The following is a 144,179-nucleotide window of genomic DNA, read 5'->3' as shown; positions in this document are numbered from 1 at the left end:
TTAAAATTTAAAGCCAAAGTTTGTGAAATGCGGCCCCTAAAGCGCTGAATAAAGTGACGGGAACTTAATTAGCGCTTTAGAGAATTAGGAAGGATGAGATACTTTTTTTAGTGCTTCATAATTATTCAATTCCATCATTTAAATTGTTGCTGATAAAATCGTTTTATTTCGTCCCGAGGTTTCGTCCGCCTTGAGTGTGAATGCGATATTCATTTTATTATACCTATCGATGTATATGATTATACCCAACTACCTGGCTGATGCCCGTGACTTTATTCGCTGGATTTAGGGTTTTAAAATCTCGTGGGAACTCTTTGATTTTCCATGATAAAAACTTCTTAAACTTCTTCTAAAAGTCTTTGTCTTGATAGATATGTATAATTGTATAGTTGTATATATTAACAAGTGTAAATTAAAAATTTATCACACCCCCGACAAGAAAAGGTTACAGTAACCAGAAAAGAGCTGATAACTTTCAAACGGCTGAACCGCTTTTCTTGGATTATAGCTAAGAACACTCTCGATCAAGCCACCTTTCAAACAAAAAAGCTAAATTAAAATCGGTTCATTAGTTTAGGAACTACGATGCCACAGACAGATACACAGATACACACGTCAAACTTATAACATTCCTCTTTTTGGGTCGGGGGTTAAAAATCACAATGATCCATTGCTCCGCTGCGATGTGATTGCAAAGGACAAGCCAACAGACAAGCACACTTTCGCATTTTAATGTTTCTTTCACTGTTAAAGCAAATGATATTTAATTATTTGCTTAGAACGAAAATTACTCGGAAAAGTTAGAGGATGTGTATTAGGTATGTCTGGCATTGAACCCCGGACCTCCTGTATAGAAGGTTGAAGTTTTAATAGCCACATTTTCACCGCTTCCACGGTAGTTTAGATATTAGGTTCCTAAGGCCTTATTCGCACGAGAGCTTTATTAACATCCCTTAAAAAGCGTTCAAGTAGAATTTATGCATTCCCAAGTATCTGTTCACACGTCAACGCTTTTTTAACGCGCACTTTGTATTATCAGCGTAACGCCGGGTTTTAACGCACCTCTTTTTTAACGCTCGTGCGAATTAGGGCTTTGTTATGTTCTTATGTTACGTTCTAAGCGAATACACAGACATATAAGTGACGCGACTATCTGTATATGACTGACTGTGACGCGAATGTCTGTATAAATACTTACCTAATATTAAGAAAGGCATGCTGTGCTTTTAATTAAGAACAAAGCTTATGAGAACTAATTAGGCTTCCAAGTAGGTAGTTTTTTAATAGATGAGATATAATTTTCTAGCGCTTTATGCATACAAGGAAAGAGTTTTTCTTCTAAAGCTTGTTTGTAGAAGAATGAGGTACCTATGGGGAAAAAGAATTGGAGCCAAATGAGATGTAACAAACATTTTTGCAATTGAATTTACGCCAAGCAAGCCTGATTCGTGTGTAGGTATATTTATTTACATTTGAATGGATTTAGGTACCACTGCGATGGAAGGCTTCAACTAAATAAAGCCAGCTTCCCAATCTGGAATATTGTGCGCGTTCTGCCAAGTGATCATTGAGTTAAATAGACTTAGATGAGTAATCCTCATACACTAATTGCAAGTTTTCATGTAAAGAATGTTACACTGGAATTACAGTACTTATTATCATAAACTAGCTGTTGCCTGCGACTTCATTCACGTGGATATAGGTTTTTAAAAATCCCGTAGGAACTCTTTAACTTTCCGAGATAAAAAGTAGCCTATATGTTGATACAGGGATAATCTACCTTCATTCTAAATTTCAGCCAAATCCGTCTAGTAGTTTCTGCGTGAGAGTCACAAACACACACACGCCTTTATAATATTAGTGTGATGTGATGCGAAAGTTTGTCTGTTTGTTTATTAGTCCTTCAATTATGCTGCAACGGAGCAACGGATTGACTTGATTTTTTGCATGGATATACCTTAGTTAAATACCTGAAGATTGGCATAGGATACTTTTTATTGCAGAAAAACAAGGAGACGATTTTAAAAAACCCTATTTTATATGCCTCTGCTATAGTTTGAAGCCAGCGATAAACTCGTTTTTTCTTGTTACGGCAGGTCCAGAATTGGCAACGTTGGTGCTACTTAAATAAGGCAACAACAGTGAATGCATATTGGCTGTTGATGATGATGATGATGATTATCCTTGTTACTTAACCCGTTACATACGTTACGGCTAGTATCACTTTTTTTTTGCGGCAAAACGACTCTAATAATGCGGCAACTCTATGTAAATAATAAGCATTACTTGCTATCTGAAGAAAAATATTCTTAATATATATAAAGTTAGTATATTCTTGATAAAATGTTGCCTCCACAGAATTCAGAAAAGGTAAAGAAGTGGTAAAGGAGCGTGAGCTTGTCTGCATAGATGACGAGTGAAACACCAGCATGCGTTATTGTACAAACAGACATATTGGCATAGCTTAACAGTTTTAGTTAAGTTGCTCTGAGTACTAGAAATAAGATCCTTTCTTATGTATGTTTGGGAAGCTTAAAGCCGGTCACACGCGTGGATAGCCGTTTGATATCAAAATTAATCGGGCTTACGTCGACTACACACGTGAGTAAAGCCGGATTTATTATATACTTATAATGAAAAACTCTCACGATAATTCAAACACTATAAATACCACTTACTGTAACGGTGAAGGAAAACGTGTGTTAAGTCTGCCAATCCACACTTGTCCAGCGTAGTGGATTATCGTCCCTAAATTCTTCTAATTCTGAGATGAGACCCGTGTCCAGGCGATGGGTTGAGATGATGATGATGTTGATCAACTTACCATTTCTATTAAGTTATTCTGAATTCTGTGCTACGGTTCTTGCAAAGTATAGCTGTATGATAAAGAAGCGGACAGACTGATGGGCGAAGTTCCGGCCTCCTACCCAAAGGGAAGATATAAGTCTTGTCGATATTCGGTATTTCCTGTGTAGTCGGGTTGGATACATACTTGTGCGTATCTATTTATTGTTTTTTGTAACGAAATCTTATGTCAACATAAAATTTTATTAAATCGGTTTGCACAATATTTCACTACCAAAAGTATGGTAGGTATGACGCGTTCAAACTAACAAAGGGAAATCGTTTCCGCCATATTATGAGTTGTGAAGTCTTAGCTAGAAATATATTTTGATTCAATATCCCTTGAGAAATTCCGTAGTGATCAATGTAAAGATTAATAAATAGAATTACAACGCAGAGACAGAGAGAGAGAGAGAGTTTAAAAATAACAGAAATAGACCAATAGAATAGAATAATATAAACCAATGATATACAGGGTGTAACCAGAACGCTAGCAAAACTTAGCGTTAAAGTTATACTACCTAAACGTAATCCAATGCCAGTAACCTTAATTTTGTAGCTTTAGTGATTTAGTATTTTTCAAACCCGCATTGTATAGCGTGCAAAATTCGAGTCAATGCCTTACTTACGCAACGTTCGATGACCTCAAGCGTAAGTCAGATGTTTTATTTGTGAACTTTTAAAATATACAGGATTAAAAAAAACTTAGTTCTGTTTATGGTATCTTATCAGTAATCATTCATCAGTACTATAAGCTGTATTTTTTTTTAAATTAATTCGTAGTTCTGTTTGTGGTATCTTATCAGTTATCATCAGTACACTAGGTATTACCTGTCTTCTTTTTTGCTAGCCTTCTCGTTCTGGTTACACCCTGTAGCTGTATATCGCGTGATTTGTTTTTCATATCCACGTTTGAAAGCTTTATCGTCAACAATGCATACACAGACCGCAGTTTGCATTTTAATGGAATAACAGAACTTTGGAAAGCCGCGCTGTAAATTGGGAATTAACTGGAAGCTCGTTAGCGTAGATGTACAGAGAGTTGTCATTAAGTATGTATTAGAGCTAGTATGGTCGCTTACTATAGGCCGAATAAGACAAATTGGTCTGGTGGAAGGCTTCAGCCGCTTTTTTAACGTCAGTTAAAAAAGCGTTCAAATAGAACAATGCATTCCCAAGTATCTGTTCATACGACAACGCTTTTTTAACGCGTACAACATTAATACCCGCCGCCGCAGGGTTTTAAAGCAACGCTTTTATAATGCTCGTGTGAATAATTAGGGCTTAGTATACCAGCTCGGAGTTAGAAAGTTGGCGGTGATTCACCTCCGTGCAGTATTCTTCACGATCTGCCAATTTGCTTTTGGCCAGCATGGTGAATTATACGTCTCCGTACTCAGTAGTGGGCCGGTGACGGGGTGATGAAAATGCATAATATTTATATAATCATATCACGTTATATTCAAAATTCAAATTCAATTAACGAGCAAACATTATAAATTGCTTACAATTTCTCATTAGCTTTTTGGACTTAAAACTCACCATTTGTATGCTAATGAATCCGTACTTTATAGAGATTAATATGATACAATATTATGATTAAACGTTGCGAATACGATTTCATTTTGTTTATTTTTATGTTCCCTTTGTGTATACTGAATACTGAATTGAGAATACTGAATAATCTGGTAACAAGTGTAAATTAAAAAATTTCTACACCCCCGACAAGTGAAGGTTACAGTAACTAGAAAAGACCTGATAACTTTCAAACGGCTGAACCGATTTTCTTGGACTATTCCGCGTTTCGATCCAAAGTATCTGAGTTTTCCAAAACATCATTTTCAAATAAATAATTATGTATCCAGGCAACGTCCATCTTAACAGCTTGACATTTGTCAATTGACACTTAAATATTATGAACCTAAGGGTTATCTAATCTTCTTTTCTACAAGAAAACTAGAAAAGAGCTGATAACTTTTAAACGGCTGAACCAATTTTTTTGGATTATAGCTAAGAACACTCTCGATCAAGCCACCTTTCAAACAAAAAAAAGTAAATTAAAATCGGTTCATTCGTTTAGGCGCTACGATGCCACAGACAGATACACAGATACACAGATACACAGACACACAGATACACAGATACACACGTCAAACTTATAACACCCCTCTTTTTGGGTCGGGGGTTAAAAATGATCTGCCAAACTTATTTAAACATTTCGCCAAACACAAATGAAAAGGATGCAGATTCTCTATATTTCGTTTTAGAGAAAGGCATTCGACACCATTGCTTAGCTACTGTTTTACCGAAAAAAAAGCGAACTCCTTTATTATACCTATTTCCTAAACTCGTAGTCTCGTAGTAAATAGTCCACGCTGCACTATGCCAATAACAACACATCTGTGCCTGGCAAACTGAGATCACTGATCCTTAGATCACTGGACTGAGTCACTGATCCTCAGATCACTGGATCTGGATTACTGGACTGAGTCACTGATCCTCAGACCACTGGACCTGGATCACTGGACTGGGTCACTGAACCTCTGAATCACTGGAAACGGGGGCATACTAGGATAAAACGTAGCCTATATCACTCTCCAGGTCATACCCATGCAAAAAATCACGCCAATCTGTTGATCCATTGCGACGTGATTGGTGGACAAATCAACAAACACACACTTTCACTTTTATAATATGAGTAGAGATACACAAGGAATATTGCCGAAATCCCCCGGGAAATAAGCTGCGGGCGGTCTCTAGAAAGAAGATTTTCTAAGTAGAGATGTAAAGAGGAATCCAGTTCCAAATATATATTATAACTATAGTAAACTATATGCTTAGCTTACCTATTGTTTTAACAGAAAATAAAGGTAACTCGTATATTCTACTAGCCGATGCCCGCGACTTCGCCCGCGTGGATTTAGGTTTGAAATCCCGTGGGAACTCTTTGATTTTCCGGGATAAAAAGTAGCCTATGTGCTAATCCAGGATATTATCTTTCTCCATTCCAAATTTCAGCCAAATCCTTCCAGTAGTTTTTGCGTGAAGGAGTAACAAACATACACACACACACACACACACACACACATACAAACTTTCGCCTTTATAATATTAGTGTGATTCCCTGAAGCACGTATCCGTAGTAAATAGTGCACGCTGTAGTGCTGTATTGTGTCAACAACGACACATGCACCTGAGATCATTGGAAATGGGAACACAGGATAAAACGTATCCTAGGTCATTCTCCAGGTCTTTAACTATACCCACGCAAAAAATCACGTCGATGTGTTGCTCCATGGCGACGTGATTGAAGAACAAACTAGCAAACATTCACACTTTCGCTTTTATAAAATGGGTAGTGATAGATACACAAGAATATAGCGCCGAAAACCTCTCTAGAAAGGCGATAAATTTCTAAATCCATACTAATCCATACTAATATTATAAATGCGAAAGTGGGTCTGTCTGTCTGTCTATCTGTCTGTCTGTCTGTCTGTCTGTCTGTCTGTCTGTCTGCTATCTTTTCACGGCTCAACAGTTCAACCGATTCTGACGAAATTTGGTACAGGGTTAGCGTATATCCCGGGGACAGACAATCTACTTTTTATCTCGGAAAATCAAAGAGTTCCCACGGGATTTCCAAAAACCCATCCGCTTAACCGATTTGTATGTTTGGTACCAAGGTAGCTTGTGTCCCTGTAATTGACATAGGCAACTTTTTATCCCGGAAAATCCAAAAACCTAAATCCACTCGGACGAAGTCGCGGGCATCCTCTGGTAGGGATATAAAGAGGAATCCAGTTCCAAATAGATACTATAATTACAGTAAACTATATGCTTACCTATTGTTTTAACAGAAAAAAGAAGTGAACTCGTGTATTCTATTCCCTGAAGCACGTATCCGTAGTAAATAGTGCACGCTGTAGTGTGCCAACAACAACGCATCATGCACCTGAGATCGCTAGAAACGGGGACACACTAGGTGATTTTCCGCCGGCAAATTGCGAAAATGAGAACGGACTGGCGTATTTCAAAGTTTTATCGGGGTTACGACATATTTGCATAAACACCGCAACAAAACGGTCTCCTACGGTAACGATCACGTAGAAAATTGCTTTGCAGGCGGCATTATTATGTATACTTGTATACTTTACTTACAATAGAATTACCTACCAACTCATAAAAAGCCAGTTTTTTTAAAGCCAGCCTGTATTAAAAGCGCAAAATATTAAAAAAAGAGGAATAATCCTTCGTAGAACTTATAACTGCATTGTTTTCCATGTCTCCCTACCTTAGGGTGCTGCCTTTACATGGTTTCACCAGAATCCCATTGTTTTGTCTGTTTTAATGGACCTCCTCCAGATGTTGGTTCCAAGTCTCCTTCGACCGGCAGGCTGTCATTGAAACACCACTTGAGCAGCGCTTCCTTCCTCTCTTCGTAAAATATGCCCAACCCATCGCTTTAGGCTCAGAGCTATCAATATACCAGAAGTTGATGGCATTTGTACCACAAGTCTTCATTTCTGATTGTATTAGGCCAGAAAATGCGAAAAAATACCCTGGAGCGCTGCTCAGTCTATTGAGAAAAAATAACTGCGCTTATAATATAATATAAACAAGTTAAAAAAACGGATCAAGGGAAAGGGAAAAGTAGGTTCCTTAATATTTTGCAACTGATTGTTGCGGGATTCAAAGCTGCTTCAGAGTCGAGAAATTAAGCAGATTGTATAGCTGCTTTCTTACGAGCGCTTAACAAAATTGAAAACAACCGCTCGATTTTAAGATCTAAGGAGAAAATGGTTTGCTTCGTGACCGAGACTAAGACTAAAACAAGTTGATGTTAATTTGTGGTTTTGTTTTTTTGCTTTAAAACTCTAAAAAATCACTATCTTAATTAGGTAGAATTTCCTGGGTCCAAGCCATTCCTGTAGGTATCAAATTTCTTCAAGTAGGGCAGTGAAAAGCTACTTATTTATATTCCTTTCAAGCTGTTCCACCAATTAACACCATTAGGTGTTATGTGATCCTTGCACGTGTAATGTTAGGCGAGCCTATTTAAGTTGGTATTAAGTTTCCATACCGAAGTTAGGTAGCTAAGTTAAGCACTTGTGTTCCCCCGACCGTCTGTCTGTAAGCGGACTGTAAGTATCTCGTGAACCGTAATAGATAGCGGCCTGTTCCACTACAACAATAAATAATAATAAAAAATGGCCGCCATAAAAAAATGTTATTTACTGTTATTTCTGTACCATGGTACGGAATCCTTTGTATGCGAGTTCAACTCGCACTTGACTTATTTATATTTAGTTTTAATATATACTTACTGTACCTCACTTATATTATAATATAGATTGATGATTTCATTCCCATAATTCAAACAAAAATATCAAAAATAATAATATTTATTGTTTCATGTTTCATAATAATGAAATCCAATTTCTATGGTGATAGAACGGGTGAAATTGTTTACAGCTAATTCCAATATAGCCTTTCTGAAAACAAAAGGCGCACGTCTCATATTCATGCTGAATGGAAGCTGGCTTTTTATCATCTCGTCTACTTCATTATTTGACTTGCAAAATACAGCATAATATTTCCCTGTGAAATCTTGGGTACCTATATTCAGTGAAAGGCTCGGTCTATTTTGTGTGAAGATTTTATTTCGAGCTGTCTGGTTACAGCAACGAAATTTTGCTTATTGAAGAGTCATATACCTACAGTGTGTTTGATAAATCATATAACACTAGCTGATGCTCGCAACTTCGTTCGCGTATGTAGGGTTTTTAAAAATCACGTGGGAACTCTTTAATTTTCCGGGATAAAAAGTAGCCTACGTGTTAAGTTATAATCAGCCAAATCCGTTCAGTAAATTTTGCGTGAAAGTGTAACAAACATACACACACTTTCGCCATTATAATATTAGTGTGATGACAAAATAAATGACGTATGAGGATGTAATATTATGAGGTACCAAAAAGTGCCATAGATTCTTTCGTTTTTAACCCCCGACCCAAAAAGAGGGGTGTTATAAGTTTGACGTGTGTATCTGTGTATCTGTGTATCTGTGTGTCTGTGTATCTGTGTATCTGTGTATCTGTGTATCTGTGTATCTGTCTGTGGCATCGTAGCGCCTAAACGAATGAACCGATTTTAATTTAGTTTTTTTTGTTTGAAAGGTGGCTTGATCGAGAGTGTTCTTAGCTATAATCTAAAAAAATTGGTTCAGCCGTTTAAGAGTTATCAGCTCTTTTCTAGTTTTCGTGTAGAAAAGAAGGTTAGATAACCGTTAGGTTCATAATATTATGTCAATTGACAAATGTCAAGCTGTCAAGATGGACGTTGCCTAAATACATAATTATTTATTTGAAAATGATGTTTTGGAAAACTCAAATACTTTGGATCGTCGGGGGTGTTATAAATTTTTAATTTACACTTGTCTCTGCTAAGTACTTGACTTAGTTCAAACGGTCTTTTGAGTAATGAGTTCACAGAAGTTTCTTATGAGTTCATTTCCGGGATCAGCTGTTTGCAGGGTTGTTACATTGGAATTTATACTTAACAAAAAGTCACTATAGCTTCAACTGGCATCACGCTACGAGGCTCACAATTCTCCAATCTTAATTTCAGTTAGCTGGGATGTTAGGGATGTATAGCACCGTGTCACTTACTTACTACTTATCATATTTAGGAAAAAATACGAGAACTGCTCAAAATATCTGCATCCGGAAAATTTTCCTTTTTTTTATAATAAATATTACCTACAATTTCCCAAAACGTCATGTAATTGTTTTTATACTATAGTTGCTCATCTGGAAACGACCTAAAGCTAAGTTGAATCAGGCAGCAAAATTCTCCGTGAAACTTATAAGTTATATGCAGTTGGTTGAAGTTTCAATGCTTACTTTCTTAGTTCTTTTTAACTTAAGAAAGTGATAAGTTAAGAGAAACCTGTATTTAATTTGTCTTACTTGTAATCACATTCTACGGCCATATTAAATCCCTCGACATTTCAACTGAAAGTTAGTTGGAGGATAGCAATCTCCCAGTAGAGCAGCCATTTATTTTAACTTTTTAACCCCCGACCCAAAAAGAGGGGTGTTATAAGTTTGAGGTGTGTATCTGTGTATCTGTGTATCTGTCTGTGGCATTGTAGCGCCTAAACGAATGAACCGATTTTAATTTACTTTTTTTTGTTTGAAAGGTGGCTTGATCGAGTGTTTTCTTAGCTATAATCCGAAAAAAATGGTTCAGCCGTTTAAGAGTTATCAGCTCTTTTCTAGTTTTCTTGTAGAAAAGAAGGTTAGATTACCGTTAGGTTCATAATATTATGTCAAGCTGTCAAGATGGACGTTGCCTAGATACATAATTATTTATTTGAAAATGATGTTTTGGAAAACTCAGATACTTTGGATCGTAGGCGCGGAATAGTCCAAGAAAATCGGTTCAGCCGTTTGAAAGTTATCAGGTCTTTTCCAAGGTTTTTTCTAGTTACTGTTACCGTCACTTGTCGGGGGTGTTATGAATTTTTAATTAACTCTTGTATTTTATAGTACTCGATGTTGTCCACGGCATCATCCGCGTGGATTTAGATCTTTTAAATCCCGTAGGAACCCTTTGATTTTCCGTGATCAATTAGCTTAGGTACCTACCTACTTAGTAGGTCCGTTTCCGGAATGCAAGGAATGTACTTTCAGTCTTAATTGCGTCACAGGCAGAGACAGTTCCTAGATAATTTTGCATAGAACAAATTGTGGAATCGAACCTGCTTTCCCTTGGGTATCGCGCCCACTGCGCCTTTGACCACTAGGCCATCACGGTTCACTTCCTGTCATGGTAACAGCAAATCAATGGCGATCACTGTAATACTAATTATACCAATAACTACTTTATCTACTTTATTATTAATTTTAACCATTATTTAAATAATATAATAAAACATAAATCATTCCTATTTATTAATAAATATTTCAATTGCGGGAAAAAGAACATTCAAAGCATTCACAAGGTAGGTTTTATAACTATTAGTATTGTTGTATATATAATAATATTCACATTTTTCTATAAACAAGTAGGCCCCTCATTTTTTTTATACAGAAAGGTCAGGATTGAAACACTTGTTTTGGAACAATTGTAATATTGAAGTCTTACATGGGTAAGTACGTACTTAATGAGAAAAAAATCTCTTCTATTTAAACTTTTTTATCAAGTTACATACTTATTTTTTTTTCTAAAAATGTTTGCCATTTTAATCAGGACTAACATTTCCCTTTCCCCTCCAACTAAGCCTAAAGCTTGTGCTAGGAGTGGGTACGACAATAGTGCAACGGGTGGGGTTTGAACCGCCGACCTCTCGGATTTCAGTCCGCTCTTATAACCGTTGAGCTATTGAGGCTTACTTAATTAAATACAGGATATATCCCAGAGTTACGCAATGTTTGGTATCTCTAAGCCGCAGGTGCTGAATATAGCGATGAAAAACTTCGTTAACTGGCAGCTTATTTACGAACGTTTTTTCATCTCCCCAAGCCAATGAAGAACGAGCTTTGTACTTCAGATGAGTAGTACTATCACAAAAGATTTATTAAAAGTGTGAACTTCGAACTAAAGTGCAGATAAAACAAAAGATTTAAGACCCTTTGCTGTTATTTTTCTTCAAGCAAAATTATAATACAGACATTACTGACTAGTGACTATATACTATACATTATTGACTTTTCTTGCTTGATATGAAAGCTATGAAAGATAGAGTACCTAACTAGCAGGGTGAGCTAGGCTACGGCCTAGGGCGCTGGAATTTGAGGGGAGGCTGGAGGATTCGCGAATTGTTCTGTCTGTAGCAATATAGCAATAAAAATGATAAAATCAATGCCTTGTGTATATATCCTTCACCCTGAGTACTTAAAAATCGTTTCTGTAAAAATGAAGAAAGTTAACGCGCTCGCTTCGCTGGATGGATCGCTCCTAGGCTTTTGTATTGCAATCAATACAATAAATCAAGCTTGCTTGCTCAAGATAAAATTAATCAGTATCTGAATAATTTCCTGTTCGCTGTCATTATGAGTAACGATAGTTTTTGTACAATTCAAGAATTTTACGCTGGCTTAGGTTGCGTTAAAAGTTATTTACTAAAACTCACAAATGCCATTAAAATCGAAATAACGTACCTACTGCTGTCCTATTCTGGACAGTACAAAATTTAAGGGTTGGCTAAACAAAGTTATTTCTTGAGTTATTTAAATACATATATTATTCGAATGGTGGTTTGTGTTTTATTTTGTTGCAAAACTTTTGTCTCAAGGGTCGCGAATCCAATAATTCGCCTAGGGCGTCAAGTTTGCTCGGGCTGGCGCTGTAACTAAGCTGTAAGTTGATAACACCTGGCAAAAAGAAATAATATCGTACACTAGATAATTAGACAAATGTAAATTAAAAAATAACACCCCCGACAATTGAAGGTTACAGTAACTAGAAAAGAGCTGATAACTTTCAAACGGCTGAATCGATTTTCTTGAATTATAGCTAAGAACACTCTCGATCAAGCTACCTTTCAAAGAAAAAAAAAAACTAAATTGAAATCGGTTAATTAGTTTAGGAGCTAAGATGCCATAGACAGATAGACAGATACACACGTCAAACTTATAACACCCCTCTTTTTGGGTCGGGGGTTAATAAACAAAATAATATGGTATGGACTTTCCTATTATTATGGAACAAATAAAGTGTACCTTCTCTGTAGATATAGGAAACGGAATACAGACAGTAATCTTACTCAACGAAGTTTTTTGGATGTTGTCCAAAACCTCAAGTTTTCGATGTTCTGTTTTCGAGTTCTACGCTTTCAGAATATCAACGGTATTTCCGTTTCTGGCGTTTGAAATGAACTTAATTTGACTTTTTGAATCGCAATCGTCTGAACAAGCTTTGTTTAAAAGTTAAATTAGACAGTTATTCATATAGGTTTGTAGGTATATTAAAAATCAAGCCATTCAAACCAAGTACCAAGAAACCAATTTGATTGAATTCAATTAAATGTTTTAGGTATAACACGCCCAAAGTAAGAAAGAGAAATCGTGTCCGCCTTATAATTGTGCATTGACATATTAATTATTATTATAGGTAATGTTAAGAGGGGTCCCTTCGTCACTCGCTTCATACAAACGTAGTTCCAATTTCATTTGAATATTAAGCAACCAAAGTCCATGAAATTTTGCAGACATATTCTAGAAACTAATATCTATGTTTGTGGTTTTCCAGAAGTCTGTTAAAATATTCAATTTCAAAGTTACGCGGTCTTAAAAATTTACATACAAATATTTGAGCCCCTGTAATTTTAAAACTACATATTTTTAGAAAAATCTAAAACACCACAGACACAGATATTAGTTTCTAATATATGATTTCATGGAATTTGGTTGCTTAATATTCAAATGAAATTGGAACTACGATTGTATGAAGCGAGTGACGGAGAGAGCCTAGTTAATACCATTGGCAATGGGGTTATCAGCCATTGCAATATTAAAATGATAGCTACGCCTGCTACGAGTATAAGAGCGGTTACGCACTTATCCGATCCGAATCCGTGAAAATAGGGATATAAAACTTGGATCGAATTCGGATATCGCTTGTGCACTTATCCGATCTCTGATGCAAATCCAAGCTATGCAGTGGACATCTTTGACATATCTAGGTATAAGTTATTATGTCCAATTCCAATGGGAGGCACATGCGATATTTCTCATTGATGACGGAAAATCGGATGATGGAAGTCGCTTATAGTGTGTAAGTTACCATACGAATAGTTCTATGACTACTTCGGAACTTTTTTTCAACGATTCGGATCGGATGTGTGCGTACCCGCCTTAATTATCAACATTGATAGCAGGTCTACACCTACCTTGGGGATATGGAGTAAATTACGTACTCTGTATGTTATAATTAACCGTACATTATGCTTACGCGAACGCTATTTACTTATCCTAATTAACAAAATTTACCTACTGAAGAGACGTGGGCAAGTTATAACTCAAGAATGCGGTATAATTGCTTATTGCCTAACAAGGTGAATATCGCAAGAACAGCATTTTCTTATTAAAAGCATCAACCAGAGAGGTGCGGCATACTAGAGCGGCCAACAGCCTCAAACTCACTGGTGAATAAATGGCCCAGCATTTGGCATCAGTTAATTGGTGTTGTACCGGCTGTCAATATTATCACCCATCTGTATCATTATGACGGAAATATTATTTTATGCAATAAGTGTAATTAGATAAATATTTTATTTTATTCGTTTAGTGACGGCGCTTTCTTGACGTAGATATTTATTTATGAAAAAATATGCCTGATGTTAGATGAACTCAATGGCATCAACTAAAATTAATATAGGTACTTAGAATAGAAAAGAATAGATTTTATTCAAATAAACTTTTACAAGTGCTTTTGAATCGTCATAATAATCTACCACTGGTTCGGAATGCCTTTTCTACCGAGAAGAACCAGCAAGAAACTCGGCGGTTGCTCTTTCCAAGTGTTCAATTTACAATTTACAATAATACCATACTATACCTACTATACAAGCAATTGCATTACAGCTTCGCGTATTGCTGGAGAGAGTCAAATCCATGCTTTTTTGTCATTTAGATACATATTCTTCGATTGTATAATAAGTATGTTTTTTCAGGAGCTTACTTTTAATAGATACTCTGAGACTTATTCTGTGATACACTCCTACTCAACTCTTCTAAAACTACTCTAACCTAAAACATACTTACTATATAAAGTATATAAACTATCGAAATCTAAACAACACGTGCAAATATAAAGTATTCACCCAAAAAGGTCAGCCTTCCCTTTTTTAAATCAACAATTAACGTAAGCCATTGGATGCGTCTAAAAAGGCCGTTACCTAACTAATCCAAAGATCCCGATGGGAATGTGAGGTCCATCATTTAATTCCTCACGTAGGTAGGTACATTCCATTACGACGTACGAATCCTTTGTCAGTGGACGCCACAATGAAGCCTCTTACCCGAGATTTATAGTGACCCTCCTCTCGGTTTAGCCTTCCACGATACTTACACCAGTGTGCTTAGTATGAAACTTTTACATCATGCCAACGTTGATAGAATTCGAGAGTCGAGGCGTCAACTCTGATGTTTTCTTTTTAACTAAAAAGAGTGTCCGCATCTTTTTCTTTTTCATATTGCCAAAAAAGGATAGAAAACTAATTCTAAATTCAAAGACTGCTTTTAGTGCACTCTACAAATTTCTTCCTATTTTGCTTTATGGCATCTATTTTAAACAATAGGCTTACGATTGGAATCTAAAGTCACGAGGTTTGACAGTTCTAAAATAAATTAGTCTAAAATTTAGTTGCGCTCAGAATCAGTACTAATATTAGGGTAAAAAAGACCTGACACCTCTAGATTTAAACTTAAAAGTTAAATAGCCCCGATTTTAACTTTGCAATGATTCCGTTTGGAGCGCTGGCTTTAGATGTAAATAATATATAGAAGATCTAAAATGAAACTTAATTGCGTGAAAACACCATTCTACTTCGACGCACGAATTCTATCAACATTGGTGGAAAGTAAAATCTCATACTAAGAACACTGGTAGCAAAGTTGTTACAAACGGTATCGTGCGATTTTGACTTTTTTGGCAACAACAGTAAGTATATTTTTAAATGTACAATAATAATTTGTAATTCATGGTGTAAACCGTTAACAAAAACAAATATGGATTAACATAATATCTAATGCGACATTCATCTGAAATGGAGTGAGGTATTAGTTATGGCATTGTATCAACTTACATCGAGTATTTACCTATACATCCACGCTTATAGCTTATTAGAATGAAATACGATACAATGTGTCAAATATTGTTAAGAGGGCTCTCTCCGTCACTCGTTTCATACAATCGTAGTTCCAATTTCTTTTGAATATTAAGCAACCAAAGTCCATGAAATTTTGCAGACATATCTAGAAACTAATATCTATCTATGCCTGTGGTTTTCCAGATTTCTGTTAAAATATTCGGTTTCAAAGTTACGCGGTCTTAAAAATTCACATACAAATCTTTGAGCCCTGTAATTTTAAAACTACAAATTTTAAGAAAAATCTAAAACACCACAGGCACAGATATTAGTTTCTAGAATATTATGTCTGCAAAATTTCACGGACTTTGGTTGCTTAATATTCAAATTAAATTGGAACTACGATTGTATGGAGTAAGTGACGAAGAGAGCCCTGTTAAACAATAAGTCATACATTAGTAATAAACTTGCATTTAGGGATAAATAAACTGAAAGTATTTACACACTATTTTATTAAGCGTTTACAGCACATATTATCTGCGCACTGCTTTTATCACCCTGTCCTCATTACAAAAGATTAACAGGAAGAGCATATTATGTGCAAAAAAGAGTTTAAAATAACTCAAAATTAAAAAAAACCCCCGACACAAAAACCTACATAAGAAAACTAGAAAAGAGCTGATAACTTTCAAACGGCTTAACCGATTTTCTTCGATTATAGCTAAGAACACTCTCGATCAAGCCACCTTTCAAACAAAAAAAAAACTAAATTAAAATCGGTCCATTCGTTTAGGAGCTACGATGCCACAGACAGATACACAGATACACACGTCAAACTTATAAAACCCCTCTTTTTGGGTCGGAGATTAACAAACAAATTGGCGATCCTTTGCAGCGTAACAAAAGATCGATGTTACTGATCTTCGCAGGCCAGTGGATATGTAAAATGTGGCAGAGGCACCGGTTGACAAAAGTTTGGTTTTGGTGCGAAATTGATTCCACATCTCGCATCCGTATATCAAAACGGATTTGACGTGTGTCAACTGTCAAGTAGATACTTAGCATAATGTTATATGCATGGACGTTCCTAACGATCACAATAATACCTGGACATAAACCCGAAAGGTAATCCCGGAACAAGATTTCGTTATGTCCAAAGGTAACATTATTTTACATTTAAATGTAAAACATCGTCGTAAAGGCAAAAATGTCATCCCCATCGGTCCCATAAACGGAAAGGCTTTACCATAAATTTTTAAGTTTATGGATATCGCTTTAGTTGCGCGACTGTTGTTGAATGTCTCTGAACCTGAAACAATATGGAAATGAAACGAGACATACCAGGATTTGCTATAGCATTATAACATTCCAGGTCTTGCTTAAGATTTGAGTTAGGTTTCAAAGCCTGAAAACACACTACACTCAATTGGTGCGCTTTCAACTTGTGTAGAGGTATGCATCTCGCAAATGATTTGCGTTATGGAATAAATTTTAAAAGCTAATGACATTAGCATGTCCCTAACCCAACCTTGAAGGTTTTACCCATTCCGAAATCACCCAATACACCTCTAGAAGTTGTCACTTCAACAAAGCCAAACAAAAGAGTTAAAAGCACAAAGTGTTGAGTTTATTCCTGGTCTCTCGTACAAAAGCATATTACTAGAAATTATATTGAACATGCAGAGGCAACTTACGTTGAATTTAGAATAGAACCTCCTTTAGTAGTCTTTTAAATTCTCTCAACTGAAAATAGCTACTAGGTGCATTTAGATGTGCATGTAGCCAGGTAATTAGCTGAGTAGAGTACAGATCGTTTGTATGCCGATAAGCTCTCGTAGATAATTCTGTACCGTTTACCATAGCCACAGTAAATTGCGATGCACTTTAAAGTCTTTTAAATGTAATCTACTACGACATACTTCACATTTCAATGTAGGTACATTTTTCATCTCTTTTCAAGGATTCCGTTCTCATATTATGAAAAAAGCTCAAATATGAAAGATTCCATTCTCATATTATGAAAGAATCACAAGGTCCTAGAAAGAAAAGCTAGAAAGTTTTAAGTAGTAGTAGTAAAGCGGAAATCAACGTTGGAAGACCCCTCATTAGGTGGAAGACCACATCAAACGAGTCCCAGGGTGCCGCTGGTTTCGGGCGGTATAAGACCGTCCCTACAATAGGTCCCTATGCGAGAAGGAGAAGACCTATGTCTAGCAGTAGACGTCTATCGGTTGTCAAAGATGATGATGATGTTGTACCAAAATGATAAAAAATCGGCCAAGTGCGAGTCAGACTCGCGCAGTGAGGGTTCCGTACTCGGGTATTTTTAACCCCCGACCCAAAAAGAGGGGTGTTATAAGTTTGACGTGTGTATCTGTGTATCTGTGTATCTGTGTGTCTGTGTATCTGTGTATCTGTGTATCTGTGTATCTGTCTGTGGCATCGTAGCGCCTAAACGAATGAACCGATTTTAATTTAGTTTTTTTTGTTTGAAAGGTGGCTTGATCGAGAGTGTTCTTAGCTATAATCTAAAAAAATTGGTTCAGCCGTTTAAGAGTTATCAGCTCTTTTCTAGTTTTCTTGTAGAAAAGAAGGTTAGATAACCGTTAGGTTCATAATATTATGTCAATAGACAAATGTCAAGCTGTCAAGATGGACGTTGCCTAAATACATAATTATTTATTTGAAAATGATGTTTTGGAAAACTCAGATACTTTGGATCGTCGGGGGTGTTATAAATTTTTAATTTACACTTGTTTCCAATATTTTGCACGATAAATCACCGTCACCGTCTATAATATGTATAGCTATTAAGCAAGTACTCCCTGCCATTTACTTTCCATAAAAACTAGATTTGAATTCAACATTCAGCCATTAAAAAGATAAATATCACATCTTGAAACAAAAACAACAAACATCTATTACTTAATTCCACTCGCCAACCTTGTTCCATCTAGTTTCTCTGCCCTGAAAAAATAACAATTTAAGCTCTGAATACACGGTCTGAACATAACATAAGTTGTGTCTAAAAACTTAGCTAGCGCTTGCATTAATTGCATAGAATTTTAAGCGACCTACAGGTGAATGAAAGCGACAATGCTAATATTTTACTATAGTTTTGCAAGATTTAATTTATAACCAATATTTTATTTACTAAATACATATCTCATTATGAAATAAATATTAGTTTACTAAATACTGTCTCATCGCCAGCAATCCATGGGCATTCCCTTGCATGTCTTGCGCTTCCTAAATTTAGCGGTTCTCTGCTACTCGTTTGATGTTATCAGGACAGGACCTAGTGGGAGTCTGCCACCGCAGCGCTTTCCGGTCCAAGGTAACCATCTATCGGTTCTTCAAACTACATGCCCCGTCCGTTGCCACTTCACTTTCACAAGCCGTTCAGCTATGTCAATTACTTTGGTTCTTCTACTGAACTCCTCATTTCTGATTTAATCGCGCAAAGAAACTTAGACTTCCATCTGTAAGATTTTGAGCTTCCGTCTCATGTCTCGTGTCTTGTGCATGTTGGCGATATGCACTGTTGGAAGATTTTATCAGGCACTGAATATTCTGCAACCTTGTATGGGAAGTGACACAATACTCATCTCGGGTTTGGTTTTAACAGAAATAGGTGGGTAGCTGTGTCTATTCTTCAACCATCTTCAGCATAGCAGGACCAGCTCAAACGGCGCGTGATGGCAGCAACACGGCTCATTATGCAGGTTCCAATTGCTTCACTGAGTGATACTAAAGTTTTCATAGAAAACCTTCAATCTCGGTGGCTATCATCCAGTGTTGATCACTGAGTTAGCGAATCACCCCGCTGTAGGGAGTATTATGAAAGGGATAGTAATACCTACTTATAATTTTAGTTTGGTTTAGAGATTTTGTACAACAGAATTAGCCACAATGGTAATATTTAAAATTCAACAACAAAGGAAATGTTCACTTCAACGTAACAGTCGAAATAGAGAAATAAATCTTAAGAGTACATTTGAGTCGAGTGCAAAGTTGATCTTTGAACCAAATCTCTGGAAAGATAAAGTTAACATGAAGTTGTAACACTTTGTTTACTGTTTAGAGAGAACTGTATCAGTTAGTTGTTTTGGAGAAGCAACTGAATTTGGACTACAGCCAGAATAGGGCGATGTACGAAACAATTTTATCATCCAATTTTTATGTAATTATCGTCTCTATCGGTAGTCGTTACTTCTGGACATATGTTTCTAGAATTTTTTTTTTTATCTTTGGAAAGCATCTGATGTTTATCATTCGGAATCCTTGAATATCGTGGTTTAATTTTTATTTTGAAAACTGATGATTGAAAGGTTACCTGCCTACATTAAATTATTATTTATTGGTTTTTACCATTGCTCTCCTACGAGTAAGACTAACACCGACGCAAAAGTTGGCGAATTTCAGTCCTAAATGTTCACCACATACTTGTGGTTCAAAGCATTGCTTTAGGTGAATAGGCATTTTATTTAGTAAGTTATTTTATTATTGGCGTAATTGCAGGGGAAAGCAAAAATGCTTGAAAAGCAACACTTGCAAATTGCGGTCGCCAAGACCATTGCAAGCTTATGATAATTTCAGCGAACAAAACAGCGTCTAATGAATGGGGTCACTTCGTCACCCCCAGGATACAAATGGCCCACTTCGCACATTTTCCACTTTTCACTGCTGCCTAACAAATGTTTTTCCGCTTGAGTTAACGGCAAAGTGCTTCTTTCGAATTTTTTATCATAACTTTGCAGCATAAAATATTACTTTACTTTTTTATGTACGTACCTACTAAATACTTACTTGAAAATAGCGAGCAAACGAGCAGGCGGGCCATATGATGTTAAGTGATTAAACCCGCCCTTACGTACAATATTTACAGCATCAGATGAACCACCGATGCATTGTCAGCTTGTAGGTTCAACTATACCAGATTTGAGTTACGAAAATTCCAGAATTCTAATAGTGAACAGAGCTTAGCTTCCTATTTCTAAGGGGGTAAATATCCATTTAAGAGGGTATAATAGGGGTTTGTTTGTGCAGTCCACGCGGACGAATTCGAGGGTTAAGCTAGTTATAGTATAAGTACTCTAAGTAATTAAATTACGAAATATTGTTAGCAGTTTCGTTTGTAAATTTACCACAATTTGCCAGAAAATGATAAACGGGTGAATAAATTAAATATTAAAGTTTATGAGCTCACGCCGGCAGCTTTAATGCCCATAAAGAGCTTTCTCCGCACAAGCTTTTTATGCTAAATAATAATAAATATGGAAAGTTAACTTTTATAGTTGGACATATAGATTTATGGAAATAGGATTAAAAATTAAACCTACAGCAATGCACAGTGAATGGTTCAAAACTATACTGAAAACTCAACTATTGGACTAAGGTAGATTCAGTTCAGAGATGGCTTCTTCTCGCAGACGAACTTAAGACAAGCGTAAATTAAAAATTTATAACACCCCCGACAAGTGAAGGTTACAGTAACTAGAAAAGAGCTGATAACTTTCAAACGGCTGAACCGAATTTCTTAGGTTATAGCTAAGAACACTCTCGATCAAGTAACCTTTCAAACAAAAAAAAACTAAATTAAAATCGGTTCATTAGTTTAGGAGCTATGATGCCACAGACAGATACACAGATACACACGTCAAACTTATAACACCCCTCTTTTTGGGTCGGGGGTTAAAAATTACAGAGCCCCAATAGCTCAAGCGGTAAAGGAGTGGACTGAAAAACGAAAGGTCGACGGTTCAAACCCCGCTCGTTGCACTATTGTCGTACCTACTACTAGCACAAGCCTGACGCTTAGTTGGAGAGGAAAGGGGAATATTAGTCATTTAACATGGCTAATATTCTTTAAAAAATACTTTTAATTCCGGAAAATCAAACAATTCTGTTGGGATTCTTTAAAACCTAATTTCAATCGGACGAAATTGCGGACTGCCTGCAACAAACTAGATGCTTTATAACAAACTACTTAGATGTTTCTAGTTTGTTATAAAATCCAGAACAGCGTCAAGCGAGTCTTGACAATGATGAGCTTTTGAATTGTCAACGTAAGTACTGGAGTCACGAGCTAAATGTAGTTTGTTAATAGTTAAGTTCAGCGACCCAATAGCGACCTATAGCGACATACTCGTACATATATATTATGCAAAAGATGTCTTTTGTTGTGAAACAAAAGAAAATTGCAAAAAAAGGACCTTACAAGCCAAAGACGTCTGCGATTTATTGAACGCGCACGACTCCATTATAGCATCACGCGTGTCATAATATGTCATTTAAACACATAAAGCTACATTATATAAGGAGAATAGAACCTTGGGACAAATTACCTACCTATATAGTACCTATGTAGGTAGGGAAATACAAATATAGATAACCCTGCCTTTGGCTTTGCCGTGGTCGGGTAAAAAGGAGATGATTGACAGACTGCTCTATCAACGCACAGATCGGGCTGAAACGGATAGCAGATAGATAAGTAGGTACGTAGGCATCCGCTACGAAAGGATTTTAAAAACTCAACCCTTAAGAGGGCTCTCTCCGTCACTCGTTTCATACGATCGTAGTTCCAATTTCATTTGAATATTAAGCAACCAAAGTCCATGAAAGCAGACATATTCTAGAAACTAATATCTATGTCTGTGGTTTTCCAGATTTCTGTTAAAATATTCGGTTTCAAAGTTACGCGGTCTCAAAAATTTTCATACAAATCTTTGAGCCCCTGTAATTTCAAAAACTACATATATTTAGAAAAATCTAAAACACCACAGACACATATATTAGTTTCTAAAATATGTCTGCAAAATTTCATGGACTTTGGTTGCTTAATATTCAAATGAAATTGGAACTACGATTGTATGAAACGAGTGACGGAGAGAGCGCTGTTAAGGGGGTAAAGTAGGGGTTTTTATAACAAACTAGTCTTTTGCATGTTTTTTGAAAATAGGCCGACGGACGTGGAAATAGAAGAGTTTCTATACCCACCTATCGAGCAATCAGCGTAAGCATCAATAAGTTCAGCGCCTAAGGAGTGTTGTAACTTTATTATTACCAAACTCTGTTGTACAGTGACGAAGTTTTAGTTCTCGGGATTCAACCGAGGTATCACAATATTATGGTGTCAAATATTTCGTACTAGGTGATGTCCGCGACTTCGTCCACTCGAATTCACACCATTCCAGCACCTTGGGACCCCAATCGGCTTTTCGAACTTTGCCTTACCCATTGCAACTTTTTTTTAATTATTTTTATTTAGATACAAATTAGCCCTTGACTGCAATCTCGCCTGGTGGTAAGTGATGATGCAGTGTAAGTTGGAAGCGGGCTAACCTGGAAGGGGTATCGCAGTTTTCATTAAACTCCTTTGGTTTCTACGCGGCATCGTATCGGAACGCTAAATCGTTTGGTGGTACGGCTTTGCCAATAGGGTGATAACTTGCTACGGCCGAAGCCTCCCACCGGACAAAAATTTTACATACAATTTGCAATATATTAGTATCTAAATTGATTTATAAACATTGACCATAAGTAAACACGATGTAGCTCTGTCACGTAGATGAAGCATATACTTAGTAGATACATCATCGACAAGTGTAAATTAAAAATTTATAACACCCCCGACAAGTAAAGGTTACAGTAACTAGAAAAGACCTGATATCTTGCAAACGGCTGAACCGATTTTCTTGGACTATTCCGCGCCTACGATCCAAAGTATCTGAGTTTTCCAAAACATCATTTTCAAATAAATAATTATGTATCTAGGCAACGTCCATCTTGACAGCTTGACATTTGTCAATTGACATAATATTATGAACCTAAGGGTTATCTAACCTTCTTTTCTACAAGGAAACTAGAAAAGAGCTCATAACTCTTAAACGGCTGAACCAATTTTTTTGGATTATAGCTAAGAACACTCTCGATCAAGCCACCTTTCAAACAAAAAAAGTAAATTAAAATCGGTTCATTCGTTTAGGCGCTACGATGCCACAGACAGATACACAGATACACAGACACACAGATACACAGATACACACGTCAAACTTATAACACCCCTCTTTTTGGATCGGGGGTTAAAAATGGGAACACAGGCGAGTGCACGTGATTTGCCACCACACACTCAACGTATGTACACGAAAATGAGGACGAAATGCACTATGCAAACTTCAGTAAAGTTGGCAAAATAAATGAGTGACTTTAAAAAACCTTAAAATCTTTCAGGTCTTTGAGATCGTGCTCTGGAAAATATTGTGGAAAAATACGTTTAGAATTTCTCTACCTATTTGATGTATTTTGTCGTTCTCCACCTATTTATTCTAGCGTTCGCAGTTTGAATATTTTCTCTTTTGCATTTATGATTTTAAGATACCTTCAACCAGGGAAATGTCTTCAAAAAATATCCTCTATCTGATTGCTGTACAAGGATATCATTGGACTGTAACGACCAATACAAAAGTCAATCTATCTGTAATCTGTCGATAAGTAACTTAGCGACGTAGTTATGACGAAAATTATATGGGGTTTTGATTATCCTCAAATTACTAATTGATTTCGACCGGTCACTGAGCAAAGTGGCCCTATTCTCTTACTTTCAAATGCATAGATCTTACCATAAAAAGATTAACTGATGACTAAATTGACCTTTCGACAGTTTCGCATGGTTAGAATGAATAAAAAACAAGCTTGTTTAATTTTTTTGCGGTAAGACATTGAAACATAATCTGTTTGTTATTCATTTTCAAAAATGTTTTTATTAAAAAAATCAAAGAAACGCCATCCCCATAAACCCATATTTTTTTTTTTGAAAAAATGCCTGTAGATTGATTTAAAAATATTGTAGATTTTCTAATTCTCGATATAATGTACCAACCGGGACTATAATATAAGCGAGAAAAATTCGAAATGTTATGAAGAACATAGTGCGACTTCCAATCAATATTTCTCTACTGAACATTCGTCTTCATTAGAATCAACACGATTTTTAGCTTCAATTTGCCGCTGACGGTAAGCCCTGTAAAAAAATATAAAAGTCAATAATCTTATACATAATATAAAAGCGAAAGGTCACTGACGTACTTGCTTACTGATCTCAAAAACTATTATACGTATAAAGCTATAATTTAGCAAGTAGGTAGTTGATAGTTAAGAGATGTCAGCTAAGAAAGGATATTTGAAAATTCAACCCCTAAGGGGGTAAAATAGGGGTTTGAAGTTTGTATGAAATTCCTTTGTTTATGGAGTTAGAAACACAAAAATGCGCACTTAGATTAATAATAATAAATAAAAAACACGTACATCAAATTTTTTTGAATATTATCTTTTAAGGGTGGTAAAATAAGGGATGATAGTTTTTGCTGAATTTTTTTATTTTGAAAATAAGTTTCTTTTAGGGCGTAAGTATCAGGTTAGAATTTTTTTTATTCAAATCTACCCCGAAGGGGGTAAAATAGGGGTTTGAAGTTTTTCATATGGAAACTCCATAAGGGACAACGGGATTCTTTGAAACTTTTCTTATAATCCGCAATATATTCCCATAATAATTATAAACGCCAAAGTGTGTATTTCTGTCTGTTTGTGGCCACCTAACGTGTAAACTAATGAACTGATCTTAAGAGGGGTCTCTCCGTCACTCGCTCCATACAAACGTAGTTCTAATTTCAGGCACAGATATTAGTTTCTACAATATGTCCGCAAAATTTCATGGACTTTAGTTGTTTAATATTCAAATGAAATTGGAACTACGATTGTATGGAGTAAGTGACGGAGAGAGCCCTGTTAACCTACTTAGGTTTTTGTTTTTCGAGCTCGAGTCAATCCTATAATTAGCGATTACCGCATTTTCAAATAGCTCAACATTTAATTAGAGAGACAATTTGAAAGTATGTGACAGAAATAATATGGCAAAAAGAGGTGGACTGTTATAAATATGTTATTTAAGATTCTTCCTACCTCAGAATACAGAAGTATAAAGTTTCGAAGACATTGATCACAGAAAATCCCATGAAGAGTCCAAGAAGTCCACCGCAACTAGCAAGGATATCTGAAGTGCTGTACAGTTCTGATCGTTTTGATATATCGAATTGTGATCTTTTAAAAAATATCACTACAGTGGATACTTTAGACCTGTTACAAAGTAAAAGAATCGAATTAGTTTCATTGCTTGCCGATTTTTGTACGTCGAAATTGCATGGAAATAATCAGCTAGATATAATATGGCTAATGTAACTTTTGATTTGATCACATAGAGAAACTACGAGCATAGCCCTCTCTGTCGCTCGCTGAGGGATTCTGAGCTATCTTATGGGTTTATTGTAATATAAGTTGCTTAAATCTAAATATATAATAACATTAGCTGACCCGTCAAAAAAAAATTGTTTTGGATTCTAATGTCGATAATAACGTTTACTCCGATTTTTTGAAAAATCGGAGGAAACATTATTATTTCAAAAAATTTCAAAATATTTTTAATGTACAGAAATCGTCCAGTTACAGTTTTATTATAAGTAAGTACCTACTATAGAAAAGTTGACTGACTGACTAATCTATCAACGCACAGTTCAAACACTGGACGGATCGGGCTGCATGCAGATATCTATTACGACGCAGACATCCGCTAAGAAAGGATTTTTAAGATTGTTACCCCTAAAGAGGTAAAATAGGGGTTAGAAATTTGTGTAGTTCACGCGGATAAAGTTGCGGGTATAAGTTAGTTTTTTTTTCCTCTCTCGTCTGGCTTTACAAAGATTAGCCAATGTCAAGTTTGTAGTTATTTGTATAACAAGTTAAACTATACAAGTATGGACCCCGTCTGTGCCGGCGCTCGTCGACATACGCACGGCACCCCCTTAGAGCGCTTTCCAGTCAGTTTTAACAAAAAAACACTCCAAAAAGGCAGAGCACGCCCGCCAGCTAACACCAACACAGACGAAGTCCCATAAGTTAGTTATTACCAAAACTATTTTAATCAATTGCATGATTTAACAGGGCTCTCTCCGTCACTCGTTTCATACAATCGTAGTTCCAATTTCATTTGAATATTAAGCAACCAAAGTCCATGAAATTTTGCAGACATATTCTAGAAACTAATATCTGTGTCTGTAGTGTTTTAGATTTTTCTAAAAATATGTAGTTTTAAAATTACAGGGGCTCAAAGATTTGTATGAAATTTTTTAAGACCGCGTAACTTTGAAACCGAATATTTTAACAGAAATCTGGAAAACCACAGACATAGATATTAGTTTCTAGAATATGTCTGCAAAAGTTCATGGACTTTGGTTGCTTAATATTCAAATGAAATTGGAACTACGATTGTATGAAACGAGTGACGGAGAGAGCCCTCTTAAGTACCTTTTATATTTATTAAAAACGAGTAATTGAATGGCAGATGTAATTTGTGTGAGATGCTTCTGATCTGTGTCAAGTTCTAGCTGCGATATTTCTGACTCGTACGATATTGAAGTACAAGTGGACAGACACATGCAGTCGTTAGCAACTTGAATTGCTTCTTCAACCGTAACGTTACTACTTCCTGGTTCCAACTTACTGTTAACTCTCAACAGATATAGTTCAACTGAAAAGAAACTTTAGATCATAATCATATTCTTTATTTGCTGAGTACAGGTACAAAAGGTGGTACAAAGAGCATACCTACAATGAGTCCAATGTATTCAACCATTTCTGGCATGCAAATTAAGAAATAGGTACTAATGTCAATTATTTTCTTAAAAATGAGTAGATTCGAGTTTTCTATGGAAAACGCTGGGGAGCGCGCTATGGGTTACTTTTCTTAAGTAAAGTCGTTTTCCATAGAGAACATTATGAACAGGATAGCAATACATTGAGACCTGTTACTTTATTTTAGTTTAGAAAAATTTGTACTAAATACTGCATACTAACTTTCTGCGTTGTTTGAGCAATTTCGACTTCCAATATTGCATATCTTCATATCAGGACCATCTACGAGAAGAGGAAGAGAAAGTTATTCAGAGTACATTTTAACATAGTTTTATGGAACTGTAGATCAATTATCTGTATTAATAATAGAAAAACTGAGTGACTCAGATATCAATGTACAGTTTAAGCCAGTGGGTCTTAAAACTTGAGATTTAACTTGTAGTAGTAATATATCCACAGCTGAGGGAATTCAATTATCTGTGAGTATAACGTAGACTCCCAGTCCCACAGAAAATTTAAAGTAATCCCACCCTTGTGAAGCCAGGGCTTGCTTTCCTTGCACTTGCTTTAAAGGTAAAAAAAAAACATGGTGAGGAAACCTGCATGCCTGCGAGTTCTCCATAGTCTACTTAAAGGTGTATGAAGTATGTCAATCCGAACTTGGCCAGCGTGGTAGACTACTTATTATGTGTGTATAATTTACTGTATTTACTATATTTCATTAGCTTGATAAAGACATCTTAAAAACGAACCAAACTTACGTGGCATACTAAAACCTACACAACCACACCTCGCATAAGTAAAATTGGTCAAGCATTCAAATTCACAATTGGATTGCGTGTACAGTTTAAAATATTTCAGGTTGCGTTCTCCCGTAAAATAGCACTGACGTCTGTAAAGAAATATTTAACTGTAATATAATAATCGAAGTTTTAATCTCTGAAACATTATAAAAATAAAACTACTTAATAGTCACACAGGGTGGGTTTCCATTTAGAACTAAAAGTTAAAGTATTATTTAGTGCTTTTAGTAATAAAAGTATATTATTGCATTCAACTTCGTTATAATATTATGTAGTTTGTCGGGGAAGATAATAAATAGGTAGATACCTGTCTGGAGGAAAAACTCTTAATCCGTTGGATGTAACTATTTTCTTTGGTGTGAAAGCTATTGTTACTTCTTCGTAAATTGGAATTCGAATGTACTGCTGTGAAAGACGCGGTAGCTCGGTTGGGTGATGAAGTAATATCTATAAAATATAAATTGAATTATTGTAATGATTGTAATGGTAAAAGTTGACATTGATTAATTATTATCCATGGACCTTCTGCTTGATTTTACTGGTAGATAGTGTCACGAAAAACAAGCACACTTTCGCATTTATGATATTGGTAGTGATTTACTCTATTTCCTACTGATGGTATACCAAAAAAGGGTTGAGGCCACGGTCTGCCACGCTGGTCCAATGCGGATGGACAGACGACCTTCCCGTACTAGTTCAGCCAAGTACAATTTTTAAAATATTTATCAATTAAAAAAAAAATTGATTACCTTAAACCCTGATACCATTCCCATGCAGGCCGTGTCTAAACCTTCTACATCCTCGCCCAAGAATAGTTTTAAACCGGCTTTTGCACCAGCACCCTATCACCATATTTATAAAATTTATTATCAATAGTAGGTATTTTACATGCATAATAGTGATTTTTCAAAACAAGAAACAAGATTGAAGGTTGAAATATCAGCGAATAGGAACTTATACCAGTAAGCACTAGGTCTAGAAACTTTTGCATGGTGTTGCATGGACCATGCGGTCAACTCTTCTTATTAAGGTAGTAGATCTCTAATTATTATTAGAAAACATTTTGAGATATTACAACCAGGTCTTTAAAATTTTAAATCTGCGCAGACGAGCTGAAGAAAAAGTTACGTAGTAAAATATTATAATTTTTCATCTTTCCTTAGTAACACTTACAATGGACTTCGTCTATGTTGGTGTTAACTGATGGACGTGCTCTGCCTTTTTGGAGTGTTTTTTTTTTGTTAAAACTGACTGGAAAGCGCTCTAAGGGGGTGCCGTGCGTATGTCGGCGAGCGCCGACATAGACGGAGTCCATAGTTGTATAGTTTAACTAACTTGTTATAAATAACTACAAACTTGACATTGGCTAATATTTGTAAAGCCAGACGAGAGAGAAAAAAAAACACTCACAATGCTTCTCTCTGGGTATGTTGTTTCCGGAGCGTCGCGAGCGTACCCTTCTTTTGGTGTCCACCCATTCAATCTTGTTCTACTCAAACTGTACATGTACTTGTAATCGGTGTTCAAGCTTGTGAAATAGTAAAATTTTGTTAGTACTTCCTACTTTACTTACATTCATTTGTATTTAAGTATTTATCAAGAAGACTTACTTATCAGTTTGAAATAAATCTTCGGGTCCAATCGTATTAAAAGTATAGCAGACTCCTTCTTCAGTGAGAATGGGTGTAAACATTTTCTGACACCATCTTCCTTTACCCTTCCAATTACATCTTAGTATGACACTAGATAATTCTGGTGAAGCCTATAAAGAAGTATTATTGTTTACCTATTGACTCTAATTTTCAAAATATGTATCACCAAACCGAAAATCTATATGAGACGCATATGTTTTGTTAGTATTGAAAATGCATTTTAGCAGCATCGAGCGCACCGTAAAAATGCGTAAGCGGAAAACGCATTAGCGCAATTTCAGCTCATCATCAGCATTTTGTTGAATGCGCTTTGGAGATATTTCAAGAATACAGGTGTTCTCACGATGATGTCCTCTATGTTAAAGCAAATAATATTTACTAACTTCGAAATAACTCCGAAAAGTCAGAGGTGCGTGCCCGGGATCGAATCTTAAAACCTCGAAATTAGGAGGCTGACGTCAGCGCTTTGAAATTCACATACGTATCTAGTTTCTCTATGGCTTTTTTTGGCATAAAGAGATACTTACCTATCACTTACCTTTCTTATATTGCTCACAGTCTCATTGCCAAGTGAGAATCTTTGCCCTTCTAATTTAGTATCAAAATCGCAAATTAGGTTCATATCTTGGTACATGTGCAGCCTGTAATAAAATATTACTCTGAGAGCTAAACTCTAACGCCCAAGGCACACTGTCAGGGTGAATTGGATCCGAAGCACAGCAATGTCTTCTTACCGGATTTTCACAACGGAAAACTAATTTTGTAAACTACTATCTATGTTAACATATATTTAATTATTATATTAAAAATATTATCGATAGCAATAATTGGAGATATGTACTTCGAACGAAGATGTCACATATCCATTATCCATACATACTCGTAGATACGTAAAATCAAAGAGTTCTCACCAGATTTTTGAAGAGCCTTTACCTACTCAAATGTACGAGTACCTAAGTGGGAATCATTTATTTGCTACAGACATAGCTCGCGTCTTGGAATTAGATATAGGCTACTTTCATCCCGGAAAATCCAAGAGTTTCCACTGGTTTTTCAGAAAACTCTAAATCTAGGAAATAACTATAAAATTAACGTAAGTACTCACTGTTTTTCTGTAAAGTTTCCGTACGTTTTATTGTTCTCGTAGAGGTCATTGTACTGTGTAAAAGAAAATACACTCGATTTTATTTTCCTTTCTGGACACACCGTTACCGCTGGGAATGGAATCTAAACAAAGTATTATAATATTTAAACTAAATAAGTAGCTCAGAAAAAAGGTCTGCATTCTAAGCTTTCCAAAAACGATCAAATCATGTCCGACACTCTATCTTGTGGGGCAACACACAGATTCAACCTTTTTACAGCGTCTTCGCCGGCGAAGACGAAGTCCCCGATTTCTAACGTCCGCGTAATCCGGACGTGAAACTCACGCCACGGCCTCGGGAGCGTACGGACTAAATGGATTGGTTGGTCCCAACACAACGTCATCCTAAGCCGTGGCCCGAGCCACACAGGAAGCGACCTTAGGCGGACGTTGCCCCCCGACTCTCCAATTATTTCTTCGAGCCCTAGGGCTCACCCCCAGGTGAAAGCCTCGCGCTCGCCACCCCATCCGATGACGCTGTAACGATCAGTGCGCAGGAATCTCAATCCAAAAAAAGTATTAAGTATAAAATTTTATTTACCTTATATATTGAATCGGCGTTTTCAGTTAATAGAACGATGGCGGGGCTCTTCATCCATTTCCAATAAGACTTCCAAATTAGGCAACCGCAATACGAGAAACATAGTAAAAACATAATAAGCCAGACTATTCTGCAATTTCATTTATTATTAAAACCTAAAAAGCTTCCATATCTCAACGGGATTCAAGGGAACTCAGATAGATCGAGTAATGAAATGTTTGATGATAACGTGCAACTGTTGGGAAGACCTTTCCCAACAGTTGGACGTGCCTACCTTCACCGTTAGAAAGCTACTTTATCTAAAAGTAACATAAGGTGTAAATAATGAGTATAAATATATTAAATTCCACCCAAGCGAAGCGCCATTATTAATAACTCATAATTTAAAAACCCCGACGCAAAAACCTCCATAAGAAAACTAGAAAAGAGCTGATAACTTTCAAACGGCTGAACCGATTTTCTTCAATTATAGCTAAGAACACTTTCGATCAAGCCACCTTTCAAACAAAAAACTAAATTAAAATCGGTTCATTCGTTTAGGAGCTGCGATGCCACAGACAGATACACTCGTTAAACTTATAACACCCCTCTTTTTGGGTCGGGGGTTATCAAAAAAATGACAGTTAATTCTAAGTTTTCGCTTTCTTAAAAAATCAAAACTAGCTATGTAAATATGCAGAAGTTGGAAAAATTCAATACAAACTTTACTTGAACTTTTCTTTAAACATGCTTACTTTTCGATTGGAGTTCTTTCTCTCTCGTTAACCTCCTTCGAGCTCAGATTGAAGTTGTCAAAGCACTTCAACAAGTGTTGTGTGATCGACTTCTTTTTATTCCGTTTAACTTTTGTTGTTTCTACATCATCCGGCTGATCTTTATCTTGCTCCAAACTTGCCACTTCAATAATATTGATATCACATTGATTTCTAAGAACACAAAAATAACTAAGTAAGTATGTACCTGCCTAAATAGAGATAGAATTTGAATTTTCTGTGAAAACTTTTAGACTTAGATAAACCTATGGCTAAAAACCACACACTATATTGAGAATAGATCAAAAAAGTCGTACAAATATTTGAAAACGATTATCTAGACAACATTTACCTTAATTGTACTTCCATGTTCTAATAGGTAATTTAAGTCCTAGTATTCAAGACTGACTGTGAATTTTTTGTCCAGTTGTAATTTTTTATAGTTAAATAATAATAAGTCCCTAGGGGTAAAAGGCTATGTATGTGTCTAGCCAGTAATCGATTTGGGTCATATTGTAACTAATTATATCCCGCTTGGCCTTGTTGCATACAATGTTTTTCATAATAATTAGATAATAATTATCATGAGGTCACCCTTGTTGCGAAAAATGTCTGACCAAAATCTTTTCCAATTATTCAAAAAGGTTAGTCTATTTCCCAGTTTATTCATTTTCAAGACGAGCTTAAACGATGCGAAGCATACAAAACGACGGCAAAAAGTTATATCTACATATTCTAAAATGCTATTACAAATTCTGTGCTGGCTTATCTACCCAGGTAAAATAAAAAACAGAAAAAAAAACAAAGAAGGTGGTGCAACGGGCAATATCTCGTAAAAATTAAAAACTAAACTCTAAACATTATTTCCTTTAATAAGCATAACACTACCGGCAAGCTATTACCACGCTCATGTGCTTTTGCATTCATACACACGTACAATATATAAGTAAGTACAGTACATAGATTTCTATGAGATGAATCTATAAACGAAGCCACGAGCAAAGTCTCCTTGTTTTATATTCTTGACTTCTTATAGGTATCACTATAGTAGGTACAATACTACTGGGAATTAATAATACATGAAAAAACAACAACAGGGAAGTCCCTTAGCTCTTTCGCTCCACCGGAAATGTGTAAAGTGGATCATTTTCTGGGGAATGAAGGATAGGCCGTTATCCATTTGCGCTGGTTAGGATTGCTGTAATTTCGCCCGACTTTCAGCCATACTGCCTTTTAATTTGCGACTCTGCGTGACAATTACAAGATTCCGAAAGAACAATTTAAAAACTTTAGTAACTTTGTAGCTACCTTGTTGCTGACTGCACCTGTACTTACCTTGGTTGCAATTTAAATCAAATTGGCATATTATGTTAATGATATGCCAATATGTTATGTATATGTACCTACGCGCCTTTAAACCTCACAGTTATTACTGAATCTAGGAAGCTTTGAAACTTTCGGAAGAGTTAAAAAAATAGAAACCCAACTATGTAGTAGGCGAGTCACCTGATTTGCCTTAAATCGTTGCAAACTATACAGACACCAATGGCAGTCTTAGGTGTCAGAGGCTGAGGTTGACATCTATAGAGCGCACTTTGACTTTGCTTACACTAAGTTCCAGTTAAAACGAGACAGACTTATACCAGTGGTATACCGCTGTCTCATTTTAACGGTGTCTTAACAGGGCTTTCTCCGTCACTCGTTTCATACAATCGTAGTTCCAATTTCATTTGAATATTAAGCAACCAAAGTCCATTAAATTTTGCAGACATATTCTAGAAACTAATATCTGTGCCTGTGGTGTTTTAGATTTTTCTAAAAATATGCAGTTTTAAAATTACAAAGGCTCAAAGATTTGTATGAAAATTTTTAAGACCGCGTAACTTTGAAACCGAATATTTTAACAGAAATCTGGAAAACCACAGACATAGATATTAGTTTTTAGAATATGTTTGCAAAATTTCATGGACTTTGATTGCTTAATATTCAAATCAAATTGGAACTACGATTATATGAAACGAGTGACGGAGAGAGCCCTGTTAAGCCTGAGCAAAGTCAAAGTCAAGTCAAGCACTCTATAGATCTCATCCTCAGATACTCTGGCTCACTGCATTAACTTATTGATTGTGCTATATTATGTTCCACACGTTATAAGAAAATTCCGGTATTAATGTATTGAACGAATCGGATTAACTGGCGATTATCCCATTCGACCATGATCCCGAGGGAATCGGTTCAATATCGCAGAAACGTTTCATTCGTTTGACCTAATTATATACTTTTGTTTCCGATAACCTGACTCTATAGGTACTGCAGTATGAGCTCGACAGTTAAATACGAAAAACGGAAAACTAGCGAAACTAGCGGAAAACTAACGGAGAACACCGGTGTTAAAATATCACACTGATATCTATAAATCTAACTACATAATATGCGGACGTGATATGTCAATAATAAATAATCAATTTAAAACCTTCTGTTGATTCTGTTGACGTTAAACTAAGGAGGCTCATAAAACAATAATACTATATTGTCATTATTATTGTTAGGTAAGTATTTTATGCACAAGAAAAAGTTATTCTGCATTCAAGAATTAAATTTTTTCGTTAAAAAGTCGAATCCTTTCTTAGTATGATGCACAGAATGCAACCTAAAAGCTATGAGTATATTTTCGACCTAACCTAGTACAACACCAATGGAAACGAGGAGGCTGACATTGTATGGTTTTATACCAAATTAATTTTTCTCTGCTTCTTTTCGGATACAATAAAGCTCCCTTCACATTGGACGCGCGTACAATGAGCTTCAATTTGAACTTTGAAACTTTATAAATTACACACCACACCCATGCAAAATAAAATTGCCACTCATGTTAATTAATATGTGTATAAGTGATTGGTTGGTGACTAGGTTTACTTAATTATGAAGTTTGAGAGATGTACTACGAATAGTACGAGTACCTACGTAGTATTTTGCTGGATAACACTAATAAATATCAAATTCTATTGAATCATTCATTCAGAGATCACTTAGATACATTATTATTACTTTAGTGACAAATTAAATTTCCCACTTCTTAGGGTTCCGTACCCAAAGGGTAAAAACGGATATTAATGCTGTCTGTCCGCCTGTCCGTCTGTTCGTTTGTCCATCTGTTCGTCTGTCCGTCTCTGTCCACGTGTCAAAGGTCTCTAGCTGGTAGACTAAATGAGTTACAAACCTCAAATTTTAGTATTTGGTGTAAAACCTTGACCCAAAACCAAGTATTGAATTAAAATTCAATAAAATTATTTTCCAGGGGGATTTACATGAAAAGGGAGCCGAAAAATAAAATTTCTACCATAGCATGTGGGGTAGGTATCGCTGTTTAGAGCTCATTGAGCATGAATATATTTTTTTAACCTTAAAAAATAACGAAATGTCAGTTTTAGATCATTTTTGGGACGGGGGCTATCGCAAAAACTAAACTAGTTAGGAATTTAAAATTTCAAATACTGAAAACAACGATTTATGAGATAGTTTGTAAGCTGTGGCCAAAACAAACGAATATTTTTAGGTATTTCTTTCACGGTTTATTGCGATGCTCTAGCTCGGAAAAGAAATACTCCATACAGCCAAAATGTTCACAATTATGTACGGAACTCTAAAAAAGCAAAGACTGACTTGCACTTGACCGGTTTTTGTTTGATTTATGTAGTGACGGCCTTGGCCTCATACTATAAATTAAAAATATGTATTAGTAAAATATAGGTAACTAAACTTAAATAATTACACTAGATAGAGATCCCAAGGGAAATAACTAAATACATGTTTCGTGTCTGTTATTTCTATAGAAAATTAACACGGTACTAACAGTCGCTTCAAAATATTTCTAGGACGTAGCTGTACTTTTTGAGTTTAATATGGAAGAACGTAGGTAAGTAGGTTCAAACAAAATTATTGATGTGGCGTCGCTGAGTGTTTTTAGCCCCCGACCTAAAAAGAGGGGTGTAATAAGTTTGACGTGTGTATCTGTGTATCTGTCTGTGGCATCGTAGCTCCTAAACGAATGAACCAATTTTATTTTTTGTTTGAAAGGTAACTTGATCGAGAGAGTTCTTAGCTATAATCGAAAAAAGTTATCTGCTCTTTTCTAGTTTTCCTATAGAGGTTTTTGAGTCGGGGGAGTTATATAATAATGAGTATATATGTATTATTCTTGATGACTATCGAATATTTGCATGCTATGAAATGCATGTGAATGAATATGAAGGTCGCTTATACTTAGTTATAATATTATGCTCATATTCAGCAAATAAATAAATTTCTATTTCATTTCACATAGTAGCTACGTAATCATGTAAGTAACTTCATGTAAGTAATCACTTATTATATTATGAATAACAGCTTTATTCATTTTTATTTTTTTCATAGTTGAGATAAAATAATAATTAACGGCCACAGTTTACGAGTAAGAGTAAGATTTTGCCGAAAGAAGCTCAATACGGCTTAATCGAAGTGTGCTAACTTTATAGAAAAGACACTTGAATTTTCTAAAACGTTACTATGTAAATTGAATTTTATACTTACTAGGTAATGTTTAAATCAAAATGTCTGTCCGTCCGCCCTTCCGTCTGTCCGTCCATCTGTCTGTCTGTCGAGCTTAGATAGCTTGCTTGAAAACGGCACTCTTAGACCTTCCACCGTGCACTATATTTGAACATTAAATACATACCTATAAATAACGTTTTTCAGACCACAGAACGCTTTAAATATTGAAATGGTGGAAGAACACCGGGATAATGGTCAGTCAGCTGAGTTAGAGACAACAAGAAAGCGAAATAAAAGCTCGATCACGCAAAACTTGTTAAAAAGTTTGAACAACTTTAATCTCAGCTTGAAAGAAGCTAGAGAAAGGGAAACAACCCCTATCGAAAAGTAAGCCAATATTATTATTAACACGCGAATAATATTTTATATGATTAAAATTTATGTATACGTACCACGATTCATACGATTAGGTATTTTGCCTAGGTTATTAGAACATAAACTGTGTATAAACTGTATACTGTTATTTATAAAAACAAAACTTTTTTCGTACTAATATTATATTGATTATATTGTTTTCATTCCACAAGTTAGCCCTTGACTACGACTTCACCTGCGATTTTATACGTATGCGATACATAACCAATATTTTCTAATAAATATGATTACAGAATTGTCTGGCTTGTCATGTTTACATCGTGCTTCATTTATTGCGGTTTCCTAATTTGGAAATCTTATTCCAAGTGGATGAGAAGCCCCTCCATCGTTATGTTGACTGAAAACGATCAACCTATACGAGAGGTGAATAAAATTCGTAATTTGTTATTTTTTTCGATGATTTGGCTTCAAGGTCGCATCACCGACATACTAGTGGCAACATGCTCGGAGTGCCAATAGATGTAAAAGCTAAGATAATGTTAATTAATAGTTTTACAGTCTTATTCATAAAAATCCCTTAATATAGGTTTAAAACGTTCATTAGCTAAAATGCTCATTAGGCCTATTAAACGTTTCATAACTTTCTTTATTCATAAAGGTTCAATAAACCTCTCACAACTAAATTCTCGCTATAGGCTAGTTTCGCTTTGTTATGTTGTCGTTCTGATGAATTCATAGACAAAATTGCAAAAAAACTGGGCTCTACACAGAAAAGTGACGCAGGTGTGACATTTGTTTTCGAATTTCGGTCAATTGTCTGAGTTCTGGAGGATAGTTAGGTATTATCGTTCGGAGTTTGTTCCGATTTATTTAATTATAAAAATGGAAACAGGAAGGAATTTAGAAATTAGCGTTAGATTTTATTATACTATTTAAAAAAAAAGATGTATTAGGTAAAAGTATGTATTAGAATTTAGATACAGTACCTGGACATTCATGGAATAAAATCCTTTTTTTTTTAATTGAAAATATTACAATAAAACTTAAAGCTAGCCTTATCTAATTACTATACAAATCATACCCGTGTGGAATGGTGCCAAGAATACTGGCTGCATTTCCACGCTTGACAGCCAGGCTGATCCGTTGCGCAAAAAATGAGCCAGCCCTTTTTTTTTACCCAAATCCTTCTCGGTTTATGTAGTTAGGTACTGAGCTGCATCACCGCCATATTTCTTACGTTAGAAGAAATCACATACCTATGTAAAAGAATGATTACATGAAAAGAAACTTCGAAATCAGGTAGAAACTTTTAGGTACCTACTTCACGACGTCCGTCCCTAGCATCTTATGGCAATTAAAACTTGCAACGCTAGTTAATTACCACAGCCTCTCGAATCCAGAATAAATAACGTACAAATAATAATGACAATGCAATGACACTAGAATCAACCAAAACAAAATAACCTCACTTCCAAACAAATTATCAGCTGTTAAGACAAGACGGCGGCCATCTTATTCTTTAATAAGGGTTTATAGTAGGGTTCAGCCTGTTATAAGTTATGGAGCCGTTATTGAACACTTTTAGCACTATTGAACGTTTATGAATCATGTTTTTGAGAACTTTGCTTATAACAAGCTAATAAAGCTTCTACAAATTTTTATGAATAAGACTGTAACAGTCTTATTCATAAAAATATTATATCAGTATTTATAAATTATAATGAAATTTTAATTTTTGACAAGTCTTAATAATTAGTTAAAAAATCCAAATAATAAACACTGTTATAAATTTTCATTTCTGTCATTTCATTTTCTTTGTTTTAGTATATTCCTAAGCATTGGCAATCATGGTTAACTGACTTCAAGGCTTTTGTCCAAAACCATTCTTCAAATCAATTTTTCGGTTCGAGTCAATATTAGTAACATCAATAAATATTTTTTGTTTAGATTCCATTTCCGGCTGTAACTGTTTGCCCTGAAATGAAAATTATGTCAACAGTGTTCAGTTTCACTGAATATATGTTCAACAAAACTTACCGCAACTTGTCAGAAACAGAGTAAGTATTTATTGTAACTTTATAGAGCAAGATAGCAAGATCCCACTGCCACCAGACCTTCCTTATTTTCTGAGAAACAAAATTGTGTGGGATAGAGTAGTGTTAATATAAAGGATGTGTGGTAATTAGTATATAATGACGACACGTACCCAAGCTACTTTGATCTGATAAATACAATGCTGAAGTACCTATAATGACGAAATAAAATTATAAAAATTTCATGACCCATTGCCCATTGGGTGCCCTAACTCACTGAGATCGCTGGCCATCTTTAAATAGGCGGAGCCAACAATCTCAGTGAGTTAGGGCACGTTAGGCTCATGAAAACTTTGACATAATCTTTTTTTTTTTTAATTTTGTGTGAAAATTTTTATAATTTTATTTCGTCATTATACTTCAGCATTATATTTACCAGATCAAAGTTGCATGGGTACGTATCGTCATTATTTACTAATAACCAAACACCCTGTATACGCATATCTGCTAGGTTATGGCGTGGGCCAGTTTATAGGAATCTACCTATATTTTATATTGGCATATACCTATTTAAAAAAAATACTCACTTTAAGTGCTATAAATAAGGTGTTGTGTTCAAATTGTTTTAAAATCTTACTTTGTAAATCCAATCATGATAAGACCAAAATATCTTATTTGGTTGAAATTGAAATAATGACACTGATCAAAGCTTTTATTACTAGCAATCAAATAGCTTCATGTTCCCCTATACGAACATTTTACTAGTAGTGGGCCGGTCATTTTGGTGTAGGTATCTAATCTAGCTGATATAGAATCGTATAGGTAAAATTTAACAATTGTTGCTTTATTTTATTACAGACAAAATATGTTCGAAGACGTGTCTCTAATTTGCAATAATTTTATTAACCATGATGTGTTGGAAGGAAGAAATTATTCATTCGGTAATGAGACGGTTAGCAATATAAGAAAGGTGAATATGTCATATCAGTAATAAAATTTTTTACTTCTACTTTTTACACTCATTGCTTCAAACTGCGATAATAGGTAAAAGTTTACAATACATAATTTAGTAAATTTATAAATATATTAAATAGATCGCAAAATTCGCGTTTTAGGGTTCCATTCTAAGCGCATTGCTACGTACGTCTAACTGGTACTTAAGTTATCGACTTGCAATTTTGAAAAGTTTAAAAAATGCTTGCCCATCTTAATTAAAATAAAAGAATTCCAAAAATATTTTTATTTTCATTGCAAAAGATGTGCAAATAATAGTTTTAAAGTGGGGTCACTAGGTAATATGGAGGGGTAATATGTGAAATATTTATCACCACTATGTCATAATTAAATCTAACAAATCGGACAAACAAAAGGTGTACAATAGTACCTATTTTGAATAAATGATTTTGATTTGATTTGATTTGAAAGGATTTATTCTGCTATTTAAAAAATAAAGTTTGCTATAGAGCTACAGTTTTGACTTATCCTAAAAAATTCTGAAAAATTCCATTCCGCTTTTATCTCCGAGTTTAGGAAAGCAAAAATTCTGAATTAATGAATTGATAGTAATTTAACTACTACTTATATGTTAGTTTTTTAAAATCAGCAATAAGTCTTTACAAACAAACTTAATTACGTGGTCTTAAAAGCGATTTGTGATTGATTCGTTAAATTATTTTAGTCAAATAAAATATACATTTAATTATACGATAAATTACGGAACCCTGGGTGCGCGGGTCTAATTCGCACTAGACTGGCTTTTCATTTTATGTTGCTCTTTGCCTGTTTTTTAAAATCTTTCGTCGTATTAATATTAAGCTGTTAGGGATTATGGCTATCAATAGAATAAGAAGAAGAGATGGAATACCTCCATGCGAAGTCGAGATGAGTCGAATAATATTAGGGGTATTTCTTTCAGGCTTCAGCAGAGCTATCTCAAGTCATATCTATGTGTACATGGAAGGGAAAACAGAGTTCTTGTAATAACATGTTTACACCCATTCTAACAGAAGAAGGAATGTGCTTTACGTTTAACACGATTGGACCAGAAGATCTATTTCGATATGAAAAGTAGGTTACCTAAAACATTTATCTATCTTGAGAACGTGTGTGGTGAGTGTGTAGAGTGTGTGTGGTGGGTGTGTGTAGCGTGCGTGGCACGTGTTTGAACAGAGTGAGTGGTGCGTGTGTGGAGTGTGTGGGGTGTGTGTGTGGTGCATGTGTGCTGTGCATGAGTGGAAGAGCTAGCAGATAGATAATAAAAGACTTTTTTTTTTTTAATGGAATTTTGCTGTTATGAATCGTAGATGAATTGGATAAGGGGCGCAGTATCTTAAACTTACTTTTTTACTTTAATACAAAAGAAATTCAAAGGTCACGGTTTCACGACACCCACTCTTACAAAATACAAAAAATAATCTCGTACTCTTACTACTCTTTGTGCGTTTCCTTTATGTGTTGGGTTCTAAACCATCCTATCTATTATTATTTTACAAGCTTGAACGCTGATTATGAATACATGGAGAATCTAAAAAGAACAAAAAATCAAGGTTGGACGCTGGAATACGGGTACCTTCCTGATGCTCCAAGAAGAACATATCCTATAAGAGGTTCTGTAAGTATGAAATTCTTGCCTTCCCTTTTGCCTCATTCCGTTCCCCTTCCGTTATTCTGTCTTTTCTGCCACAAACTTGCAAACTTTGGGACTGCAAAGGAGATTTTCGAATTCCATAGAGTTTCAGACCCAAACTAACAAAACCGTGAACCTCAAGCTCTCGTTCACGAATCAAACTTCTCATGCTTGTTCTAGTAAATTAGTCTAACAAAAAACTTCATCAAAGTCTATCAAATAAAGTTGGGAGAAAAAAGATATTCACTTGTATTGCCATGTAAAGGTTATTTATAATGTGTGTTTGTGAATAATTACATTTTTGATCCCCATCTTCTAAAAGTATCAGGCTTAGGTAGAAAAATACTCTGAAAAATAGTATTAAAATTAAATGATTTCTGAATCTGAACGGTTTTAAAAATGCTGGGTTCAAATTCGCCAACCTTCTTTGGTTTGATTAGGTTTCAGTATCAGGTGACCCGATCCACATGCTCGTTTGCTCGATATTAATATTTTTTTCCAAACTTTCTCGGAGCAAAATATTGTGGACAGGAAGAGGGTCAAATACAATAGTTATTATCGCCTGACCTACATTATTTTAGTAATAATTTTTTGGATGGTATTTGGTTGGATGGTTTACTATACTATAGCAGTAGCAGTGCTGGTTTTTTTTGGCTTGGACTGGAATGCTACTGTATTTGATTCATTTTAATGCGCTGTGGCTTTTGAAAACGTCTACATTTGTTCCGTTGGGAAATAGATGACGTATACACAAGAGCAATAAAAATCCTTGTACAACTTATACAGGGTGCTGGTCCTAAAGCTGGTATGGAGCTGTTATTGACTGAGGATATGGAAGGTCTGGATCAGGAGTGTAACGATTGGCTTTCAGGTTTTAAGGTAAAGCATCTGAAGTAAAGGTAAGTTTGGTGTTAGTAATGTACTCTAATAGAAAGTTAGGAATATCTTTATTATTATCAGCAACACAATCACATAAGTAGGTATATGTTAGATCTGAATTTTACCATGTTGACTGTCGTTGTGGTGTCTATGAATAAATGTAAAAAAATTGAATCTTTTGCCGTTTTTTTATAGATATTGCTGCATACGCCAAGTGATTTGCCGCGACTTTCTCAACAGTACATTAGAGTTCCAATCTATCAAGAAGTAACGATAGCTTTTACAGCCACGTTGGAAGTTACTTCTGATGGACTCGAAGTATTTACTCCTTTTGGGTGGGTGTTATTATTTAGTTATTGTTAAGTTATTTAATATTTATCCATATTAGACCAATTCGTTTGAGACATGTGCACGCCGTTAATTGCCTCATTTGGTGCCAGAGTCGCTGCCTCATTTTTTGCACAAAGGACCAGCTTGGCTGTTCAGCGTGGCAATGCAACCATTCTTGGCACCATTCCCCGCGGGTATAATATGTACAGTAATATAAACAATAATTATAAAAATTAAAAAAATATATTTACCTAAGTAAGTACCACTCCAGACGTTTAACACTGCATTACTTCATATTACAACTTGAATGGCCTGGAAAAGACTTCTTATAGAGATAGAAATTGAGGTTGTTAGACTATCAATATACAATTAGAATATACTAATATATTATTATTCGTATTCGACTCGAATAGATATTGTTATTCGTAGCGGTTATATTAACAACTAGCTGATGCCCGCAGCTTCGCCCGCGTGGATTTAGGATCTGAAATCCCGTGGGAACTTTTGTATTCCCCGGGATGCAACGTGTTTCTGTACCACGTAAAAACATTTAAACGGATGATCCTTTAAAAATCCCGAGGGATCACCAGGATTTAGGAATGCAATTCCTTACAGCATCATGGTTAAGGAGTTGGGTCCTCGAGGTCAACGACAAAGTCCTTACTTGGTACAGATACCTTCAATATCAATCAATTTATAACCGACAGTTTCTAAATCCCATCAGTAGTGATGGTGAGGTCCTCTGCAGCATCAGGATTGAGGAGTTGGAATCCAATTTTTTATGAAACAATATCACAAAGTTCCTCTATCGATTAAAAAAAATACGCAAATCGGTTCAGAAATTTCGGAGATTTCGGTGTACATAGGTAGAAAAACACAACTCCCTTTTTGTAAGTCGGTTAAAAAAGTAGCCTATGTTACACCCTGGTCAATCCTCTACTTGTCTGTGAAAATCCCGTCAAAATCGGTTCAGCCGTTCCAAAGATTAGCCTTTTCAAACAGACAGACAGACAGACAGACAAAAATTTAAAAAACGTGTGATTCAGTGTTGGTATCGTTCAAATAACCATATGAGCTTAATATGAGGCAGTTACTTCGAAATTATAGACAGACACTCCAATTTTGTTTGTTAACTAGCTGATGCCCGCAGCTTCGCCCGCGTGGATTGGTCAGATCCCCTGCAGCATCAGGATTGAGGAGTTGGACTCCAAATTTTTTATGAAACAATGTCGCAAAGTTCCTCTATCGATTAAAAAAGAAATGACGCAAATCGGTTCAGAAATCTCGGAGATTTCGGTGTACATAGGTAGAAAAACACAACTCCCTTTTTAAAAGTCGGTTAAAAAAGTAGCCTATTTTACGCCCTGGTCAATCCTCTACTTGCCTGTGAAAGTCCCGTCAAAATCGGTTCAGCCGTTCCAAAGATTAGCCTTTTCAAACAGACAGACAGACAGACAGACAGACAGACAGACAGACAGACAGACAGACAGACAGACAGACAAAAATTTTAAAAACGTGTGATTCAGTTATGGTATCGTTCAAATAACCATATGAGCTTAATATGAGGTAGTTATTTCGAAATTACAGACAGACACTCCAATTTTATTTATTAGTATAGATATAGATTAAAAATTAAAATGTTAAGTATAGATATCGACACGTACCTATCTGTTCTTGATATATTACGATAATATCTAAATCGAGATATACGTTATCGATAGCGTAGCACCTCCATTAAGCTCTTACTTTAGAATACAAACTGAAACGCTAATCTCAACAGAAATAATACAATAACAATAAAAAAGTAATTTGTAAGTAAGTTATTTGTGTACCAAAATAAAAAATTGATAAAATATAATCTAAATAATTTATTGTGATCGAATTTCTCCTGTTAAAAATAGGAAAATATTTTTACAGGCGCCAATGTTATTTCGAGAATGAGCGGAGCCTTGCATATTTTAAAGTGTACTCACAATCCAACTGCGAATATGAATGCTTAACCAACTTTACCTATGCGCGGTGCGGATGTGTTCACTTTAGTATGCCACGTAAGTCATCATAATAATTTCATTTATATATACTAGTTGACCCGACCCGGCTTCGCACGGGGAGCCTACTATACCGATACTATATCGATCACGATCGATTTGCTGTTTGTTACCCGTGCAGGAGGTCCAACCTCTATTTCCAAAACTATTCATCAAATCTTCACCAAACTTACATGATACCAACCTGACAGTACAAATTTTCTCAAGAAATAAGAATTGTGGAAACCGGTTCAAAGACGGCATTATGGAGTAAAATCGATAAAAAATTTGATCCCGTATCCTGAACAATCCCTAATTTTTTTCGGGATAAAAACTACCCGATATATTTACACAAAGTATCAGCTACCACTGTATCAAGTTTCATTTAAATCAGATTTTCACGTGATGCGTGTACAGATAGAAAAACAGACAGAAAAAATCCAAAAAAAAATGTTTTCTCCGGTTAAAATTAAAATTTTCAAAATATATTAAATGTAAGTACCGAAAGCGTTCAGTTACAGTTTTTTTTATAAGTATAGATTATACCTACCTCATCATCATCACCGGCTCACTATTGAGCTATCTAAGAATGAAAAAGGTTTAGCCAAATTTAGACTACCAAATCTGGATTGGCAGACTTGAGGACATTACTTATGGAGAACTCTCAAACATGCAAGTTTCCAAACGATGTTTTAAGTGATATTTATTTGCTTATAACGCACATATATTAACTTCGAAAAGCTATAGGTGCGTGTCCGCAATCGAACCCCGGAGCCACCGAGTAGGCGCCAACGTCTTAACTTCTAGGTTATCACTGCACAACTAACTAACTCTCTTACATGTGTGATAAATTTTAATTATAGATGGTCCCGATATGGCGATATGTAATTTTGGAAGCCTCAAATGCATGAGCAAAGCAGAAAGTGAGTACAATATTATGCCTCTAATCTCTGTCCATTTGGAAAATTCTATTTGGAAGGCGTTCGTTTGAATCGTGAGCTTACTTATCGCGAGCGCCGGGCTTTAGGTCTGCTTTGGAGATTCATATTGAATCAAATAAATGAATTTATTTATTACACAGATATTAGGCTATAGACATACTTATATTATAAAGTGAAAATGTGTCTGTCTGTCTGGTCACTTTTCATGACCTATCTAGATAAATTTTTTGACTTTTGCACAGAGATACCCTACTTGCATCCCTGCCCGGCTAGCATGGGCAGTAGATAAAAATTATATCCCCGATTATATCCACTGATTTGTATGACATCAGTGTTTGCTACTTTTTATCCCACGTAAGCAGAGTTTTCATGGCATTTAAAAAAAATCTAAATCCACGCGGAGGAAATCGCAGGCATCAACTAGTGCTTAACAAAATGTTTTTAGTGGAATTATCTACCATGGACATTGAAGATGAAGGAAGAGGCAATGTCACTATTGACGAAGCCATTCAAATAGCAGACGCTTGCAACTGCCTTCCTGCTTGCACTTCTATAACATACGACACTGAAGTGATACAAACCGAGCTTCATAAGGACGAAAGGGATACATTAGTATTCAGAAATGATTCCAATGGTGGTCACATGGCACAGTAAGTTATCAAATGGATTCTTTACTACACGTGACTGCACACACACACACACACGCACACAAACACACACACACACACACACACACACACACATGACAAAAATAAATGTGCAAGCATGCCGTGTTTATCTACTTACTTTTCACAGCTCATCCGTTTTTAATCGATTTCGAGGTACACAGTATGCATTTAGGGGATGGACATACCTAAGTATCTAGGCTATTTTTGTCCCGTAAAGTCAAAGAGTTCCTACGGGATATTAAAAAAAACTATTTTATTTTGTTCAGATAGAAGTTAGCCCATGATTGACTACAATCACACCTCGTGGTAAGTGATGATGCAGTCTAAGTTGGAAGCGGGTTAACCTGGAAGGGGTAAGTAGTTTTTATTTTTTAAACCCATACCCTTTTGGTTTCTACACGGCACCGTACCGGAACGCTAAATCGCTTGGCGGCAAAGTTTTGCCGGTAGGTTGGTAGCCTCGGCCAAAGCTTCCCACCAGACCAGAAAAAAATTTAGAAGCGTAGTGTGGGATGGCCTCCAGCCCATTGGACCAATGACCTGAAAAAGATGGCGGGGAGCGGATGGATGAGGAAGGCGGAGGACCGTGTTTGGTGGCGCGCTCTTGGAAAGGCCTATATCCAGCAGTGGACGCATACAGGCTGATGTAATATATAGAATGGAACTTTCCCGAAAAAAACCGAAAAAAAAGTTCTAAACGAAATCTACGCAGGCAAAGTCGTGGGCATCATCTAGTCTGTTTTTTGTTAGTCATGTTTTTGTTTTTATTTCAGGTCTAAAGTATCTGAAGTAGTATTATATTTCAAAAGGCCATTATTCGATATAGCGAAACGATCTGAGTTGTATGGCACATCGGATATCCTTGCCAGCTGCGGTGGACTTCTTGGACTCTTCATGGGATTTTCTGTAATCAACATTGTCGAAATTCTATATTTTTGTATTCTAAGGTAAGGAAACACAAAACCATATTACTTAATATTATAAATGCGAAAGTGTGTCAGTCTGTCTGTCTGTCTGCTAGCTTTACACGTCCCAACAGTTTAACCGATTTTGATAACATGTAGTACAGAGTTAGCTTAAATCCCGGGGAAGGACATAGGCTACTTTTTCTCCTGGGAAATCAAAGAGTTCCCACAGGATTCCTAAAAACCCATCCGTTTAACCGATTTGTATGAAATTTGGTACGGAGGTAGCTTGAGTCCCGGAAATTGATTGACATAGGCAACTTTTTATCCCGGTAAAGCAAAGAGTTCCCACGGGATTCTAAAAATCCTACATCCACGCGGACGAAGTCGCGGGCAATTCTAGTATTTGTTATAAATACAGAAGCGTGTCTCTCTGTCTGCTAGTTTTTCACGATCCATCCGTTTAACTGGATTTTGAATTAATCTTCGGCTTAACATCAGCTGAATGGACTACCTGCGATTTTTATTGCTTTTTAGATTTAAAATTAAGATTTTTTTTTGAAAAACTATTACTTTATTACTATATTATAGCAATCTTTCGTTATTTTAGATTCTGCCGACGAAATCAAGCTGATAAATGTGAAAATTCCAATAATCAAACTGTTCAACAATCTAAGGAGAAATATTGAAAATACGACCCCGGTATTTCAAAGTTGTCTTATAATTTTTAACTAAAAATCCAATATTTCAAATACAAATTGATATTTACAATTAAATATTTCGTTAAATTCAGATCGAAAAGATTAAATAAGTATATCTATTAGTTAAAATATCTTTGAAGTAGATATTATTTTATTCAGTAAGCTATTAACTGTAACTTCCATGTCACTGTAATGATTTATAAAAATAAACTATGCATAATTAAATATCGGATTTCAGTTCTAATTAATATTATGTTGGCATTTAACCTAGTTTTTCTATAGACGAAATGGTTAGTTTTATTTTTAGATGCCTATTATATCTCAGTATAAAAAGTAGAGTTTTACCGCATAACAGCAAGATGCGGTTCTAGCGAAGTGGGACAAAAAATGCCCCAGGAAAGTTTAGGTTTCAAAAGTGGCGCTGGGTTAATGCGGAGACACGTTTCAAAGACCTCGGAGATCGTCATTCTGATGCTGTAATATTTAGCTGAACATTTTGTTTAGAATTTCGCAAACACTTTGTATTCATTCGTTCGGCAAAACATGGGCTTAACTTTTTATTAAACCTTTGAAATATGAAAGAGCAATCAAAGCTTCAAATGCATTTTGCATAATTAAAGTCCGTTTATCATTATGAGAGCTTAGGATTGCCTCCCCTCCTATTTCTTCATTATATCTCAATAACAATTTATTAAGATGTACGAAAAAATGAACAAGAAAATGGATTTTTCTGTTTTTTTTTTTACATTTTGTTTAGTAAAAAGTTATGCCCAAGATTTCAAACTAACGCATAGTGTAAGATTATCTCTGGCAATGTTCTGGAGCTATTAAAAAAATGGGTGCATATTAATATGATACACCTAACCCAAAACAGATACGCTTGGGCTTGATGTATCTTTAATCCAAATCTATCTAATAAGATGACCCAGTTTTTCATTTGGGACATCAATAGCCAGGACCAACGTAAATATTATGAAACTGTCTAACAACCTAAGTGTGCAATTTTTCAGTTGTATAGTTAACTAGGTAGGTACCTGAATACTTATTCTGCAGAATGCATTTCTATTTTCAAACACAAAATTATTAAAGTTTTGTCCGGTATCCGACAAGTAGTGACGTGCTTAGAGATTACGTTGAAAACGTTTAAATCTGGCAACTTGAGGCTTGGAAAACATCCAAAACTTGAACAAACGACTAAGCATTGAATATTTTTGTTTCATTGTATGCATATTTCCTTGGCAACAATTTTTAGGTAACATGCCGTCCTAGTTTTGATAAGGTGTCTGAAACAACAACATTCACTCACGGGTAACTTTTTTTTTAAATTCAGATACAAGTTAGCCCTTGACTGCAATCTCATCTGGTGGTAAGTTGGGTGGTAAGTGATGATGCAGTCTAAGATGGAAGCGGGCTAACCTTTCGTTTCTTTCTTTGTAATGTAAAACCTAAAAACCTTTACCTTATACCCTTTGACCAGCCGTTGAAAAATAATATTCGCAAATAACGATCGGATCAACGATCTTGAACATGTAGTATCCATAGAACTAATTTACTTAGGTAGGTACTTATGTGTTAAATGAATTAGTACGCAGATGAATTCACATTATTAGAACTAACTCAATTAGTGATTTATGTAACGAGAAATGAACATGGTACCTATTAAGGCTTGTCTAATAACCACATGTTAATTCATTGTAAATCATTAATTATCACAATACATTTATCTGCGTACGTATGCTTGTATAGTTTAATCCTTAAATAACTATACGAGTATAAATATTGTTATTGTTCTATACAACCAGGGTATAGATTTGATCAGCTTTTAGGAAGTTTTCTTATGTGTCTTTGTTCGTCGTTTGAATGACTCTTAGGTTTAAATCTATAGAGCGCACTTTGACTTTGCTTTGACTTAAGTTTCAGTTAAAACGAGACAGACTTATGCCAGCGGTATATAACTCTGTTTCGTTTAAACAGTGTCTTAAAGTCTGAGCAAAATCAAAGTGCGCTCTATAAATCTCAGGCTTAGATTTATTTGAGAGCCATGTGGCCAGTCTGCCTCGTTATTATTATACCTACTAGCGACTTATTCCGGCTTCGCGATGCAATGTGTCCGGCTTCAATGTTTTATTCGGGTGCAATGTATTAATTAGTGAGGATTTTCAAAAAAAATCTTTCACAAAAACCATGTCCTGGAAATTAAAAACACAAAATAAACTCAGCTAAATCAGTCAAGCCGTTCTCAAGTGATGATCCTTCATAATATATGCGGCAATTGATTCTTTCTCTATTTGACTGTGTTTCTTTTTAACCCCCGACCCAAAAAGAGGGGTGTTATAAGTTTGACGTGTGTATCTGTGTATCTGTGTGTCTGTGTATCTGTGTATCTGTCTGTGGCATCGTAGCGCCTAAACGAATGAACCGATTTTAATTTAGTTTTTTTTGTTTGAAAGGTGGCTTGATCGAGAGTGTTCTTAGCTATAATCCAAAAAAATTGGTGCAGCCGTTTAAGAGTTATCAGCTCTTTTCTAGTTTTCTTGTAGAAAAGAAGGTTACATAACCGTTAGGTTCATAATATTATGTCAATTGACAAATGTCAAGCTGTCAAGATGGACGTTGCCTTGATACATAATTATTTATTTGAAAATGATGTTTTGGAAAACTCTGATACTTTGGATCGTAGGCGCGGAATAGTCCAAGAAAATCGGTTCAGCCGTTTGAAAGTTATCAGGTCTTTTCGGTCTTTTCTAGTTACTGTAACTTCACTTGTCGGGGGTGTTATAAATTTTTAATTTACACTTGTTTAAAGAGTTAATGTAGTAGTAACATTTTTTGGAGTCGGTGCCAATGAGGTGCCAATGTGGAATCACAAACAATAGGTATGAAAAGTAGATGGTTCGTGCGGCTAATTGGCACCGGCTCCAGAAAATGTTACTATAGAACTATATTAACTCTTGTATACCTACATAATATTATATTCAATAACAAAATGAATTATTTTTTACTTTAGTATTGGTGGTTATTGAAGTCCGTTTTTTTTGAAAATTTTAATAGGTAGATATATACTCCTGGATTTTGACCCTAAAAGAAATTAGCTTACATAAGTATGTCTAGGATAGCACTATGTAGTGATTAGGTAGGCATTGTAAGATTTATGACTTCATTACACTAACTACATCCACGCATCGTGTCGAAAGGAATCAATATGGAAATTAGATACAAGCGTGTGATAGCGATAATTGGTACAACGAATCGCTATAAATAATGTAGAGTCATAGTAAAAATGTTCGGAGATTTTACTAAGACTTTAGGTATACATATAATGTGGCAGTGGTCTCTTAATTAGGAGACCACCTAGTCTCACTTTACTTCACTTCTCTCACTTTAAGGTGAGTTTAGCCAATCTGAAGGAAAAGAGAAGAAGAGAAGAGAAGAAATTATTCTATTCTAATAGTAGGCACAGCAGTTGCTTTTTAGGGTTCCGTACCTCAAAAGTAAAAACGGAATCCTTATAGGATCACTTTGTTGTCTGTCCATCTGTCCGTCTGTCGTGTCAAGAAATCCTATAGGGTAATTTCCGTTGACCCAGAATCATGTTTGGCAGGTAGGTAGGTCTTATAGCACAAGTAAAAGCAAAAAATCCGAAAACCGTGAGTTTGTGGTTATATCACACAACAAATAATTAAAATGTGTTCACAAAACCTGTAAATCACTAAATAGATTCAAAATATAGATGGCGCAGACTGTTATTAACTTGCAGAGTTCTACATAAATGTGTAAGGTATAAGTTGTACGATGGTACGGAACCCTTCGCAAGTCCGACTCGCACTTGACCGCTTTTTCACCTACTTGTATACTTGTACAGTACAAAGTAAAGACTGTACCGACTTATAATAACTATCGTTAGATTTTATTATATCTACGTACCTTTTTATTTACTTTACATTGTACATATTTGTAATACTTTATGCTAGAAAACAAGTATGAAGTAACTGACTAAAATAAGGAAAATCGTGTAAAATTAAATTGAAAGTCAAACGTTAAGAGCGCTTAAATATTTAAAATATACCAGATTGGAATGCGGAATTTAATTTAAATATTATATTGGCCGCAGGCACAATCTCCAAAGTGGGTACCGAATACCGATATGCATGTCATCCCATTACCTACTGGTGCGGGTCGAATTAAATTAATGAAGCACAATCAACCCTCCGATATTCAATATTTAACTCCTGTACTGAGCTAACATTGTTACAGAATGGTAGGTATAGATCACGAACAAAATGACATCGCTCAAGTGGCCATGTTTTTATTAAACAAGAACAAACATATTTATTCTAAAATAAACCTAACACCTAAGCAATTGGTCTAAAGAGTAATTTGAAATAAGGTCAAAAATATCTGCTCATGTGGTCAAACTATTATTTTTGCTTTTAGTTTTCGGGCCGCTTTTGCAGCACTTATTACTAAACCTTTATATCGCTGTGAGTTAACCAACCCAATTCGATTTAAATAAATTTCTTTATTTTTGAAAGTTTCTGGAAAATAACATATTAAGTATTTAGTTTTTTTTTTTAACTTTTTGATTTTTTTGAGATATTTTCAGCCTATGGGAAGCTATCTCTGTAGCCAATGTTAAACGGATGGATGGGCCATGAAAAGATATCAGACAGACAGACACACTTTCGCATTTAAAGACTACAAAATATCATGGTTGTCGTTGTACGTGGTGAGAATCATCCGTCAATATATTATACTCCGATTCTGGAGATAAGGAAAATAAAAAATAACCATAGCTAACCTAATTTGAATTGGGTTGTTTTGCAAAAAATACCGACAGACGAAACAGTAAACTGCTTTCCAAAAGTGAGCTTACTGTGACGTGGCTTAACTGAGTACAGATTGTAAATTGGGAGCTCAGAATTTTGATCGAAATTCTAATAGAGCCGGTAGCTGAGTTCAGTTGGACATATTTTTAGGGTTTCGTACCTCAAAAGGAAAAACGGAACCCTTATAGGATCACTCTGTTGTCTGTCTGTCTGTCCGTCCGTTCGTCCGTCCGTCCGTCGTGTCTGTCAAGAAAACCTATAGAGTACTTCCCTACTACCGAATAAATCAGAGAACCGTGAATTTATGGCTACATTATTAAAAAATATTTCATAGTAAGATAACTATACCAAGGTATCTTATGTGAAAGGGCTTTACCTGTATATTCAAAAACAGATTTTTATTTATTGTTATGCATAATAGTTTTTGATTTATCGTGCAAAATGTCGGAAAAATTTCCCGAGTACGAAACCTCGTCGGTGCGCGAGTCTGACTCGCAGTTGGCCGGTTATTTTTATTTGCTAGGTTTTCGCTTAAGGTCACTGGAGGAATCAAAAAATAAGTAAAAAAGATAATTGAAAAGAAAACCGAATAAAAAAAGAGAACCGCGCAATTTTCAGGAAAGAGTACCTCAATACGCAGACCACCAAACGAATTTCTCGCGTATGTTAAAACTTTGATATTCTGGAGATTATCAGATGTGATCATAATCAAGTGCTGAATTGTCATCAAATTAAAAAAAAGAGGTGCTCTATTTTCAGGAAAAAGTACCTCAATACGGAGACTGTGACTGGTTTACAACAAAACACATATTGGAGGAAAAATATTTTCCAAAATTTTAATCTGAGTTAAAAAAGTACTGTCAGACATAATAGCTAGATAGATACATACATATAGTTTGTTAACTTAGGATATAACGCGTTTTGAAATATTATTATTGTATAAAGTCACCGTATCTTTAAGAATTATGTTTTTTCTGTATTTATATTTAGAACTAGAGGATGCCCGCGACTTCGTCCGCGTGGATTTAGATTTTTATAGATCCCGTGGGAACTGTTTGATTTTCCGGGATAAAAAGTAGCCTATGTCCGTCCCCGGGATGTAAGCTAACTCTGTACTAAATTTCATTAAAATCGGTTCAGCGGTTGAGCCGTGAAAACGTAGCAGACATCGACAGACAGACAGATAGACAGGCAGACAGACAGACAGACACACTTTCGCATTTATAATATTAGTATGGAAGTATGGATGGATTATTCTTATATAAGTGAACATTGTTCTTCTGAGAAATAAACTCTTTAAACCTAAATTTCTTGCGTACCTAAATAGTTATGATATCCTGGAGAATAGGTACCAAGGGTTAAGAGATTAGATGATATCGCAGTCAAGCTCCAACTTGTCATCGAATAAAAAAAGAGAAGCGTACTGTTTTCAGGAAAAAGCACCTGAAAATGTGTGGTTTTATTTCGCACAGTACAGGGTTAAGTTAGATCTCTTGACAAGGACGTGGAAAGCGGGGCGCTCGCCCGGGGCGGCCGGGCATCGGTCTAGTACCGCGGCAGCCACCATTGCGTGAACATTGGAGTTAGGACCCACGCGTACACATGAAAATTTCCCGCTCAGTTCAACGTCGCATTCGAACGATTGGTCCATGATATTGGAAATTCATTGTTCTTAGTGCCTAGTGCTTGTGTGAAAAAACTTTAAGAGAATTTTTGAACGTGTTATAAAGTAAGTTTTTTTTCAACATCTTATTGACTCTATAATATTAATATTCTCTATTAGTAAGTAATACGTTTTTCATAAATTAAAATCTTGTATTAATAAATATTGTGTAAATAAATAAATAACTATTTACTTACAAACCCGGTCAGTAAGTAAATACATAGTTATTTATTTATTTATATTTATATAAAATTATAAAATATGTATGTGTAAAATATTTAATTTTGATTCAGTATTATTTTAGATCATTATTTTGAATACTTGTCCTATATAAGCAACAGGTACTAGATTTTTACCTGGATGAGTTAGTAGATCGCGGAGTGCGCTGTTCTTTAAGAAGCCTTAATAGCTCAGTTGTGGAATTAAATATGAAAGGTCTAGGTTCACATACTATCCCTTAGATTAATAATAATTAACTTGCTAGATTTGATTAGGATATAAAAACTAGTTTTGCTAATATGTAAATTGTGTTTCCTTACTAAATGATTAAATGAATGTCAGTAAGGGATTCAGGAGTACTTAAAAGCTAATTGAAACGCGGCTCAGAGTGAATAAATACCCAGTTTAATTGCTTAGCACTTAATAGCTCGCACACATTAAAAGCAACTTTATTACCCGAAGTGAATTGATTTTTTTGCATCCGTTGAACAGTAGTTGTAGCCTTGATTACGATCTCACCTGGTAATGATAGATTTTAGATAGATGGGCGCTAACCTGGAAGTTGTGATAGCTTAGTGTTTAAGTCGTTAGTTGGGGGTCCGCTGTTCGATTCCAGGCGTCCTAACTTTTAGGAGACATGCGTTTTATATACTCATAATCACTATCATTTGCTTCAACGGCGAAGGAATGGGTACGTACATCATCGTGACGAAACCTGCATGCCTGAGAAATCTGGGTGTGAAGTCTCTAGTAAACCTTTGTCATTCTGAGGGGAGACTCGCGTTCAGTAGTGAGCCGGTGAGAGGTTGGTCATAATAATGACTACCAAGTAACTACTAGTACGACGCAGAATTGAGCTAATTCAAGAATTACAAATTCATAAATCGATCCATCTGGAATTGGGCCTTGGGCTTTTCACATCTTTGAAAAGAGCAACCGCCGAGTTTCTTACTGGTTCTTCTTGTTAGGAAGGGCATTCCGATAGAGATGATAGAGGATAGATGCATCTGGCGATTCAAAAGTACTTGTAAAAGTTTATTTGAATAAAAAATGCATTTAGGTATATTGTGGTCGGTTATGTACATAAGTGTCTTCATTTTCGTTTAACAGGGCTCTCTCCGTCACTTACTCCATACAATCGTAGTTCCAATTTCATTTGAATATTAAGCAACCAAAGTCCATGAAATTTTTGCAAACATATTCTACAAACTAATATCTGTGCCTGTGGTGTTTAAGACTTTTCTAAAAATATGTAGTTTTAAAATTACAGGAGGTCAAAGATTTGTATGTGAATTTTTAAGACCGCGTAAATTTGAAACCGAATATTTTAACAGAAATCTGGAAAACCACAGGCATAGATATTAGTTTCTAGAATATTTCTACATTTCATGGACTTTGGTTGCTTAATATTCAAATGAAATTAGAACTACGTTTGTATGGAGCGAGTGACGGAGAGACCCCTCTTAAATAAATACCTAATCCACGCAGACAGGTATGAAAAAGACGGTAATGTAAACAAGACCTACGCAGATACCGCCATGTTACTAGCCGTTTTAAAAATAGCTCCAGAGTTTTCCAATCGTGAATTGTATTAGGGAAATCGCGTAAAAATGCTAAATTAATATAGACTTTTTGCGGTTCATAAGCTTAGTTTGATCTAGCTTGACAACGCATATCAATCGATTGCGATTTTTAAGCAACGTTGACCCAAATCGGTAACAGGATGGATGGCGGACTTTGGAAGTCCAAACTAAAAAAAAAACAGGTTTCGTCTCCAACGTGAGACTACGTTAAGCCGTCGATTAATAACTAATTAGCATTTGTAAAAATTGCCTCCTGAAACACAGTTTTGACTTCATCAGGAGGCAGGGCCTCACACTAAAGTTTGTAAACACTGTTTTGTTAAGATAATAAAGATTTATAATAACTGTGAAAACTTAAGAGTCGAAATATAATCGAATTGTATGCGGAAGTAGGTATGTGGGAATTCACGGCATTATTATGCCAAGAAAACTCCTGTCATTATGGGAAGGGGCTTGCAGCAAAACGGAATACGACGCTCAGAGAAGCTTAGACATGGAAGACTTTAAGTTTAATCTTTGGATGACTGGAAGCCGTGAATACCTGAAACGAATGCTATTTTTATTAATTAGGGAAATCAACAGCTTATTATAACTAAATAGACTTAAATTTCGGTAACTTAAAGCTAATAAAAGGTTTTCATGATATTAATAATTATTATTATGAGCAAACCCGAGGATAAACGCTAGTTTGTAACATTCGCATTAGTTTGTGCTACTTATTCGCACATTATTATTTTATAAATATCGCATCACGCATGCTCTACTTTAGATATAGGCAACGTCCGCCGATAGCAATAATCTCATTATTTTATTGTGCCCACGGCGTTTTGTGTCATCATAGTCATTTTCGCATTTAGGTCAAATCTAGGTGTAAACGGGTGTAAACGTGAATAATTTGCGAAGACCGAAACAGTCAGTGCGACACGTCTCTTTCGTGGTTTTTGCAACGCGCAAATCGGTTAAGCGGATGGATTTTTGGGAATCCCGTGGGAACCCTTTGATTTTCCGGGATAAAAAGCCTATATATGTGTCCGGGGTGCAAGCTATCTTTATACCAAACGTCAAAATCAGTTTAACGGATGAACCGTACAAAGATATAGTAGAGAGATAGACAGACAGACATAATAATATATTCGCATTTATGCTATTAGTATGGATGATCGAATTCTGCTTCATATCTCGACTTGCTGTTTGTTGAATATTTCAGTGACTGGAATAGTGTAAACCAGCCATTAATTTCTATCATATTTAGTTACATCCTAAAATCAGATGCAGCTGTCTAATTACAAATACAAACAAGTGTGTAGTAAACTATTAGGTACCTGATTAAAATACATGATATAAAGCATTTTTCGAGGATTTTTAAACCATACATTACCCCACACTCGAATTGTATTACGTTTGATTAAAAAAATCCAAACAAGCGAAAAGTCCACAACGAAAAATGCCGCGCGTGCCTGTAACTTTGCCCCGAGAGAAATAATAAATTACATTTGCCCCACAACCTATATAATTTCACGTTTACGCCTCACATTTATGTCCCATGGTGTGCACAGCTGTTATAATATACTTACTTTTATCTGGGAACCTAAAACTATATTTTATGCATAAACCTTTCTTTTTCGACCAAATATTTGAAATTTTGAAAAATTGAATACGCTCGGGAGAAATTTTTCAAAATCCTTCCGTTTGAGCTGTAAGTTGATATGCTAGTTAGAAAGTTTCCTCTTTTATGTTGATAGATTATAAAATAATCTATTTTAAGCTTCAAAGCCAAGTTTCTTTTTCTTTAATAAAGTTCTGTTCTATTAGAGGCATGCCTTTTAAAATAAAAGTCTGTACATTCCGCTCTTGGTTTCAAGCCACGAGTACAATTAGGGTTGCCAACAATTTTATTGCTCACTTCTATAAAATTAGTATCTCAGGCTCCATATTTTTCTTATTTCTTCCACTATTTTCTAATTGCTTATTTTCTACCTATTTTTACCATCTGCTTCTTGTTAAACTACAGTTATGTTCAACTTGAGGAAAACTTTAATGTATTTAAGGGCGTGTGCTTTGTTCAAGTCGATTAAACGGGTTTAGCTGATTAGAATTAGGTATTACATAAAAATAGTACCTATAGGCAAGTACCTTACGATAGTATAGCTACATATTTGAATAGCTTGGTCAGCTGTAGGCTTAGTTTTGTCAGTCTGTGTGCATGTCTGTATTTCCAGGCTAGTGTTCAAAACGACTGAACCGATTATGATGGGACTTTCTCAGGCTAGACTATGCAAGGCTATTTTTTATACCAGAAAAATAGATAGATTCCACTTTTGGATTACCACAAATACAAAATTAAAGACAAAAACTATAGGAAATTTATTAGAGAGTTGCAACCCTTAAATATAGTAAGAGTACTTATAAATGTAGTTCTCATTTTACCCATTTTAAGCCGTCAGCTCATTACGTTCATACCAGTGGTTTATTTAATGAATAAGTTGGTGCTAGGGGTGGTGTGCCTTTTAGCTTTTAACAATTACACACATACATAATGTTCTACTCGAGCATATCAAATACCATTCAGTGGATTCTATTGTCTATGTTAAACAATGGCAAGTTCAGAATCATCATCATCATCACCATAAGCCGGCATTCTAGTAGGTATCTTGAATTACCTTGGACCCCATCGTCTATTGTGTTTTGCCCATTTTGCCACTTCAGCTTCGCAAACCGCAAATGGCTGATAGGTATAGCTTGGTGTAATTAGCCTTATGTCGCGGCGATACTTTGATAAGGTAAGTATGATCTGCACTTAGCACGTGTTACGTTATATGATATTAATGAATACGAAGTTTAAGGCAGCTTAAGAAACTCTGATTTAGGTAACTTGAAAAGATACCAGAAATACCTATACTGAACGTATCAATATCTGACTTTCAGATGACGGTAGGTAAGTATAGCTTACAGTTATAAAATCGGAGAATATAAAACGGGAGAATTTCTCAGTTTTATGTGGGATATTATAGCTCTGTGGAATCACAAATGCTTATTATTTATGAACGACGGTTGTTATCGTAATCATAGATGGTTCCAGCGTTGCGTATTCTAATATTGTTTCGTAGATAACCTTCAATGGATTAAAAAATTAGCTTGGTGGTGTAAAGTACGCCTGGCGAACAACGCGATCGACATAAAGAAGAATATCAGCAGTGAATAAAAGAGAATGAGCGGTCAATGTTTTTCTAACATTTCCTTTAAAAATAATTTGGTCAAAGTTACTTGACAAAGACCCTTGTGAGGTGACCTCAAATTCTAGGAAGCCTTTCGACCTATATTGGGAAACTTGGCATGTAAAGTTACTTGACCCGTGAATCTGTTACATGGTTAAAGTTCATTATGCGAGTTAACGTTGCTACAATGCTACGCAGTGGACAATTTTTCGTGTAGTCTAAATCTATACTTGTTGTAAATAAAATTGAAGTGTTGTGTCTGTTTGAACGGGCTATTCGGAATGGCTAAACCTATTTTGACGGGACTTTCACAGACAAGTAAAGAATTAACCAAGGAGTAACATAGGCTACATTTTTAACCGACTTTGAGAAATGGAGTTGTGTTTTTCTACCTATGTACACTGATATCTCCGAGATTTCTGAACCGATTTGCGTAATTTTTTTTTCTTGAAGGGAACTTTGCGACATTATTCCATAACAAATTTGGATTCCAACTCTTTAATCTAAGAAGCTGCGGGCATCATCTAGTATAAATATATAAAAGGAAAAAAGCTGACTGACTGATCCATCAATGCACAGCTCAAACCACTGGATGGATCTGGCTGAAAGGCATACAGGTAGCTATTATTTTTAAACATCCACTAAGAAAGGATTTCTGGAAATCCAATCCCTGAGAGGGGTAAAATAGGGGGTTGAAATTTGTGAAGTCCACGCGGACTAAGTCGCGAGCATAAGCTAGTATGATAGGTATATATTTCTGGTAGTTTAAAAAAAAACTAAGTAGGTATAAAAGCTTGCACTTGACTGTAATAACACCAAATAGGTGATGAATGCAGCCCTGGGTGAAGATGGACCCCTAGTTGAATGATTTAACCAGACTTATGTTTCAATATCTACATGCTACGATAATTTATGCTACAATACCTACACTTATTTTTGGTACTTATAATAAAATATTAGTTAATAATAAAATAATTTATAAACATTTTTCATTTAAGATACAAAAAGGTACCTTTAGTCATAAATTCAATAGATTCAACAATTTTGTTGGTGCGGCGGCTGAATTCGATTTACGTAGTCAAGTGTAAACGCGAGATAAGGGTAAACCTCGGTTAAACCTTGTTGCATTCTTTAGTAGCCCTATGGTACAGAGGGACCATGGGGCTACTATATATTTATAATATATAATATAGTATATATAGTTTATAGGATATCGTAGTAGAAGAGGTAATTCACTTTATAGAAAAGGAATTAGTAGGTACCTACCACAGACTACTAAATAGTACCTTCCAGGTATAGAAGTATTGCTTCACAAAAAAGTTTAAATAGCAAACGTTTAAACTACACAAATGTTTAAACTCTTGTTACGACATAATAAAGTGCGATTTAGCTTGCACAGTGCTGCATCCTAAAGTTTCCTTTGGTATTTTTAAAACCTGAGTTATATAGCTTGCAAAACTTAGGTCAATGCCCTTTCAACGACACGGCGTTGACTTCGAGTGACCTATTTACGAAACATGGGTTGACCTCTAGCGTTTTTTAGTGGTACCTTATCAGTAATCATCAGTACTATCACCTGTCTTCGTTTTTACTAGCGTTCTGGTTACACTCTGTATCGCGTAATATCTTATCTCTCTCTTCTAAGAGACTCACTAAGTGACTTGGTCAATCAAAGGTGAACTGGGAAATATACCTACGGCAGACGTCAATCAATCGACGATGACCATAATCATGAAAGTATAGCTATCTTATTCTTTGCCGTATCGCTTTCGGAGATAGGGAGCCTGAGTTCCTTGTACTTGAGCCACGAGGTAGGTACGCAAATCGATTTTGCCCATATTTGTTCAGGTTTGTATCAATCATATTAAAGGAAGAATAACTAAGGAGACAGGAGCCAATTTACGACCTAAATCAATAAGGTATAAAAATGGAAATAAATCACAAGGAGACTCGGCGATAAACATTACCCTTTTATTATCCTTCATTTTATATTCACTTCTTACGACCCCCGTGAAATCAAACACGCACAGTGAATCGAATAGTGCTATGTAATAAATATTAGGTATCCGGTATCCCTTTGATGTTACAACATTTCATATGCAGAACGATTCGCATAGATTTGTGTACGGTCGAAATGAAAGTTTTTTTACTAAAGTTGTTGGTTGTGCATTCAGATTACCTATATTTTAGTATCTATCTATATCTTAATATTGAATACCACAGCTGAAATCCGTTACATTTACCGCTCAAGCGATGTAAAATCTAGGTACTAAGTAAGATAGAGATACTAAACATAATCCCGTAAGATTTAATGCTGAGCGCATAATTACTAATCATGTCTTTAAACAGAATGAAAAATTGTCCTACGTAGTTTGTAAAATGTGTATTTTTTATATCCCCCCCCCCCCCCCTCGTCAATATACCTGGGAGGGGGTAGGGCCCCTAAATTTTGGTGGTTTGGTAGGTAGAAATGAAGTTTCTAGTGCCAAGATAAAGTTATACCACAGGTTATAGGTACGTATAAAAAATTTCATTGACGAACAACTTTTGCCGCAAAACGCTTATATTTATTTTTTATTAACGGTCTTATATTTTTACCTCGGCTATATGGCCATATACTGCGTCTGACATCATAAAGCTCAGAGCTAAACCAGCCTTTGTGTTGCAACCAGAATTCGTAGATTACAATATTTGGGTATAGGCTACTATTAATACTCGTGTATCCAATGGATTATTCAGTTGGCGGCGTAGTTCTGAGTATTAGAATATCCAATCAACGCTCAGGTAGAGTAACTATAATCAAAGCCATATTGTAGTCAATTATATCGAGCTTACAATGAAGGATTTATTTGGATAAGTTTCCGAATACGGCCTCTGATTTTATTACTAAGTTAATAATTTACCTACTAAACATTATTCTTGTTGATTTGGGCTTTGATTTTCGCGAATCGAATAGTTATTGTATTCCTAACTATACGATAAACTATATGAATACTAGGTTAGTCTGACTCATAAACATGACAAATGAGGTATTTAGTAGGTACATTTGACGTAGGTAGCCCTAAAGTAGCCCTATTTTTCTTTGTTTTTATCTAACAATAGCCTAATGACAGGTATCGCACTAATATTATAAAGGAGAAAGTTTGTGTGTATCAGTGTGTGTGTGTGTGTGTGTATGTTTGTTACTCCTTCACGCAAAAACTACTATATCCTCGATTCAGGATCAAACCGAGAGTTCCCACTGTTGAAGTGCCATCTCGTGCCATATATAGGTACTTTCTTTAGCTACTCAGTCAGAGTTCGGAGTACCAGAGACGCCGCCTACAGGTCCAGCAAAACAAGTGCCTGCGCCTAATCGTGGAAGCTCCGAGGTACGTGAGGAATGACGTCATCCATCGCGACCTCAAGACGCCCACCGTGGAGGAGTACGTCCGCACACTCGCGCGGCGCATGTTTGCGCGCGCGGACAACGGACCGTACGAACACCTCCACGGCAACGCTCCACTTATCCCTCGACCGCCGACCGGGCGTCAACTACCTCGTGAGCTCCTGCGATCGCCATCCCCGGCGCGGCACGCAGCCGACCTAAGCGACGACGACTACGACGACGCAAGATCCACCGGATATGACCCTGTCTCCGCGCTCGACAGCGAACTCAACGCCGCCGTCGCGCGGAGACCAATCCCGGACTAACAACACCGGATATACAAAGAAGCCCACTAGGGCCGTAAGCCAAGATGGCGGGCCTAGCCGGTGAAATCCCGCCGAAAAGATCACAACCAGGGTACATTGTTGCCCTGCGCCTCACCCGGGTAAGGAGGCCATGCCTCGAGGCCCGTACCCGGGGGTACGGGCTTGGCCGTTTCGACCAAACGGAGAAGACTCGCACTACTACTACCTAGTAGTCTCAGCTACTTGACAAATGTTTAAACTGTGCTTTAAGTTCACAGAAGTTTTTAACGTTTCATTTCCACGATCATCAGATTTTGTTTCAACATCATCTGTTTGCAGGATTGTCACATTGGAGTTTCAAACAAATTCTTAAGTCCACATACTACCTCCCGCGGGTATCACGCTGTGAGGCTAATTACTTTTTGGTACATATCTACACATTAGTTCTAACCTCATTTTGCCGCGATGCTATAGACATTATCTGACACTTTACTGTATAGAATGAAAATGAGTTCCGGTTGCAGGATAATTATTCCAAAATTGGCTTAGAAGCCAATTTGTGTCGTAAGTCGTAACTCTTAACTGTTGAGCGTCATATTCACTTCTGTTAATACCGTAAAGGTAGCGTTTAGTGATGATAAATCAACCGGAACCAATGGTTTAACGGAAAAAAGCCGAAGGCCAAAATCTGACCTCCACAGGGGGTCAATTAAAAATAGGGGTTTAAATTGACAGGTTTCCCTTTCTGGTGGATTAGGTGATAGTAGTAACACACAAAACTGTCAACCATTATAAAAAATAATAACTGGGAGCATAAATAATTTCATTTCTTAAGGTCCAAATGCATGACAGGTAGTTAAAGTTTCGTTACGCTACGGTTAAATTTCGGCTGTCAGTAAAAACAATTTTATGCACTTTTACTACCTAATACCGGTCAAACCAATCACTACCCAAGGTTTCCCTTTCCTTTTAAAAGCAATCGTTCTTACCCACTGCAGTTTACTTGCGCAGTAAAATAGTCTGGCGATCACGGGATCACCAAATAAACAACACATGGGTTGTAAAAGTCAGGATTTATTAACTTTGAATAAAGTGCATTTTGTTTTTTATTGGTGGTAAAACTTTAAACCTAACCGCATAACATAGTTTGCCTTAATCATAGTGATATGAATACTGATCAATGAAGAAGAAGAAGAAGAAAATCAAACCCACTTTTGACAGTAACCGTAACGTTACCTAACCACCTACTATGCAACTGGACCTAAGTCGTTTAGAGTTAAAAGTTATTATCTGACCGTAGGTCAGCATAATTTATTATTATCTCACTCTGGCTGTCATTAACAAGAAGCGTTTTGAAGAGAGTTCTTCAGCATTTTAAATTAAAATTGCTTGCTAAGGCTCGTTAACGATTACTCATAGTAGCTATTATATCTTGGGAATAAATTAAGTCATGATAGCCTGATGGTTGAGACGTCCGCCTCTTAATCGGGAAGCCCAGGGTTTGATCCACGCATCTCTAACTTTTCGGAGCTATGTGCAATAATATGGATGGGAAAAATTGCAAGAAAAGGAAGGATTAGAAGAAGAAGAACTCATGGCTCAAAATATAATATCTTGAATACAAACCGTCTACTGAACTACTTATTTTGCGATCACTGTAATACGTAATCATGATAACTCTGTAGGTTTGATGATTTTTGCGGTGCAGTAGTAAATGCTGTGGTCTCATAACTGAGTGGATCCTGGTTCCTGGGTTTGATTCTCGGCAGGTACAATTTGGAAATGTATGTATGGTTTCTAATTTGTTTGCTCACTTGGCTTCGCACGTTACAATCACATTCAACAGACAACAATCAACATGTATAAGCTATGTGTAAAAGCAGTACATATTTTTTTATTAGCAAGACAGGGAGGTTTTTATGTTCTTTGCAGAAGCTGTACGTTTAAATGATGTCGAAACCTCTACAAACAAAATAATAACCTCATAAAAAGCTCAGTTACATCACGGTACTAAAATTTTATGGCATCTTGAAATTGGAAAATAAAGACAAATTGAATGGCAAGACCGCTCTAGGGTAGTTAGCCACTTTTCCGATACCGTTGTACATTTAAATCGTTATTTCATTTCTTCTTAAAATGATTATTAAATGTATTAGTCTTGCAATTCCTTTTAATCCCCTTTAGCAATGTTGTTACCGATTTCTACAGTTTTTTTTTGTTTGACCTATATTCACTCGTTTGAACTGGTCGGAAGATTAGAATCAAGCAATGGAACCTGTACTTACTTTTTACCCAACAAGAGGTACCCAGATATGGGGTCGTACTATGTTGGGACGACTTGCAGAAATCTTAAAATTTACAAAAATAATCTTTAGTATTTACCACCGTGATGTTAGAGCAAAATAAAAAAGCTGTATGATATATCTACGCAACTTTTCAGATTGTTTTATTAGGTGCTTGTGGACTATTCACTTTTTATTACGTCAGATCACTCATAAGGTTTTTACGCACTGCGGGCGTCCCTCAAGTTAAACGTTAACATTATCACAATTTCATCCGGTGAATCTCGACACTTGACTATAAAAAACTCGTCCTTCCGCGCCTTGGGACGCCTTTTTCTATTTATTCAGTAAGCTATACATCTCATCCCATCGTTCTTGCTAGGGTTGCTAACTTTTTTAAAGCGATATTTTTCTGAAGCAGGAAACGACAGCTAGCATACATAGTAAAAGCGTTTCTAGCAATAGGTAATTGTTATCCGAAAATAAACGTGTAACTTCAACCAATTAAATTAGCGTAATCTTATAACCCAAAGCGTTTTTGGTGGTTGTGTCCCCTTACATTAACCGTTTTACTGACCTTTGTCCCTAGTTCTCATCCACGTGTACCTAACTATGTCGATAATCCCATATTTTGCAAAAAATAAAAGTTATCTAGCGAACGATCGGATAATACTTCCAAGTTACGAAGATACTTATAGTATATTTTTATATGAGCTTATAGCCTTGAGCCAGAATGACGAACAGTTACGAAGTATTTTATTTAATGGCTACGACTGTTGTTTGAGTGAGCCCATAAAAATATCTCAGTGGATAAAATGGATCAATTTGGAACTTGCTCTCCACTTAATATCGCTAATCTGTTTAAGGTTCCTTCCTCCTCGTCCTTACTTAAATGGTATTAAATATTGTAGGCGCCAGAGCCGGAAGAAGTGCACGCAAGACAATTTTCAATACTGAGAATGTATGTGACATCAAGAGATAGTCGTCATAGGGGCAGCTCGGCCATTTGGACGAGTTCCTTTCGGTCGAGTCGTCTTAGGCGCATCGAAGAAATGCTGATACAAAATTAACGCACAGCACCCTATGTCGTAGTTTACGAGAGTTATGGCCGATTCACACCAAGTGCGTATGCAGCACGTACACGTGACACGTGCGTAGTGACGCGCGTAAACCCATAGGCGTAACTGCGCGCATTACGTCTACGTGAAAGTTCACACCACGCAAGCGGTATGCCATGTCTCATACAGTTCCATAGATTACAACGCAATGGTATGCGCTACGTCTACGCTTACGCAACGCTTACGTAGCCTGTGTGAACGAACTTTTAGGGAACTAGAACTTGTGACAAAACCTCCAGGCTTCACCTGTCAAATATTGTAGGCTATGAAGCTAAAATTATGAAGAATACACTGTGCTGTGACTGTGACAAATGTGGTGTGACAAGTAGGCCTGCGTGACAGCCGAGAGCTTCCTCACTCTAGTTCACTATACTATAGCCTCTGCCTCTAGTCTCTACATAGGTATACGTAACAGTGATGGATACAACTCCGCTTTGTACATCGAGCTGGGTAACCACAAAAGCCTTAGGAAGTAATAAAATCGCTGAAAGCTTTGTACTTGGCTATTGCCACGATGCAGCTATTCCTATGTCTTCTTTTATTCACAGCACGCCACATCCACACACTTAAGCTTAATTGATTTTTAATCATGTATCTTTGTACCCGATTGGGGAAGGGTCTTTGTAATTTCAGCTTATAGATTCGCTCATACTTAGATGCTAAACTGCTCATTCATCATCATCATGATCCATTCATCGCCGGCTCACTACTGAAGATGGCCTCCTCTCAGAATGAGAAGGGATTAGGGCATAGCTCACCAAGCTGGGCTAAGTGCGGATCGGCAGACTTCAGACCTTTGAGAAAATTATGAATAACTCTCAGGCATGCAAGTTTTTCACAATGTTTTACTTCACCGTTAAATCAAGTGATACATAATTACTGAAAACGTAGGTATATAAATCTGAAAAGCTAGAGGTGCATGCCCGGGATTGAACTTCCGCTCTCCCGAATAAGACGCCGAAGTTTTAACTACTAGGCTATCACAAACTGCTCATTAGAATTTAAAAAAATATCAGGTGTTCGTGGCTCTCTCGTAGCCTTCCGTGTAATCAGATGATTTCATAACAAAATATTCAATATGGTAGATCAGATAAACAAATCTACTGCGGTAAGTAGTACGTCAATGAAGAAGATGGGGGTTTTCTTCAATTTTATATCCGTAATTCAAATGTATAGTGGATTGGATTTATCAGAATTTTCAGCGAAGGCGTGTGACAAAAAAAGAGTAGATCGTTATTAAATAACACAACTTTATAACAGCTGGCAATAAGAGAAAAGTTCTACCTTAATCCAATGAAAATAAAAGGTGATATCCATTAAAAACTCGGCGCTCATTTCAAAGTGTGGTAAAATAAGTAACATTTTTAAAAATAAGGAAGTAATTTGCTGTTTTTAAACCCAGACGTAATGAAACCTAGTTAAAAGGCTCATAAAAAGTTAAAAGCTGACGCTCATAGAACTCCTCACAAGCTGAAAGCAGAATGCTGTACCTGTTTTTAGTTCGTTTGTAACACAATTATGCTCTTAACACCTGAATAAGCCTTGAATTAAATATGAGGACTGTTGTATGGGAATATAGAAGAAAATAAATTCTTCGATACATTGGTACGAATGTTATCAGTTCTAAAGGTGCAAACACACTATTACGTACTGTGTTGTGGTGTCTTACGCTACAGAAGGCAATGAATACCTATTATTTACGTTCAATATGAAGACGTGCACATTAAGGGCACGTTTGCACTGAGGAGACGCGTACGTCTGCTTTTCGAATCGTGCACTGAGAGCACGGCACGATCTCTTTGTGTTCGACAAAAACTGATAGGTACTTAGTGATAAAATTAATAATAATTGGCGGAGCACGAGGCGTAATCTCTAAAGCGTGCTGTTTCGAGGCTCCTTAGCCCGTCAATGCTGCGCGAATTTCGGTCGTTACATGCTCCATTCATGCTCAATTTGCCGAGCGTAGACGCAGCTTATGTAAAATACTCTGGCCACGGTTACTCTCGCAACTTACGATTACGCTTACATGAATAACTTACGATCAAATTTACTAACGTAAACACACTTATTTATATGTACATTTATCTTAATTTTGCCTTCAGGCTCTAAATGTTGAATTTGAGTTGAATTTTGGAGTGGCAAACTGTTGAATCCCAATATGTTCAATTCGCGTTGTCAACAGTTGTAAATTAATCACATAAGCTACTTACGTATGTAAAACTTACAGGTATTATGTTATTTTTCAGTTTCCAGGAGGTAGATATTATGCACTTAACATAGTACAATACCTACATAGACATAGTTTGTCATTATTTCGGTAACCGTAAAACTAGGTCGTATCATCCTCCGTTATATGTGAGCAGCATTCAAGGATATAATCCTAAAGCCGATAGGGTTGGAGCAAACAACGCGTAAAATATATTGTTGAGCAAGCAATCACCTTTAGCTACGTAAACTACAACATTTAGCTCCCAAACTCGACGATCCCGAGAATAGCGACCTTATGCTTCATTTATCATTTCTCCATGTTGTTTCCTTTTTAGAGACAGCGATGTGTGAAATTAGAAAATGAGAACACAAAGAAAAATATGAAAATAAACAGTCCGCTGTAAGTAACAACAAAATAAGGATGTCTTTCCACTAAAACTATTTTAGAAAAATGGCTAAACTTATGTTAGAGTAATGCAATAAGTCAAGTAATAAGTTTATAGTCGAAATAATATTTGTACTTATACAGTTACTTTTCATTTATGTTCCTTTCAATCCGTATTGAGTAGGTATTATAAATTCGAAAGTAAGACAGTCTGTCTGCTATCTCTTCACGACCCACCCGATTTTGACGAAATAAGGCACAGAGATGGCTTGCATCCTGAAAAAGTGCATAGACAGTTTTTAATCCGGAAAATCTTCAAGAGTTCTTTGAGGATTTATAAAAACCTAAATCCAGTCCGACGAAGTCGCGAGTTTTGTGTGTAATATGAAAAGAATAATCAGAACCGAAGACATTAGAGAAACGTTTTCTCTCATAAGGTTATATGAGGCTTTTTCATCCAATCCATGTTTATACAATTCCTTTTATTGAGATTCTGCGCCAATCGAGCATAAATTTCTTCGCTAAAGTTTCGTGGAATGAAGATATATTTTATAATTTTATTTTTAACCACTTATATCTAACACGAAATATTGGCCTACTTTATATTAGGTTTTTTTTAGTCTAAAGCCAATAATAACTACTTAAATTGATCTAATAATATAAATTAGAGTATGTGTCTATTACGAATTTCTTACAAACACGCATAAATGCGAAAGTGTGTCGGTCGGTCTGCTAGCTTTCACGGCCCAACAGTTTAACCAATTTTGATGAAATTTGGTACCGGGGACGGACATTGGCTACTTTTTATCCCGGAAAATCAAAGAGTTCTCACGGGATTCTTTAAGGCCCATCCGTTTAACCAACAAAATGTGAAATTTAGTACAAAGGCAGCTTGCGTCCCGGAAATTGACGCAGTCAAATTTTTATCCCGGAAAGGCAGTTTTTACGAAAGTTTAAATAATCTAAATCCACCAAACGAAGTCACGGGCTTTAGCTAGTACCTAATCTATAAAATTAAATTATACTTTGTTCCCGTTTGATAATAGCATAGATCTTTAGGTCAGCGGTACAGATGCCCGCGGCTGGCACTAATCCAATCTCAGCCACGATATGATCGCAATTTTATAGTATCTCGTTGACAACCGTCCCCAAGAGTAGCTAGCCTTATTCTATTTATTAGGTATCTGAGCAGAACATATTATTACCATGTAGACTTTCTGTGTCCGTTGCTCCCGCCTGTATAGCAGCCTGTAGGCCAGCAATCCAATTTTCAGTAAAGATAACAGATTTGTAGCCGTTAATCTATTCTAAGTCATACTTACTAATATTATTAATTTCTAAGTATGTCTATCAGTTTGTTACCTTTTCACGGCCCATCCGCTGAACCGATATTTACCAAAGGTCACACGCGGATGAAGTCGCAGACATCATCTAGTCATATTCATCTAAATATAAATTATAAAAGGAAAACGTGGCTGACTGACTAACTGACTGACTTTATCAACGCACAGCTCAAACTACTGGACGAATCGGGCTGAAGTTTGGCATGTGGATAATTATTATGACAGAGACATCCGCTAAGAAAGGATTTTTGAAAATTTAACCCCTAAGGGGGTAAAATAAGGGTTTGAAATTTGTGTAGTCCACGCAGACAAATTCGCGGGCATGAGCTAAGTATTTTAATATTATCAAAAAAGTTTCGCCAAAGGATATTATTTTTTGTAGAGCTCTGAGCCACAAAGACAAACACTTATCAAGTATAAGATGGTGATTTACGATAACAGTTCACCACATAGAATAACAAAGAGGCTTGCCGACTTTTTCCGCGTCTTTATCTAACAGGGACTTTATATTATAAGACTTATTTCTACTTCTTCGTATTCTTATAAAAGACTTATAAACATAATGAACTGTGACCTGGTATTGTAGTTTGGGGGAATCTACCTAACTTACTAAATAAAGCTCGCTCCATCTTCAGCTGCATCATCATTTGCCACCAGGTCTGATTTCTGCCAAGCGCTAATATAGAAATTAAAAAACTGATCAATACTTTTGGTTAATATACCTAAGCAAATTATTACACCATTGCGACAAACGAATCGTATAGGTAGCTAACCTAGACTAATCTCGTAGAGCATGTACGAAAAGAAATAAACGGAAACTTTTCCCAGTTTTATTTAGGTACCTATTTCAGATATTTGGTACGCGCCCGGGATTTCGCTCAAGCTTGGCAAATGTGTTTCCGTGTCATGTAAGGATAAAATATTTTATTACGTAGAACCGTTGGCCTAAAATTCACACTTCAGTCGACAAACAGGTGATGCTTCAATATTCTGTTTAATGAGACATTTTCAATTTTGGTTTTATCGTATGTACCTGGTACGAGCAAATTTTTTTCTGTATCTACGAATACAGGGAAGATGGTATCAGTTCACCTAACTGGTATCAGAATAGCCATACCTACCTACTCCCAACTATAGAGTCGATAGAACATACAAAGAGATCCGAAGTCTATTTGGTGCTCTGTAGAGGCTCCAACACTTACCCGTACTTAGGTCATTTTAGGATTGACGTCTTTTTTTTTATAATTCACAGCACAGCACAGCAGTTTGTTGGCGAGTTAGCGCTCATAACAGATTACTCAATACCTACTACAAGTCTTCAAGTTGAACTGCCCGCTTTTGTATTCGGTTTCGATCGTCACCGTCAACAGCTTATAAACTCTACCGCTGCGCCTCTTAGTGACTTCCACACGCCATGGTAGTGAATCCAGCAGCTCCCTGCGACTTGCTCCCTACGGCTGGCTAGTCGTTTAAATCGAAGGGGTTCATTAGGATGCTCCAGCCCATAGGTGTGGCGTGTAAGCCATATTTTATAGGTGTAGGCAGTACGTACTTCATAGGAATACATACTACATAGGTACCAAAGCATCTTTTCAAAATATCCCATGAGATCTTGGGCCCTTTTGTTAGGTACTTGTTGTATTGTAAAACATATATTTTCTGCAAGCTATGAAAAAGTTTCTTGTGGCCTTATGTAAAATCTAGGTTAAGATTAACTATAATAATGATTTTGTGAACGTGCCTATCTACCTATTACATATTCAATAACGTGAATGCTTACTTACTCGTAACTTACTCGTGTGAAAGAAAGCAGTCTAAAATTTTCTGAGTTGTTTGAGAAAACTTGCGGATAAAGTCTTTATTGTGTTCGCCCGGAATTTCATTTCCCACCATTTTTGTTTGATGGCCTTGTTTTCTGAAATTGCTCTCTAAAATCGTTGAACAACTTAGTCGCCGGTTAAAATAAGATTACAGATGAAATTGATACTTACAACTTTAATAATAGCTAAGTTAAAACGTAACTTATACCTATAATAACGTTTAATGTATCTATCTAGGTACAAGTTATGTCTGTTTGCAAATTAGGGTAGGTAACCGCCCCCTATTTCAACTTTCGTGTTGTCTAATTCCAATAGGTACAAATCGCAGCGGTCTAACGACGCAGAAATAGAACTTTTAAACTTTTAAAAATAAAATGATTATAAAATTACACATCCCAAAACATAAACATTTTTTTTTCTTACGGAACGCGATCTACGCCTCTGAGTTTCTACGAAACTATCGAAAATATAGGAACTATATTCTTTTAATAATCCATATAAACCGGCCGGGCAATTGGCTAATAACATTTTATACCACAGCTTCTTTTCGTTTAGGAAAAATAAAAGAGAATACGCTTCATTAGTTTCAGGCTCCGTTAGTAGTTATTAGCTAGTTTATTTATATTAAGTACACAATTCTGTACGTTATTGGATTGTAAGCACATTGCCTCCGCAGTGTGTTGTAATAGAAAGCGTTTGGGCACATTAGGAACATTACCTTAACTGCTGAAACAATCTTGACGAAGGGCACAGATAACTTTCATCTCAGAGACAGGACAAGACTTAGGATACTTTTATCCCGGAAAATCAAGCAGTTCCCAGAAGTTTAAAAAAAATTGTATCCGCGCAGATGAAGTCGGCTAGTAACAGAAGATTTAACTCACAATACATTTCCACTAATATCGGTTTAATCAAACAACAGTATATTCAAAGTATCTGCAATGCGTACGCTGCCGCCCGCGGCTGTACGAGACATTTCAATTTAACCACCGACTCTATCACGATTTCATTTTGTATTATCTTATCTTGATTGTGTGGCTGTGAAGAAATATTTCTAACGTCTACATTTACAATATTGTAAACTAGCTGATGCCCGCGACTTCGTTCGCGTGGATGTAGGTTTTTAAAATTCCCGTGGGAACTCTTTGATTTTCCGGGATAAAAAGTAGCCTATGTGCTAATCCAGGGTATAATCTATCTCCATTCTAAATTTCAGCCCAATCCGTCCAGTAGTTTTAGCGTGAAGGTGTAACAAACACACACACACACACACACACACACACACACACACACACACACACACATACATACAAACTTTCTCCTTTATAATATTAGTGTGATGTAAATCCACACTCAGCCAACATGGCAGACTATGGCCTAACTCTAACCTAACATTTTGAGAAGGAGATCGCATGCTCAGTATGTCTGATGAAAACATTTCGCATTCATTGGGTAGTGATTTTTTGTCCATATTGTCTTTTAGAGCATTGCTGAGAAAATTTTATGTAGGATTTACTGAAATTATGGTGAAAATGCTTTAATTTAACCCGATTTTCACTTTTTTGTATATAATAAATCGGCTTCACTATGGAAAAAACAAAATACTAATAAATTTGATATACTTACTTTTATGGTCAAATATCTTAGTGTGAAAACACCTGTAGCTTAGTGACGTAGCACATCTTTGATGGAAAACCACGCAGGTAGGTACGCTGGACTTGCGATTGCTGGCCTGTTTTTAAAAGCACATTGTTTTTATCCGACTACGGCAAAGCCGAAAGGAAGGGTTATGATTTTAGCAGTCTATGTATTTCCTATAAGCGCTGAACAGTTCCAGTGAGCGTCACGTGCGCGTACTCGGACCTAGATTGAGACCAATAGAGCATACTTTGACTTTGCTCAGAATTAATACACTGTTAAAAAAAAAACAGCGTTATATCGCTGGCATTTTGTCTCGTTTCAACTGAGCAACTTCTGCCCTATGGAATGTTAGCATGTACAATCATGAACGACATAAAGTGTCAATTTTAATTCCCCGTATGTTCAGTGGAGAGCTTCGAGTTGGCACCTCCAGCTTACTTTGTCCAATTCAGTGACTTTAGTTGAGGGGAGTCTAAAATTTAAGTGTGCCTCTATCATAAGCGTGAATGATTCCTAATAGATCGAATTCGAATAGAAGACTGGCTGCCACTGTCGAACTTATTTATTGGCTTTAAGCAATCGTTTGGGAACCCTAAAATTAGGGTGGGTTTATACTACGAGTGCTCTCAACAAAACCGATTTCCAACATTTTAGGATGTCCTCGTTGGGTCGAAGTATATTTCAAAATGGATGTATTCACACGGATTACGGATAGAACGAGCCAATAACTTGCAGCCCTCGGCCTTCAGTGCGTCCATAGTACCTACATAGTATGTAGTAATATATCACATTTCATTGTTTTCTCCCCGCCAACGATATCTAGGGCGATAAAACCACACTCCGTAGATTTAAAACTTTGTAACACGACTGAGTATTAAAGGTATTAAGTAGCTATGCATATATTTATTCCTTGATTCTAAAAGATTTTGAATATTATATTGTAAAATTAGATAATATTAAATGCGTTAAATGATGTTTAGTGTGACCAGGCTTCTCAGACCTGGGCGCGTTTGGCACCCTCCAGTGTCATGAGTATTCGTAGCTTCATCATTACATCACTATCTTACAAATTCAACAATTGACAATCAAAAAGTTTAATACGATATTAACTATCAAAGTACGATACTTACCCATTTTTGAGATGGGTTCTTGCTTTCATATAGTACGTACTACGGTACATATACTATGTATGCACAACTACATACATCTTAATTCCACTCATGCGGAGCCGCGATGTGTCACATTACAGTTGTAGAATAAATTATTATTATTAACTATGTAGATGATGCCCGCGAGTTCGTCCGCGTGGATTAAGTTTTTGATCCCGCGGGAACTCTTTGATTTTGTGGGATAAAATACTTTTTATCCCGGAAAATCAACCCCCATAGGGCATACCTATGGGAGTTGATTTTCCCTAGAGACGGGCATAGGCTACTAAGTAGGAACTGCTCACGGCGTTGCTCATGTGGATTTAAGTTTTTTTAAAAATTTCCAGGACAAAAATAGTCTGTCTTTGCTTCGGATGCAAGCTTTTTTCACCAAATTTCGTCCAAACGTTTAATGATACTATAAGCCGCGAAAAGCTAGCATACAGACAGACAAGCAGGCACACAGACACACATTATTGATAGTATATTGTTTAGTATGAATTACCTACGTTTAATATTAATTATCTTAAATAGGTACAATTATCTATCCCAATACGCAACCGTCTATTTATAACTGTATACAGAAAGTAACCAGACGCTACAGGAAAGTCATTACTTTGTAGAAAGTTGACACTTAGTAGTTCTTGCCAATAAGCTACGCCACCCGTCTCCCAGTGTTTACCTTCATGCTTGGACTACTAATCCCGCAAATCGATATTTCATAACTGGTGATCCCACGCGTTATAGATCACAGGGTCTGTTTACACGTGCTTATAGTCTGTAGGTATAATTTATGATAAGGCGTTAGTCGTCAATGTTGTTACGGCGGTTGATAAGGCGTTGTCACGAAAAAATGAATCGCACTAATATTATAAAGGGAAAGTTTGTGTGTAGGTGTATGTGTGTGTATGTTTGTTACTCTTTCACGCAAAAACTACTGGACCGTTTTGGTTGAGAACAAAGATAGACTATACCCTGGATTAACACATAGGCTACTTTTTATCCCGGAAAAATCCGTGGCTCCCTAGGGATTTTAAAAAACCTGTATCCACGCGAACGAAGTCGCGGGCATCAGCTAGTAATTTCAATAATAATCTCATACTTATTATAGTAATTTTCTCGATGGAAGCATTTCGAAACCGAAGCTCCGTATTTTTATTATTTACTTTTTTGCATTTGGGCCGTTTTTGTATTAATATTCAAATTATTTGATAAAAAATATTTCTATTCTATTATTTTCAACAATGTAAAACTTAAGTGTAGGTAATAAAATATCTGTATGAAACGATATGAGTCACGGCAAGCTTGTGAAATGGGTTGATACATTTAGATTGCATTCACTGAATTTTAGTCGCAATGCTCCATTTGATGCGGAAACTTATGCATAATAAAATGGTTGGTCAGAGTTTGTGTCTAAAACGGATGCTGTTAGATCAGTGTAGTACATGCATTATGCAAACGTCCTTTTAGTACCACAGTTTGGATGGACCTTCCTGGTGTAGTGGTGAGCACTATTATTAAGGTCTTATAAGTTCCGGGTTAGAATTTCAGCAAGGAAATTTTAGCATTTAGAAATTTATGATGTATAATTGTATAATATAATATATCTACAACTATATAATTCTAGTCTGTGTCGCTACGCGTAGGTATATATGCCACACAATAAGCGGACGAATTTGTACTACTTATTATTGTATGGGCTTTCCCTATCTGGAGTTTTATAATATTTTTGAGTTTAATAAAAACTAACATTCCCTTTCTATACAGTCTACTACTACTTTTCGTCTACGTTTAAGTGAGATCGCGAACAAGAGCTACTAAAGTAAAATAATTTTGAAAAACGGATCTTGAAATTCATACATTGAAAAAATTCAGGTTACAAACATTTTTAGAACCATAGGACGTGTTATTGTGTTTGATCGATGTCTCTATTCAGATTGATTAACGAGGATCCATAAAACCGTAGATTCCGCTCCAATGGACTTTTGTTTAATGATTATTTTGTTCGGTAACAGTTAGGAAATATTATGTCATTGAATTTGTGCTTAACAGGGCTCTCTCCGTCACTTACTCCATACAATCGTAGTTCCAATTTCATTTGAATATTAAGCAACCAAAGTCCATGAAATTTTGCAGACATATTCTAGAAACTAATATCTGTGCCTGTGGTGTTTTAGATTTTTCTAAAAATATGTAGTTTTAAAATTACAGGGGCTCAAAGATTTGTATGTAAATTTTTAAGAAGAAGTTTCTAGAATATGTCTGTAAAATTTCATGGACTTTGGTTGCTTAATATTCAAATGAAATCGGAACTACGTTTGTATGGAGTGAGTGACGGAGAGACCCCTCTTAATGCGTCCTATATCTCTTCAAATTTTCAAAGCATTTACAAATGGAGATGGTACTGGTTCGCGTAGCCGTTAGAGGGTTCGTAACAAATAATAACCTGAAACATTTTGACATTGTGTAATAAATAAATAACTGCATCTCTAGACCTTCTCTAGACATGATAGTTTTATAACTATGAAATTAGCTGCTAAACACGTGAAATGCTATTTACTTACATGGTTCGTCTTCTGTCTTTATTATTTTTGTCTTTTAGAACAAGTGTAAATTAAAAATTTATAACACCCCCAACAACCTGTGAAGGTTACAGTAACTAGAAAAGAGCTGGTAACTTTCAAACAGCTGTACCAATTTTCTTGAGTCATAGCTAAGAACACTCTCGATCAAGCCACCTTTCAAACAAAAAAACTAAAGTAAAATCGGTTCATTAGTATAGGAGCTACGATGCCACAGACAGATACACAGATACACACGTCAAACTTATAACACCTCGCTTTTTGGGTCGGGGGTTAATAAAACACATTTCACAGTAGAAGATTCGGCAAGCGCCGAGTTTCTTATTGGTTTTTCTCGGTAAGCAAAGTATGCAGAACCAAAGGTAGATGCATTTGACTTTTCAAAAGTACCTACTTGTAAAGTTTATTTGATTAAAAAATCTTTCCGTTTCTATTTCATTCACTTATTTTTATAAATGTGAAGTGAAACCAAGTGGTCAAGGGCATTAAATATTTTATTAGTTTCAGATGGACCAACAAAAAAACTGACAGAGAAAATGTTATCAATAAATAAAGGCTTGAAATACATCCGAATCCTCTATTTCGCGTCAGGGCATAAAAATTCATGAATCTTCATCGCTCTTTTTACATCTGACATCACTATTCACACACGAATCACGATATTTCATTCAGGACCATTCAGGTGTTGCGTACAGCTTAATTGAGTCGAAAATAAATAAATAAAACCTTGTACCAGCGCCGATGTTTGTTTTATGGTTAATGTATCATCATGTTAACGAATAACGCCCTTATAAACAGGTATTCTGCTGTCAAAAGTCCTTGGTCGTTGATATTTACGATCAGGAATTTGGCAGATGTTAAAAAAGCTCTCGTGTAAATGAGGCCTAAGAGAATTGAACTTTGAGTAGAAAAGCTGATTAGCCAAAACTTTTGAGTTGTCTAGGATCATAGTAATGTCAATTTTTAGCTCGTTATGGATTCGTATCGTTCCAATAGGCATAATATTATGACACCTGAGATGTCTGTGTGGTTGAGGTGAGGTGTTATCCTGTAACGCGTTCCCCTATATTATTACTACCACTTATTTACCGACTTAGACAATAATTTAAAAAAATCATTAATACATTTTTAAGGTTCCGTACCTCAAAAGGAAAAAAGGAACCCTTATACAATCACTTTGTCTGTCTGTCTGTCTGTCAAGAAAACCTACAGGGTACTTCCCGTTGACTTAGAATTATGAAATTTGACAGGTCTTATAGCACAAGTAAAGGGAAAAATCCGTAACTCTTGAATTTGTGGTTACATCACAAAAAAAAAAATTAAAATGTGTTCATGAACAAATAATTAGTATTTCCAAAGTAAGATAACCATACCAAGTGGGGTATCATAATATGAAAGGGCTTTACTTGTAGGTTCATTCTAGAGTTTTTTTTATGCATAGAATTGTATTTGATTTATTTCAATTTCAAAGTTACGCGGTCTTAAAAATTTACATACAAATCTTTGAGCCCCTGTAATTTTAAAACTACATATTTAAAAAAAAAATCTAAAACACCACAGACACAGATATTAGTTTCTAGAATATGGACTTTGGTTGCTTAATCACACTAATATCATAAAAGCGAAAGTTTGTATGTGTGTGTGTGTGTGCGTGTGTGTGTATGTTTGTTACTCCTTCACGCAAAAACTACTGGACGGATTTGGTTGAAATTTGGAATGGAGATAGATAATGTCCTGGATTAGCACATAGGCTACTTTTTATCCCGGAAAATCAAAGAGTTCTCACGGGATTTCGAAAAACCTAAATCCACGCGGGCGAAGTCGCGGGCATCGGCTAGTATTCAAATGAAATTGGAACTACGATTGTATGAAGCGAGTGACAGAGAGAGCCCTGTTAAGCCCAGTCCAACGCCTTACATTATCATCTAACTGGCAGCATCTTTGGCGAACTGGAAGTCTCTTCTCATTATCATTACATTTATATCATTATAACCGTCGATTTATATGACGTGTAAATAATATCATATCACATGGGTTGAGGCCCTCAAGGCATAATTAATCACTTCTCTGGGGGAAAAGTCGCAGACATTTGTGTGTCATTAATTCCAAAACTGGACCTTTGGGTCCTTGTTTAATTTCGCTTTAACGAAAAAGGTCCTTTTGCGGCAGTAAATTATTTTAAATTTTAATCTACTTTTAAACCTCGCTTCGTAATGTGGCAGCATATAAAGGTTAAACTTCTCAAGCGCTTCTCCACACAAACGTATTACTCCTATTATTATTATTCTAATATCCACTGTATTTACTTGGAAATAGTTCTTGAAGAAGGAAATAAAACAAAAACTTCAACATTTTTACGTGATGTTTTATTTTTTTACGAACACAATCTAAATAAAAAAGGATACCGAAAAACAAACACAGGCAAACAACAAGTAAACAATGCCTGAACTGTTTGCTCGGGACACTCGCTCACGCTTTACATACTTCCAGGAAGCTTTTAGTATAATATAATACACCTAGGTATCATTCTCATATTATATGTACCTACCAATGTTCACTTATCCATACTAATATTATAAATGCGAAAGTGTGTCTGTCTGTCTGCTACGTTTTCACGGCCCAACCGCTGAACCAATTTTAATGAAATTTGGTACAGACTTGGGATTCATCCCGGGGAAGGACATAGGCTACTTTTTATCCCGGAAATCAAAGAGTTCCTACGGGATATAAAAAAAAAACGAAATACACGCGGGCGAAGCCGCGGGCCTCCTCTAGTATTATATACTTTATTATATTTTTGACCTGTAATTTATACCGATTTCTCCGAGATTTCTGGATTTGAATTTTTTTATTCAATAGAGGAAGTTTGCAACATGGCCCCAAAAAAAATTTCGAATCTAACACCTTAATAACTCTGATACTGCAGGGTCACAGCCCGTTATGAGGATTCAGGAAATGGTGGTGACTTGATATTATTGATACCAAGCAACGACTTCATGATTGAACTCCTAGTCCTAACTGCTCAACCCTGATAATAACTTAACCTTAGGGGCCCAGGAACTGTTGATGGTAAAATAATATAGGCGTGATAGATCAAATCTGATAATACCTTAACCTTCAGGGTCCAGGAACTGTTGGCAGAATAATGAATCCGTGATAGAATAAAATAGGGGTTATGACGTCTGCCCCCTATTCTGGAGGTCAGGGGTTCGATTCCGGGCAATGCACCTCTAACTTTTCGAAGCTATAAGCTATGAAATATCACCTGCTTTGACGGTGAAGGAAAACATCGTGAGGACACCGGCATGCCTGAGCGTTCTCTTTAATGTTCGCAAAGATGTGTGAAGTCTGCCTATCCGCACTTGGCCAGTGTGGCCTACTACGGCCTAAACCCTTCTCATTATGAGAGGAGACTTGTGCTCAGTAGTGAGCTGGCAATGAGTTAATCATGATGATGTTTAATAAAAAATATTGATGAGCATTAAAGTTTCTAGTTAATAAATTTTGTAATTAACTATTTACAACAAAAAAAAAATGAATTATTTCTACTAATGACATTGTTTTTTCGACTATCTCACAGCTTAACTACCTGACGGCGCCTAATGGCTCGTAAAGCTACCTTTTTTCGGGACGAGAGGAAATTCGGAGCTCGTTGAGAAAGATCGCGATAAGAGTTTATTCTGAGTGCTCCATCCTCACTTACGGATCGAGGAAACAGATAGAACCGAATTAGGTACCGAAATTTCGGAAATCACAAACGTTTAAAATAGAAGATCTGATTTTCAGAAAACTCATTAACGGAATCGATAAGAGGAAGTATAGGAAAACTGCAAAATAACTCGTCAAATTGTACAGAAAGAGAGTAGGTTACTACGAAAAACGCTAAAAATATTAACCAGGCATAGGTTAGGTACGGACAAAACTGTTTTTACCCAGATGTCGTCTGATAAAAGAAGACACACTTAAATATTCTGTACCTCCACGTGCAATGTTTCATTCGTTCACAGTCGTTCAAGTGTCAGAGTTTAATTATGTTACAAACGAGCAAAAAGTTGCATACGCGCAGGTATAAGTAGTTACAGCGTTTCGCTTTCAGCACAAGGGAAGTTTTAAAACTGAAGTTGAAACACATGCATTTCTTTTCATGATTTCTAAAAGAACATTGTAACAATTAACAAAAACAAAGTAGGTTCGGAGAGATAATTATTATTCAATTACAGTACAATTAGAACAATTTAAGTACATATATTATGTACTTTTAATAGACTTGGACTAGTACGAGTGAGTGATATCTGTGTGAAAGAATAGGCTATTTTCAGACACGGCGGAATCTTCGTAATCCATACTAATATTATAAATGCGAAAGTGTCTGTCTGTCTGTCTGCTATTTTTTCACGGCCCATTCCGTTGTTTAACCGATTCTGACGAAAATTGGCACAGAGTTAGCTTATATCCCGGGGATGGACATAGGCTACCTTTTATCCCGGAAAATCAAAGAGCTCCCACGGGATTCCTAAAGATCCATCCGCTTTTCCGATTTGTATGAAATATGGTACCGGGGTAGTTTTCGTCCCTGTAATAGACATAGGCAACTTTTTACCCCGGAAAATTAAACAGTTCCTACGGGATCCTTAAAAACCTACATCCATGCGGACGAAGTCGCGGGCATCCTCTAGTATGTTATGTGCGTGTGCGTGCGAATCCAAAAGCCGCGCGGTTGCCGCTACTTGACCAACATACGAGCGTTGTTCACGACACAGACTAATTTGACATACAAAATGCACCGACTAGCAGAGGGGTGATTAGCTAACTCAGTGTTTAATACTTAATGATAACCACCGAGCTCATTTCTTAGGGGTTTGTCTTGCAAAATGAAGTATTTCCCACTTAGTAATTATCCTGCAAATCCTCAAACACACCATACAATCACACACACACAAGGTCCACACACAAGGTACAATTTACTGCGTTTCGAATCACGCGGTTAACTTCCGCGCGTTTGCCGCAAGTCTGAAATGCATCGATGCTGAAATGGCTCAGAAATTGCTGTGATACAATGATAAACAAAATGATACCCTCTAGTCTAACTCAAGTACCGCAAAAAACTTCAAAAATCCTTTTTGTGGTTTCGTCTTTAGCTATCCTCAATAATATAGCCAAATCATTATACTTACCCATTTTTATTTCGTAAGCCAGTTTTTTAAGTATTTTTATACTTCAAAGAGAGGCTTGTAAAAATTTTCGTCTCCAAATACGAGTTGAAATAATCTGAAGAGTCGTTGTAGGTCCTTCTCATCGCTTTCCAATGAGGGTTTCTTTGTAGCCAGTTATTGCGATGAATATAAAATTGTATTCATGAATTTATTAATTTAAAATTCGCCAATGACAAAAGTGTTCGAAAGATTGATTCTTAATTTTATTTTTAACTAGCTGATACCCGCTTCGTTCGCGTGGATGTAGGTTTTTAAAATTCCCGTGGGAACTCTTTGATTTTCCGGGATAAAAAGTAGCCTATGTGCTAATCCAGGGTATAATCTATCTCCGTTCTTAATTTCAGCCCAATCCGTCCAGTAGTTTTTGCGTGAAGGAGTAACAAACATACACACACACACACATACACACACACATACAAACTTTCTCCTTTATAATATTAGTGTGATGTCTGAATTTATGTGGTAAAGGTGTTATTTCTTTGTCGATGTTTTGTAGAGTACCTACTACGTATAGCAAAGCCGTTGTAACACACATGGATATTACGTAATTATTTATTAAATAGGACTTATCGTTAACGAATAACAATGATTTCGATTTAATTAACTTGATTTCATTTTATTCAATTACAAGGGATTCACTATTTAATGACCTGATTAAAAACAATTTTAGTATATCTCTGTGAGTAAATACAGACAATACTAGGTCAAACTAATAGTTGGAAGCTATGATTAAAATAATGTGTGTATCATTCCTTACATTTCCTCGTATATATATCCGTAAGAAATGCATAACATGTTTTATGATGTTTACTGAAATCATATTTAATTGAGGTTTCTCAGTAATGTCTCCATGGTTTATATTATGGAAACAAATTGTTACGTTAGAAGGGACATCTCTGTTGCTTAGTACCTACAGTCACAAGCGGTCCAGTGCGACAACGCTTTTGATCGATAAAACGATACAAAAATCGCGAGAGAGATAAATACCTATGTCGCACTATTTTTGCTCGGGCTGCTAAGATTACAGAATCCATACTAATATTACAATGTGAAAGTGTGTATGTCTGTCTGTTATCTTTTTATGGTCCATCTATTAACCCGATTTTGACGTGGTGCAAAAATACCAATCTGGGAAATCAAACCTTTTTTTTGGGTTTTTAAAAACCTTAATGCAAGTGGACATTCTAAACATTGGCGTGTACTAATAACATTTGTGACGGAACGAAAAGTGTGTGATTATATTATATTTTGATAAAAAACCCGCATGTTTTAAGTTTACGTAATTAATTATTACCACTATATCATCTTACAAATCTAACAATTTTGACTATCAAAAGGAGTACAATAGTTACTAATTTATACATTGCGTCGTTGGGTTTTTATGAAGGGCGATATAAGAATACACTGTGAGCTGATGGATCAGAATAAGGGCTCCACGAAAATGCTATTTAAGTAGACACAAAATAATTAAACACACACAAAAGCATATTACACCATCGAAGATTATTATGTAAATGATAAAAAAGCATGGATTTGACTCGCTCCAGCAATGCGCGGGGCTGCAATTGCTTGTATAGTATGGAATATTATAGTAAATTGAACAATTGAAAAGAGCAACCGCCGAATTTCTTGCTGGTTCTTCTCGGTAGGAACAGCATTCCGAACCAGTGGTAAATTATTTGACGATTCAAAAGCACTTGTAAAAGTTTATTTGAATAAAAATCTATTCTATTCTATTCTAATACTAGTATTATTATAAAATGGCGTAGACTCAGCGAAAACATTCAGCGAATGTGATGGCGAAAATGTCTCAAGAGACAGGACAGTCCCAGTTATTACGACTACAGATTTACTAACATTAATAAATAATGCGCCCAGGCCGCGGGTCACACTTAATCCAGCTGGCTGTTGGATGCGAGTTAATTTATTGTGAACATTATTTACAGGGCGACAATATTAACGCCCTGGCCGTCGGGTTATTCAAAAACATTTTGGTTTAATATAAATATATGGGTGCCTAGTGCCTACTCATATTTTATTACTGTACCTACTAGATAATACCCGAGATTTCGTCCTCATGGATTTAGGGGTTTAAACGCCGTGGAAATGAATTATTTTCAGGAAAAAAAATTACCTATGTTGTACGTCCTCGGAATGCAGCTGTATCGATATTAGTCAAACAAGCTAAGCGGATGAGCTGGTAAAAAGTAACAGACATAGGTCATATTTTCACATTAATAATGTGAATTACAGCTTGTACAATTTTTAACGCAAAAAAACTAATTATAGAAGTTGGATTTAAAAAATCGCCAGAGAAAGGGTCCTAGTCACTAGGAGCCTTTAGTCCTCCTTTAGTTTCCTAGTTACTAGGAATTTTTAAAAGATACTAGGTCTAGGTATCTTTTAAAAACCCCCCTAGCCGGTATTTTTTTTATAAAATAGGTTCTGGTGTCAGAATCAAACGTTAATTTAGAAAATTAGTAGAAGTTAGTAGATGCATGGCATCCGTACAATTCACTTTCTAAACTACGAGTTCTCAAGACCTTCAGGAAACGCTGCCATCTAGAAAATTATTTTTGAAAACATTCAACTTTATAGAATTTCAAGAATTAAAGCTTTCTTCTGGAAATGGACTATCGAGAAATATCGAAGAAAACTCTATTATGCAGTAGATATCTTTACTAGATACAGAATTGATTATTATCTGTCGGTAGTCGGTACGCCCTCGAGCAATATTGAAGTTCATGCTGCAGCCCACTGGATAGTACAATATTGAATGTGCAGTTGGGATGCAATTGATGTGTTCCTTCACCAAGACTTGAAAACGTTTTTTTTCTCTCTCTCGTCTGGCTTTACAAATATTAGCCAATGTCAATTTTGTAGTTATTTACATACAAGTTTGGAAACTATAAATATCTATGGACTTCGTCTGTGCCGGCGCTCGCCGACACAAGCGCGGCGCCCCTTTAGAGCACTTCCCAGTCAGTTTCACCACCAAAAACACCAGTAAGACACAAAACCCGGCCACTTTTAACAAAAAAAAATAAGTCAAAAAAAAAACACCGTCAATGTAAAAGTGTAGTATAGCCAGTAGCCACCTTCTAGGCAAGCACGCTTCAAATTAGACCTCAACATTGCATTGAGGCTTAATAAAGCCTCTTGCTTTTAAAAAGCCTTTTACGGACCTTACAGCTCTTTCGCCTGCTGTGAGTTAACATATCTTAGAGCTGTATATATGCGATGTCCTAAAGGAACAAAGGAATCGCTATTGTGAATGCACAAAATCATTTTATAGAAAGGAAATTGAGCAGAAAAGTGGACCCCGACATAAACTAAATCGAGATAGCGCTGGGAAAAAGAAGCTGCTAGACATTTCAGTGTGTACGACTGTACCTACTCGTATCTAAAGAACGTGATGTAGGTGAAGCCTATCGCAGACGACCGATAATACTAGTACTTAGTAACCTATAGTCTATGTATGAATTTGTTAGTGATTCTTTTATTTAAATCGTTTTAGATTTAATTTGTTTTAGTGTATAACTATTAGGACTGGCGTAAAGGCCATCTGCTCTGCATACATGTGACAATTAAAAAGTACTTGTAAAAGTTTATTTAAATAAAAAATTCTACTTCAAAAATAGCCCCTTAAAATTTCAGACACAAAATAAATACATATAATCTTATATAATAATTAATTAGAAAAATCCTAACTTATTTACTGACCTAGAAAACTGAAATTTTGCAAAAGCAAAAGTTTCCTTTATAATGTAGGTGAGAAATAAAGCCAGAATTACCGCAGGTGGTCTCTGCTACTAAATAGTATAAAAGAACTTTCATACGAAAATCAGAGCAGGTAAATATGACCAATACTCGTCAAACCGATCCGATTTTAAAGTAGATAAGGAAAGAACATAGACATCAACAGTGTTACATTAATTAACAGTGAGGTTGAGACATCGCTTCATAAAAATCTGTTTCAGATAAAACACGGTCGTCTGCGCTACGGCTTACGACTAATACTCGTAAAACGTTATGTAGGTAATTCAATTAAATAGACAATGAATAGATACACTCCTAGGTAACAAAAAACTCTATCGAAATAAACCAACCAAATTGGAAGTGGGTAGGTAAATTGGTAAAATTGTTTACCGAGGGCAAAATACTCAGGGGTTAGTAGTGTAGGCACGAAACGGAATGTTAGTTATGCCACTAGTTAAGTGCGAGAGACTACAGACTATCATTAACTCATTCAGCAATTGTCATATTTTGCAGAAAATTAAGATTTTGTTTAATCTTTCAAGTAAAATAATATGTTCAGTAGAATTCCTTGTTTCCTGCCAAATATAACTTGAATACCTCAAGGCAGAGCGAATAGGCATCTTCTAGTAACCTAAGTACCAGTTTTAGGCGTTGTAGTGGTTTCATAACTAGAAACATTTATGACAGAGCGAAATTATGAATACACGTGTAATTAAGTGAAAAATTCTTCAGGCACGTAGGATAATTAGGGATGGCTAAAAACTTCAAGGTCGCGTTACCGACATGCTAATGTTAATGGTCATTGGGGAGCTTATACATGTAAAAGCTAAACAATTGTTAATGGTTTTAATTTGCAAATTATGGAATTTTAATTTTTGATACTTATTACAATTAATTTGATAATCCGAAAAACACAGTGGTATTTTTATTTCATAGTTTTAAGTTTTCATTCCGTCGGCAGTCCCCAGTGACTGACAATTTTTTTTATTAAAAAAAGTCCAACACGTAATTTAAACATTGCGTTGTTGGATTGAATTTATGTAAAAAGTACAAAAATGCTAAAAACTGATGTACGGGCATGAAAGAGCCGCGGACATATAATATATTTATTTACATAAAACAATATAAAGCTGAGCTTACTGCCAATTTATTGTGCTACTGTGTATGCATATTTTAAGAGTGAATGAAATTCTTCCGAGTGTAAAATCCACGTAAAAATAGCGAATGGGCGGGGCCCTTAATGATGCCACCTCAGGCCTCCGACGAACTTATACCGCCGCGCTGCTGAATCCTATACACTGGTTCTTTTATATTGCCGGATTCCTATTTCCCGCAGAAAAGTGATGTCGAATGACATCGACATTCTCATATTTGAATGTAAGCCGCGTATTTAGCTGAAATGTAGAAAATTATTATTTCATTTGAATATTATAGCTGCCAATGGTAGTGTGTGTCGAGGTATTCATTTCTTTCATTATCATCATCATCAACCCATTGCCGGCCTACTACTGATCACGGGTCTTCTCTCAGAATGAGAAGGGTTTAGGTCATAGACTTAAAACCCCTTTGAGTATACATTATGGAGAACTCTCAGGTATGTAGGTTTACTCACAATGTTTTCCTTCGTCGTTAAAGTGTTATTAAATTGCAAGTGATGTAATTAATTGTTTGAAATGCGCATAACTCCGATAAGTAAGTCAGAGGTCCCAGGATCAAACAGTAGGTACCCCCCTACTAGGAGACCAACCTCTTAACTATATTGGGCTATCAACGCTTGATACTTTACAAATATGAAATACATATATAATATCGAGGCCCTCATTTCTTCGTTTTTCACACAATAGAAGACCTTATACCACTATAAGACCATGTAATTTGCTCAAACAATGAATATTAAAATTTCTTTTCATTGAATATTTTCCGGAACAAAAGCATGAAGTGTCGTAAGAAAACAAATAGGCCAGAGAATATTATATACTTTCATTAGCAAGAAAACTAAGTGTATTTTAATTTAAAGCATATTTTGTACAACTAGAGTGGAAAGCCTTAGATGTGTACCCTTTTTTCTGTCGAAACAAGATGCGCGCCGTGAGCATAATTGAAATTCTATGAATAGGAACGAAGCATTTCGCATCCTATCGTTTCTAATTCTTTATAGCTAGACGTCACAGACGTCTAATACTCACTTCACCCCACACCAACTCTGGGTGAAGAATTAAAAACCAAAAGGAATATTTTTTCAATGAAATGGTATTAGAATTCAACCAACAAGACATATTGAAAGTTAAGATTAGGATATAACGACGCTCTTTGTTAAAATTGGTGGCTAGTAAAACCCGGTTTGAACAGATACAGGCAATGATTCAAGGTGTAAAAACTTTAAAGTTGAAAAGCGCAGTTATACTAAAAAATATTTTTCCTTCCTCAACAGAGACAAAAAAATTGGTTTGCCCCGTTGAATGATACCCCGTGGGTATTTTAAAGTTTTAGGTTTCTTATAGAAGTTCTTGAAAAAAAAAACATTACCGAACGAATTTAAAAACGAAATAATGATAGTAAATAAAATAATGATAGGCGACTTCCTCTGTAGCGGGTGCAGCGGCCACTAAAGGGGTAATGCTGCGAGCATCTTGGGTACAATGTCTCGCTGCGGTGGTCCCGATGAGGTTTTAGATTTAATTGAACAGGGCTCTCTCCGTCACTCGTTTCATACAATCGTAGTTCCAATTTCATTTGAATATTAAGCAACCAAAGCCCATGAAATTTTGCTGACATATTCTAGAAACTAATATCTGTGTCTGTGGTGTTTAAGATTTTTCTAAAAATATGTAGTTTTAAAATTACAGGGGCTCAAAGATTTGTATGAAAATTTTTAAGACCGCGTAACTTTGAAACCGAATATTTGCAATAACAGAAATCTGGAAAACCACAGACATAGGTATTAGTTTCTAAAATATTTCTGCACATGGACTTTGGTTGCTTAATATTCAAATGAAATTGGAACTACGATTGTATGAAACGAGTGACGGAGAGAGCCCTCTTAATAATTTATTTTAGTTATTATATTATATTTTTTAAGGTTTTTTTAGTTTTAGGTTCATTATTTTAATTATTATTATTTAGTTATTTAGTTTAGTTTACTTATTATTTATTAAATCATTATTAATTGTAAATCGATTTAATTTCATTTATTTTAGTTTTTAATTGAAATATTACTATTTTTTTGAGTTTAAAATAACTCTTATGTTGATGTTAATAAAATATAAATAATAAGTTTAACGAATATCTTATAATCCATCAGAGTTTCTTTGCTTCAGTCACAGAACATTGTCCATGAAAATGTCATTATAAATAATTTCAGTTATCGATAAGTTCCACTTACTTTAAAGACCGTGCTTTTCGTTTAACGAGCAAATTTAATCCTTAGAATGTCTTAATTGGATTAAGTAATTCGACTCATTAATTTTCCACGAACGGCACTACTGTACGTGACGGGTCATTCCGCTCTTTGATATGTATTTTAATTTTAAATTAATTGCTCTTTCCGTGCAAAATATGGGTAAACACAAATTTTTGTGTGTTAAATTTTATGCAGAAGAAAACAAAAAAATTGTATTGAGATGTTTGTATATTATTTTAAATGTGAAAATGAGTCTGTCTGTCTGACTGTCTACTAGCTTTTCACAGCCCATCCCTCTAACTGATTTTGACAAAATTTGGTTCCAGGAACGGAGGTAGTTTACTTTTGGTTCCGGAAAATCAAAGCCAAGCGGATGAAGGCGGGCATTATCTAGTAGAGACTCAGTAGAGAATAGAGTGATATGATATCATTACATATATGATCTCGTTTGAATAAAATTATTATTCTTCTGGGATAGTAAAAGTCAAATATGAATTATGTGTAAAGAGTGCTCAATATATTGGCCAAGATATTGGCTTATCGACACTCAGGATTAAACACCCTACTCCAAAAGTAGGAAGTAATAAGATCACCTATATTATACTTCAATTCAATAAGGAAATGACACAGCTTATATTCTATTCAGTAGATTCAGTGTTACAAATAGTTTTCTATGTGGCACATTTCCTTGGGTCATGATGACTATACGTTATTCAGCGGGCACAATTCCAGTCTGAATGGTAGCGATATACCTAGAACCACAATTTCACCGTCCCACTCGGTAAAGCAACAGAAATTCTTTGCGTGCAGGTAATATCAGCCGTTAGATTTATTTGTACAAATTGTAGCCTCACCTTGCTACTTGAAGCACCTACAAGCCACTACATAATATATATTTATGTAAATATACTTAGTAGAGGCATAATACTAATAATAATTATTTATTATTAGAATTACCGGAAACATATAATGAAAGATGGAACGCTTGACATTTGTCGTGCGTGCCATCTTCCTGGGGAATCCCTCAGACATATTGTTTCCGGTTGTTCTTATCTTGCTAACGGCGAATACTTGCACAGACATAATCAAGTAGCCAAGATAATCCATCAACAACTTGCTCTTCAGTATGGCCTTGTAGATACTGAGGTGCCGTACTATAGGTACGACCCAATGTCAGTTCTTGAAAATAGCAGTGCCCTGCTTTACTGGGATCGGTCGGTTATCACTGACAGGTATATTGTAGCCAATAGACCTGATATAGTGCTAGTTGACCGATCAGCGCGTCGAGCAATGATTGTTGATGTCACTATTCCACATGATGATAATCTAGTGAAAGCAGAAAAGGAAAAAGTATCGAAATACTTGGACCTGGCCCACGAGATTACTGCCATGTGGAATGTTGACTCAGCGATTATTGTACCGATAGTTGTATCAGTCCACGGTCTTATTGCGAACAGTTTCGACCAACATCTTAAGAAACTGTCGCTTAACTGTTGGATCAAGGGTAAGATACAGAAGGCAGTGGTTCTTGAGACGGCACGCATTGTGAGGAGGTTCCTCACTCTGGAGCCCTGACCACTGGCGGCTTGGGTCCAACCCACCCTGTTGCCAGTGGGGTACATTTTATCATATTTTTATTCAATGTTTTTTTTTTTTTTTTTTTCCGTTACTTTAGTTTTTTGTTGTTTATGTTATTTTATTTCTCTTTTGTTTCTGTTATTTATTGATTTTGTTGTTGATGTTATTTTATTTTGTGTTCTTTCTGTGTTTCTGTTATTTTTTCTGTTGTTTTTGTTATTTTATTGTTTAAAAATAGGATAAAATGTAAAAAATAAATAAATGAGAGTAAATTTATTAGTAGTAGAGTTTATACACTAGTTTACAAATTCGTTTACTTTTTTACCACTCAAAATCTAAACTATTTATAATATTGTCTAACACCAGAGCCTCTCAATTACTTATTTTTGCTTGATTAATGAAACATTAATTAAACATTCAAAAAAATAAACATTCAAAAAAATTATTTTGTGCTTATGCAAGTTCTAGATTTTTTTTAATATGAATATTGAATAAGTATGAAAAACATTTTCCTCGACATATTAAAATGATGTTTTTTAATTGAATGCAAACTAAACTTCATTCAGAATATTGTTCAAGTGAAAAGAAATGTCTTTTTTCATACAACGGCTTTCAATCTCCGGTATTAAGCTCAAAGAATAGATGACTAGAAAGAAATGTGGCACTGCGACCTCATTTTAGAGGAGTTCTTAGTAGATGCTTATGCAAGCGGTACGTAATATCCGACAGTCTTGAGGCTCTCGAGGGCGCTTGACGCCTCAAGTGTTTCCATGTCTATCACGTTACCGTCCGAAATTGCCAATATCAATGACTGAACTTTGATGGGATTTCATACAAAATGTGTATAGAACGCGAGGTGCTTTGCTTGGCACGATATCTATTGAACTGTGATATGAAGTAAGATAATATCTACATGAGTCGATCCGTTACTCAATTTTGACGTGATTGAAGGACAAACCAACAAACAAACACTTTCACACTTATAATAAGGGCAGTGATAGAATTATACAGTCGACATATTCCTTAAACATTTTTCTGTTCAGTTCTACTCGATAGTTTTTTAATCCGTATTAAATAAACACAGCAAACAACCTATTAATGGTTTAGGATTCTGTGAAAAACTAGTATAAGCCGGCTCATTTGAATAAATTATCACATTTTTAATGCAAAGGACTGGTCCTGGGACAAGGTTGGACCCGTGTTACAAGTCACCGGGAGCCTTTTCATCTTGTAATTATTTGATACACGCTGTCCCAACTAGACCACCTTGTCTTAGTAAGATTTATCTTTCTGCCTTTTTAATTTAGGTTGAACAATCTCTAGATTTGTGTTAAGTAACTAGATGATGCCCGCGTCTTTTACGTTTAAGTTGTAGATTTAAGTTTTTAAAGATCCCGTGGGAACTCTTTAATTTTCCGAGATAAAAAGTACTCAGGATGCGAGCATTATCTGTACCAAGTATTTTTTTTTTTTAAAGAGGGTATAGATGATGCCTGCATGATGCCTGATGATGATGATTTCGTCCAGGTACATTTAGGTTTAGGTAGGTACAGTCAGACAGACAGCGTCAGATGATATTAGTATGGATTAACACACTACACATAATATCATCGCGTGTACAAAAAAAATTATAGCACTATACCGAGTATATTTTGTATACTTCTTCGTATCAAAATTATTTAAATTAGTTTCATAAAAAACTACTAGATAAACTGTTGATGGCATTAAGGTTGTTATGGATGAGCCGTTTGCAGGGGTGTTTATCAAAAAAGAGTCGGAAAATATATTTACCTGCGGAGTTTCAGGAAAAGCGTGAATTTTTCGCTAGGCAAATAACGAAACACACGTATTTCAGGATTTCCCAAAATTCATCACCAGGCAGTAAATGTGATTAAAAAATTTATAACTTTTACGCAGGCGGGACCACAGGCAATAGAATTGGCTATTAAGAACTGCTATAGTAGGTAATATCCCAATCAACATGCAGATTGGATAACTACGACAGCTATGAAAAAGAAGTGTGTATAAAAATACATTGAATTAATCTTTTCCATGGATTTTTCATTCTATTTCATTCCGTTCCATGGAATTGGGGATGGATTATGGGTGGGCAGAGTAACCGACATAGCTCAACGGGTTCGAACAGTTGATAGACGTTGGGGTCCCAAGGTGCGAGAATGACAACCTCGCATCGCAAAGCGCAGTGTCTAAGACCCCCACTATAGGTGGATAGAAAACATCAAACGAATCACAGTGCGCTGCTGGATTCAGGCGGCGCAAGACCGTGGCGTGTGGAAGTCCCTACAAGAGACCTATGTTAAGCAGTGGGCGTCTATCGGTTGATAACGATGTTGATGATGATGATGTGGATGGGCCTATGTCTCGGGTTCCATTTGACAGATTTTGATTTTTGGTGAACACTAAAGTCTAATTTTATTGTTTCAGACCAATGTTTTAAACTATGATTAAAATATCTCCACGTCAAAAAAATAAGAGTAGGTAAATAAGCATTTTCTAGGCAAATCTTAGGTCCACATTATTACTTTCTATCAGATTTGCAGATTGTAGTCAAACAAAGTGTAATATAGAAGTATTAATAATTTTATTAACCCCCGACCCAAAAAGAGGGGTGTTATAAGTTTGACGTGAGTATCTGTGTATCTGTCGTGGCATTGTAGCTCCTAAACGAAAGAACCGATTTTGATTTAGTTGTTTTTGTTTGAAAGGTGGCTTGATCGAAAGTGTTCTTAGCTATACATAATCGAAGAAAATCGGTTCAGCCGTTTGAAAGTTATCAGCTCTTTTCTAGTTTTCTTATAGAGGTTTTTGTGTCGGGAGTTTTTAAATTTTGAGTTATTATTAACTGGCTTATGCCCGTGACTTCGTCCACGTGGACTACCACAAATTTCAAACGCCTATTTTACCACCTTAGGGATTGAGTTTTCAAAAATCCTTTCTTAGCGGATGTCTGTGCCACAATAGCAATCTAAGTACATGCCTTACAGCCCAATCCGTCCAGTAGTTTGAGCTATGCGTTGATAGATCAGTCAGTCAGTCAGTCAGTCACCTTTTCCTTTTATATATTTAGAACATATTGCGGACTCACGTATTTATTCAATATCGTAAACACGTTCAAGCAAGGGAATATTATATCGGATCGAATAAACGATGCGTGTAAATTGTTGAACCAGCAAACCTTTCTAGTTACCTACTTGTAGCTATGATACTGGTCCCAATATTGGTCCCAATGTTCAACGACCCCTGAAACAGCTACTTGATGGCCTGTTCAACGTAACCTTTTCATGAGATTTTCTTTCGCTGCAAAATATTATATGAAAATAACTTGACACAAAAACTTAGTTTTTAGGTTTCCGTACCCAAAGGATACCAACGGGATCCTATTGTCCCTCCACTGTCCATGCATCAGTCCGTCCGTCCGTCTGTCTGTCAGCGAGCTGTATCTTGTGAACCGCAATATTAAGGGAGTTGTAATTTTCACAGAATGTGTATTTCTATTGCCGCTATAACAACAAATTATAAAGATTTCAAAATGGTCGCCATGAAAATTTAAAAAAAAATGTTATTTCTCGTACGATGGTACCTACAGAACCCTTCGTGTGTGAGTCCGACTCGCGCTTACATAGAAGCTCATATACATACTGTTATTCTGGAAATGTTCCTCTCAAACAGATCTAAAAGGGTTACCACCCTACTAGCAAAGCCATGCCGCCAAGCGATTTAGCGTTCGCCACTTTCATCTTAGACTGCATCATCACTTACCACCAGGTGAAATTGCAGTCAAGGGCTAACAGTTGGCACGGATCGCTAGTAAAATAAAGATTTCCTGAAATCCCCGAGAACGCCGTCGTAATGCAACAAATATGAGATGGTAACCTCAGGGAACACGTGTTTCACTGTATAAATGAAATTAGGTTACCTCATTTTACTTAGTACACTGCGTAATACATGTTATTCGCTAGCTTTTCTGCGCCTTTATCTAGTTTATCCAGGCCGGTAATCCCATTTTCCGAGTAGATAACAGATTCATGGCGATGAAATGTTTTATATTGTTTATGAAGTTACGCGTGGGATACCTAGACAAAGTGTTATAGAATTTAACAGTACTTCGGTATTTTAATTGATAAGCATGAAAATGAAAAAAATAGACAATCATTACATAAACTAGAGGATGCCCGCGACTTCGTCCGCGTGGATTTAGGTTTTAAAGATCCCGTGGGGACTGTTTGATTTTCCGGGATAAAAAGTTGCCATGTCAATTACAGAGACGCAAGCTACCTCGGCACCTTTCATACAAATCGGTTAAGCGGATGGGTTTTTGGAAATCCCGTGAGAACTCTTTGATTTCCCAGATAAAAAGTAGCCTATGTCCGTCCCCGGGATATTATAAGCTAACCCTGTACCAAATTTCGTCAGAATCGGTTAAACTGTTGGGCCATGAAAAGGTAGCAGACAGACAGACAGATAGACAGACACACTTTCGCCCTAATATTAGTAAGGATTAAAGTCTGAGTTCGTTTTTGTTGAGACTAGTCCTAGAAACTAATATACTTACTGATTTTCATATGATTTTCACCAACAGAAAGAAGAATTATTATCTAAAAACGTTTTATGCCATTATTTATGAACATTTTGTGAAATAAGCCGCCGCTATGATGATAATTGTAAAAAAAACCTTCCATCTGAGAGTTTCCGTGGCGTACTTACCCTGCGTAAATAGTCAAACGAAATAGATAGAATTGTACAACGGAATAGTCCCACTCAAAAAGTTGTAAAAGAAGTATCTTTTTAGGTTGATTCTCAATAAACATTTTTGTGATTTTCTTCTAAAAGAAAAGAATGCTTTCCCCATCCATCTACCAGAAGTCATCTGGCTATAGATGATCAGTTATACTCATACGAAGTCGGGGCGGATCGCTAGATATGAGAATAAATATAAAATGTTAAACACGACAATTATTCGTTTACATTACCTACTTACTCAGTAGTAGAAATAAAATAAAAATGAATATACAGATAAACTAAATTATCATGTAATATAATAATTGTGGGAATAAATTGGTGTTCATTTGAAAAATGAATATTTTTAAATGAATAATTCAGAACCCAGAACACTAATCTAAAGCCGCTACCGAATTAGAACTCCACGGAGAAATCTTTATGTTAACTGAATAAAACAGACTACCCTCATCAGCGAGACGGGTTTCTACATTTTCTTTTCCTTCATAATAAATGAGTTTACTTTATTTATTATTCAAATATTGAAACTCGGTTGAAATAAGACAAGAAGTTGAAATGGTGGTTATGTAAAAGGTATTTGAAACCGAAATGATAACTAGTTTGAATCCCGCGCATAAACAGCTATGAAACTACGCCTAATTAAACTTTTAGATATCGTTTGTAAAGGTAATAATATCGAAATAATTCTCTTCGATAAAGAAAAAATCTATAGCAATATTTTGATTAAAAGTGATTTTTGCATGGCTAAATATACCTAATAAATGCCCTTGCCCCTGAGTCTCGAGTTTGTGAAAATAGATAAGACAATAGCCCAGTGTATAAAATAAGAACTTCACCTTGGGCGGATTAGGTTGGCGCGTCTAGTATGTTGAGATATAAATATTACTAGGTAGGTGTATGTGTTATGTTACTTTACTGCCCATAAACATTACCTACAACATATTTGCATTATATAAATGCGAATTGCCCATCCACTAACCCAAGTTTGACGAAAAGTACAGAGATAGCTTGCCTCCTACTGCAAGGGATTAAAAAAAAATTAATCCAAGCAGACGAAGTCTATTTAGTACAACTCGGGAAAATCAATGAGGTCCCACGGGGTTTTTAGAATATCTAGCGCAAAAAATCGGGCATTATCTAGTTACATAATGATTCTGGAACAGGTAACTTTTGAAACTAACCTTTTAACTTTCCTTCCTTCCTTTTACCTAACCATTAATCTGTATTGTAAGTTCTCTTTGTAAGTGAAGTCCAACAAGTATTTACCGCATCATCATTATGAACTCATTACCGGCCCACTACTGAGAACGAGTCTACTATCAGAATGAGAAGGGTTTAGGCCACAGTCCGCCACGCATACGAATTGGTAGATTTCATACCGAGAACATTATGGAGTACTCTCAGGTATGCAGGTTTCCTCAAGATGTTTTCCTTCGTCTTTAAAGCAAGTGATATTTAATTGCTTAAAACTCACATACCTACAGTACAACCAAATTAATAATGCGCATGCAGATCCGATCCGATCAGATATTCCGAATCATTGAATCGTAAGAGCCCTAAACAATGCACTTGCATTTTGCACCTTGTTATAAACAAATAGCAGTCAATATCATGTGTATCATACGACCGTTGCCGAACAGTGACGAAGATTTCTATGCGCATTATTAATTTGGTTGTACTGTACCTAACTCCGAAAAGTTAGAGGTCCGTACCCTTGTTCGAACCCCTAAGCTTCTGATTAGGAAGCGGCGTCTTAACCACTCGGCTATCACAGCTTTTACCTAACTTACCAAAAATTACATGTGACACTAACCATTTCATTTAATAAAAGATGTGAACGGCCCCGACCGGCCAACCAAAAGCACATAGGATAGATAATTCAGGCACACATAACACCGACTTTACCCTCAGAAATAATTAATTTTATCATCCCTCGACCCGTATTACACGATTCCCATTTACGCATTACATCTCCACGCCGATTTATAATGCAGAGTGAGCCATTACAGAAATTAATTTGGCTGTACGGAATTTAAATTAAATAGGTTAAATAGGTCCCGGGCCAAAGGCTCCGTAAATAATATAATGTGACATTTATTTTATCTGATTGTAAAGTTACAATAGAACCGTGAGCCTGAATAAAATTTTGAGGTGATTAAAAACAACTGCAAATTGCATTGAAGTAGAAATAAAGTAAATTGGATTGAATGCTTCTTCTGCCTTGCTTGAGTAAGCCCTGAGAGTAAACCTTAATTCACACGATCGTTATAAAAGCGTTGCGTTAATGCGACGTGTCTATCTGTGTATCCGTGTGTCTGTGTATCTGTGTATATGTTTATCTGTCTGTGGCATCGTAGCTCCTAAACGAATGAACCGATTTTAATTTAGTTTTTTTGTTTGAAATGTGGCTTGATCGAGAGTGTTCTTAGCTATAAACGAAGAAAATCGGTTCAGCCGTTTGAAAGTTATCAGCTCTTTTCTAGTTTTCTTATAGAGGTTTTTGTGTTGGGAGTTTTTTAAATTTTGAGTTATATATAGCAGTTATATATAACAATTTTTTTTTATCGTGGCTCGTGCGAGGATACTGATTTTAACTTTTAACATAAAAAGTCCAGCCCTGCTCAAAGTTCAAATTCCCCAGCGCATTATTTCCTCTTGAAAAAATAATCCCTATCTTCTATTACCGTCAAAAGGAATTCCACAACACAAACAGAATAAAAGTTCATCCCAAAAGAAAATCAAACTTACAATTTTCCCTATCCAAGAAAGGAATCTCGTCATTACGGCCAAGAACGATATTATCGCTCGACGTTATTTATTATTATCAGTGCAAAATATTCAGAAAGAAAGTATTTACGGGAAATAAATTTTAAAATGTTTTTCTACCATTTCGAAATAAATGCTTTTGTGCGACATACTTTCTGCTTTAATCGTAGAATTGTGTCTTTAATCACGATTCCGTACCCGAATGTAGCCATTACAGGACCCTATAACTAGGCCTCCGCCGTCCGCCCGTCTGTCTATCCGTCTTTCCGTCCGTCTGCCCGTCCATCTGTTCATCCATCCATCGGTCTGTCTATCTGTCAGCGGGCTGTATCTCATGAACCGTAATAGATAAACCGTTGCAGAGTGTCTATTTTCTATTGTCTCTATAACAACAAATAATAAAAATTTCCATGTAAATTAAAAAAAAGTTGTAAGTACATAAAATAACTTTTACGTACATAAAAATCATAATTAAGATGTACAGTGTACCTACTTAGCTCAACAGCTGTAACATTATTATAGCCTTTGCTTTGCATAAAATGTTCCTAATATAAAGTCGCCATTCATGATAGCAAGCACAGCTTAAACCTTGTAGCTTAATTCATGAAAAGCTGAATTATAAACAAGGGCAGCAATTTACAGAGAAAATCATTGTTGTGGAATCCCGTTTATGTCCGCAATTCCTGATATGAGTATTTACCAAAACCTAGCCTTTAATGCTAACTTAAAACGATGCACGTTGAGTATGCTCATTTTACATTGATCTCATGTTATTTCCAAGCGGCCGCATCCGTCCAACGTTCATACTTCATATTACGAGTGAGTTTCCGTTTGACGGGAAACATCGCGCATGCAAACGCGCCGCATATCAGTTGGATTGCTTTTCTAAATGTAATAAGCCATTTCATTGATTCACATCATTGAATTTATGGACCAATTCGTTTTAAATTCATCATACGCAAGCGCTTGACCACAATCACACCTAATGGAAAGTGATGATGTGGTCTAAGATGGGACGCGTTTTCCTAGAAGATGCCTATTCATTCTTTGTGGTATTTGGTAGGAAACACAGATCGCGGTAGAGTATTCCAAACTTTAGCCATGCGTATGAAGAATGATAACGGAAAACGTTTCGTGCGTGTAGATGGAATGTCGAGGACGTAAGGATGGAAACTCACGACGTCTTGCGGTTCGGTGGTAAAATGATCCAAACCTCATACATCATCATCAACCCGTCGCCGGCCCACTACTGAGAACAGAATGAGAAGGGACTAGGCTATCATGGCACTACGTTAATAAATACTAGGTATGCCAGAAATGTTCACACAAGCAGAGTGAGCTAAACACAAGTGTCCATGAAACCACTGCACAAAGTTTCAACTATCGGATAGACGATGTGTAACGAACAGACAAACATATTTTTATCATTAGATTAATAAAGATTAAAATTAAATCTTTTCTGTATTTAAGTTTAATCTTGTAGAAATACTCAAAATACCGTGCTTTCGGTTATTTCCATAATGGAGAGTTCTTTCATTCGAATTTGCAACATTCGCCATTAAACCCCGGCGTCATTATGATGCCATAAAATAAACGTATCTTTTGAGGCCTAATGAAGTGGAAAAGCTTTTATTATTAAACTAAAATGCTGATTTGAATATTTTAAGCCCCTCATATTTCATTCAAGATCCGCGCTCCGCAGCTGTGATCTGTCATTGTGCATGACATTTTCTTCAGTGCTCATTATAACATTTTAATTCTTCACTGATGTGCTCGTATGTACGCTAAGCAATCTGATAAGCTTTATACAGCATCTATTAAAAATCCGAGATTTGAAAATTGGAAAAACGAAACAAAAGTATGCTTGGAATTAATTTTTTTAAGTTCATTAATTTTTTAAGTTCAGTAATTTTTTTAAGTTTAATTTTTTAAGTTAAGTAAGTTAAATATTGTTAAAATAAGAATGCTATTTCTAAAAAGTTTACAGTTTTATATACGGCCAACGAATTGATTAATTTATTGACTTATATGTATATAAAACCTAATAAAATAATAATCTTTCCCCAAATTCAATATTTCAGTTGGTAGTTTAGAAATATACGAATTGCTGAAAATAAAAACGATAAAAAGTTTACGGTACGAAACATTTACTATCTATTTTGGTAAGAAGTCATATCAAAAGCTTCACTGAATCGACACAAAATCTGTTCTTGTTACTTTACCATTAAAAGGGGTGCGATTCAGCGCCGAATAAGAAAGAGGCTTAAACGATTTTCTCGGCTGACTTATGCTTTTTTGTTTGAATTTCACACTACACTGCTAACTTAAGGCCGATTCACACCAATTGCGTATGCAGCACGTACACGTGACACGTGCGTAGTGATATGCGTCATAACTGTACGCATTACGTCTACGTGAATGTTCACGCCAAACAAGCGGTATGCCATGTTTTACACAGTTCCATACATTACAACACAATGGTACGCGCTACGTCAACGCTTACGCAGCCTGTGTGAACGAGCTGTTAAGGCCCTTGTTCCACGCTGACGAGGAAGCGACTAGCTATCGCTAGCGTCTCACTAATCTACCTGTCTATAATATTGTAATCATATAAACTTAACCTATTCTTTTATCTTTACAGGTACTAAATCAAAATGTGGTTAATATCCGTGTTCACGGGATAAAGTGAAGTGATATGAAGTGTTCGTTCTGAGATGCGTTGAGGTGGGAGACGGAAAATGCGGAAGAGGCGTGTGTGACGAAGTCGACTCGGATGCGTCGAGGCAGTGTGTACAGCGTGTGCGAAGGCGTGGAGCGGTGCACCTGCACTAGGTATGCTCTATTAAATCATCTATGTCCTATCCGTGTTTGTAGTCTATACTCTATAGTAACATGACTTCTTATTTGAGATGCATCGAGGTAGGGACTGGAATATGCGGAAAAGACGCGTGTGACGAAGTCGTTTCCGATGCGTCGAGAAAGTATATAGGCGTAGGTGTGAATACTTGCACTAAACTTAGCTCTATTATGTGTTCTATGTTCATGTTTATAGTTTAGTCTAATGAGGCCATAAGATATGGGGCGATGTATGGGGGATGTACCTATAGTGTAGGTAGACGTATTCTGAATCTCTGAGATGTATTAAGGTGCAAGAGCTAACGTGCGAAAGAGGCGTATATCTGGAACACGACTCGAATAGGACGAGGCAATGTGAATGTTCTCTTCAGAATTTACTATCTACTATTTTAGCTGAAGCTACATACGAGTAAGAAAAAGTGTCCGTTAGGAGATAAGTGCAAAGTGGAACGAAAGAAAAGAGCATCCAGGATTCAGCCGACTTGGATGCATCGACATAATGTGAGACATAGTGTGTGTCGTCGTTGAATATCTCAACGGAGCATACGGTTCAAGACTTTTTTTCATTAAAAATACTCCTTTTTTTCTTAGGAACTTTGCTGTGACGTTGTTAACGTTAGCTTACTTGCTGTGTATATATCTACTTGCAAACGATTCAAGTTTAAACTATCCCGTGGGCGTAGCAGTCCTTTGTTTCTCTGGGATAAAAAGTATCCTGTGTGTTAATCAACATTATCCATCTATCATTATTTTTTGCAAATAAAGATCATTTATTTATTTATCTTCAAATTCCTTGAGATTTTTGCGTAATGATTGGGTATGTAACAACCAAATATTTATTTTCACGAACTCTTTAAATATTTAAAAGTTACTTAGATTATGTTCTAAGTTAAAATATTAATGACCCTTTTAGTAATATAACAGCCTTTTCTTGTTAATAAACCTTTTATTGATGAAAATTAACGAACCTTTTAAAAAAATATTAGGAGCATTTAGGTACCCAGCGGGTGTCAGCAAAAATTCATTAAAATCAACTTCCTATCTCCCGTACCGTGAAATGCCGCAAGATTGCTAAAGGTAGTTACAATAAATACGGCTCTCTCACTTACAAAGAATTGCGAGAATCCTTTAGAAGACATTTCATCTGGCACGTTTATAGATTGCAGAGAGAAAAGTTTCGTTATTGCAGTTTAAGATGTTTAAATGTTCAATGCTGTTAGTTAGTAACGTTGTAGAAATCTGTTCTACTTTTATCGAAATGCGAACTTTTTATTTATTAAAAACCACAGTAGATACCTACCTACCTAACCTACCTACACCTATGCCTACACACTAAAATGTGCTACTAAAAAAAGTTAAAAAATATGCTAGCATCTCCAATTTTTAAATGTTAAACCCGATTCATCAACTCCGAAAAAGTTAGTGGTCAAAGAGGAGGCCCGGAGCCTGGGCTTGAACCCCCGACTCTCGAATAGAAGGGATATTAAGCACTAGGTTATCACCTCTCAAACACACTAGAGACAACAAAAAGTCTGGTGGATGAAAGGTTCGCGCGTAACTCACTATTATGGCACCGCCGAAACAAGCGCGACCGGAAAGAACGTTCGGCGTCTTTGATGACCTATCGCGAGAGGTTTTTCTTGTCTGACCCTAGTCTATCGGAGCAGTAATTGTAGATTGTTTGTGTCCACCAGGTAGCGCGGGTGCGGGCGCGGGTGCGGGTGCGAGAATGGCCACGGCGGGTTGATGGACGCGGGCTGGTGGTCGCCGTCGCCGTCGGCCTCGCCGCCGCCGCCGCCCCGCGCCCCGCCGCCGCGTTGCCGCTGCCGACCACTCTCCAATAGCTACAACTGCTTACCGCACTACGGTAAGAACGGCCATAGACAGTTAGTGTCCAAGTAGCGTGAGTGCGGATGCGAGAATGGTCACGGCGGGTGATGGACGTGGGTTGGTGCTCGCCGTCGCGTCGCCATCGGCCTCTACTAGCTACAACTGCTTACCGCACTACGGTAAGTGCAGCCGCGGCCATAAACAGGTAGCTTGAAGCAGTCACTGCTGCTGATCATCATCATAGTCAACCATTACAGGTCTACCTAATGCTAGATATAGGTCTCTTGTAGGCACTTCCACACGTCACAGTCTCGCACCGCCTGAATCCTGCCCTTTCCGAGCTTTCCGTACGAGGTCACCAGTGTGACAACTTGAGACTCCAACGTCTATCGTTTTTGGGACTAGGTACTTTGGACACTGACTCTCGACCTTTAGGGCTATCGACTGTTCTGGAGCAGTTATTCTCTTACAATTTATAATTATATCTATTGCTACTGCAGTTAAAATCTTAGTAAGATAGTCAACTGATTATTGACAAGAGTCCTTTAAAATCAGTGAGTTGTCAACTACTCGAGCAGTCTACATTGGCTGCTCTTTAGCTGTCACAGTCCATTTTGTAAAGACTTTTGTTGTGAATATGGAGGAACATACTTGGACAAAAAGTTTCAAAAGCGTACTTTAGAGGCCTTTTTTCGCTGGGAAATATGTTGACGCATCCCTCCCGGAAGCAAGGAGGTTGGAGGCCTGTGGTTTTAGCTACAATCTCAATTCTCAGTAACAACTAGCGCTGTTGAGTAATAGTTTCATCAGCATACCGTACTCTGGTAAACCACAAATGATTTCAGATCAATCATGTGGTTTATTATTCACTATCTGATTCCCGCACCTTCGTCTGCGTGAATTTAGGGTATTTTAAGGATTCCTTTGACCCTAAAGCGACTTAAACACTGATTTCAAATTTCTAGATTCACAACAGTGAATCTAGAAATTTGAAATTATGCATGTAGGTTTTCTCTATTATGTAGATCCGCACTAAGGAAAGATTTTGGAAAATTGCAGCGGAATCTTTAGAAAACTTAATTACACGCAGACGAAGTCGCAGGAATAAGCTAATATAGATCGTACCAACAAGATCAACAAAACGCAATAATAAATTCAGTAACTTATTAGGTTTGTTTTTTCAAAAGTTACTTGAATCTTATTTTGTTATTTTAGGTCACCGTTTTCGTATGTGTGTATTAATTACAAGACAATATTATTACGTTGTGTTAGATGGATGGCCAGAAGTCGAGGATGAGTCAACAGGGGGCGCTTTGCGGGAGCGAGAACTGCGATCTCTGCACCGCACCGTGCCGGCCTTACGTCGAAGGGAACTCGACACGCGAGCAATTAAACACCATTTCTACCCCGAGGGAGGATGGGGGTGAGTGTGAAAAGTGTTACGCATTACGTGAAGCTTCATCTTTTTTTTATTGCAAATAGGCTTAGGAACGCTTGACGACAATCGCTATGATGAGTTCCAATCAGCCGTGCGCTTGCACTCTTGTCTTGAAGGTACTTAGGTATTTATCACGTGTTCGGTTAAGTTAAATACCTATACCACCACGAAATGACTTCACAGTGAAGTAAAGAAAGTATAAAAATAGTCTTTCATTTACGCAACGTACGAAATGAATGGAAAATTGACTACGAAAATACGGCAAATACTATACATACTTAGCACATATTCAAACAAGTACGAGACACATTTGGTATAATTTAATAAGCTTGCATAGATTGCAAGAGAGAGAGTAGTAGTTTTAATCAAAAGCATAATTTAACGAGGTCGGAGTTGTGTGAACAATGTTATAAACAAACCCGAGAAACTCCTAAGAAGTGCTCGAGATTAACATAATATATGAAATGTATTTTTGAAATCCAACAGCAAAACTTAGCATAATACGAAGTCTCAAATATGTAGATCATTTTTCATCTACATAATTTCAGAGACGTCCATTTAGGACTGAATTTTCTCTTACATTTTTGTATATACGAGTATCATCATGTAGCTTAAGTTTTGTACTTTTGATTGCGCTACACTAATTTATTTTTGCTACGCAGTATTAACATTTTGGTTTCAATAAATAGGTAAATAAATAATCTTTTATTTCAGACTAGACGTCCATAATGTGTAACAATACTAAAGTTTTAATTTATTTAATTTACCTGTTAGTGTGTTAGTAACAATATTCAAATTCAAATTCAATATATTTTTACTCAATTAAACTTTTACAAATGCTTTTTCCTTATGTTAGTAGTATTGTTTTAAATAAATTAATTAAACCGCCAACCGAGCAACTCTAGGCACCTGGTGGCAACAGCTATCCAATGTTTAACTACTAAGAAACCTATCTCGTTTCTAATGGCAAGTTGGGAATGCCGTTGATGCTGCTACGAAGGCGCTACGGCTATAATAGAAGTGAGACCATCTTTTACTGATGATGCCATGCCAATCAATAGCAACCGCAGCCAGACGAACTTCGTAAGATAAAAGAACTAGTTATATTATATTGGCGATGGGTTTTGATCTAGTGTCTATTTCCAGTTGGATTGTCTGTGGAGCAGCTTTCCTCGCGCACCTGTTATCAACGGGGCTACAGCTAGCCTACGGCGCATTGCACGTCTACGCGCTACGGCATCTGGGACCAGCTGCTGATCATGCCGGTTAGTTATAATGACGTCATACCATAGACATATATTAGCTTTCTATTATTACATTGCGTATAAAACTGAGGGATAAAATTTGTGCTCGCTAATAAGTAAGACACAACATACAAAACGCACGCGAGTAAAAGAGATAAAACTCTACAGATGTGGCACCTAAATGGTGTGGTAGTATAATAAGCCTCCTATATAATGTATTTATCTTCTTGCCTACTTCAAAATTGTGAGTTTGGCACACATCCGTAGCTTAACAACGTAGATAGTACGTATTTCTGGTGGAAACGGGGGAAAGGCAGCCTTGCGGAAGGCAGACCTATGGCATGATAGTATATGACAGCCAAGTGCCAACAAATCCCGGATACTGAAACCGTCACGCCCCGCTAATCTGAGTTCCAAAATATTATGAACACTGCTCATTTATGGTTAGGCTTTTAGTTTCTTGCCGTTACCTATATATATTTTTGATGATGATGAAAATAAAAAATAAACTATTTGAAGATACGAAATAAATTAAAACGGGAAAATATGTATTTTTAACCGTAATACTAATACAAATCACCTAGTGATGAAACTTATAGGATATTTATTGAAAATATCAATCAAACACGAATTATTACGAGCTATCAGTCACAAAATATGATACCTCCTAATAATTGATGAAGTTGTCTGATACATCAACGGATATTAAATCGTTTAGTTAATAGGAGAAGATATTTTATCATCCATTACAAACAAGTGAGAGTTGCGAAAGTTTTCTTGATACTTTCACAAAAGTTCGAAAATTTATTAGGTTATTTATTCAGTCGGTCTTACAGTAGAAAAACCATAACCTTTGATCATACTTAATCAGGGAGTTGTCGTTTTACTAGAGTAGCAATGTCCTGCAAAATAGGCTCAACTCTACTAGTCTACAGATTTAACTCTCGTGCTTTTTGCCGATCAGTAAATTAGCACTAGACCTACTCTACGTCTGTCTGAAACTAGTGTAAGAATAGTGCAAGTGATAAGATGTTTAGTCACAAATATTTATTAATTCTAAGCTTGAGTAGGTAGGTACATTTTTAACCAGATGCTGATGATGATGCTGATGATGCTAGATGATGGTCGTGGCTTTATCCATAAGGATATTATGGGGTTTTCACTAAGCCTGTTTAAAAAAGTAGTCTGTGTTAATTCATGGTATTATGCTTATTATGGTGTATTATTCTTTCTCCTATATCTAGAAAACACAACTGATTATAATGTTTGCTGCTCTATGGTCTCTTACTCAATGGTAGACATGATGAATCAAATAAATGAAAACTTAATTTATAAAATGGATAGGTATTTTGCAAGGTTGGACCCTTGTTAATTGAGAAACTGAATTGATTTATTGAATTAATTATTAAGATTCACGGTCTGCTCCGGCTATTAAAGGGTCAATATTAATTATAAGTTAGCCATTATTGCCAGAGACAGCTGGAGATAATAATTGTGTCAGATTTGTGTTATCTTCGAAATGGAAATGGCGTTAAATTCGGACTTCTAACTAATTATCGTAACCATTTCGAAGTAAATTCAGTTCAAATAATGATTAAAAGCTGGGACACACCAAACGCGTACGCAGCACGTAAGCGTAGACGTAGCGCGTGCTGTCATATCTATGGATTCACGCGCGTCATTACGCGTGTGAATCACGTGTAGGTGCTTGGTGTGAATCGGCTCTTACTAACAAGTGTAAATTAAAAATTTATAACACCCCCGACAAGTGAAGGTTACAGTAACTAGAAAAGAGCTGATAACTTTCAAACGGCTGAACCGATTTTCTTGGATTATAGCTAAGAACACTCTCGATCAAGCCACTTTTCAAACAAAAAAACTAAATTAAAATCGGTTTATTAGTTTAGGAGCTATACGATGCCACAGACAGATAGGTACACAGATACACACGTCAAACTTATATCACCCCTCTTTTTATTCTTTTGGGGGTCGGGGGTTAAAAATTTGTGACATAGTCTAATGGTTAAGAAGTCGCATCTGCGCTCTATTCAGAGGAACGGGAGTTTGATTACAGGCACGCACCTCTAACTTTTCAGAGTTGAGTAATTAAACTCGTCTTCATCATCATAATTAGAGCCTCGATAGCTCAATGGTTGAGGAGCGGAATAATTTCCGAAAGGTCGGCGGTTCAAACCCCACCCGTTGCACTATTGTCGTACCTACCCCTGGCACAAGCTTTAGCATGGCTAATATTCTTTAAAAAAATATTTTAGCCAGCGGAAGTCCACCGCTGAACATAGGCCTTTCCCAAAACATCAAACTATCAGATTACTGGATTATTGAGAGATTATCTGATAAAAATATCACGTCATAATATAATCTGATTGCCCTAGTTAATATTGAATAATATATGTATATCCGCTCCTCTGTAAAAGAAATACCCCTTAGTAATGATACAGCTATTGAAATAACAAATCTCAAGCAGGTTTACGAAAACTACTATAATATAATATAACAAATCTCAAGTATCTAAGTGAGTGACCAAACTTAATGAATATCGTTAAACCTTAAACCGTATTATCCCTTCCCTAATCCCATTCATACACACTAATCCGACGTTTACGTCTAAGCACATTAGCAAATGTAGAATAATAAACGATCTTATCCCTCCACAAAACGTAATAATGATATTAACTGAACCCGTCTTATCATCATTGTATTACTATAATAGAAGTGCTTACCTAATCCTTTCTAAATGCACTTAATCTTGTAAGGACATATCCATCCCATTTAGAAGATATCTTCTCAAGTTTTTTTTTTTATTTTTTTATTTGTACCAGAAAGTTGTAACAATAAAAATAAAAATAAAGAAAAAGTTGACAGGGAAGCACTTATCTCTATAAGAGATCTCTACCAGTGACCCTTGGCAGTGCGAGAGGTTGTAAAGGGAGTAGAATAGGTACATGCGTATGCGTAGCTTTACCTACTCAATATTATACAATAATATGTAAACCTTCTTCAGGAAATGTCCTTATAACCGCACACCACACATAATTGTTCTAGAGTAGTCGTCGAAAAAGATCAACAGAATCTGTATCAGAATTCTAAGAACACTGATCGATTTTTTTTTACTAAGTTGGCATTCGCTGATATCTACCAGTCTATAAATTTTAGTATGTTGGTTTCATGATATCAACTTCAAACAAAAAGCAGGTTTCAGTTATAGTTCCCTGATAACTAAATTCAACATTGTTTTCCATTATTCACAAAGTTCTAAATTATTGTGCTGTTGGTGGCTCTAGTACTAGGTACAACAAGATTTAGTAGAATAGAATAACTAATAACATCACGTAGTAGAATTTCTGCAAACTTGCCAGACAAACATTAGATTTATTTTAAGCTTTTATATCAAGAGTATTATTATTTATTTAGAACAAGCCAAATAAAATTTTTGTAGGTAGAACTAAAAATTTTATTATTGGGCTTAGTTAATTCGTTTGTCAGCATTTTGTAATACTATGTTAACTAGCCATCGATAAAATTAAACAACATTCCTTTTTTTTTCGAGAAAAAAGTTACATATTATATTACCTACCCTTCTTAAACCTTGCATAAACTTCTATCTGCCAAAGTCCTATCAAAATCGGTTCAGCCGTTTCAAAGATTAGTCATTGGATAAACTGATACACACAGAGGCAAATTTTTCAATATCAGGTTTTGATAACCTGTTGGGTTTAATTTCGAAATCACGGTGCTCAATTTTACTTAGTATTTGTGAATTTGAACCGTTAAACTAATATCATAACGTGTCTAAACTAGTCTCATAACATAAAAGTAAAGAAGACGTACGAGTAGAAACTAATTATATAATTTTATGTACCATACGACAAAAGTTCACTAAGGATTAAACTGCCAACTGCTGATAAATTAATGTGAATGAATGGTCGGGGTACATTTGTGGCGTAGAACTATTTCCAACTTTATTCACGTACCCCCATTGAATAATATAAAGAAAAGTTTATTAGTATTCTCTTTCCGTACGAGTGCGTAGTACTAGTAAACGAGTAGATCGACTATTTGAATAACTTGTACGTATTACGGTATTCTTCATAAAAGTTAATGACCTGTATTACGATTTTTATTCGTCACAAATGTATTAATACCTATTCACACCAGGCACGTACACGTGACACACGCGTAGTGACGCGCGTGAATGCGTAGACATAACTGCACGCATTACGTCTACGCGAACGTTCACGCCACGCAAACGGTATGCCATGTCTCATACAGTTCCATACATTACAACGTAATTGTAGGCGCTACGTCTACGCTTACGCGACGCATACGCGGCCTGTGTGGCCGGCGCTTTATGGAACTGCGGAAGCCGCGTAGGCACTGCAATCTTTGGTCTATGGAAGAGTCATCCCTTCCTCTTCCGGAGAAACAGTATCAGCTAATAGGGCAATAATATTATCGTTTGTTTAGTATGGGCCGGTGCAATCTGCGTGGGAGTGTCCCGGGCGGCAGGCGCGCTGGTGGCCGGACGACGCAAATCCCCGCGTCTGGCTGCTCTCATCGGAGGCCTACTTCTACCACTCGCTTGCCTCTTCACATCCTTTGCTACGCAATTACATCAAACTATTTTAAGCTACGGTAAGATCTTTTTTTATTTAAATACAAGTTAGCCCTTGACCTAAATCTTACGTGGTGGAAAGTGATGATGCAGTCTAAGCGGGCTGACATGGAAAAAGTATGGCAGTTTTTATTAAATCCCTTTGATTTCTACACGGCATCGTACCGGAACGCTAAATTGCTTGGCGGCACGGCTTTGCCGGTAGGGTGGTAACTATCTACGGCCCAAACCTCCCACCAGACCAAAATGATTATTATTATATATAAAAGAAATATTTGCGATGGTTGTATTTTTTTTATATGTAGTTGTCTGTTAGAACATAGGTCTCTTAGAGAAACTTCCACCCAAGCATCGTTCGCTGTGACTCGTTTGATTGCAATTTTTTTAATTTATAGAGTAGTGCTCAAGCACTCTCAGTCAACTGCAATCAGATCTGCTAGCAAGTGCTGATACATGTAATTCAATCCAATTCTTTACTCTCATTTCGTCTGTCTATTTAATGGTAGATCTGTCAACGCTACGCTTTTCAATGTGACGTCACTATTGCACCATCTAGGGAACCCAACGATCTCTAGGTTCTTCTATATCCCGCCGATTGCCACTTCAGTTTCACTAATTCTCACTGTCACTCTCTACACTCTAACCCTTCTAAGGATCATCACTTTTCTGACTAAATAACGTAGAAAAACTCCAAGCACAGCTCTCTCCATCGTCCATTGAATGACTCTGAGATTTCTTATGCGCCCATAATAACTTTCAATTTTTTAATAGGATGTATACTTTATCAGGTGTAGTTCTGGGAGTTGGATGTGGGTTGGTGCGCGAAGCAGCTGGTCTGGTGCTGGGCACGTACTTCAGGCGACGCCGCCAGTTCGTCGAACTAGTGGCACACGCCGGAGGCGGTGTTGGCATCGCACTTTTTAGTGTAGCTTATAAGGAAGCTGTCGGGTAAGATCATTCTTTAAAATTTATGACTAGCACTTGGCAAGTGTTGATACAGCCTAAGATGGAATGCGCTTGGTTAGTAATAGATGCTTTATTAAAGAATCTCATATTTTACTTTTAGAGTAACCACTAAATAAATCAAAACTAATCCCGCTACACTGTACACATACAGGAGTTCGAACACGGACCACCGAACGAAACGATTTGCGGTATGCAATACGATCTGTCGTACGCATGTTTTTCTACAAGATTGAGCAGTCGCAGTCTTTACATATTACAACCTCACAATTCGCACAGTGTGATGCAACTTCCAATACCGGTTGTTATTTATTTATCATGTTGGCATCGGCCAAAAGCTCAAACAACTCAGTAATGTTTAGGCTCGCAGGAGGTGGATGGAAGAAAACTAGTCGGCGATAATATCCTTATAATAATTATATTCAAAGTTACATTTAAATGAAAAGACTAAAAACTAGTGCTTATCTCTAAGGATGAGAATATTCTAACTTAATATTACGATTCCCACATCGCGCGGGTTCTGGTATTACGCCGCGTCAGCTATACGGGTCGTATTCGTACGTGGGAATGGGAATGCATGTTGCGCTGGCTCACTATGTATCAGCCGCCGGCTTCGCCTGCGTAACACCTCCCCCATCAGATCGGCGCTTATGGAACACCTTGGCTGTGAATTGCGCCGGGAGGTCATCGGATGAAGAAGTCTGAATTTCGGCTGTGCTTCTTATCTGCAATGTCTTCGTGCGCTGTATTTTACGATAAACTATGATGATTATACTCAGTCCGCAGGTTCCAACCAATATGGTGTATATGGGTATGGTTGTGTGGTAAATACTTCCGTGGTCCGAACTCGGAGGTAAAGTGATAGGTGTTTGAGATGAAACCTTTGCACTTGCATGATGTAGGTGATCCAGTTTTGTGGACTTCAATTCATAATGCGGAGATGGTCTTGAGTCAGAGGGTTCTTCTTTAGGTAAATCCATAACTTGAATTGCTTGGCCTTTTATGCGATCGTTTCTATTGAGAATCATAAACTCTGGCGTTTTCAAAAAGCAATTTTGTGGAATTACTGCCAAGTAGCTGCCTCGAAGTGTCCGGTACAGGTCGTGGCCACACGATAGGTGAACTTTCGTGGGCAGCGGAAAACTCATTGTATAGTGACGTTCGTCAAGTTGCTCGAACGCTGGTTTTTCCAAAGTTACTTTCACTGGATGGCAAAACCTACTTCTATTTTGGGCGGTTATAAGTTGTTGGATACAATCTGGTTGATTTGAAGGTTCACGCTGTAAGCTTCTAATATCGGCACATAGATAACCCTTGCTGGTCTTCGGGCATTCAGCCTCTATGTACCTGTACTCGTTCAAGCTTATTGCCAGGAATGGATGATAAGGAATTAGGATCTCATGATTCTTGTTGGGTACAATGGATAATTTATACATATCATATACTTGGGTTAAAATTATAGGAAATTTATAAACTATGAATATTTCGTTTCTTACATAATACGAACCTAATCCTATAATATCATAATACTCTCTATCATCTAAAGATATAATTTTACCAGTACCATAAAGACTGGTTAACCTACTAACTAAATATTTAATTGTACTTAAGCTTATAACTGAATGATGTGCAACCGAAACCTTGATAAAACCTAATACATTTTGTAATTTCAAGTTGGATCTCCTGCATTACCACTGGCTGCAGAAGTAGATTGATTATAAGGAGGATCCTGCAACAATTGGGCAGTGTTAGGAACTCTCTTTAGTCTTGACTTCGCGATTGGGCCTCGTTTTTTTCTAGTGTAAATGTGGATTGGGAGATTTGCCACAACTACATCCTGAGTATAGCGGGGAGCTGCCTTTTGACGAGAGGCAACAGGGTTTCTAACAAAAACTTGTTGCTCTGGGGAATAATTTGCTTCGGGCTCTCTAGTTCTATTACGACTATTAGTTAAATCTCTGCGTAGACTACTACAGGATTCGTGGATAAGGTTATATGTAATTTTCATTCTATTTTTATGATCCTGTATGTACTGCTGTAAGACATGTGTCGTGAGGTCTATGTCGAGTGGGTCGCGTGGGTCAAAATGTCCAGTTACTATTTCGATTGGTCTGCATTTTGTGAAACTATGAATACTGCTATTGTAAGCTAGAAGAGCATAAGGTATCAGGTTCCTTACTGATTCATTCTTTTGACTGATTCTAAAGATACGAAGGTGTTCTAAGAGTGTCAAGTGAAATCTTTCAACGATACCATTTTCGTTAGGAGTATGTGGTGCGACCTTATGATGCTGGATTTTATGAAGATTGAAGAACTCAGATATAACTTGATTGTTAAATTCCGGACCGTTGTCAGTAACTACAGTTAAAGGATTTCCATGATGCGTACTAAATTTAAGTAATGCTTGAACTACACTGACTGCCGTGCTGTCTCCTAAGAAATTTGCTTGAGCATATTTGGAGAAAGAGTCGACTATTGTCAGAAACTTACAGCTTTCGACACTTAAGAGGTCTAAGTGCACAAGCTCAAAAGGTTTACTGGGTGGTGGAACTACTTGAAATTGCTGTCGGATTGGATTACGGTCATACTTAGCCTGTCCGCATACTTCACAGTCGTTGATAAATTTTGAAATATGCTCTCGCATTTTTGGCCAGTAAAATTTTCGAGATAAAGCAAGAAAGCATTCATTGATACCGCGGTGGTTTGTCTTGCCATCATGGTACTTATCTATAATTTGTTGCTGCCTTAAATATTCTCGAACATTTTCTACTTCTGTTTTAGCTAAATTGAGTATCATTGACGAATTTTTAAAGGTTTTCTGTATTATTGGAATTATCTTATACATAGCCAATGGTGGATTGATTAATAAACCAGTTTTAATTTTAGGTTGAACAAATTCTTTAATAGCATTGATGACATCTATTTCTAAATTTGATTCAGATAATTGAACAGTCGTACGCTTATGGTTTTCAAAGGGGTTTGTAGTGACTGGTTTGGTTTTAATATCACCTACAACGTTAAAAACGATTTGCCTAGTAAATTTATTCAACGGATGTTCTGTAATCGGGATTTCCAAGATGGGGCTTTCGTCATCAGTATGGACAGTTGCTGTTCTAGAACCATCTTCAGCCTCCGGAGCTGAGAGAGTTCCAGAGTCATCTAAAGAGGGAGCTCCGTCCGATAGATTCACAGCAACCGAACTTAGCTCTTCCACATGAACTTCAATGCGCGATAACGCGTCCGCGTTGGTATTAGACTTTCCTTGCTTATACAACACCGTAAAATCGAACTCGCTGAGTTTTAAACGCCATCTTGTAAGTCTCGAATTAGGTTCCTTAAGACTCATTATCCATTGCAGGGGCTTATGATCTGTAATAATTTTAAATTTACGTCCAAAAAGGTAAGGCCTGAAATACTTGGTGGCCCAGACGATTGCTAAGAGTTCTTTTTCTATCGTACTATAGTTCAATTCGCTAGAATTAAGAGTTCTAGATGCATATGCGATCGGTTTATCAGACCCCACTGGGCCCTGTGATAAAACGGCACCTACTGCGACATTAGAAGCATCAGTTGTTAGCAAAAATTCTTTAGTAAAATCCGGATACTGTAAAATGGGATCATTGGTAAGCAGTTGCTTACAGTGCTCGAAACACCTTATGTATTCATCATCGATTATTATTTTAGAATTTTTCTTCAGGCATTGAGTAAGGGGCTTTGTTAGACGTGCAAAATCAGGGATGAATTTTCTGTAATATCCTAGCAATCCGAGAAAACGTTTGATCTGTGTCGTAGTCTTTGGTAATGGGTATTTACTTATGGCTGCTATTTTATTGGGGTTTGGTTTTACACCATCTTTAGAAATTATGTGACCTAAAAATTCGGTTTCCAGCTTCAAGAATTCAGATTTATCCATCTGTATCTTGAAGTTTGACTCACGCAATCTCTGAAATATCTTTTCCAAATTAACTATGTGCTCTTGAAGACTTGTGCTAAAGCAAATTATGTCATCAAGATATACTAGACAAACTTTGTTCTGTAGATCTTTGAGAACATTATCCATGACTCGCTGAAAAGTCGATGGAGCATTTTTCAACCCCATGGGCATCCTTAAAAACTCATAGTGCCCATTCTCTACATTAAATGCAGTCTTGTGAATATCAGCGGGGTCCATTTCAACCTGGTAAAAGCCACTAGCTAAATCTAGGGTAGTGAAGTAATGACACTTCCCTAATTTGTCTAGAACATCGGTGATGTTGGGAATAGGGTACTTATCATCAATCGTTTTCTCGTTTACTTTTCTGAAGTCCACGACAAGACGCCATTTACGACGACCAGAAGCATCTGCCTTTTTGGGAACCACCCAAATAGGAGAGCTCCAGGCGGAGTCAGAAGGTCTTATAATATTTTGTTCAAGCATTTTACTGATCTGATCTCTGATTTCTTGTCGGTGGACATAAGGATATCTGTAACTTTTTGTATGTACAGGAATTTCATCGCTGGTCTTAATTTTATGTTTAATCTTATTATTGAACGTTAAAGGTTCACCTTCAAGATAGAACACGTCGGCATACTTTGCACACAGTGCTTTCAAATTAGCTGCTTCTTCTGGATTTAAATGTCCAATGCGAAGACGAGAAAAAACTTCTTTAGCACGATTCGAAGAAACATTGGTTTGCTCACATTCAAAATTATAAAGTTCTGCTGATATGGGTTTGTCTAAGGAAAAAACTATATCATTCGGGGAATCATTAGTAATTTCAACATATCCTTTCTTATTTTTAACGCGTGTTATACAATCGGAAATAATACAGTTGCATATAGTTTGAGATGGAATCAATACATCACCGTCCTGCGAATTAATAGGCAATGCAAATAGCTTTGAAGAATGAGCAGGAATAATGTCTTCGAACAAATTATCGTTACGCGAATCATACATTTTTATTGGAATCTCAGCGTTACGCGTTACTAATTTTCTGTCTTTAAGATTAATAGTGGACTCCAATTTTTCAAGTAAATCTAGGCCTAAAAGACCGTCAAAGTATTCGTGAAAATGATATACGTAAAAAGTAATATCACCATCTTCGTTAAATTCGGAAAACCAAGGTAATGTAATGGAATAGTCATTTTTAGTTGTTGCGTGCACGTTGGTTACTTCAAAGGGTTCATAGTTAAGTGGCATATTACTAAAATACATTTGTACTGCTTCAGGACTGATAAAAGATTGATTCGCCCCGGTATCGATAAGAAATCTGAGAGGTGGATTACTAATCTGTACATAACCAAGTTGCCGCTGGACATAAAAATTAACATCTATCTTGGTTTTTCGGATTCGCTGGCTATCTGAAAATTTTCTTTCTTAGAACTGACTTCCTGTTTCTGATCAACTTCTTCTATTATTGGACTTGGTTCAACGTTCGAGGAGCTTTCCTCATAGTAATTATAGCATTCATCCGTAAATTGTTCGTAATTGTCATAGTCATAATCGTAGTCATAGTCATAATCATAGTCATAGTTAAGTTCATTAAAATTGACGTCGCGTGATTTCATATAGTTAGTTGGTGGTGGATTACCAAATTTACGCCAATCATGTCCCGATGGTGGTAAATGTCTAGGGGTGAAATGACTCACACCGCTCATGGGACGTGGGAAATTAGAATTGTTAGGCGATTGGTGTCGATTTGGTAATTTGAAAACGTTGCTCTTCGGGTTATAATTCGGTGGAGGAGCGCGAAACATTAATTGGGTACGACTAGGACCACGCGGATGCATTTGAGGGTTAGGTTTCCAACCAGGTCTAAAATGCATAGGTTGCTGACTCTGAGGTGGTCTAAAATGTATGGGCTGCTGCCAAGATGGCCCAGGCATAGCGAAACCTTGTGACCTTGAAGGACCTGTGTAATTTGACACGGAATATTTATGTCCAAAATTTTCCCGAGAAAACCCGCCTTCATTTCGCTGTTGTATATATAGGGTGTTAAGTTCCTCTTGTACAAATTCGAGGGCTTTTTCCATTGACACTGGCCGCATGCACCGTATCCTTGAGCCTAGCGGGTCTTTTAGACCACGTAAATAACACTGCAGGGTTAACTTTTGGTAAAGTTGCCGTTTAGCCTCTATTGTGGTAGGTACGGATTCATGTAGGGAAATGTAGGTCATAATTGTGCTAAACAGGTTTTGGCACTTTTCGTAAAATTCTTGCGGGGTGCTAGAGCCTTGTGTCTGTAGAGACAAATCATTGTATAAAGCGGTCTCATCGCGATGGTCTGCGAAATTATTAATAAGGGCATTTCGTATGCCATTCCAACTATCTGGGATACCGTTTGCATTAATTAACCTAGCCGCGGAACCTGTCACTTTATTTAATATTCCACTAATTAATGCCGAATTTTGTAACTCATGTCCCGGACTAATGTCAAAATGGGCAATCACTAATTGGTCACACAAATTTATAAACCGTGTTAACACATGAGGATTTCCGTCAAATTCGGGTAAAAATCTAATAGATTTATAGATAGTATCTAAATCGTTTGATGCCATGTCTTCTAAGTTCCTAGATTCGTCTACGGCTCTTGACCTATTAACCGACCCTACGAAACTACGTCCTGACCTTGGATGAAAAATCTTGACGAATAAAAATTAAACTAACACACACAAAAAATACACTCAAAAAACTTTTATAAAAAAGCACTCAATAAAAAAATTACTTCCCTAAAGTTCACGTAAAATTATATTAAATAGGTCTATAGATTTTGTATAAACCTAGATTATAAAATTTTAGGAATAAGGACGATATATATAAATGAGGATACAATAAACGTACGATTAAAAAAAATCAATAAAAAAAATTAAACACAATACCTCTTTTTCTTGTTAGTCGGAAAAGGATAGGTAAAAGGAACTTGAACGATTCAAGTACTTACCGCATCGCCGATCTATTTCTTTCCACGAATCGAAGTTTAGATTCTCCACTACACTGCGGCCTCCGAATGGTAGGTTCTCAGGATAAGTTGTTCTCCGTCACAGTTGTCCGATACAGCTACAGGTACAGCTTATCCTACCCCGTCTCTGCGCCAGTAATGTTTAGGCTCGCAGGAGGTGGATGGAAGAAAACTAGTCGGCGATAATATCCTTATAATAATTATATTCAAAGTTACATTTAAATGAAAAGACTAAAAACTAGTGCTTATCTCTAAGGATGAGAATATTCTAACTTAATATTACGATTCCCACATCGCGCGGGTTCTGGTATTACGCCGCGTCAGCTATACGGGTCGTATTCGTACGTGGGAATGGGAATGCATGTTGCGCTGGCTCACTATGTATCAGCCGCCGGCTTCGCCTGCGTAACAACTCCATCAATATTTACAACTCATTTATTACTTTATCATTCTATCTTACAATCTTACTTCTCTTATCATTTATTAATAATAAAATAAATTAACATTTCGTCGAATATTTGCACCATAAAAAACATATTTTCAAAGAGGTTTTACTAATGACATTAATTTTATATTATTGACTAACGTAAGTTATACAGACATACAATTCATACATCATGCGCTACTCATGCTCTTAATTCATATTATTAAACATAGAATTATATCACATATTAATAATAAGCATACGAGCCTAACAATCATCACTATTAAAATTTGTAATAATAGCGACTCAGACGACACAGGCAAAAATTCATTTGCAAAACGTACTTAGTGTTGTTTTCTGTGTCGTGTTGTTACATGGGTAAACAGTTCACGTGCGATGGTCCGTGGAAAGGGCCCTTAGTGTGTAAATAACGGAGAAATTCTTTACAGAAAACTTGGCTGGAGACTGGGATTGCAAGCTGTAACGGGCGTGTTAGTGTTAGCATTTTTTCTCAGTGCTGTTTACCGAAGTGCTTCCCTCTATCATCCGCAGCGACGCGCCATTTTACATCTCAAAAACCAACGAAAGAAGGTAGGATTACTTTGCCGAAAATAATGGTTGTTTTGATTTTATATTTCAACTACCCCGTGTTGATTTAGGTTTTTAGGAATCCCGTAGGAATTCTCCGATTTTCTGGGATAAAAAGACATAGGCTACCTTTTCACTCTTCAGATCTTCAACTATGCCTATACAAAAAATCACGTTACATACGTGTGATACGTTCGACGAGTTTTTTTGCATGTATTTAGATGAAGACCTGAAGAGTGACATAATCTACTTTTTATGCCGGAAAATCAAAGAGGATTTTTGAAAACTTAAATCCAAAGTCACACGGACAAAGTCGTGGGCATCAGCTAGTGTGATTGTTAAGAATCCAGTTCTCCATGTTTACGGTTACACATATTTTGCAGGTAAAACAGAAGAAAGGCCTAAAATCCTCCTCATTTATTGATTTAACTCCACTTAATTCGCGGTCAGCGAAAGTGCTGCTACTGTCAGCTGGGCTAGCAGCGTTTGGGCTTTATACTCCTGTCTTTTTTCTGGTGAGTAAAATGAGATTTTAGGCTCAAAACAACATATTCGAAGACTTGTGAAGAAAATACTTAGTTATTTGTTCAACAAGATAGTAAGTAGTTTGAGTACCGAGCGAGCGAAGGAGTCTATAACTCTGAGTAAGAATTAAGTTATCCCGATATATTATAATGATTCTGTAAGTGGTATTTCCATTAAAATAATATTGATTTATTTACAGGCTTTGCAAGGTTTTCAGGAAGGATTGGAAGAGAGTGCTTTAGTTCTGTTGCAAACATTTCTTGGATTCGCCGCTGTGCTCGGTTGCGCTGGCTTTGGGCTCGTGCTAGTTCGGCCGTCAGCACAGTGCCTAGTATCCAAGCAGTACTTGTGTCAAACAGCCATGCTAGGTATAGGTAAGAAGTTACACTTGTTTTTATAAATAATCTTATACCTAAGTTAGTTAGCTAGCTTATAGGTATGTATATTATGTTCCGAGTTTCTTGCTGGTTCTTCTCGGTAGGAAAGGCATTCTGAACCAGTGGTAGATGCATTTGACGATTCAAAAGTACTTGTAAAAATCTAATTGAATAAAAAATGTATTTTTTATTTATATCTAAATTAGTGTCATATGTTGGCCCTGAATGAAAACTAGGAAAATGCTAAGACAAAAGAAGAATCTTTTGTGACTTTAATAGTCGCATGGAATTTATGTTATTACAGTCGGAAAAATGTTCGTTGGCAATGCCACTGTCTACATCCATCGAAGTTTTGTAAGCATGAAAAACTTCGATGGATTCTTAATATATGATGGTATTTTGCGTCCAAATCAAATCATATATATTCGTGCTGCCAATAAAACGTTTTATTTGATATCATCTATATCCTGGGGCAAAAATGCCAAAAATGTTCATGTAAAACTTTGACAAGCTCCGCGTCAACTAAATACTTTTGTTGATCAGGTTCAGAGATTGTTTTGTTTACAGGGATTTCCATGCTCGCTCTAAGCAGTGTTGAAGGATATCATGGATACGTGCTGTTTGCGTGGATGTACGGGTTGTGCCTGGGAGGATTCCTGTACTCGATGAAAATGCTGACCATGGAACGAGTACGTGGAAGACATTTTACAAAAGTTTGGAGTAAGTGGTACCTTGATAGATACTTAAAAAGTTAATATTAAAGAATTTTAGAGGAAGCAATGCAGGTACTTCACGCTGCCGAAGCTCTTTAAACTCGGAAGTGTTTGACATTCTCATTTCATGTTACTACGTAATTCTCGTAATTTAGTTCCTTCCCTTCAACGTGCAAGCTCGAGAAATTGGATGATCAACATTTATATTACTTTCCAGGTTTCGTTCAAGGAGCTGAGGCGATTCCAGTAATGGTCGGGGTGCCCATGACTGGTTATATCAATCAGCAAGCGCCGAGAGCGGGGTTCTATTTTTCAACAGCTGCCACTTTAGCCGGTGCCTTGATGTTGTTCTTCGTGGGGTTCTCGAAACGCGATCCGGAGCCACCACCGCCCGCTCCAGCGCCGACCATATCGGAGGCTTGCTTGTGTGTGACACCGCCGCCGAGATGCGAGCCGGCCTGGTGCGCGTGCAGTGCAGGAGGGGCTACTGCCTATTGCGCTTGGCCTGGCCCCACTTGTACCTCGCGATTGCCCAAGTCTCTCTCGTATGCGGCTCCGTTAGACCGCACTTGTTGCTCAGCTGCACATTACCCTGAGTGTTGCCGCCGCGCTGCACTGCTAAGACCTTCGCGAAGTGTTCCAGAAGGACTAGCGCGTCGCGGCAGTACCTTCAGCCGCTCAGCTTCCTGCAAGGCCCCGTGTCATCGCCGCGAACATCACCTCATAGAACAAATTACGACATCTGTCTAATAAGAAAATCCCCAAAAAGACTATTGAGTGATGATACTTGTTAACGGTTGTAAACTCTATCAGTGAATTTGGTAATAGGTACAATTGTGTAAAATATATGTAAATATCTTTGTCCTTAGCAGTTATGTCAATGTGATAGATCAATTGGTGAAGCAATAACTAACCGACGAATGATATTGCATTTTTTCATAGCATCCGACGAGAAAGTTGTACTTTTGTTTTTATGAAAATTATTAGGTCGTTTATTTACCCAAACGCTTTTTGTTAAATTTAAATTAAGTACTTAACTAAAATATTGTGTAGTACCTACCTACCTACTTCTTTGGACGATTATAATTTCAGACTGTAATCCCTGTAGTAATTAATAATAATTATGTAGGTACACTAAAATGAATGATATTTAAAATAGCATTTTGTACTACTATTAGACCATTTTTCCTATTCTTCAAATAAATGTGGGACCTCCGAAAGTGTATTTAAATTTAAAAAAATCTTATTAAAATACTGCATCTTTTGTGTACCTAATATCCTGTTCAACTTTAAAATTATAAGAAAAAAATTCTTTGATTAACATCTTTCTAAATAAGATTACTTAGTTAAGAGGAAATAAATCGAACTTTAAAAAAATATATAACATGGTTACTTAAAGTCAAAGTGAAATCAATAGAACTAATGTTGAAGTCAATTTTAGTAAGTTATGTATTACCTACATATTAAAAATATTGTTTTGATGTTTTATTATTGTTAAAAATATATTTTATGTAAGTAATTAGATATCGGGACGTTTTCTCGTTACAAATGTTTGTTGTTTTTGTGCAGAATGCCAGTTACTATTTTATTGAAGAAAGAAATTAAATGAGTAAGATCAGTTTTGTGTATTATTTCCATTTAACTCACATGGGACACATCACCACGGCCGATGCAGCGCGCAGAGTCGAAAACTCAAAACGCAGAGCCATCGAAATATGAAGTAGGTAGCAGCGGTTTTTCTAGATAATGGTCTTATATCACAAACCACGTACTTACACCACACGCTGTGCCGTGGTGATGTGTATCAACCCTAAGTCCCATTTCGAAAGCCAGTTTTAAGGTAAAGGTTTTTAAGAGATAAGGAACCAGGTTCTATGATTTATGATTTTATTATTACAGTAATAAAAACAGTCTTGCCAGATTTTTAAATTAATTTAACTGGTGGTTTTAGATTTTGTTAGGAAAGAGACTCTAACCTCTTTTTGTCTTCTTTCATAAAAAAATCATGAGCACTTCGAGTGGCATAGAACAGGAACCAAAATGTTAATGTGCTCTCTACATAGATTTAGTGGGGCGGGACATATTCTCTAGCTCCACAAGGAAGTGGCGAGGAAATTCCGGCCATAAAACTAAGAGCTAGGATGCGACCAGATATATCATTTCCAACTTCACTGAGTCTTTTTACGCCTGGATAAGGTTCAAATTTAACTGTTATGCAGCACAAATCTTAAATTGCAAAGTAATTTTGTACATCCGCAGTATTTTGGTCCGAGCCCAACTTTGACATAGATATAAGATAGATATCTAATATTATCATAAAGATAACTGCCACTGGCAGGAAGTGAAAGTTCCACTCGCGCTCCGAATATACATGGTAGTAAGATTTTGTGTGTAGGTACCAACTTCCCTAAAGTACTTGTTTACTAATTCTACAACTAGAGTTACAGACAGACAAGCATACAGTTCCATAGATTATAAAGAAAATCTTATTCCAATACCTCTGAAAAGCATCTTCAGTAAAAAAAATTGAGGTGAAATTTCCTGTCCCTTACTTACCATACAAATTGTTTCCATCAAGCACGGCATGTCACTCCGCCGCTACTTTGAGTAAATTTCCATAAATCCTACATGAACTAAGAGCCCGCGAGGGCCAGACCTTCGTTATTTTATAAAAGCTGAAAGCTTCTCAAGCGCATTGCCTCCAATACAGGGAAGAACGATCAGCGCGATAAAGTTTGGGTCATGGTGGCTTTGAAAGCTATCAGGTTAAAAAGGTGTAAAAAAATGTAACGTCAAAGTATAAAGTTTAAGGGTGTCTGACAGGGGGTTGCCATGATACTTTGTTTCTGGCAATGCACGAGGTAATATCTAATACTGTTCCGAAGAGAATATAAAAAAATTACACTTTGCCACTGGTCCCAGTGTTAGGGACAATACGCAAAGAAACTTTCAGCTTTTATAAAATAGCGAAAGTTTGACCCTCGCTAGCTCTCTCTCTAACACCTACTCTATTCCCTTTCTGTTATGTATGCTAAGTCTCCTGCCCAGTTTGTGAACCAGAAAATTGACTGTGATGTATTATCGTCTTTATCTCATATTTCGTTGATTGAATGGGAGTCGTTGGCCGAGTCACTAGGTATAAATAAGATAATTTTTTAGATGATAATAATATTTAATTAGGCCGAGAACAAAACATATTCAGCGATTACGGTTGCAAAAAATAAGATATTTGGGGTGCAAAGTTGGTTCAACCATCACCTTCAATTGCCCAAATGTGAAAAGTAAGACTAACAATAACTTACATTCGTGAACAAGGAAGTGATGTGTACTTTTTTTGTTCGTATTTTGTAGTTTCTGGAATTTTCGGAAAAGATTTTATTTTTAGTTTTAAAGTTTTTAAGTTTATTGAAGATGATTATCACGATAATTTAAAGTCAGTTGCGAATTTTAGCTAGCGGGTAAAGAATTACACCAACCGAACCTAAGCTAAGTAAAGGGATAAGGTTCATCTAATTAATATTTTGTTTCAAACAGAAACATAGAAGAATAAATAAATGATTTTTCTTCTTTCGGTAATGCAATTTTCATACCATTAAAGGAAAAGTTGCCAAACTAACATCTACCGCGACAGAAAATATAATTCTCTACAATAAATTAACAATTAACTCCGGAAACAATTTTAATTCAGATTTTTCCTCTCTCATTCAAATTCTTATGACAAAACTTTTGACGAAATGTAGTAATTTATATTCAAAGTAGGTATAAGAAATTAAATATTAAAATTCACCCAGCATTTCTAATTGCGGACAAAACTAACTTTTTAATTTAAAAAGGTCGCTTGCAAATGGTTCCAACTCCGGAAAGAGTAAACATAAAAAATGCTAACAAGCTTCAGTGACACCGGTTTTTAAAGAGCTTTTGCAAATAGAGAGTGGTTTGAAATATTGTGTTGAATGTCGCTTCAGAAAGAACAATTAGCTCTTATATCAACATAACACTGGCAAAAGAAAATGTTTACATATTTATTGAAGTAGGTAGGTCTACTTGCCAAAATTGTTATATACATTTTAGGTTTCAGTTGGAGTTTAAAATATCAGTTAAACGGATGGGCCGTGAAAAGGTCAGACAGACATACTTATACACTTTCGCATTTACAATATTAGTATGGATTATGTTATACTACGAGAATGGTTTAGGCGTCCAGGTTAGCTACTGAGCAAACTAGATATTGCTTCGCCCCCGTATCAACCCTCAGGCTAAATCGAACTCCAGTAGTCTATACCGTAATACAATCAACTGATTCTGCGCTAAGATACAAGCTGTGTAATCTTGGACCAAGGTTTAGAACTGTTTTGCTATCGTATTAGAGAAACCTTGGTATTGCAAGCTCTGTGAAACTTCAACAATAAGTTTCAGATCAAATTATGACTGACTGATAAATACTTACTGTATGGAATGACGTTACGTATTTATAGGGTTCCGTAACTCAAAGGAAAACGGAACCCTTATACGATCACTTTGTTGTCTGTCTGTCTGACCTTTACAATAAAATTTAATCGAATTTAGAGTCGAAATCATATTCTTAGTCAAATCATATGCGGATGTATCTGATTATAATATTATTATAAGATTATATTATATACGTATTCACGACTACCTAAATCCTCCCTTATGAAGTTATGTTAAAGTGCGATAATAAAGACAAACCAAATAGGCAAACAAAGTTCTGCTTACTTTGTAGTTCTACAGGAAGTTGAACTCGAGATATCAAGTACTTAGTGGTTCTTTTGTAGTTGGTAGGTATTAACTTTTGTAGGTAGATTAAGAAACATAATGATTATATCATATTGCCCTCTCCCATAAAACCGCAATAGTTAGCTATACTTAACTACGTATGCAAACACCAACCACCAATTTAACAAACGCAAACACTTGAAAATAATTATTATGAAAAGTGTTGTGAGAGATTGATTCAACAACGCAGAACAGTGAATACAGCGAACATTGAAAGCAAAAACTAATGGCTCTTGGCGAGACCCAACCCAAGCGAGATGGCTTCACTAAAATGGATCACAGTTAAGCCCTAATCACACACTACGTGTTATACGTGCTGTCAAAAAGAACTCTTCTGTACTGTGGTTTGTTGCAATACAGCTTTTCACTACAGCTCTATTACTACTCTATATTATAGCCTGTAATCTGACTTATCGATTTATTTGGTGGTACGGACCTACATATCTACTCATGTGGTATGGACAGCGGGGGTGTTTTCGCCTGTCAATCAACTTTTCATTATTCACACTGTAAGACAGAAAAATAATCATGTACCCATGTGCAGACACATTCCCTCCACTATAAGAGGAGTTATATTTAGAATTATGCGTTTTAGGGGATGCGACACTTGACCAGTGCCACTGCATCATCCTACAATTATCTAAATCACTATGTCACACCATTTGCAACGTCATCAAAGGACAAATGACCTTTGCGTGATTGTGACTTCTAGGTCCTAGCCTAGTGTGTTGCTGCTGGTCGCGTATATTTGCCGTATTGCGTGCGTAGTGTCTGATCAGGCCTTAATGGGTTTAATGGAAAGTACAAATACCAGACAAAAGGGACAATTTGAATAGACTGTGACTATGTCCGAGGATTTAATGTGAATGACAACCGCTCTTGTTTCTAAATCTAAGCTATTATGTCACTACAAGATGATGCCCGCGACTCTGTCCGAATGAATTTAGGTTTTTATAAAAATTCCCTGGAAACTTTTTGATTTTCCGATATAAAAGTAGTCAATGTCCGTTTACAGAATACGAACTATCTCTGTACTAAGTAGATAATGCCTGGAACTTCATTCACACAGATTTAGGTTCTTTGAAAATCCCTCGGGAACTCTTTAATTTTTCGAGGCCAAAAGAAGCTTATATCCTTCTCCAGGATGCAAGCTCTGTACCTTTCATCGAAATCGGTTAAACGGATGGTCCTTGAAAAACTGGCGGAGAGGCATATTTAATGCAAAATGCAAATCACACTAATATTATAAAGGCGAAAGTTTGTATGTGTGTGTGTGTGTGTGTGTATGTTTGTTACTCCTTCACACAAAAACTACTGAACGTATTTGGCTGAAATTTAGAATGGAGATAGATAATATTCTGGATTAGCACATAGGCTACTTTTTATCCCGGAAAATCAAAGAGTTCCCACGGGATTTCAAAAAACCTAAATCCACGCGGGCGAAGTCGCGGACATCGGCTAGTACTCCATAAAGTAAGACACAAGAGTGAATAGGCACCTTCTAGGTAAACGCGTCCCATCTTAGACTACATCATCACTTTTCATCAGGTGTGATTGTGGTCAAGTGCATACCTATAATGAATAAAAAAAAAAGCTCTCAAAGGTGTAGGAGTCAATCCCCCTTTAGCCAGCGTGGTAGACTATGGCCAAACCCTTTATACTCCGAGAGTTGACACGTGCGCAATAATGATACCTACATTTTCATACTTTTTCCTGACTATACCTCTGTGTGTAACAATGGATGACTTTACAAGTTTGTGTAATAAATTTATTTTTCGGTCAAAAAAGAGCCAAAAAAAAACAAATTGTACGTACTGACAGTATTGAAAATATCACTGACACGCAATGTGGAGTTCCCGGTATTTGGGAACACAGGTGCTGTTTACGTATGCGTGGTGCTACATGCACCAACAACAGCGAATACTGATTGATTGTATGCTCGTCCTAATTAAAACTGACACGTTTGCATAGCAATAAACATATCTCATTGGAACCGGGCCTTATTGAACTGTTTTTTAATCATTACTAGACGATGTCTTTCGTCTTGTACAACTTCGTCCGCGTGGAACATGGGTTTTTAAAAACCTCAGGAGAATTACGATTTTCCGGGACAAAAAAGTGGCGTGTGTCCATTTCAAGAATGCAAGCTTTTTCTGTACCAAATCGATGATACTCAATAATTATAATCAATGTCAAAATACAATTAGGTTTTTAAATTAATTTTACAAAGTTAGTTCTGTATTGTTTCGAAAATATGAATAAATGCCTGGACACACTAAACGCTACAAATAACTAAACAGCGTGGAAACGCTGCTGCGTGTCACATGTAGGTACCGACACTAACAATAATGTCATTTTTATGGACATTTTAAGAAACTGAAATTAAATTCGGGATATTTTTAAATGATCAGCAGCCAGATTTAGGATTCTATTTATAGAACATCTTACAATCAGCCTTATTATTATTATTATTTTATTTTTATTTTTTTAAAGAATTAACAGGGCTCTCTCCGTCACTCGCTTCATACAATCGTAGTTCCAATTTCATTTGAATATTAAGCGACCAAAGTCCATGAAATTCTGCAGACATATTCTAGAAACTAATATCTGTGTCTGTGGTGTTTTATAAATAAAACACCACATTTTCTAAAAAAAAATTCTAAAAATATGTTGGTTTAAAATTACAGGGGCTCAAAGATTTGTATGTAAATTTTTAAGACCGCGTAACTTTGAAACCGAATATTTTAACAGAAATCTGGAAAACCACAGACATAGATATTAGTTTTTAGAATATATCTGTAAAATTTCATGGACTTTGGTTGCTTAATATTCAAATGAAATTGGAACTACTTTTGTATGAAGCGAGTGACGGAGAGACCACTCTTAAGCGATAAGCTTGTGCTAGGAGTGGGTGCGACAATAGTGCAACGGTTTAATTAATAGGTAGTTACAAAGCACAAACAAATTGCGGTATATTCACTCTGCTCGACAGATATTAACTTCATTTTGTGGAATTTCGCCGTATTACACAGCACACTATCACTTATTGATACAGCGTTATTTGATTCTCGTAATGTATCGGAAATACAGTTGTTCAGTGTGTGTAATGCTGTATGAAATATTGCAAGAGTAAATACTCAAATTGAATTTCTGTTCGTTGCACTTTGTACAAGCCGGAGCTAACCAAATAGCATTGCACTTCATTGCAAATACAAATACTGGGACAGTAATTGCTACAACATTAATTGGTTTTCGTACTTATTCCTAAAGTAGCTGTTGCTCTTATCAGTTAACAATATTAAGATAACTACGTTTAGATTCAAAACAATATCTTTTAATCGAAGTTAGTTTATTGAAGAGAAAAATTTGAAATAAGTGTGTAGCTTAGTACGGGACCATGGCACGGGAACACAACCTTATTTTTGTAAAGCAAGAAATTTTTCGTCAAAAAATTCTTGAGCAAAAAAGTCGAAAATATTCATTAATTAAATTCCGTCCTGACCCCGTATCCAAGAATAGGTAAATTACCTTAAAATAAAAACTAATATCCACTCACATAAGCTAATACATATTATCTCATATAGTACAATAGTGATATTTGCACCTTACAACAATTTTCTAAGAATGTTAGCCATTTAAAATTCGACTTATATTTCAGGTTCCGATAAGCTAGAGCTAGATTATAAGTTAGAGCGGTTCAGATTAGCGTTTTTTTTTGACAATTCGGTATTTAGCTCGCTCCATCATATAATAGTTCAACTATAGAGATTTTAATATCAATTGAGTACCTACTACTTATAATCATAAATAGGTGCAATTCCGAGTACGTTGTACATCTCAACAGCTACATAATAAATTACGTGTTCCCACTTTGTATTAGCAGGAGCTAATCAAATAGCAATTTGGACTTCATTGCAATATTTAATGAACGGCGTTGCTTCGTGCATTTCGGTTTCCTTTGTACGTCGAAAACATAAATTGTTCATGCTTGGGTTAGGCATGCTGTGTGAGTTTATGAAAGGTGGAGACGAAAATGAATGTCATCACTTAAAAGGGGTCTCTCCGTCACTCGCTTCATACAAACGTAGTTCCAATTTCATTTGAATATTAAGCAACCAAAGTCCATGAAATTTTGCAGACATATTCTAGAAACTAATATCTATATCTGTGGTTTTCCAGATTTCTGTTAAAATATTCGGTTTCAAAGTTACGCGGTTTTAAAAATTTACATACAAATCTTTGAGCCCCTATAATTTTAAAACTACATATTTTTAGAAAAATCTAAAACACCACAGACACAGATATTAGTTTCTAGAATATGTCTGCAAAATTTCATGGACTTTGGTTGCTTTATATTCAAATGAAATTGGAACTACGATTGTATGAAGCGAGTGACGGAGAGAGCCCTGTTTAAGCTCTTGCTACTTACTTAGTTGCCTCCCTTTAATAACGTCGCGTCTTCACTGTAGGAAACATAAACGTTTGTTTAAATTACCAAATATATATGTAGATTTATGTTTTAACAGTTCCCGTTAGAATTTCTCATCATATTTTCATTTTAGGGTTCCGTACCTCAAAAGGAAAAACGGAATCCTTATAGGATCACTTTGTTGTCTGTCCGTCAGTCCGTCCGTCCGTCGTGTCTGTCAAAAAACCTATAGGGTACTTCCCGTTGACTTAGAATCATGAAATTTGGTAGGTAGGTAGGTCTTATAGCACAAGTTCAGGAATAAATCTGAAAACCGCGAATTTGTAGTTATGTCATTTGAAAAAAAATTGAAATTTGTTTCAATTTTCAAAATTAGATAATTATACCATACCAAGTGGGGTATCATATTATGAAAGGGCTTAACCTGTACATCCTAAAACAGATTTTTATTTATTTTTATGTATAATATCTAAATTTTTATTTATCGTACAAAATGTTGGAAAAAATACGCGAGTACGGAACCCTCAGTGCGCGAGTCTGACTCGCACTTGGCCGGTTTTATTTATATTATACACTTAAATAATGAGTAAATGAGCAGACGGGTCACCTGATGTTATGTGATTGAAATGTCCATGAAAATTTGCATCACCAGAGGAACCGCCAATGCATAGCCGGTTTTTCGGGCTGTTCCGCCCCAAGAATAACTCTTGTTTCCTATTTGAGATCTTACACCGTTGAGAGAAACTACAAAGCAGTTTTATCTGTACCTTATTCATGCTCGTCTGATAGCCAAGTGAAAAACTTGTGCTAAGGTACGAAAGGTAGGTAGGTACGAAAGGTAAGGTGTGTCAAGTACGAAAAATGTAACTTGTGGAACCTTCGACCTTTTTTAAACGTTGAGCTAGGTATAGGGGATATTTTCTTCTATATATAAATTTCATGTTATATGACAAGAACTCATTATTGTTTGCGCGTATAAGAACAAAATAAATGCCATATTTTTCTTCTATTTCCCACATTTATCCAGAACACATTTTTCTTTTTTATTATATTCTTAATTATGTGTCACATCGCGTGTGGAGAACTTGGCAACAAATAGCTCCTAGCTGTAACATAATACGTAGATAATGTACACAATATTATGTGCAAGTGTTATTTGTTTTTTCATAATTAAGTGAGTAATTTGGAAGGATAGTAAAATGCTTTCATCTTTTTTTCGCAATACACTAAGGAGCGGATGAAAGACGAGTAGGTACATGCGACTGAAATCCGAATGTTGAGATGGATGTGTGGTGTGACAAGAGTGGAGTTTGAAAGTAGCACCACTGGTAGAAAAGATGAGGGGTAATAGATTGGTATGGCATGGACATGTAATGCGTAGGGAATAAAATCATGTCACTAGAAGAATCTTAAATGTGTATGTGCAAAAAAAAAAGGAAGAGGAAGACCAAAGAAAATGTGGATGGATTGCGTGAAAGAGGCTAATATGTTCGTAAAAGCGGTGAAAAATGTCAGAAATCCGAGACAGAAGTCAGTGAAGAAAAAGACATGTTGTGCCGATCCCACTATCTTGGGATAAAGGATAAAAAAGGAGACACTAATAAGAATGGGCAGATATAATCATAAATGTAAATACATAATGGAGTCGTAAAAGGTTTTGGTTATCTCTAAGATTTTTCACTTTTTTTTTAAACGATTTACTTACTTACATTTATAATATTAAGAAAATCTAATATTACTATCAAATCGTATAATTATATCTAATTGCTAGACAATTGTTATTTTAATCAAATTACATAACGTTGTATTGTTAGCCACGTTTCAATACAACAATAATACCTAATTATCCGGCGAAATTACCACTTAATCTCTTGTTATAATATAGTTCTACGACTGGAAACCGCAAAGATAGTATATTTTGCTTATTTTCATAGTATTATAGAATCATGGTAAGCGGTGATAGCTTAGTGGTTAGAACGTCCGCCTCCTAATCGGATGTCGGGGTTCGATCCCGGGCACGCGCCACTAACTCTTCAGTTATGTGCGTTTTAAGCAATTAAATATCACTTGCTTTAATGGTGAAGGAAAACATCGTGAGGAAACCTGCATGCCTGAGAGTTCTCCATGTTCTCAGTGGTATGTGAAGTCTGCCAATCCGCATTGGGCCAGCGTGGCAGACTATGGCCTAAACCCTTCTCATTCTGAGAAGGAGACCTGTACTCAATAGTGGGGCGGAAATGGGTTGATCATGATAGAATCATGAACATTGGTAGTTGTATTACAAAAAAGAGCAATAGGTAATTTATGATTCAAAAGTTTATTTGAATAAAATATGTATATTGCCATTTTATTCTATTGGCATTTTAGCATCATCATCAGTAAATTGTTTAGTAGGACAACTTTCTCAATATTTTATTTAATTGATAAGAAAACTTACAGCTATGCAGAAAACTACCTGCCTACCTACACAGCAGTATCACTAAAAAAATAAAGCGAAATTGCAACTTATCACAGATAGAGATACACAGAAAAAGAAAAGCCCACACAGCAAAAACCAAAAAGAAAAATAAGAAGTAGGTACATAATTGAGCTTTGAACTTTAATAATTTCGGAAATCATGGGTTCTAATAAAAACCTGTATATGTAACATACACTGAATTAGAAATATTTGGTAACATACTTACAATGTCTAACGTACGAAAGATCAGTCGAGCTTTTTCATTATTTATTCAGACCTCGAAATACGAACACAGTAAAAAAACAATATCCATTATCCGTCCACGTAATACTGCTTACAAAAATAATTTATTTCATTTGATGCATGGATTATTTATGTACAAATAAATTCGTTGTAAGTGACATTTTATTATTGAAAACACCTATTTAATTATTCGGAACAGAGGCAAAATAATTGTAACAACCTGTATATCTGACATAAGGATAGGTACCTGCAAAAATCCATACCAAATCCCTACTAAAATCAGAGAGTTCCTTTGGGATTTACAAAAATCCCGCGACTTCGTCCGCGTGTATCCGGGTTTCTATTATCTATTTCTGTTATCTATATAAATATAAACATAAATTCGAAAGTGAGTTGCCACTTTGTAATTTTGACCACATCATGATTTTTACTTATTTTTTATTTTAACATCTAACGCGCTGTCCCTACCAAACCAAAACATATCAATCTAAGAAAATAAGGAAGTTAATAAGAAGGAAAAGGAAGGAAGACATTGTGCCTTCAGAAAAATCCGTGCAGACAGTCTCAGGTATCAGCTTGTTTTACATACCTTATGTAAAAAATAACGCTATTCACCATCGCTATTCACTGGTCCGAATTAATCTTGTACCTTATAAGGCACAAGGTACAAAATAGACAGGCACGGAAGCCTGAACCGCCTGTTGTTAGATCCCTTTTACAAATTACCTTACCTTACCTTACCTTTACGCAAGGATCCTTCAAATTTTGAACTTTTTATAATGTTTACTGAAAGAATCGGTATATTTTTTCGTGTAGATATCCTACAGACACCGCTCAATGATTCATACAGTCGGTCGACGAAGACGTTTAAGCGCCGGCCACACAGGCCGCGTATGCGTCGCGTAAGCGTAGACGTAGCGCGTACCATTGCGTTGTAATGTATGGAACTGTATGAGACATGGCATATTGCTTGCGCGGTGTGACCGTTGCGTGGTGTGACGTAATGCGTGCAGTTTTGTCTACGGATTCACGCGCGTCACTACGCAAGTGTAACGTGTACGTGCTTGGTGTGAATCGGCTTTTAGACATAACAGTCCTGTTGGGTCACCTCTGTGACCCAACAGAGCTGGGGTAAGACGGAGAGATTATACCGAACGGCAGACATCGGCATAACAATCTTCAATAATTAATTTGCTTATTAGTGGATCAGTCTTTTGGGTATGAAAGTGCTACGACCGTAAAGCCAGCTTATCCGCAAACATCGGGGCATCATCTTAGTGTATGTTTTGTGCTGATTTATCAAAATGTATATATCTACATTTACAATATTATATGTATAAAGAGGTAATGTTTGTTAGTTTATTTGGAGAGGGTAATCTCTGGAACTACCGAACCGATTTTGAAATGTCTTTCACCAGTAGAAAGCTACATTATTCCTGAGTAACATAGGATATATTTTATTTTCAAAGAAAATCAATTTTATTTCAAAAAAATCCCTATGAACATTGTAATAAGCTACCCTTGCGAAGCCGGGGCGGGTCGCTAGTGTTTAATAAAAATGGTAATAGGTAGTGGGTACCAATCCGTACAATGCACTATACTACATAAAAGTACTACTACATACTGCACAACAAAGAATATTATTTTAGGTCACGATTTTCTTAGATACCACATGATACTCGCGATTTGTCCGCAAGCATTTAGGTTTTTAAAATTCCATGGGAACTATTTTATTCCAGAATAAAAATTAGTCCATGTCCGTCTCCAGAGCCTGTAATTTCGTCCACTTGAATTTAAGTTTATTGAAATTCTGTGGGATCACTGTGAGTTTCCGTGACCTTGTTGCTATTTCTGTACTAATTTTCATGAAAATTTCAGGTAATTTCAATAAAATATAGGTTAAACGGATGAGCTGTAAAAACCTAGTGGACAGACAGACACACTTTAGCATTTCTAATATTAAAATGGGAATATGGATTAAGCCAAAATTCGTAGTTCATTCCAACCACATCGATATACGTTTAAGATCAAAGTGCCGTAACGGTATCTAATGATCAATATTATCGGTCCTAAATAAACAAGGTCCGGGAAATTGCGAGAATATTTTCTCCGGTAGCTTAATGATGCTAACGTGCCTCTTCATGTGTAACCAATACAGAAATTAATATAATATTGTTTGCTTAGTTCGAGATGTAATACGTTCACTTGGCCTTATAGGGTCTAGTTAGTTCACACCAGAACTTAGTTTACTGTCTACTACATAAACCATTGAGGAGATCCAAATTATACAGACGCACCTCTGATACTCTGTACAATCGAACTGATTTAGTTACCTCTTACTACTATCGGAACACCGGCCTGCCCGCGCGGGACTTGTGCTTGTGTGTACGGTAGGGCTGTCTGAGCGAAACCAAACTAGCGCGATATTAAGAAACATCAGAGTTTCTAGCTCGTGTAACAACAAGGTCACAGTTCACGACAGTTAGGGAACTTCTAAACGTCGTCGTCTGGCAGCCGTCAAATGTTAGTACACTTCACGTAAACTTTTAACGCAGGTAGCCCTAAAGTAGCCCTATTTTTCTTTATGTTTACGTCACCATAGCCTTATATTTGACATATAGTTGATTCCCTAAGTTCCCGAGTTTCCTACCTATTATATTTATGTCAGAAGTCAGAACCCTTCGTACAAGTGCCGACAAATATGGTATTAAGTTTTGATTTAATCAAATGAACGATGCTTGAACGTCCATGAACTGTATTTTTTCTGTATTTTGATACTGAAGCTTTTATATTTTGGTAGTTAAAAAAATAGGTATAAATCCCACCCATGTGAAGCCGAGGCGAGACAGCTAGTTATTGATATGATTAGGCACATAATAAAATCCTTTTGCAAGAAGGATCTACATTTACAGAGTAGGTTCAGTTAGTTTCCCTAGAGAATAGCACCGGAGATTGATCGTTGAATAATTCAAAATAATAACTCAAGCTCAACTCAAGTGACAACTTCCTCCCGAAAATATTTCCGGCGACAGACATCAACAAAGAGTTTCATATTACTAGAGCATTACATGTTCCGCGAAATGGCATGAACTTGACTGGTGTTGGTTGATAAGTATAGCGCATAAACTGAGTAGGGTCATGTGGTAGTGGAGAGGTGTGGGAAGGTCGACAGTTGTCACAAGTTGACAAATCATTGAGCTCTCACGTCACGTCATCCCACCCCAACCGCACCTCTCTACTACCACAAGAACCTAGTCAACTACGCATTATGTCAACTGACACTTGTTGTGCTTTATGTCGTTCTGTAAAATGGCGCTGGACAAACTTGTTACAATGTCTATATAATATGCTATCGCCTGTTTTATCTTCTATTGACACTTGAAAGATAGAGCTCCGCAACTTCATAACTTTATTTCCTCATTAACCGTTCTCCCATGGAACAATGAGAACATGTGAGCGTCGGCATCCTTATTTACTTAGTTGACATTTAAACCACGTGCACGACGATACGTTTTGAATATTTAATTTACTAAGAATATTACTAAGATGTTGAAACGCCCTTCCAAACGTTCGTGTTCCCTGCCATGTGTAATTTGAGTGTAATCAGTAATATCATTTGAAAGTAAAAATAGAGTTATCAAGTACATGCCTGTCTTATGACTCAAAAAATCTTTATCATATGATGCGTTTTTTACAGTAATACAAGCGTCAAACAGAAAAGCGTGTTCACCTAATATGTTTATTTATGTAAATATTTATAATCATTAATATAAGGTGTGGGCACTTTTTGACTTCTAATAATATTAATGAGAGATGTTGCTCCACAAGTGCTTATCTCAAGGGTCTTCAACAAGTGTAACAAAATATATTTGCCTTGCGCGCCTTGGGTGCCAACTATTCAGTACACTGCCCAAACAACAATCAATCATCCTCCAAATATATTGCGTCCTCAGGGCTCAGGCCTCAACTTATTTAATATAAGAGAGATGACGTAGGTATTATGTGCCATGTCTTAATTTTTTGTTGCTGTACATTAGAGTTTTGCAAGTAAGTAATTTAGAGTTTTGTCGCACTCTGAGTCCAATTCCACATTATTTCATTGTTGGCAGTCGTGATTCTTTTCCATTAATTAAAGGTTTTCGCGAGATAATAATGCGGTGGGGTTCTATATCGCTCAGCATATGAGTCCACTAAAGGCCGATTCACACCAAGCACGTACACGTGACACGTGCGTAGTGGTACGCGTGAATCCGTAGACACAACTGCACGCATTACGTCGACGCGAACGTTCACGCTACGCAAGCGGTATGTCCTGTCCATACATTACAACGCAATGGTACGCGCTACGTCTACGCTTACGCAGCCTGTAAGCTGAACGAGCTGTAAGAGTTCGGGATTTCTATTTATTTTAGGTTTAACAATTAAATAATAACAATAATGCTAGTGAAAATAACCAGAACCCACCGCTTAACCTGCTCACCGAACCATAGAGGAACTGAAAAGGCTAAGTTCGTCACCCATCCCGTCACCAACTTGAATCAACATTACTTACCCAACACAAACGACAGCTTCACTGTCTATATATATAAAAGGCTGGACAGACCGAAAACCGTACATAATATCTACTCATGTTAGAGCGACGCGCGAAGGCACCCACATTTTTATACGCGTTTTTGCGTGTACGATTTGTATACTAGAAATTTTTACGCGCATTTGTCAGTATAAACGGCCATTGTTTACCTACTTATAATATCCGCATTGGTGTAATAAAATACCTACTGTTTCAACAAAGTAGGTGAGTATTTATGTAAGTGCTATATTTCGCCATTCGTATCTTTCTGAAATCAAAATGTTCTATCTTGATAACTGAGTCCTGAGCCAATTAAAACAAATCTTTTTCCAAAAGAGTCACTTTTCTACTAACGAGGTCCTATTCGAATAGCTGTCCTCAAAGCATTGACTATGGGAAGTGAACAGATTTTTCTTTTTAGTCATACCCCCGTCCAGAAGACTAATGTATCTCCAACCCACAGGCGACATAGGGAGGTACAGGATTAAGGCGAGCACAAAGGGAACGAAATGCATTCACTAGTGTAAGGGCCTCTTGAAAAGGTAGAGTAGGAATAATGTTCCTGATTTTCACAAAATTTTGACAGCCGGGGAAATTCTCGAGCATCTAGCATAACTAAATATACTAAGAAGTAATTCCACAGAATACTTAATTACAACCTTCCAGGTACAGAACAAATTCAGAACATATTCAGGTATTCCTAACGGCCTAAAATTTAACAAGTGCCTATTTTTCTATCGCATCAACGTTTATCTTTTACCTACCTCTCGTAAAAGATACGAGTCAAGGAAGGATGTCTTCGAAGGGGCTCACCGCCGTATGTATATTTCACGGTTCACGTAACCAAGTAAGCCCGGCCTGGTAATTCTCATGATATCATTTTAGGCGTCAAAATAGCATCCCTAGGATGGTTACTAAGATGGATGGATGGTTACTAAGCCTTATTAATTTTAAGTAAATTATAAATACTTTCCGAAAATTGTCAATTAAAAAACCCTTTTTAAAAATAAGCTTTTATTTAAATCACATACTAAAACAAATCAAAATAAATCCAACGAGTTCTAAACATGACGGGGCTATGAGAATTTATTTGACCACATACGAACACGCAAAAATACAGTCTAACGTAAGTTTAAACTTTTAAAGAGGCCTTAAAATATTAAATAACAAACTTCAACAACTTCACAGCTGCCGCAGTTAAAGGTTTTACTGCTCTAGCAAAACTTTTACAGCAATCTGCGGCAATGTGGAAAGAATTTTCGTTTTAGATGGTTCTTTTCGAATTCTACACTTTGTACGAGATAAATCTATTACATCAACTGAAACATGCAAATCAAAAGATATTTTTGTAACATACTTAACCAGATAATTGCCATTATGTTTGCTGGTTGTCCTTCGATCACGCCGCAACGGAGCTATACTATATAACTAATAGCCATGCAAAAAATCATATTAATCCCCTTCAATATGATTTTTTGCATGGCTATTAGTTAAAGACTTGGGATTTTTACAAACCTAAATCCAAGCGGACGAAGTCATGGGCAGTCGATATTTTATAATGTCGACATAACATTCTCGTAGCGTTTACAACGCTTCGCTTCTTCGATCAAGAGCTGCAAGAAAGCTCTTTTACACTCGGGCTCTGGACCTGTTTTTAATCTGTTTCTATTTTTATTAATACCAATCGCTATCTTTATCTTATGCGGCAACTCTTGTAGCGATATAGACTTACGCACTGTGAAACACTGTGTGATTCTTCCCCCAGAATTCTTCGTCATGGAAATTATATGCCACCATTCGCGGATTTTTTTCGCGAGTGCGTACTGTGTCATACATTTTCAAAATGTTAATGGGGGCTTGCCCTTCAAGAGTTTAACTTTATTTTTTTAAAACCTTAATTTACGCAAACATAGTTGCAGACATTATCTAGTTAAGAATAAAAATTAGAAGACACATCCGACTTGGATTTGTTTGCAAGTGCGGATAAATAACCGAAAGCGAAAGAGTAACTCGATACCAACGACAAGTAAAGATAAATACGGGAGGCTCAACAATAAATTTATCGTCAGTGAGGGAATTTGGGACCCCAAATACTCAGTCACGTATTCGACTTCGCGCTTTTGCACGTATTTTATGTTGACCAGTTGCTACCTACCCAGTATTTTGCATTTTTGAAATGAAAACTTCTTTAGACGCGCTAAAAGGCTAATGTGGGATCGGAAAATTCTTCAAGGTCGCGTCACCGACATAGTTGCAAAAAGTAAACTAATGTTAATGGTTTTCATTTCCAAATTATGAAGTTTGAGTTTTTTATACTACAATTAATTTAAAACAGGCAATAAAGGCTTTATGCCTGAAACTAACATCAAAACTTCGGATAAAAGGAAGTCGTAATTTGTAAAAGGTTCACCTTTGTTCGTTTAGAAACGGAGTTGATTTATTGAATTAATTAGTTACGCAAGATTTAGGGTCTGCTCCAAATATTAGAAGGTCCTACCTATATTGATTGTAAGCTGTCTTTGTAGTCAGAGAAAGCGGGGTGGACGACAAATTGATCATATGTGCTATAGGAAGTTATGGTCATTATGTGCGATGTACACATGGCTGATAATCTCTCGGCAAAATATACCTACTTGACAATTTTTTCGGCACTTATGCCTTTTCTAATATGTTTGGCAACCTATTTAAAAATATATATGCGGTTTTTATGACAAAATGTCCGGTCCCAATATACCACTACATACGGCTCATCGTATTTTAGAGCCTGGCCAAAAAAAAAATCCGGCAAGAGGCGAACTTGCAATACTGAAAATGCATGTGACGTCAGCAGAAAAAGTCAGCCGCATCAGGCACATCGGAGACAATCTGTGTATTATGCTTCAAAAGGGTACAAATTTTTTTTCACTTGCGTTTGACACACCTTTTTCGTTCACTGCACACACTCCATTATTCACGACGAACGTTAAGTGATGTTAAGGATATTGTTACATACAAGTTGTGCAAATTGTCCCTCACGAACGATCACTTTATGTTATTGTTAACTTACCATTTATCTATTGTACGTACGTACAATACCTACATGGTAGATACATACGATACGTATCTATTGTACATACGTAACATAATTTATTATTATCATAGATTGTCATATACCTACTTTACGTGTATTATTAAATGAAAAACTAAAAATATATTACAAACTAGTTCACCTGCTCCGGCTTTACTTGAGTGGAATTTTTGAAATTGGAGTGAGATTTCCAAAAATCCTGAAACACGTACCTCTTTAGTTTGGATAGAAAGCCCAAATACCAGTAACTATAACTGGCAAAATGACGGACTTTCATACAAACTTTCAGCCCATATTTAACCCTCCCTTAGGGGTGGAATTTCCAAAAATCCTTACTTAGTGAGCCGACATTACAAAATGAACCTACCGTCAAAATTTAAAATTAACCATATTCTATAACCTCGGTATGACCCCTAGTTGAGCGTTGATAGATCAGTCACAACTTTTTGCGAGTAGGTACCTATATTATAAGATTACGAGTAGGTACCTATATTATAAGATTTCAAGTAGGTACCTATATTATAAGAAACAGTACCTAACATCAGTCCCTTATATTATTTGCTCGTTTAATTTGGAATCATTTTACCATGCTTGTAAGTTGTAACCTTGTAAGTATCATGAATGCATTATTAATTCAGAGAATACGCCTTAATATTCTGCGAACGTTTCGTCTGGGAATTCGAATTCTCCTCTGTACCTACTTACCTACCGGAGGTATCGGTCAAATCAAATGCTTCCTCTGGGAAATGAACGTGCAGCTTGCGGAAGACGTCATTTATAACGTTGTTCAACTTAAAATAACATTTTTACATTTAAAGTAACCAACTTTCTTAACACCAAATATTATCCTACACGCTATTCCTCTGGTGCTACAAATGTTCATAGACGGCGGTAAATGGTTAATCTCTTAACATCAGGTAACCCTCCTGCGCGTTTGCTCGCTATTTATCAATATACTTTATATTACTATACTTTATATTACTACTAGCTGACGCCCGCGACTTCGTCCGCGTGGATTTAGGTTTTCGAAATCCCGTGGGAACTCTTTGGTTTTCCGGGATAAAAAGTAGCCTATGTGCTAATCCAGGATATTATCTATCTCCATTCCGAATTTCAGCCAAATCCGTCCAGTAGCTTTTGCGTGAAGGAGTAACAAACATACGTACACACACACACACACTCACATACAAACTTTCGCCTTTATAATATTAGTGTGATAACCTTTATAGAAAAACATGTTGAGACCCTAACGTCTATCGGTTCGTTGCACTATAATATGGCTAATTCACTTCACTATTGTACGTTAAAAATCCGGTTTGAATAATGTTATGCTACGCGCAAAAAATTCAAGGTAAGGACTAAGATCGCACAAGTAGTAAAGAGAGCTTATGCCATTTGTCACGGCACAGGCATGGAAACAGACAGCTTTGTCTTGATGGATGTTCCTCGAGGTTCCTGGAGTGAGCCTTTAACAAAGACCGATTGTCGTCGCGTTACGGTTCCATTACTTCTATTTTATTAAGTAGGTATCTTAATGCACCCTAGTAGGCAAGTACCTTATAATATGTTTAATATTCCACACATTAATAGGATTCCAAGATTTTATGGATAGGAGTACAAGATGGAGCACAGAATCCTAACTTTAACTTTTTATCATTGTAAGTATATTTAGTACAAACCATTCATTACAAACTCAGTTTTAACATTTGGAAAGCACATATCAAGGAATATGCCTATTTACTTATTCCAAAGTACGTAAAACGTCAATTCTTACTGACTTTTCTTCAACCAGTGCGAACTAGCAGACTTCACACATGTTTGAGAACATTATTAACATTAACTTGCATGCCTGAGTGTGCAGGTTTCTTCACGATGGTTAAAGTAGGGGACGATGGGGGAATTGCGGACACGGGGTGAATACGGACTAGCAGATATCTGCTCAATCCCTTTCCCCCGTGCCCGTCCACCACGATCACTAGTTACTTTCCGCCATCTTCAGTGCCAGGGAAACATTCGCGACAGAAGGCTGTGCGCCATTTTTAAGGTAAATAAACTCAAACGTTTTTGTGAGGTTTGATCTAATTTTTAGTGTTTACTATTTTGAGTGTTATGTCTGTAAAATAAGTGACAATGAAAAGCTATGTTTTCTATCGATTGCCTCGTTCATATAGAATAGATTACACAAATAACTTTCGGTTAGAAATTTTGTTAAGTACCTACAAATTATTGCCAACTTTTTTTTTGAATCTGGTTGGGTTAATTGCGGACAAGCTCGTTGGGGTGAATACGGACGTCCGTAACTACCCCTGACTAGATAATTTGTCAAAAACTAAACCAATTTACTGCTCATTTTCAGATGCTTCAAAAGTATACCTGAAAAAAAGAACGAACGTACACCATCGCAACCTTGCAAAAAGCCGTACCAGAAATAAAGGATGAAAATATAACTTTTCGTCAGGCGGAAGAGAATACAGAATTCCGAAGTCTACACATCTTAACAAAGTGAAAAGGGGCTATTCCAAAAAGAGGCACAAAGTCAACTTTTAATAAAATTCAAGAATTCAAGAATAAAAAATTCAAGAAATACACGTCCGTATTTGCCCCAACGGCTACAGGTAATTACGGACTGACAAGGTTTTGTTTTTCAATAAAAATTTGTA

At 36.4% G+C, this 144,179-nt stretch overlaps 4 protein-coding genes and 1 long non-coding RNA gene across 5 annotated transcripts; 2 read left to right on the top strand and 3 right to left on the bottom strand.

Annotated features, from left to right (window-relative positions):
- Positions 1-24,601: 24,601 nt before the first annotated feature.
- On the bottom strand, positions 24,602-32,630 carry LOC123874031 (pickpocket protein 28-like). The gene is made up of 14 exons (XM_045919189.1): positions 32,588-32,630; positions 32,218-32,409; positions 31,484-31,613; positions 30,904-31,025; positions 30,337-30,439; positions 29,757-29,908; positions 29,557-29,674; positions 28,896-28,988; positions 28,454-28,593; positions 28,105-28,235; positions 27,566-27,625; positions 27,017-27,239; positions 25,619-25,792; positions 24,602-24,680 (listed from the first exon to the last, which is right to left on the bottom strand). The coding sequence occupies exons 1-14, from the start codon at positions 32,602-32,604 to the stop codon at positions 24,602-24,604; spliced, it is 1,734 nt and encodes a 577-aa protein (XP_045775145.1). The 5' UTR covers positions 32,605-32,630.
- A 3,472-nt stretch (positions 32,631-36,102) lies between these two features.
- On the top strand, positions 36,103-48,314 carry LOC123873637 (pickpocket protein 28-like). Its single transcript, XM_045918585.1, has 14 exons — positions 36,103-36,151; positions 36,970-37,152; positions 37,434-37,563; positions 39,088-39,197; positions 40,032-40,143; positions 41,089-41,240; positions 41,667-41,784; positions 42,586-42,678; positions 42,874-43,013; positions 44,926-45,056; positions 45,899-45,958; positions 46,422-46,626; positions 47,418-47,591; positions 48,160-48,314. The coding sequence occupies exons 1-14, from the start codon at positions 36,138-36,140 to the stop codon at positions 48,236-48,238; spliced, it is 1,701 nt and encodes a 566-aa protein (XP_045774541.1). The 5' UTR covers positions 36,103-36,137; the 3' UTR covers positions 48,239-48,314.
- Positions 37,740-42,103, bottom strand: LOC123873660. The gene is made up of 3 exons (XR_006797728.1): positions 41,869-42,103; positions 39,022-39,025; positions 37,740-37,752 (listed from the first exon to the last, which is right to left on the bottom strand). It is a non-coding gene; the product is annotated as an uncharacterized LOC123873660 (long non-coding RNA).
- A 6,320-nt stretch (positions 48,315-54,634) lies between the features above and the next one.
- LOC123873636 (monocarboxylate transporter 3-like) lies at positions 54,635-123,576 on the top strand. Its single transcript, XM_045918584.1, has 12 exons — positions 54,635-54,805; positions 102,071-102,261; positions 103,980-104,152; positions 105,388-105,538; positions 106,700-106,818; positions 111,283-111,450; positions 112,219-112,378; positions 120,205-120,346; positions 120,727-120,858; positions 121,068-121,242; positions 121,813-121,965; positions 122,176-123,576. Exons 3-12 carry the CDS (start codon positions 104,032-104,034, stop codon positions 122,706-122,708), a joined length of 1,854 nt encoding a protein of 617 aa, XP_045774540.1. The 5' UTR covers positions 54,635-54,805; positions 102,071-102,261; positions 103,980-104,031; the 3' UTR covers positions 122,709-123,576.
- LOC123873649 lies at positions 112,791-114,828 on the bottom strand. Its single transcript, XM_045918605.1, has 2 exons — positions 114,067-114,828; positions 112,791-113,933 (listed from the first exon to the last, which is right to left on the bottom strand). Exons 1-2 carry the CDS (start codon positions 114,080-114,082, stop codon positions 112,987-112,989), a joined length of 963 nt encoding a protein of 320 aa, XP_045774561.1. The 5' UTR covers positions 114,083-114,828; the 3' UTR covers positions 112,791-112,986.
- Positions 123,577-144,179: the final 20,603 nt, after the last annotated feature.

Source organism: Maniola jurtina, chromosome 17, assembly GCF_905333055.1.
Source record: "Maniola jurtina chromosome 17, ilManJurt1.1, whole genome shotgun sequence".
Classification (NCBI taxonomy): Eukaryota; Metazoa; Arthropoda; class Insecta; order Lepidoptera; family Nymphalidae; genus Maniola; species Maniola jurtina.
This window is presented reverse-complemented; position numbering and strand designations above follow the sequence as displayed.

Bases quoted from the DNA above. Each gene is read 5' to 3' on its own strand.
- LOC123874031 (XM_045919189.1), bottom strand. The intron at 29,675-29,756 runs GTAAGTCTTCTT...CTATTTCACAAG, and splicing joins GATTTATTTCAAACTGATAA to CTTGAACACCGATTACAAGT. The intron at 25,793-27,016 runs GTACTTAAGAGG...ACTTTGTAACAG, and splicing joins GTTTTTAATAAATATAAAAG to GTCTAAAGTATCCACTGTAG.
- LOC123873637 (XM_045918585.1), top strand. The intron at 41,241-41,666 runs GTAGGTTACCTA...TTATTTTACAAG, and splicing joins GATCTATTTCGATATGAAAA to CTTGAACGCTGATTATGAAT. The intron at 47,592-48,159 runs GTAAGGAAACAC...TCGTTATTTTAG, and splicing joins CTATATTTTTGTATTCTAAG to ATTCTGCCGACGAAATCAAG.
- LOC123873636 (XM_045918584.1), top strand. From the start codon at position 104,032: ATGGACGCGGGCTGGTGGTCGCCGTCGCCGTCGGCCTCGCCGCCGCCG. The intron at 106,819-111,282 runs GTTAGTTATAAT...TCGTTTGTTTAG, and splicing joins ACCAGCTGCTGATCATGCCG to TATGGGCCGGTGCAATCTGC. The intron at 121,243-121,812 runs GTAAGAAGTTAC...TTTTGTTTACAG, and splicing joins AACAGCCATGCTAGGTATAG to GGATTTCCATGCTCGCTCTA.